A 144,179-nucleotide genomic window follows, 5' to 3' on the forward strand; every position below is an offset into this window, starting at 1 on the left:
TGTCTTTTCCTTCCATTTCTTTCCTGAGTTTAAACAACTCTCCTTTTACTTCTGATTTTTGTCCATTTCTGGTCTCAGTTTTTGAATTTGTTTCCCAGTGGTTTATCGTGTCCTCAAAAGTTTGTCTGAAATACATTTGTTTGGAATGTTCACTTTTCGTGTCCTCCTCCATGAATGCCTATTGGAAATTTTCCTCAGTTGAAATGTAGGGAATTTCACTTCCTGACTTTCTGCAGTAGCTCTGTACGGACTTAACTTTCCTCTTGTTCACAGGTGTGATATTTTATGCTTGTCTTTTTTCTTACTGGCCCTAAAATTTTCCTTTTTTCTCTTTCCCCTTAACACTTTCGAAAGAGGGCTTCTCCCTTTTGCCTTTTTTACTCCTCCAGAATCTATGCATTTTGATGACTGCCCCCTTAAATCATGCCTGTACCTTTTAAATCATGTATGTACTTTGAAGTCCCTTTCCTGTAGTTCATGCTCTGATCTGCCTGGACACTTTTTAGTATTTCCAGATTTAGGGTGCATTTAGTCTTTGTGGTGGCAGTTCCAGATCAACCTTAGACTCCTTCCTTAGTTTCCTTTTTCTGTCTTCACTGCAGTTATTTTGGTCTACCTTTGTCTGCCACAGAGCCTTTTATTGAGGGAGGTGGGGCAGAAGTGGGAGAGAGCCATGCATGGGGATTTGGTGATTTTTTTTTTCTCCTCATTTTACTTAATTATTTTGAAGATTTGACATTATCTGCCTTCGAGTTACATAGAGTATGGTTTTGTGTAGAATTTACTTTTTCTTTCTTGTTTCATATTGCTTGTGAAGGGAATATTAGGAGGCAGACAGCTAAGTAGCTGCCATGTCTTTAGTTACCTGAAAGCCCCTATACATAGGTTACTAATGAAATAGTTTTAAAAGCTTCGGGAAGAACTTGACAGCTTGTGGCTGTCCATTAGTGCTCTGGAGGAAAACGAGTGTCAGTATGAGGACCCTATCCGCTACTCAAAGCTTTCTGGCTGCAGTGTAAATGAAGTTCACTAGTGACCTTGGTGTATTTTCTCCACTTACAAACTTTTGACATCTATGGTTTTGATCTGGTCCACCTCCATTTCCCCTTTCTTCTGGAAATATCACTTAGATTTCCTTTGGGGACCACCCTCAGTGAGATGGACATATCTCACATAGAGACCTAACCCTCACCCTCACCCTCACCCTCAGTGAGATGGACATATCTCACATAGAGACCTAACCAGTCAGTATACAATTCATCTTTCAAGTCACAGTGATTGGTTGAGGGTGGCATTGAACCAATCCTTCCAATGAGACTCAATCCTGATCTCTTATTAGAACTATATAAGAAAAGAAAAACACTCTGCTGGGGCTGGTAATCAGGAAATATTCCAGTCTGTTTTAGTCTTCTATATATTGTTCATCGTTTCTGACCATTTAGAAAAGGGATTACATTAGCAAATGGTTTACAGAGTCCCTATTGCCCAAGGAAATCCAAGGTGGAGAAAACATTATAGTGTGGTGCCACCATAGAGCCATCTCACTCAATGAAGTGAGAGATCACCAGAGATAAAAGCCCAGAATAAACACTCTTGAGAAGAGAGATGTCAAATATTATCAAATAGTCAAATTTCTTAGAAAACCTCCTCTTTTTTCGAAAGTATTCTGGGGTAGACCCCACAGCTGAAGTAAAGGAGGACTAGTCCTCCCCCTTTTTTTTTAACAGGCTCAAATATAAACTAGGGAACTTATTAAGAAAAAAATTGAAATGTGAAACTATTTTTAGAAAATATATAATATGTGGCCAGATGTTTTTAGAGAGGCTTAGAGAGTAAACAAGCTATGGCTCTCTAGATAAAAATTGACCCCTGAGATAAAAACTAGACCAAAAGGTCTTCTGTTAAGAATTGGAAGCCTGTAGGTAAAGAAGCCAGGAGAATAGTGCAAGTGAAAGGAGCACTGAAATAACAATTGTTCAATTCTGGCTAAGAAGCTGAAGGACAATCCAAAATCTGTCTAATCATGGCCGCTCTGAGGGAGACCTGAGCCCACAACAGTTCCTTGTCCTTCCTCTAAACTCCCAAGTGGAACAATATAGCATTCTTGTTGATATTAGTGTTCTCTACCCTTAATCCTGCTACTCTGGAACATCAGATCCTCAGAGGAGTTTTGAGGTTGTCTAAAAAGCAAAATGACTTACAGTGAGAGAGAGAGAGAGAATTTTGTCTTAATGTAAAAATGACTGACATGATAAAAGATGATGAAGAATTTGAAAATGTAATCATAGAAGCTTGAGAAGAAATAAACTTGATTTGATTTGGTCTACTAGAACCGCTCTGAAGACTGAGAATTTACAACAATTCTAAGTCTCAACCCATACCTGATACTTTGGGATCTCTGCTGGAGAAATATTCCTTTCTTCTTTGTGGCACCTACAGAGTTAATAGGCAGGATCTACTTCCAGAGAAAATATACTGCAGCCCTTTCATATTATCAAATTATAGCTGATGTGACATTAGATTACCTACACTAGCCTAAAGAAATGACTCAAGGAATTACCAAAGATACTTATATGTGGAATCCCCCCAAAAAAGGTCAAACTCATAGAAACAGAGATTAGAAAAGTGATTTCCAGGGGTTGGGAGGTAGAGGAAATAGGAAACAGTTGGGAAAAGGGTACAAACTTTCAGTTATAAGATAACGTATAACATGATGATTGTGGTTGAAAATACTGTCTTGTATAACTAAAATTTACTAACAGAGTAGAAATTAAATGCTGTCACCAAATTTTTTTTTAAAAAGATGTGAGGTGATGGATGTGTTAATTAGCAAGTTGAGAAGAATCTTTCACAGTGAATATCAAATTATTACAATGTATACTTTAAATATCTTATAATTTAATGTCAGTTATACCTCAATAAAGCTGACCAAAAAATTACCAAAGAAATAGCTATGGTCTCAGAATCCCCAAGGGTAAAAGACTTTACAGACAAGCTAACTGGAACAAAGTCAATTAGAGTTCAGATTGATTCTTCCTAGATTTTCATAAATCTCTTTTTGTACTGACATGAAATGGTTAGGCCGTGCTCTAGGGGTGTTAGAAACATGGCACTGCCTGTCCCTTAAATCAGTAGAAGCCATGGCTTAGTCTCCTTGCTTCAGAACAATTACAGTCTTCAAGAAATTAGTCAAAGCATCTTCAGGTCTTGTGTTAGTCTCACCTTTAAATCTGATGTTACCACAGGCAGTAAATCTCTATTGCTAAAGGAAATCTCTCATCATTTTTCTACTAGTTAACTAAATAATTATAAACTATTGCCACTTTCTTTTTCTCATATTACCATCTACTGATATAATATTCTTTGAATATACAGAATAGTTACAATAATTGTTTTAATGTCCTTGTCTGTCAACTCTAATGTTTGTGTTAGTTCTGGGTCAATTTTGATTTTCTCATTATGGGCCCTATTTTCCTGCTTCTTTGCATGCCTGATAATTTTGCCAGAAATCGTGATTCTACCTTGATGGGTACCATATTTTTTTGTATCCTTCTAAATATTCTTAAGCTCTGTTTTGGAACACAGTTACTTGGAAATGGGTCACTTGGGGCCATGCTGTTAGGCCGTGTTAGGAGCAGAGCTGTGTTGACTCCAGGGCTCACTATCCACTACCACTGAGGCCAGGCCCTGTTGGATACTACCCAGTGCCCGGAAATCACCAGGTTGCCAATTCTGGCTGGTGAGAACTGGTACTGCATGCACGCACGTGTGCGTGCACGTGCATGCTGGGCACTGTCACTTCTAACCCTTTTGGATGGCCTTTTCTCCAGCCTTAGGTAGATTCCCCAAAGGCATGTGCTGCCCAGTACTCAGAGAGGACCTTGTGGGCGTCTCTGACGTGCTCCCTCTGTGCGGCTCTCTCCTCTCCCATCCTCTGTCCTGGAACGCTTGCAGCCTGTGTCTCCCCGGACTCTCAATTCTCATTCCTTAACCCAGGGAACCCATCCTGATTTCCACTCCTTGCATCACAGCCTGAACTCCCTCAAGGCTGTAAGTCGTCGAGGCAACAACAGGGCCCACCTCACTTGTTCCCTTTCTTTCAGGGATGAGAGTGCTTTGTTGCTTGATGTCCAGTCTCTTAAAAACCATTGTTTCATATTTTGTCTGTTTTTTTGTTATTTCAAATGAAAGTAGAGGGTCACAATAGAAGCTAGTATATATGATAGACACTCTAAACGTACTATAGAAACACTTCTAAAGTATCATAGAAATGCTTTAACAAATCATCACACTAAATAGGCTGTTTTAACTATCATCTTGACTAGAAATGATCACCAGTCTAACTCTGTAATTCTCCTCTTGTTCTGGATGAGGATATTAATATTCTTGGCATGTGACTCACGACAACACTCATTTGCAACCCATTAAGATTGATCATCTCTCCTGTGCAGCAATTGGGATCTTTGTTCCTATGCATATTTCAGGACCAAGGTTTTCAGTGCCACCCCAGGACCAGGTTAATTGTTCTCTGGGGCTCTTAGTTAGGCTGTTTCAAGATTCTGACTCCCCAATACCATCAAATTGACAATACCTCCTTACCTCCAAAGGGATAAATACTATAGGAGTTAGACAACTTAAGGAGGCTTTTACCAGCCTGCCAATCAGTGAGTCCCTCACTCTTGAAAGTCAGACACAGAAATGGATGCCCTCCAGGAAACTTGCCTCTGAATGTCAATTAATCAACAATAGTCTCACTCAAGTACTACACATCTGCAGATGATGCCAACCCACTTAAACCTCTGAAACTCTTCCAGTGCTTGAACTCAATGCTTTCTCAAAACCCTATATAAGATCAGCAGTTTGCTCTGATCAGGGGGGCCACTGTCTGACTAACATCTCTCCCCTACCACAGTAAGCAATAAATTCAGTGGTGTTTTTTTATTTTTTAGTATTTTGTTCTATTTTTAAAATTTATTTATTTTGGGCTGCATTGGGTATTCGTTGCTGCGTGTGGCTTTCTCTAGTTGCAGAGAGCAGGGGCTACTCTTTGTTGCAGTGCGTGGGCTTCTCATTGTGGTGACTTCTCTTGTTGCGGAGCATGGGCTCTAGGTGCGCGGGCTGCAGTAGTTGCAGCATGCGGGCTCAGTAGTTGCAGCACGCAGGCCCTAGAGTGCAGGCTTCAGTAGTTGTGGCACATGGGCTTAGTTGCTCTGCGGCATGTGGGATCTTCCTGGACCAGGGATTGAACCTATGTCTCCTGCATTGGCAGGTGGATTCTTAAACACTGCACCACCAGGGAAGTCCCCAGCTGTGTTTTTTTTTTTTACATTAGATATTGAGTGGTGGGCTCATCAACCTCTGAGTCTTATATTTGATATTCTAATTTTATAATTGCTCATTTGATTTAGGTCCTAATACTATTATCAGCAGCTACCATTACTTGAGCATCAATTAAGCCAGGTATTATGCCAGCTGTTTACATACTTTAAATCTGGATTACTTAATCTGAAATGAGAAGATAAAGCTGAATTTATTGCTTACTATAGTAAGGGAGAGCTACATTGGTCAGGCATAATCTCCTGGAACAGAGTTGAATAAACTTCTTTGTAAATGTCCAAGGAACCTGCAAATACAACCTCTGAGATATCTTATATACGAACAGAGATATGGTCTTATAAAAGGTGTGCTAGTAATTACCCAGCATAGAAGGGTATATGTTTACTAGACAGTGGGAGAGTTTTTACCACTTTTCAGGTGATCGTATTTCCAGGGAGTATCTACTAGATGTTAGACCAGGACATTTCACTGAAATAAAGTATCATATCATTTAGTTGCCAAATCATCCAGTACCTCATTAAATGCTTTTTGATAAAATTTACTTAAAACAATAGCCAACAGCATCTCCTATCATACAACACATTAATATAAACTTACTGGGTGGAAAATGGGGAAAGGGACAAAAAAGATGGGGTGGTTCTGTATTGATATCAAAGAGTTCATAAAAGGATAAACTCAGGTCCAAAATCTTCAGTCCACATCAAAGACTTCATGTCCTGATGACGGTGGAAACAGCCCAGCCCTAGTTGCTGGGCTCAGGGAATCAGGGTGATGTAGCTGTTCTAAGTGAAGAAGCTCCTCTGTCAAGGACACCACCTTCTCTTTACTTCAGAATGACACTTCTTGGGCACAAGTCTAAGATTCTGTTTATTCTCCCATCAATGTAGAGCAGACTGATCGGATATGCTGCTGTGCCTTTTATCTTGGTCCTATTGGAAAGAAAACACACCCCAAAACTGTTAGAAACTAAATGCAGAGCTGAGGGCCTATTTTGTCTTTATGGATGTCATTTTTTTTTCAAGATAGGTGGTTCTAAACTAGACAGCTTGGGAGAGGTAGAACTTTTAAGAAAGAAATTCAGTTCATTGGTTTTCCAAACAGTAGTTTAAAGAAATCTACAGATTAGTGGAGAGTAGCTGGATGAAGAGAGAATTTGTGTAATTAGAAATCTGAGAAGGAACAAATCCAGAATTGCTTAAGACACACAAATATTCCACCTCTTTCCGCCACCTGTCTTCCCTCTGCAACGGGTTTTTGATCAGCTCAAGTTGTGGGTCATCGCATTTGCACTTAAACCAGAGCCAAGCTTCTTGCACTTTAGCTGTTACCTGCACATACAAATGTTCTCATTAAAATTTACAACAAAGGAACACTTAATCTTTTTGTGTATTAGTTCAAGAGACTCTTTTTTTTTTTTTTTTTTTTTTTTTTTTTTGCGGTACACGAGCCTCTCACTGTTGTGGCCTCTCCCGTTGCGGAGCACAGGCTCCGGACGCGCAGGCTCAGCGGCCATGGCTCACGGGCCCAGCTGCTCCGCAGCGTGTGGGATCTTCCCAGACCAGGGCGCGAACCCGTGTCCCCTGCATCAGCAGGCGGACTCTCAACCACTGCACCACCAGGGAAGCCCGAGACTCTTTCCTTTTACACTGTATAATTTAAAAGCTTAATTTCCCCCCACAATTAGCAAATGGGCTTCATATTAGTTAAACTGGAAGTTTTCTTCCCATAGTTGCCAGTTCAAGAGACTTTACCTAGATATTAAAAGACTCAAATTCTAACTGCATGGTCTTTGCAACCTGTTTGCATAATACATATCCTCCTATAGATGAGAGAATAATTTCTGAATATGGAGTTAAACAATGAATGCAAACCTGCTGATTTTCATGCATTTGTTAATATTTCCTGGATGTGAACTGAGGTGAGAGGGCTTGGGAGAAAGTTAAGATAGGAGTGAAAGTACAAGATGGCACTGAACATTCATGTGGTAGTTCAAACCACACTTTGAGTTCTGTTCTCTAAGACTAAACACTTCTCCAAAGTCCCTGAACTGTAAAGCCTAGATTTTCCTGCTGTGCTTTATAAAGGTAATAGAATGAATTAGTAAAAACACTGGGCCAGCTTAGTGTAAATGGTATTTTTTATTTCCTTTATCAAAATATTTTATACTTTAGTTCCTAAGCACAAACTTCCAAATGATCTGTTAGACTTGAAAACAGTCCCTCTAATAGTCTGCCTTTGAAGATTATCTAGAATCAGTATTCATTTACTTGACAAATATTTATTGAGTGCCTATATGTGCCTAGCACTTTTCTATGTATTTGGGATATTTTGTGATTTTGAAGGTAGAGCCAACAGGTTTTTATTATATATAAAGGTTGCTTCAAAATAGCTGTAGAACATATCCTCTAGAATAAAAAGTAAAATGACTGGTTTTCCCCCTTTGATTATTTATGTTTCATGGACAGCATTTTCATGTTTTGACGCTGAGGTCTCAGAGACGAGTGTATTTCTCTCTTGCTTGGGAGAAGGCAAGCTTGATGAGAGCAGGGGCTTCTTGTGGCTTCTTCACCCTGTAGCTCCATCACCTAGCACGGCACCAGCCATATAATAGGTCCTTTATAAATTTGTGCTACTATGTACTTGTCCTGTATTAACCAGGTCACAGTGTGAGTACAAAATAGTGAGATAAGAAAATAGAGCTCTGCTTGTCATTTAACTTTTAGAAAGCTACAAAGCTGAAGTATTTTCCAGGTCTGTTTGTGCATCCTGACGACAGACACACTCCCATCCACCCCCAAACCAAACCCCACTTTTCTCTTTATCGGAAGTGGAGGGAAAGATGCTTGAAATGACATTCATTGTACGTCATGTCTCCTCTTGTATGGTGAATGAGAATGGAGCCAACATTTATTGAAACTTACTCCAAGCCATCTATCAGAGTAACAGTGGTAGGTAATAACTTCCTGACTATTATAGAAGTGGTAACTGATGAGTCACAGAAAGTAAATGTAACTTCCTTAAGGGCCCAGTAAGCGTCACTGTTGGCAAACTCACAAGAGACGAGTCCATATTCCTTTTAATTAATTAATTAATTAATTAAAACATCTTTATTGGAGTATAATTGCTTTACAATGGTGTGTTAGGTTCTGCTTTATAACAAAGTGAATCCGTTATACATATACATATGTTCCCGTATCTCTTCCCTCTTACGTCTCCCTCCCTGCCACCCTCCCTATCCCACCCCTCTAGGTGGTCGCAAAGCACCGAGCTGATCTCCCTGTGCTATGCGGCTGCTTCCCACTAGCTATCTAGTTTACGTTTGGTAGTGTGTATATGTAAATGCCACTCTCTCACTTCGTCCCAGCTTACCCTTCCCCCTCCCTTTATCCTCAAGTCCATTCTCTAGTAGGTCTGTGTCTTTATTCCCGTCTTGCCCTTAGGTTCTTCATGACCTTTTTTGTTCTTTTTTTTTTTTTAGATTCCATATATATGTTAGCATACGGTATCTGATTTTCTCTTTCTGACTTACTTCACTCTTTATGACAGACTCTAGGTCCATTCACCTCAGTACAAATAACTCAATTTCGTTTACTTTTATGGCGAGTAATATTCCATTGTATATATGTGCCACATCTTTATCCATTCATCTGTTGATGGACACTTAGGTTGCTACATGTCCTGGCTATTGTAAATAGAGCTGCAGTGAACATTGTGGTACATGACTCTTTTTGAATTACGGTTTTCTCAGGGTATATGCCCAATAGTGGGATTGCTGGGTCGTAGGCTAGTTCTATTTTTAGTTTTTTAAGGAAACTCCATACTGTTCTCTATAGTGGCTGTATCAATTTACATTCCCACCAACAGTGCAAGAGGGTTCCCTTTTCTCCACACACTCTCCAGCATTTATTGTTTGTAGATTTTTTTTTTTTTTTTTTGCAGTACGCAGGCCTCTCACTGTTGTGGCCTCTCCCGTTGCGGAGCACAGGCTCTGGACGTGCAGGCTCAGCGGTCATGGCTCACGGGCCCAGATGCTCCGTGGCATGTGGGGTCTTCCCGGACCGGGGCATGAACCCGTGTCCCCTGTATCGGCAGGTGGACTCTCAACCACTGCGCCACCAGGGAAGCCCAATTGTTTGTAGATTTTTTGATGATGGCCATTCAGACTGGTGTGAGGTGATACCTCATTGTAGTTTTGACTTGCATTTCTCTAATGATTAGTGATGTTGAGCATCTTTTCATGTGTTTGTTCGCCATCTGTATCTCCTTAGGAGAAATGTCTCTTTAGGTCTTCTGCCCATTTTTGGATTGGGTTTTCTGTTTTTTGATATTGAGCTGCATGAGCTGCTTGTATATTTTGGAGATTAATCCTTTGTCAGTTGCTTCATTTGCAAATATTTTCTCCCATTCTGAGGGTGGTCTTTTCATCTTGTTTATGGTTTCCTTTGTTGTGCAAAAGATTTTAAGTTTCATTAGGTCCCATTTGTTTTTGTTTCTATTTCCATTTCTCTAGGAGGTGGGTCAAAAAGGATCTTGCTGTGATTTATGTCATAGAGTGTTCTGCCTATGTTTTCCTCTAAGAGTTTGATAGTGTCTGGCCTTACATTTAGATCTTTAATCCATTTTGAGTTTATTTTTGTGTATGGTGTTAGGGAGTGTTCTAATTTCATTCTTTTACATGAAGCTCTCCAGTTTTCCCAGCACCACTTATTGAAGAGGCTGTCTTTTATCCATTGTATATTCTTGCCTCCTTTATCAAAGATAAGGTGACCATACATGAGTGGATTTATCTCTGGGCCTCCTATCCTGTTCCATTGATCTATATTTCTGTTTTTGTGCCAGTACCATACTGTCTTGATAACTGTAGCTTTAAGTATAGTCTGAAGTCTGGGAGCCTGATTCCTCCAGCTCCGTCTTTCTTTCTAAAGATTGCTTTGGTTATTCGGGGTCTTTTGTGTTTCCATACAAATTGTGAAATTTGTAAGTTGCTTTGGGTAGTATAGTCATATTCACAAATGTTGATTCTTCCAATCCAAGAACATGGTATACCTCTCCATCCGTTTGTATCATCTTTAACTTCTTTCATCAGTGTCTTACAGTTTTCTGCATACAGGTCTTTTTTCTCCTTAGGTAGGTTTCTTCCTAGGTATTTTATTCTTTTTGTTGCAATGGTAAATGGGAGTGTTTCCTTAATTTCACTTTCAGATTTTTCATCATTAGTGTATAGGAATGCAAGAGATTTCTGTGCATTAATTTTGTATCCTGCTACACTACCAAATTCATTGATTAGCTCTAATAGTTTTCTGGTAGCATCTTTAGGATTCTCTATGTATAGTATCATGTCATCTGCAAACAGTGAAAGTTTTACTTCTTTTTTTTCTGATTTGCATTCCCTTTATTTCTTTTTCTTCTCTGATAGCTGTGGCTAAAACTTCCAAAACTATGCTGAATAATAGTGGTAAGAGTGGGCAACCTTGTCTTCTTCCTGATCTTAGAGGAAATGGTTTCAGTTTTTCATCATTGAGGACAATATGCCTACTTTCTGGAAGGTTTTTATCATAAATGGGTTTTGAATTTTGTCAAAAGCTTTCTCTGCATCTATTGAGATGGTCATATGGTTTTTCTCCTTCAGTTTGTTAATATGTTGTATCACATGATTGATTTGTGTATATTGAAGAATCCTTGCATTCCTGGGATAAACCCCACTTGATCATGGTGTATGATCCTTTTAATGTGCTGTAGGGATTCTGTTTGCTAGTATTTTGTTGAGGATTTTTGCATCTATGTTCATGAGCAATATTGGCCTGTAGTTTTCTTTCTTTGTGACATCTTTGTCTGGTTTTGATATCAGGGTGATGGTGGCCTCATAGAATGAGTTTGGGCGTGTTCCTCCCTCTGCTATATTTTGGAAGAATTTCAGAAGGATAGGTGTTAGCTCTTCTCTAAATGTTTGATAGAATTCACCTGTGAATCCATCTGGTCCTGGGCTTTTGTTTGTTGGAAGATTTTTATCACAGTTTCAATTTCAGTGCTTGTGATCGGACTGTTCATATTTTCTCTTTCTTCCTGGTTCAGTCTCGGAAGGTTGTACATTTCTAATAATTTGTCCATTTCTTCCAGGTTGTCCATTTCATTGGCATAGAGTTGCTTGTAGTAATCTCTCATGATCCTTTGTATTTCTGCAGTGTCAGTTGTTACTTCTCCTTTTTCATTTCTAATTCTATTGATTTGAGGCTTCTTTTTTTTTCTTGATGAGTCTGGCTAATGGTTTATCAATTTTGTTTATCTTCTCAAAGAACCAGCTTTTAGTTTTATTGATCTTTGCTATTGTTTCCTTCATTTCTTTTTCATTTGTTTCTGATCTTTATGATTTCTTTCCTTCTGCTAACTTTGGGGTTATTTTGTTCTTCCTTCTCTAATTGCTTTAGGTGTAAGGTTAAGTCGTTTATTTGAGATGTTTCTTGTTTCTTGAGGTAGGATTTTTTTGCTATAAACTTCCCTCTTAGCACTGCTTCTGCTGCATCCCATAGGTTTTGTGTCGCCGTTTTCATTGTCATTTGTTTCTAGGTATTTTTTTGATTTACTCTTTGATTTCTTCAGTGATCTCTTGGTTATTTAGCTGTGTACTGTTTAGCCTCCATGTATTTGTATTTCCTACAGATATTTTCCTGTAGTTAATCGATATCCAGTCTCATAGCGTTGTGGTCAGAAAAGATACTTGATACGATTTCAATTTTCTTAAATTTACTGAGGATTGATTTGTGACCCAAGGTATGATCTATTCTGAGTGTTCCATGAGCACCTGAGAAGAAAGTATATTCTGTTGTTTTTGGATGGAATGTTCTATAAATGTCAATTAAGTCCATCTTGTTTAATGTATCATTTGAAGCTTGTGTTTCCTTATTTCTTTCCAGTTTGGATGATCTGTTCATTGGTGAAAGTGGGGTGTTAAAGTCCCCTGCTGTGATTGTGTTGCTGTTGATTTCCCCCTTTTATGGCTGTTAGCATTTGCCTTATGTTTTGAGGTGCTCCTATGTTGGGTGCATAAATATTTACAATTGTTATATCTTCTTCTTGGATCAATCCCTTGATCATTATGTAGTGTCTTGTCTCTTGTAATAGTCTTGATTTTAAAGTCTATTTTGTCTGATATGAGAATTGCTACTCCAGCTTTCTTTTGCTTTCCAGTTGCATGCAATATCTTTTTCTATCCCCTCACTTTCAGTCTGTATGTGTCCCTAGGTCTGAAGTGGGTCTCTTGTAGATAGCATATATATGGGTCTTGTTTTTGTATCCATTCAGCCAGTCTGTGTCTTTTGGTTGGAGCACTTAATCCATTTACATTTAAGGTAATTATTGATATGTATGCTACTATTACCATTTTCTTAATTGTTTGGGGTTTGTTATTGTAGGTCTTTTCCTTCTCTTGTGTTTCCTGCCTAGAGAAGTTCCTTTAGCATTTGTTGTAAAGCTGGTTTGGTGGTGCTGAGTTCTCTTAGCTTTTGCTTATCTGTAAAGGTTTTAATTTCTCTGTTGAATCTGAATGAGATCCTTGCTGGGTAGAGTAATATTGGTTGTAGGTTTTTCCCTTTCATCACTTTAAATATGTTCTGCCACTCCCTTTTGGGTTGCAGAGTTTCTGCTGAAAAATCAGCTGTTAACCTTATGGGGATTCCCCTTGTATGTTATTTGTGCTTTTCCTTTGCTGCTTTTAACATTTTTTCCTTGTATTTAATTTTTGATAGTTTGATTAATGTGTCTCGGCGCGTTTCTCTTTGGGTTTATCCTGTGTGGTACTCTCTGTGCTTCCTGGACTTGATTGACTATTTCATTTCCCATGTTAGGGAAGTTTTCAACTATAATCTCTTCAAATCTTTTCTGAGTCCCTTTCTTTTTCTCTTCTTCTTCTGGGACCCCTATATTTCGAATGTTGGTGTGTTTAATGTTGTCCCAGAAGTCTCTGAGACTGCCCTCAATTCTTTTCATTCTTTTATTCTGCTCCCTGGCAGTTATTTCCACCATCTTATCTTCCAGCTCACTTATCCATTCTTTTGCCTCAGTTATTCTTCTACTGATTTCTTCTAGAGTATTTCTAATTTCAGTAACTGTTTGTTTGTTTGCTCTTTAATTCTTCTAGATCCTTGTTAAATGTTTCTTGTAATTTCTCCATTCTGTTTCTGAGATTTTGGATCACCTTTACTATCATTACTCTGAATTCTTTTTCAGGTAGCTTGCCTATTTCGTCTTCAATTATTTGTGTTTTAGGTTTTCACCTTGTTCCTTCATCTGTAACATTTTTTTTTTTGGTCGTTTCATTTTTTTTTTTTTTGATGGGTGGTGCTGTATTCCTATCTATCATCTTACTGGTTGTCTGGCCTGAGACGTCCAGCACTGGAGTTTGCAGGAAGTTGGATAGAGCCGGGTCTTGGTGCTGAGATGAGGACCTCCAGGATGCCTCACTCCCATTAATATTCCCTGGGGTTTGAGGTTCTCTGTTAGTGCAGCAGACTTGGAGCTCCCACCACAGGAGCTCGGGCCTGACCTCTGTCCTGGGAACCAAGATCTTGCAAGTTTTGTGGCATTGTAAAAAATAAAAAGAAAAAAGAAAAAGGAAAAAAAGGACCAGAGCAGCACAATATCAAAGAATAGAAAAGAAAAGAAAATTAGAAAGATAAAAAATATATTAGGAAATATAAAACTATAATTGAAACAACTGCAACAAGGTAAAATAAAACCACAACAGAAAAAAGAAAAAGAAAAGGGGGGGTACAAGCCAAAAGGAGAGAACGATAACAAAGTATAAAGAATAAAATAAAATTAGAAAAATAAAAGATTAGGAAATATAAAAATATAAGAGAATCAACAATTAGTCAACAAGGTAAAACAGAACCCCAATCTAAGAGAGGAAAAAAAAAAAAAGCCTTAGCTATGGGGGGGTGGGGTTTAGGCAGGGGTGGAACTTAGGCAGGGGTGGGGTTTAAGGTGGGGCAGGGCCTCTGCTTAGGACCTGGGTGGAAGGAAGGGAGGGCCTCTGCAGTGTGGAGTTCTGGAGTTTGGAGGTAAGGCCCTGAATGAGGGTGTGTGGGTAGGGTTTAGGCCCAGTGCCTTGGAGGGGGTCTCTGAGTGTAGAGGTGGGGCCCTGGGTGGGGGGTGTAGGGGCAGGGCTTGGGCTCTGCGTAGTAGGGGGGAGGCTCCGAGGATTAGGCCCAGGAGCCCAACAGGGAAAGCGCTGGCCCTGTTTCCTTCCATTCCTCTGTGCCCTCCCCCACTGTCTCCTCCAGGGTCTCCCCCCATTGCTGCTGGACCCCTAACCGTGGGTGGGTCCCGCTGGGTGTAGGAACTCCTCCCCTCCCCCAGCCACCCCTCAGGGGTGCCAGTCCCACAGGTCCAGCCTTTACTTTTGTTCCCCCTTCCCTCCCACTCCCTCAGGACCCGCACAGCTGGAGGGGGCCTCAGTGGGCAGAGGGTCAGGCCCGGGATCTCAGCAGGCTCCCAGGGGCCCAAGTGGGCAGGGGAAACCTGGCCCTGCTCCCTTTTGATCCTCTGCCCTCCCAGTGGTACCCAAATTTCCCCCTTCAGGCATGGAATCCCTTCCCCTCCCCTAGCTGCCCGCCAGGTGCCAGTCCTGTCCCACCTCAGCTTCTCCTCCCCCCTCACTCCCCCCCACACCCCAGGTCCTACCTGGTCTCTGGGGGTTCCTCCCGTCCCCTTAGGTATCCGTGGTCCCCGGGGTGCCTGGTAGGTGCCCTCGTTGTGAGGAGACGCGAATTCTGCGTCCTCCTAGTGCCCCGTCTTCACCCCGCCCCCCCATATTCCTTTTAATATACCATTCTGACAGTCATATTATCATGTAACTTAATGGCTACAAAAGGGATAAACTGGCAGCAATGTCACTGTGATACCTTTAGCTTAAGAATCTCTTCTTCTTTGAATTTTATTTATTTATTATACAGCAGGTTCTTATTGGTTATCTATTTTATACATATTAGTGTAGATATGTCAATCCCAATTCCAGGGATTTCTGGAATTTCAGGGGCTTGGACTACCAAGTTAATATTAGTCAATGTCAATCAATCTTTTAGCATTCTATGATGTCTCATCAAGACACAGAATCTTAATCTAAAACTATTCTTTATAACGGAGGCTATACTAAGGTATTGGTTCTTGCCTTTTGCACTCCTGACAACTGTGTTACTGAAGGATATTACACGGACTTGTGTTTCAGGGTCATCGTGTCTGAGGAAGCTTGTCTAAGTCTTCATGTCTGTGGGTCTCGCTTACCTGTTCTGATTCCACACTAGCTTCTTTCAGTTTATCCTCTGTTGCCTCTTTACATTTCTTCAGGTGTCTAACTGTTTCTTCCAATTCCTGAAAACGTGATACAAAGATTTTTGACAAACTCCCAATGTACTATATATGGAAGAAAAAGCTTCGATATTGTAATAAATGAGCAACCAAATTATGAAAGTATGATGGGGTACTTTCGAACTCCGAGTGCTACCAGACTATAAGATAAAAACTATTATTTTCAGTTTAACCTACAGTATACATTTGTGTATATGATTATAGATTTTGATTTACAGATTCTCCTGAGAAAAGATGATTAACATCTCTTTCCAGAATTGGGGAATACTTTTCATAGCAGATAATCTCTGTTGGAAGGCAAGAGCTTGATGGTCTCTTGAAGTCCCTTTTCGGTAATAAAATGTGCTTTTCATTAGGTTGGGAGTAGATAAAAGTCCTGTAACGGCAACAGATGTATCTGAGCTATGGGGAAGAACCAAGGGGTGTAAAGTTCCTGAAAGACTATGAAGTTCACAAGTTTTGCTTAGTAACTAGTACTTTGCATATGTGAGCTTTAGCCGTTCTTTAAAAATGAGTATCATTTTTATTAAGTTGAACATGAAGACGAGGTGCCATAGTCAAAGCTCCAGGCTTCATTCCTAGATATGATTCTAAGGACTTAGCTAAGATGAACGACTTGTAAGTTTGTCTTCTTCTATAGAGCCTAGAAAAGCCAGGTGCCCTCATGCTGGGTTTTGCACATGGCCTTTGCTGGTAATCTCTGAGATGAATCTTAGGAACCCTTTTACCTGGCACCGATGCTCCAGCTCCCACCTCCTCTTCTGCTCTGCCTCGAGTTGCAGCTCTTGCTGTTTATTCTGAGCTGACAGATCATGTTGGCTCTTGGCCAACAGCTGCATCTCCTGCTGTAGGTTAGTCATTTCAGATACACATTTCTGGATACTCAGTGCCTGGTAGGGCACAAAGAGGGAGACGGTCGGTGAACCTGTCCAAGTTTGGGACTTCATGTGAATGGTAAACAGAGTGTGTGGAAATCATCTACCTGTTCATAGCTTTTTTTCAGATACTGATCCTTAATTAGCTCCACTTGCCTCAATTCTGTTTCTGTTTGCTGAAAGTAAATGTGGAAATAACATAGAAAGATGATCAGTGGAAAAACTGGCTTGCTCTTTTTGCCTATAGGCTGACAGAAAGAATCCCACATGAGATCCACAGTTACCAGTTCCTGCTGGGCTCTCCTTCCCATCCAGCCCCCTGACCCCGAAAGAGCTAAGTCTTGTACAATCACTGTGGAAGAGACAGCTGGGGAGCCAGAATGTGACACTGGCAGCTAATGAGAAACCAAACACTGATGCAGCAGTATCTCTGCGGGACAAAGAGTCTCCCCCCACCTCCCCCCAGGCAATCTGCCCACTTCCCAGGTGTAGCTGTAATTCCCAGAGAACACATGGTGGTGGGGGGGCTCTGAAACCATCTTCCCCAGACACCACTGCCTGCCTGGATCCTCATCAGATACTAAGGAGGAGAGGAGAGTCAGGGTTTCTCATACAACCTTCCTCCTCTCTATGTTCTGAGCATTATTCGCCCTAGCTGACAAGTGGAACTTAATTTGGGCCTTTTGATCCTTTATTTTCTCCTTGCTGCTGTTCAGTATCTTTTCCAACTCTGTCAGTTTCTGCCGCAGCTCCTGGTTGGTCCGGGATACTTCCACTGATCTGAAGTTGCTTTCATCAAGGGCTTTCTTCAGCTGTGGGATACAAAGGGAAAATTAGAACATTTTAACCTTCCATTCAGTAAGAGAAGCTTATGTTTAGCTGTGTCCCTATATTTTGTTCTCTTTGGACCTTTCTTTTAAAAAGGAGGTTAAGTGATGGGACTTCCCTGGTGGTCCAGTGGCTAAGACTCTGTGCTCCCAATGCATGGGGGCCGGGTTTGATCCCTGGTCAGGGAACGAGATCCTGTGTGCCACAACTAAAGATCCTGTGTGCTGCAACTAAGACCTGGCACAGCCAAATAAATAGATATTTAAAAAAGGAGGGTAAGTGAGGCAATAATAATAAGTAGATTTGTGGAGAAACACTCTCAGTGATTTTCATAATTTTTAACACTAAAGAACACAGTTTTTCTTAGAACAGATAATGTAAATGTATGTTCGTCATTTGCTTTCTAAGAGCATGGCTTTGGAATCAGACAGAAGTTAAAATCTCAGCTTCACCACACACTAGTCAAGTAATTTCAGATAATTAACTTCCCTAAGCTTCAGGTTCATCATTGGAAAAGTATGTGAATAGCCTACTTCATAGGATTCATGTAACAGTTAAACAAGAGGAGGCAGAGAAGGAATATAGAGCCTGGCACACACTAATTGCTCAGTGCTCATTGCTGTGCTTTAAAGGTTTTTTTTTTTAAAGCTTAAGCTCGTCTCTTTCTGTCACTTGTGACCTCATGTATGGAGAAGTGAAAATAAATTATATGGAGTTTATGTAAATACACCTATCGGTTATTGACTATCCTTGCATGTATTTTTATAATATTGCTTTTTTTCTATTGAGGTATAGTTGATTTATGATATTATATTAGTTTTAGGTGTATGACATAGTGATTAAAAATTTTTATAGATTATACTCCAGTTATTATAAAATACTGGCTATATTCCCTGTGCTGTACAATATATCCTTGTAGCTTATTTACATAGTAGTTTATACTTCTTATGAATACTGCTTTTTGTTTAGAAATTTTAATAAACTTGTCTAGTGGAAAAATAACATAGTGATTACTATTAAAAACAAGACAACAGGCCCACAATGAAGTCACTTATGCTAAACCTTATGTCACCAAACTGAGACTTAATTACAGTTTTGGCTCTCCCAGAAAAGGACTCTTAAACCAGTCAATCAGGAATGGCCTGATCAGCATTAGGTGAGTAATCTGCCTGACAGACCCCTGCCATCCCTTAAAGGAAGTAACTCTGCTACTACTAACTAATCTACTTTTTTGCCTAGTATAACTTCCTTGTTCCTGCTCCCCTCTGCCTATAAAAGTCTTTCATTTTATACAACTCCTCAGAGCGCCTGTCTATTGCAATCAGTTGCATACTGCCTGATTCAAATTGATTTTTGTTCAAATAAACTTAATTTTATTATTCCTCAATTTATCTTTTAACATTACTTAAATCATTTTACAGAGTTCCCTCCTATGCCCTTAAATGAGTACCACTGGATTTTTAGGAAGAAGAGACGGCAGCTGAGGAGGGAGACGATAGGAGGGTGGTATTCTCTGTGGCTGGTATTTAACATGTCAAAGAAAAAAGTCAAAATTATTTGTTACCTTTTCTCTTTATACTAGCTCATTCCCTCAGATCCTAACCTCACACTACAGTGTTAGTCTTTTATTATCACCCAACTAAATTTCTGTTAGATATTCCACCATTACCTCAATCACAGCTTTGTCAAAACTGGGTAAGCCCTAAAAACTAACCCTCAAAACCACCCTGGAAAGCAGTTGTGATGATTTCCATTTTGATTGAGGAAACTGAGACTCAAAAGTGAAGTCATCTGCACAGATAGTAAATTTACACATTGCTAATAAGAGGCAGCGCTGGGAGTCTTAAACAGTGCACCCTGAGCCCACCCCTGCCACTGACTGCTCAAGACATCACACTCATACTGTTCCTTGGTCTCTCCTGCACAAGTTCACCATCTTTACTGATCCCTGTTAAAAGGATTTAAACTTTTAAATATTCTGAACAACTCTCTCTGAATAAAGGTACTTTTAATTTCAGTGCCCATTTTTGTTTCCCACAGAAATTATTTCTGTAATATTTTTAACACTTATACAGTGCTTTGTCAATTTACAAAGCACCATATAAACGGTTGAATCTGATTTTGTGACTGTGCGCTGTCAAGTGCAATTGCTAAATACGCTAAATTTGGCAAAATACAGACTGGCCACCCCAACCAAGTCTTGGAATTATTTTAATTACTCCCTCCCCTTTGCTTATGATACATTTAGTGTCTGATTTTTCTATTAATTAAAATGGATTTTTGATTTGATTGTTCTCTATTTTCAACAGAAACACTTTGCTTGGCTCTAATCATCTGAAGCCCAGAGTAAATGCTCTAGTTCCCCTTAGCCTCCATGTTTCCAGTTTCTCTTCATTCTTACCTACTCTCCACTGCTAACAGACTAACTGACCTAACATTGTGCTCACAGCCTTCTCAGAAACCTACAGTGCTCTACTGTTACCTAATACTTTCCATCCAACATTCTGGGAGTCAAGGCCATCTACCAGCTGGTCTCCTCTAAGCTAACCCCCTTTTCTCAGAAATTTCCTAAAGTCTCTGCTCTGACCAAGAGAGGCAAATCCTTTTTCTTTGCTCACATGTCCTATTTATTTCTGTAACTAAGCTTTGTTCATCCTCTTACATAGAGTGTCACAGCCCTGTCAGCTCTGCCAGTCTCAACCCTGTAGAATTGCGTCAAGCTTCCCCTCTTCTTCGATCACCCAACCAGCCTAAAGCAAACTTTCCCTTACTTCTGAATTCCTTTAAAATTGTACACAGCTTCTAGCTATCCAGGAAACATCTTCTGATGTCTTCCTAGTTGTCTCATGTAAAGAGTGGAGATGACAATTAAATAAGGGGTAATTTAGCACGGACCACATCTTCTGCTGTTTTTACTTGTGCCTCTTAGGAGGAGATAGGTGCATGATGGATGCTAGTTAAGTGAATTGAGGAGACAGGTGATTTGCCATCTGTCTAGCAGATGGCGGTCTCCTCCTTCCCACTCAGTTATTATTCTCCAATGGGAAGGCTGTCACCAAGGCATTCCTTCATTGGGCAGATAACTGTATATCAGAAACTTTTTGTGTGTTAATTTACAAACAGCATAGAGACGTATCTGGCTTGCTGGCAAAAGGGGGATTAGAAGGACCAAAGAACAACTGTAGCCATTCTCGGAACTCCTGTAGCTGGTTCTCCTCTTCAAAGGCATTCACCTAGAGGGAGACTTTTCTCGCTTGCCTCCATACCTCAGTCACTTCCCGTTGTGCTGCTTTGTTTGCAGTTTCTCTCTCAATTTGAAACTGCTTTCTTAGAGCATTTAGGCGTTGAGCATGCAACTCTGCTTCTATTTTGGATTCTTCACTCATCCGTTCTCTGTTTTGAAAAAGAGACATGATAAATCACCTTTAGAAAACATCTTAGTAGGCGTCATTTACCAATGAGAAGCAGATCAGCCACCAGGTAAAAATCACTGATCTGGAACTCATTAACAGAAAGAAGAAGAAATAAGCATTTACCTACAGCATTAAAAAACAAAAAGTTATTCAATATAAAGAGATCCACCCAAAAGAGTGAAACACATGCTCTTGTTTTAACCAATACTGAGTAGTCTTGAGCCAGCAACATTTCACCAGAATATAAAATTTGTACAGATTACAAATATGAAAAATACCTTCTTTGCTTTAGCTTATACTTGTCTGCTATATCAGTATGTTCACTACGTGAAAGGAATAAAGATCCACGTGCACAATGCATTTCCCTTGGGTATAAATTTTCATGGGATGTTATTAATATCTAAATCCTATTTGCCTAGATAAAGTTTAACCAAAAACTTTAGTGGCTTGACCTGAACTTGATGGGTTTGACCTAACTAATCTCAGGAAAAAAATGGAAAACAATGAATGGTTTAGCAGCTGCTTAAATGGAATTATCCCACTCCTGGAGGGGTTATTCCCATCCATGCTTCTGTTCCTCCTTTTCCAAATCATGCTTTTAAAGGACACATAAGCTTCTGATAGAAAAGGTTTGGCAGAAACATGTAAGTATCCCTTCCAACTTGGTTTAAACCTTCATGTACAGAAGAAGACCGACACTATATGAGGGAAGAGCTGAAAAGGACCGTACCCCAGCCAGCTAATATCTGCTCTGCTCAACTACGCCTGCTTCCTTCACATGGCTCTGCTGGGAGTACTAGCTCAAAGTAGGGAAAAAGGGTTTAACGGGTTTATGTGAATTAGCCAAACTTTCTCTCCCAGAGGCTCTTCCCTAATTCCATTGTGACTATACTGCCCTTACATGAAGGTTTCCAAATTCCGTCGCTCACGTTCTTTGCTTTCCAATTTCTCCTGAACAGGATAAAGCTTTGCTTGCAGCTGATGATTTGTCTGGAGAGCTTGCTCCAGGCTCTTAGCCAGTTTCCTGTGTTCTTCTCTAGCTACATCTAGAGCTTTTTGTAGAGCCTCTATCTGAAAGAGAGAAGAAAGAAGATTGTTTTTAATTCCACTGTAAGAGATACAAGAAGTCCATAACACTGTATATTCACTCTTTAAACTTTGAAACAATAATTATTTGGAACCAGAACCAAAGACTCCAGATGCCTGGAATATATATATGTGAGAACTTATTACAGACAGTCCTTAGGAGACTCTTAGAAGGTGGTGGGAAGGGTATGCTCCACTGGTCACTAGAGAGTTTTGGAAAATAGAGCCAACTTATTTATCCTAATTTCTAAGGTTTTAAACCAGTTAAACTCCCCTTCCTGATCCTATGACCCTCTGGTCTCACTGCCTAGAGAGATAAGAAGTGGCAACTGTTCCTTGTATATCCTTCTAGAAAAAGCTTTTTATAGGAAATATCTCTATTTTATATGTGTGCATACGTGTAGATACATATTCATGTGTGTATACACCTATAAACATGTGAGTGTGCCTCCTTATTAAGTGGGATCACTCTAGCTACTTCTGACTAAAGTTATGTTGTTTTCTAAGCCCTTTAACTTCACTTATGCATTAATACATGAAAAGAATGCAGACCATATAAGATAGAGAGTTAGGCATAATTATGGTCCTGGTTTGCCAATAAATGGTTCACTGTAAGATCACAGACCCATTCCCCATTTGGAAATATGTCACTGTACAAAACTCAGACTTGAATGGAAAGGAAATTTACCCGATTGTTTTACTCCATTTTTCCAAAATAGCAATATCCCAATAAAATAAAAAATATCAACATTATCATCTATAAAAACCTGGCTTCTACCTTAGTGTTGTGCTGGAAATCCATGACAAGGATTCTGGCCTGCCACTGGTCCACTTCTGCTTCCAGCTTCTGTACCTGCTCTTGATTTAGAGCCCTGTAAATGAAGGGCACAGGGAGAGTGACCATAGAAAAGTACCATCTAGGAATGATACCACTGGGAGTTACAGGGCACCTTCCAGGAAGCCCAAATGGCATATGCAGTGGGCTACAGATGCTCAGAATATCTGAGAGTTGGCAGGTGACAATTAGTGGCCTCAGCTTCAGGTTAAGAAACTAATTTTCCTATGGATTAAAAACTTGTCCCATTTATGATTCAATTTGGCTTTATATATTAAAGTATCAGTACATGTTAATGACTAACATGGGCTGGTAACTTTATACTATATATATTACTAGTACAAAAATATATCACCTCTGTATGGACTGGCTTGCTGTTGAGATTTCTGCTTTTTACCCAGAATTTTATTGTGAATAGTAAACTATTTTTAATACCATCCCCTTGACTTTTTTTAAGTTCAGAGGTAATACAGATTCATAATATGTAAAAAAACAAGCACAATGAAGAATATGAAACTCACTTGTTCTCCCATAACACAGAGGCAATATGCACCACTACTGTATTAAAATATGTCTTAGAGGTCTGATTAAACTCAAACCATTTGTTCATTAACCTAAAAGGGAAACTTTTATGTAATTTTTGAAACATTTAAAGGAGTTCACTTATAAAACATGGCTAAAAGTAGTTCTCAGAATGATTCATCTAAAATAAATAGGATACTAATAAATGGATAATTAATTCAAACAGAAGTAGACACTTGGCTTTAATCTTGACAATTACCATTCTGTAGACCCAAGGGCAGGTATAAATGGTGTAGGAAACAGCAAGGATAAAACAGCATATATCACATGAATTTCTAGAATACATACTTATTTACATCACTACAAAATATGAGAATTTTTGGATATCATTTTTATTTATAATTCCAGATTTTCCTGAATTTGCTAGTTCTTTAAATACCATTTTACTACTTTATTTTCACAAGGGAATCAATAGAAAATGACTGTTTCTTGACTGCACTCTGTTCTTTACTACAAGGCAGCAGAAAAATACAAGTACAAAGACAGAAAAATAATCTCTGGTACCTTTCTTTCTTGAGGCCTGCAATCTCTGCATCCCTCTGCCCAAGCTCTATTTGCACTTTTTCCAGAGCGCCTCGCATCTTACTGTGAGAAGCCAACACATTCTCCAACATGATTGTAACTTTGCAGTTGTCTTCTTTAGCTTCTGCCAGTTGTTGCTGAAATTTTCCCACCTAATGGAAAATGAAATAAGACAAAGATATTTGATCCTTTCTGGTTATTCTTCTGCTGAGTCCCATGACTTCTAGAAGAGTATGGAAACCAGGTCTGGTAGAATGCTAAGAGGAATAATTAAATTATATTTTATATTTATTTTGTTTCTTAAGTTATTCTGACTTTGAGAAAAAGAAAACTAGACCCTAGATCACATGGATCCTATGAAGAACTCTGCAGTGCATCCCAACTATTGTCGTGTCACAGCACATATATTAACTAGAGACATAAGGACCAACAGCTTCTTGGGTCTAGAGGTGGTTCCAGACTGGCCTGTGCTAGCCCTCCTCAGCTATCTTACCATGGGGTCAGAAGAAGATAACACATTTGAAGCCCATCAGAATTATCTGAGGAAAGAGGACCATAAGTGGAAGCTGCTGAAGAATGATGTGACTCACAGCCCTCTTCAGAGGGGCAAAATCTAGCACCTGCTGTCAAGAAGTTTGGGATGTTGCCTCTCTTCCCACTAAGTACACACACTGTTAAGCAGAAAGCATTTGGTAATTTGACTTAACATAAAATCTTAACAGTGTTATATCACATTAATAATACATAAGTAGGTGGTTATTATTACCAAGGTCAGATGTGTTTCAACAGAAAAAATAGGACTTTTGATTATTTTAAGACAGGAAGAAAAAAAAAACATTGGGAGCTAAATCATGTATTTTTAAAGGAAATATTTTAGAGCTCTTCTAAAGTTATCCTTTCTTTAGGGAAAAAAAAATCCTCCTCTGATCAATCCTCATTCTTTTTTACTAAAGGTAACAAGAAAAGAAAGAATATGGCTCATGAAAGATTTCAGAAGCGCTTCATTTCAGTAACAGACTTCAGAAAGGATTGATGTCTTGCCTTCTTGTTCTCCCTGCCCTCCAAAGCTTCGAGGTCACGTTTCAACTTCTGACTCTCTTTCAGGGCTGCAGCCCGACCCTTCACAACTCGTGAGAGCTCCCCTTCTTTCTTTTCAAGAATGGATTTCACCTTAGTAGAAAAAAAGAAATGATAAATGATTCTCCCAAAGCACAGTCAAATCAGCAATTAGAATAAGACACAGCAATTTAGAAACCAAATTTAAAATGTTTAATTAAATATGCTTATATACTATTGTAAATAAAAACTAGCTTTAGTAGCTGTTTTTCCCCTTAAAACTACAAAGCAAAAAAAAATCTGTTAATAAACATGGGCAAATCTCTAATATATGTCAATCTCTATGAAAGCGCAGAATGAAGGTAAGGGAGATAAGACAATGATGCTAAGATGAAAAACGGGGGAGAAACTGATTATCACAGAATTTGAAAATACAACGTAAATTAATATCATAAAAGCAAAGGTGAATAAGTACTAAATAGTGTCAAGAAAACAGTGTTACAGAAGTGTTCTAAATAGTGTCCTAATCCTAGTTAGAAGTATTAGAATTTTACATCTCTGAAACACTTTTAGTATATCTACACAGTTGTTTCAGATTCATCATACTATTCTAAATACCACTCTTTTAAAAAATACTTTATCTTGAAATACAGACTCACAGGAGTTTATAAAATTAGTGCAGAGTCCCCATGCACTCTTTTCCCTGCTTCTAATGATGACATCTTATATTGTAGTTCAACATTAAAACCAGGAAATTGACTTTAATGAGATTAACTAGACTACAAAACTTACAATTTTCACTTTTTTTTTTTTTTTTTGCAGTATGCGGGCCTCTCACTGTTGTGGCCTCTCCCGTTGCGGAGCACAGGCTCCGGACGCGCAGGCTCAGTGGCCATGGCTCTCGGGCCCAGCCGCTCTGCGGCATGTGGGATCTTCCCGGACCGGGGCACAAACCCGTGTCCCCTGCATCGGCAGGCGGACTCTTAGCCACTGCGCCACCAGGGAAGCCCTTCACCATTTTTTTTAACCTGCATTCATCTGTGTATGCACACATGCACATAGCTCTATGTAATTTGACCCCATGCACATATTCCTGTCATCACGACAATCAAGATACAGAACTGCTCCACTGCCGCAAAGAACTCACTTGTGCTACTTCTCTGTGTTCACACCCTCCCCCAAACTCGTCCCATGTCCCCTGGCAACCAGTAATTTGTTCTCTATCGCTACTGTTTTTGTCATTTCAAGAATGTTATTTTAAACATTTAAAAATAATTAATTTTAGTATAATACATTCACATTTTTAAAAACAGCCTTACTGAGATATAGCTGAAATACAATAAGCTATGTATATTTAAAGTGTACAATTTTGATATATGTATAAACCATAATCATGATAATGAACACTTCCATTATCCCAAAAGTTCCCTTATGCCTTTTTGTAATTTCCCCCACTTCTGTCTCTCCCTGTTCCTACACATCCACCCAAGGCTACCACTGACCTGTTTTCTGTCACAATCAATTCACTTTTATTTCCTAGAATTTTATATAAATGAAATCATATTTTATGTACTCATTTTTGAATGATTTTCCACTCAGCACAATTATTTTGAGATTCACTCACTCTTCTTTATATATCAATACTTCTTCCTTTCTGTTGCTGAATAGTGTTCTGCTGAACACTTGAGTTGTTCCAGTTTTAAGCTGTTACAAGTAGAGCTGCTCTGGGCAGTTGTATACAGATCTTTGTGTAGATATATGCTTTCATTTATCTTTGGTGAATGCATAGGAGTGGACTGGCTGGGTTGTATGGTAGTAGTATGTCTCACTTTTAAAGAAAATACCAAACTATTTTCCAGAGTGGCTGAGTGATTTTACATTCCCTTCAGCAATGTATGAGAGTTCCTCCACATCTTCACTAACACTTGGGGTAATCAGTTTTTCAATTTTAGACATTCTAATAGTGTGTGGTAGTATCTCACTGCAGTTTTAATTTGCATTTCCCTAATGACTGATGTTTAACATCTTTTCAGGTGCTTATTTATCATCCGTATATCTTTTTTGGTGAAACGTGTGTTCACCAAATAAATAAAATACTTTGCGCCTTTTTTTTTCGGGTTGTTTTTCCTTCTTAGTGAGTTTTGAGAGTTTTTAATAAACTGTGGAGACAAGACCTTTATCAGATATGTGATTTGCAAATGTTTTTTTCCCCCAGCCTGTAGCTTTTCATTTTCTTAACAATGTCTTTGAAGAGCATACATTGTCAATGTTACATTTTTTTCTTTATGGATCATGCTTTTGATGTCAAATCTAAGAAATCTTTGTGTAATCCAAGGTCACAATGGTTTCATCCTATGTTTCAGAAGTTTTACAGTTTTAGGTTTTACCTTTAGGGCTTTCATCCATTTTGAGTTAATTTTTATATATGGTAAGAGGTATGGATCAAAGGTATTTTGTTTTTTTGTTTCTGCATATGATACCCAATTGCTTTAGCACATTTGTTGAAAAGACCATCCTTTCTCTACTTTTACTTCTGTTGAAAATAAAATGTTCATAAAATTATTCTGGAAGGGTAGCACATTCACATTACTCTTAAGGTACAAAAGGATAAAGTGAAAAATCTCCCAGCCACTCAGTTTCCTTCCTCGAAAATAATGTTGCCAATTTATTACGATTCATTTTAGAGAGACTCTATTCAAAAGTGAATACATATGTATACTTCATCGCCCCAACCCTTTTGCACACAAATAGTAAAATACTCTGTATACTCTTCTGAACCTTGACTGTTTTAACCTAATAGTAGATATGTTATGATTAAGATAAATATATCTTCAAACAGTATTCCAAACTATGGATATACCATGATTTATTTAGCCAGCCTCTTACTGATGGAATTTTGGTTGTTTCTAGTCTTTTGCTAATAACAAACAATACTTCAGAAAGTAACCTTGTAAACATGTCTTATGTACAAGCTAGTGTATCTGTAGGAAAAAGTACAACTGTGGGTGTAAAGTGATAAAGCCAAATTGTCCTCCACAGGAAAAGGGCACTCCAAACAGCAGCAAAGAAGAATGCCTTTTCCCCACATCTTCCTCAATATTATACTTCCTTAAAACTTTTAACCTGTAACATTAAAAATACTTTAACATCTTCTGTAAGGATTCAAGAATAGTACAAAAGATGCTAACTTATAAGGTTTTGAAAACCTATTGGACTTTGTTCTAGAAAAGTACATTAGGAAGCATATAGTTTTTTATAATTTTACCAGTGTTTATAAAGTATTTATAAAAATGAAAAGGCCACTAGCAAAAGTGCTTACAGAAAGGGTCTAAATTGTAGTTAACTCTAGAAGACAAGCTATAGTACTTCCTATTTTTAAATACCAAACAAAGATGGATGCTCTAGTAAGTTTTCTTTGGAAAGTATTTTCCAGTGTTCAAGTTCTCAGGGCTTCTATTTATGTATTTCTACTTGAAAATCAGGCTTTACCCATTTTACGGTAAATGTTAAGACTATTAGCATTAATTTTTAAAGTGAAAATTAGATTAAAAATCTCAATGGTTACTCTTAAGCCAAATATGACATTTCTGTGTCCAAAACAAAAACTAAGTATGCAATAGCCAGAATGATGGTTTTGATCTACATCATCAGTTTTTCCTGTTTGTGAAGAAGTTCTTTCCATGTTGTTACTCACACCTCCAAACGTTATCTTTCTAGATGTTACTACTTTTCTTCACTGTTGTATAAATCTGAAATTTCCTTATGATTTAATTTGTGGCCTTCACTTACCGAATCCCGGTGAAGAAAATTTGGTGACTCATCATTTTCTAATGGTCTTGAGGCAAGAATGTCTATTTTACCTTCCAGTCTTCCCTCCATGGTTTTAATGGCATTCAAAAGAGTCTTTAGAGAGATCTCAGAGTCTCCGATCTCCTGAGAAGACCTCACAGAAGTCAGGGTAGGTGCAAAGGTCACATGGTGTGTAGGGTTTGGCCTAACCCTGGGCAAAACAACTGATAAACTTCGTTTCTTTACATTGTTGACACGGGGCCTATGGCTTTCAAGTAATTTTGAAGATGCAGGTCTCTCTGGAAACTTCCTTCTTCTTGGAGGCATCACCAATTTAAAAAGACAAAATCCACTAAACCTAGAATTATTTTTCAGTGAGTGCCCCCTTTACTATGAGAAACAACACAATATTCTAAATGAAGCTGGGATGGAAAATATACTTAAAAATGTGTTCCTTTGCTTTCAGAATGAAGAAAATACTAGTGTAAAGTATGTCCTCATGAAGAAACAAAGCTTATCTAATGAGGTCCCCTTTACCAGTATAGTCAGACTGTTAGAACCCTAGCAGCATTCCATTTGAAGACACATTCTAGTTGCTTGGTTACCAAGGGTATACATACACAAACGTTATAGTTAAAGAAGTTACACATGCTTACACTGTTAAAAATTAAAATTAAATAATGTGATAAATTTGTAAGTCATTGAAATGAATCACTTTCTTTTAGTAACATATTCCTGGATTATTTTCTTCACTAAATGTTTTAGATATCTTCTTTGTCTAATTTTCTCTGTTCATGTTAAATTGTTATGTGACCTATGAACAGTTTTAATAGTCTCAATAGTCTCAGTCTCAATAGCCACCATGCTAACAAGTAAGCACCTTCACTACTAATACCTCTTTCAAGTGCGCTATTGCAGGTATATCTTGTTGGCAATGAGTTCTGCGTTCGCCTGTAATTAAAAACCCAAAGATACTTGTTCCTCACGTCTGCCGAAAGTTTTAAGGCTCAAATTGAAAAACCACTTCCTCTATGATAGAGATTCTCGATGCTTTCATCATGATGATGTTCCCTATGCATGCTCACAATACAATCTATTTTGTTTCTGAAAGGCATAACCTTCTATTCTATAATAAAGTCTGCCGAGTACATTAATAATCCTGCAATTAGGGCATGCAAGTTGAATGTCCCAATACTGCTTCAGGCATCTTTATGAATTCTTCTGTGGTTGAGTGGAACCTTGTACATCGAGGGTGTTTAAAATATTTTTGATAAATTGAGTCAAGTGAGAGAATATTCATCTTTCTGGGATCATACGGTGAGGTGGGGAGAAAGTCACCAATTTCTTAAAAGCTAATTAAAACAACATAGAAGCAATCTGTTTTATAGCTATTAATCACACCTGAGCATATTTGCCCTCTAGTGCCTTATTCAACTTGCGTAGATGGTCGTTCTGTGAACTAGTTTCAGTAAAAGAATGTAGTTGTTCTTCTAGCTGCTTAACTTTTATCTAGAGGAAAAACAGAAGAATAAAAAAACAAGTCTCATTAACGAAATATATATACATACTCCAAAACAGAAAAAAAAAAAGATGTCACAAGCTTTGCAGAAAAAAAAAAACCCTTAAAACTTGTAAAAAGCGATCCTGTTTTTCTAATGACGCTATTTCAACTAAAATTGCTATTTCAACAAATAAAATAGGCTATAGCCCTATACATGTACTGAGTAATTCATTTGGTTTATAGCATTTATGGAAACTCCAAATTAACATGACTCATGAATATAACAGTGAGACTTTGTGGGTAAAATATTTCAATTTTAAAGAAATTGTGGTATCTAGTATTCAAAACCCTTTCTGAGTACGGATAATTAGAATTGTCAATATGTAAGGAGACAAGAGTCTTGTGTTTACCCACAGAGAATTACGAAAGTTGAATTAACAGAATTCTTATAGGCTGAATTATTATTTGAAAACTAACTCATAAAGCTGACTACTCACATCTTTCACTTTAAAGAAAAGATGATTTGGGGGAATAAAATCATTAATATTTACTCACAAATCTCCAAATTGTGTGTTTTTCTACATTTTCTTCCTCTTATTCCCAACCCTCTCAATACAAATAGACAATTAACATTACTGAACCTATCTCTGAATCAGAAAAAATTTCATCCAAAATTTTTAATTTAAATCAACTTTTTCCTCTCTCAGTATCTTTTCTTGTTTCCCACCTCTGAAGGGCAAACTCCTCTTGGTGGTAGCCACTAATTGTTTTCAAGAACTGTTAAAATTTGAGTGCTAATACTTAGTTTTTTTTAGAAACACATGAAAACACATTTTGTCTTAGGAAATCTCTCTTGTTCCATCAGCAGAATCCTTTTTCTCATCTTTGCCTGTTTCTGGTGCTCTTTTCCACAGTGTACAGTATAAAACATGTTCCATGGCTCCCCCTTAAGTGTATTCACTTAAGGTTCAGAATTAGAATGGCTTCCTCTAAAGAGAGGTATTGATGCAACACTTATTCTCATTTTAAACGTAAGCAAACTGCTGTTAACCTTAGAACTCAGTGGAAAATACTGATGAACACTCAAGAATTTTAGATTTGCCTCTCTTCAAACAAAACACAGAATATCCTTATTCCACAATATTTCTCAGGTAACTTATGCTACCCCCAGCCTCAGAGTACTCAATAAAATGCCCTGAAACTTGTCAGATGGCATGTTCTCATCTATAAAGCACTTTACTTTTTATACTGGGTTTCTTTTTTGGAAGAATTTCTAATTCAGGACACTGAAATGGGGAAGAACACAGAAGCAAATAAATCCTGCTTCCCTCAGAGATCTGATGTTTCTGTGTCATTAAAATCCAAGTAGCTTCCACAGCTAGCTTACCAGGCAGTCTCGGAAATACCAGTATTTAGGTCAAGGTCATATCCTCCTATTGTTTCAAATGATCTAAACATATAGAGATACATATTTTTAAAAATTGAGGTATAGTTGATTTATAATATTATGTAAGTTTCAACTATACAACATAGGGATTCACAATTTTTAAAGATTATACTCCATTTATAGTTATTATAAAATATTGGCTATATTCCATGTAATGTACAATATATCCTTGTAGCTTATTTTATACACAGTAGTACTTCTTAATCTCCTACCCTAATATTGCCCCTTACATATATTTTCTAATATAAAACTATAAAAACATAACACTATAGAAACTGTGAGACACCTAAGAAATGGATGAAAAGGAAATTTTTTTTTTTTTTTTTTGTGGTACGCGGGCCTCTCACTGTTGTGGCCTCTCCCGTTGCGGAGCACAGACTCCGGACGCGCAGGCTCAGCGGCCATGGCTCACGGTCCCAACCGCTCCGCAGCATGTGGGATCTTCCTGGACCGGGGCACGAACCCGCGTCCCCTGCATCAGCAGGCGGACTCTCAACCACTGCGCCACCAGGGAAGCCCTTATTTTTATGTGTTTTATAATGCAAGTATTCTAAATTAATGCTATTAATAAATTTCCTAAGTTTTTTCTTCTTCGATACATATGATAAGTTGGAAATAAAGTAGGACAAGCCTACAACGTTACCCCGAAGTTTGAAATGAGCTACAGAGTTGAAACAACCTAAACTGCCAGAGTTATGTATTTTGACTAGAAGTATGAAAATACATTCATAAAACTGATCATTTCAGCACAGCACCCTTAATAATATTCATATAATTCCATGAAGCAATTCAAATCAAAGAAGTACAACAACAATCAACATGGATGGATCTCTCAATTATAATGCTGGGTGAAAGAAACAAGACACAAAAACTATATACTGTATTATTATATAAAGTTCAAAAATTAATCTGGGGTATTAGAAGTCAGGATGATGGATAGTAACATCATGGGGGATAGTGACTGAAAAAGGCTATGAAATGGGTTCTGGGTGCTGGGAATATTCTGTGTGCCGGTCACATGGTTACCTCTACTTTGTGAAAATCCATTAACTGTATCCTGTGTACTTTTCTGTATAATATGTTATAGTTCAATAAAAATTTATTAAAACAAAACAAACAAAACCTTTAAATAATCTCTAAATTAAGATCACAAATGCAGCTGCTCCTAAGGGGCTAGGCAGCTAACATAATATTTGAATCTAGTTGGTATAAGAGTGATGGGGCCAGTGGTAGATTAAAGTGAGCATAAAGCACTAACGTATGTTTAAAGACAAGAAAAAGGTGTGGGGCTTCCCTGGTGGTGCAGTGGTTAAGAATCCTCCTGCCAATGCAGGGGACATGGGTTCGATCCCTGGTCCAGGAAGATCCCCTATGCTGCGGAGCAACTAAGCCTGTGTGCCACAACTACTGAGCCTGCGCTCTAGAACCTGTGAGCCACAACTACTGAAGCCCGCGGGCCTACAGCCCGTGCTCTGCAACGAGAAGCCACCGCAATGAAAAGCCCATGCACCGCAACGAAGAGTAGCCCCAGCTCACAGCAACTAGAGACAGCCCTGCATGCAGCAATGAAGACCCAATGCAGCCAAAAATAAATAAAATAAATTTATTTTAAAAAAATGTTGGAAATCTTTCAGGCATATATAGCAACATCCCTTCTATTCATCACTCAACTTAAAAAGAATAAAACATTACTAATATAGTTGAAACCCTCTGTGTAGCCTAATCCAACTAAATCTCTTCCATCCCGGAGTTAACTACTATCCTGAATTCGGTGTTTTATCATCCCTATTCCTTTTAAATAATTTTACTATAAATGTATCCCTCAACAGTATGTAGTATTATTTTATGAGATTCATCCATGTTAACACATGTCACTCTACATCCTCTTATATAGACTGCTTTCTAAACTGGTATAATTACTTTTCGGAGAAATTTGAAAAACTCCAGTAAATTTCAATTTATGTACATCATGCAACCCAGCAATTCTCCTAAGAATTATACCTAGAATAGAGAATATTTTGGATGAGTACAAAGACATGTGCAAGAATTAATCATATCAGCATTATTTGCAAACAACTGAAAACTGCCTAAATTTCCATCGACATAAGAAAGGATAGATACATTTGGGCATATTTAGATAATGCAATAGTATACAGCACCATATATGAAACTGAAATCATGTTTGAGTGTGAGGTGACAGTTTCTGACAGTCTGCATTAACACGTAAAACCCGGTATTTACATCATTAAGTCAATTTTGACAATACAATATTTTATCTAATATGGTTCATATGTAATATTTTAATCGATTATAATCCAATTGAGAGAACACACAGCAGACTATTGTTTTGATTACATTTAATATGTAGCTCTTCTTTTAGATTATCTTGTGAGAGTAATATGCTATACATTTACAATAGCCAAGACATAGAAGCAACCAAGATATGCATCGATAGAGGAATGGATAAAGAAGATGTGTGTGTGTGTATATGTATGTGTGTGTGTGTGTGTGTGTGTGTGTGTGTGTATATATATATATATATATATACACACACAATGGTCTATTACTCAGCCATAAAAAAGAATGAACTAATGCCATTTGCAGCAACATGGATGGCCCTAGAGATTATCATACTAAGTGAAGTAAGTCAGAGAAAGAAAAATACCATATGATATCACTTATATGTGGACTCTAAAATATGATACAAATGAACTTATTTACAAAACAGAAACAGACTCACAGGCATAAAAAACAAACTTATGGTTACCAAAGGAGAAAGTGGGGGGGGGGAGATAAATTAGGAGTTTGGGAGTGGCAGATGCAAGCTACTGTGTATAAAATAAACAACAAGGTCCTACTATGTAGCACAGGGAGCTATATTTAATATTTTTAAATAAAGTATAATGGAAAAGAATATGAAAAAGAACATATATACACACACACACATATATATAAAACTGAACCACTTTGCTGTACACCAGCAACTAACACAAGATTGTCAATTAAAAAAGAAAATAATGTGCTATATAAGAGCACTTTCCCTTGGGCTGATGAGGTCAGTGCCTTTTGGAATGTGCCAACCCAAGGCATGACATAAAAACACCAGTGAATCAATAGTTTCAAAAGTGTTTCACCTTTCAAAGGCTATCAAAAAGGTTCAGCCCTTATTACAGGAATATGGACAGAAAAAAAGGCATGTATTTTCCTTAAGATTATAAGGATGATCTCTAACATGTAATCAAGGTTTAAAAGGTTAGATAGGTAACACCAGACTCACTAATAAATCTTAAAATGTATTCCACTCCCAGCTAAAGTTTGGCATCAAGGGTTTAAGATTTGGCTATGAGTATTTAAGAGTTTTCTCACCCACTTAAAAATATACTTCATTTCTCTTGGGAAAGCTAAAAGCAGGTCAAAATCATGGGCCACAGCTTCTACGAGATGATTAGTTTCACAAAGGAGAAAGTATATACCCAGCCTATTACACTGATCACTTTTCCCAGTGAGAAGTAAATAAGAGAGGTGTACTTCCCCAGCTCATTTCATAGGTGAATAAGATGAAACAAGAAAATTAAGACTTGTGCAAGGTTACACAAGTATAGATGATTATATTTAAGTGCATCGCTGCCTCTGGAAAATATTAATTAAAAGCACACAAATAGTGGCCAAATAGCTTTATCTTTTTTTTTTTTTTGCGGTACGCGGGCCTCTCACTGTTGTGGCCTCTCCCATTGCGGAGCACAGGCTCTGGACACGCAGGCTCAGCGGCCATGGCTCACGGGCCCAGCCGCTCCGCGGCATGTGGGATCTTCCCGGACCGGGGCACGAACCCGTGTCCCCTGCATCGGCAGGCGGACTCTCAACCACTGCACCACCAGGGAAGCCCAGCTTTATCTTTTTACTGGACAACATACTGTTTCACAACCATGGTTTATCAACTGCCTTTCAGATCACCTGCCATTTCTGGGCTGGATCTTGTCTGCTAACCCTATGGTAAGTCCTTTGGGAAGATGAGATAAGATTAACACTGAGGTGTTCGGCAAATCTCTAGGGAGATTACTTATTCAGTCAGCTCTATAGCTGCCAAGGCTAACCAGACTTCACTTCATACCATTCAGTCCAGTGGTGCTCAACTATGGGTGCACATTGGAATCACCGGGGATTTAAAAAGTATTGAAGCCTATGACTTATTTCCTGAGATTCTGATTTAATTGCTCTGGGGTGCAAGCCCAGTCATGGGGAGTTTTCCCTTTATATTTTATTATGAAAAAATTTAAATATACAGAAAAATTGAAATGTGCATACACCTGCCATTCAAATTCAACCATTAACATTTTTATACTTACTTATCATATATCCATCCATCATTTCCTGTATCAATCTACCAAACTATTTTCTTTTTTCTTTTTTTGATGATTCATTTCAAAGTAAATGGCAGACATCATATACTTCCTAGCATGAAGAGTTTTTAAAATTCCCCAGGGGAGCCTACTGTGTAGGTAAGGCTGAGAACCACTAATTTAGACTTCAGTGTTTCTACTGAAGTTGGTTTAAGGCAGGTCTACCCTTATTAGTGGCAAGCTTCCTGCTCTGAGGATACTTTAGGGACAAAACTCACATGGAGTGAAAGAACAGTATCATCTCATGCACAAGTCAATTCTATTGCCTTGCCTCTCAATTTCCAGGGTTATTTCTTTTTAGGAATGTTATAAAAATTCTGCAAAAAGGAAAACATATGCGATGGAGGGAATCAAGATGGTGGAGTAGGATGATGCTGAGCTCACCTACCCCTACAAACAAATCAAAAACACATCTATATGTGTAGCAGCTCTCAGTGAAAACAAACTGGAGACTGGCAGGAAGATGTCTACAACCAAGGCTGCAAAGAAAGATCCACAGAGTTTGGTAGGAAGGGAGAAGTGATCAGGTCAGGACCTATGTCCCTAGTAGGGATACAGAAGAGGAGGGGATATCACAGGTTCAGAGATCCTCCCTGGGGATTTTGGGGCTTGAACCACATATTAGGAACCCCAGTCCTGGGGACCAACAATGGAAAGATGAATCCCACTAGCTGGTTTGAAAATCAGTGGGACATACCAGAGAGCTGTAAGAACCTGAGACTCCGCTCCTGAAGAGTGCACACACGCTTGCTTACTCCCAGGAACAAGGTAGAGGAAACAGATTAAAAATGGCCTGGGGCTCTGGCCGGTTTCCCAAGACCACCCCAACAGCTGCCCTAGCCTGCACGGATGCCAGCTCCAGCCCCTCTTGCTGTGGAGCAGCTCCCCACTAGGTAAAGGCTGCCATTGTCAAGGAGGATAAGCACTTGGGGGAGATGGAGCAGTTCAGACTGGGCCCTACATCTGAATAGGGTGAGGGCAATCATTACCAGTGTGTGCAGAAGTGGTGGGGCAGGAGCTACCTGGAACTCCTACTGACGTGCTGGGACCATCCCAGTGCATACCCCAGCCCATGCCAGGCACCTACTCTGGACCCTTTTGCTCTGATGCAGCTGCCCACTAGGGCAAAGGCTGCCATTGCTGGAGGGGAGAGGGAGTGCACACTTAAGAGGGAACAAAACCAGCCTGGACCTGACCCTTAGGGCTTCTGCTCCAGCACCTTGATACCTGGCCCTACACCTGATAGGGTGGCTACAGCCATTGAGCAGAGGAGAAATGCCAGCTCACACCTGGCTCTGGCTCTAGCCCCTCCGTCTCTGGCCCTACCTCCCACTAAGGTGGTAACTGCCAGCACACCCTGGGGGAAGATGTAACCTGTGCTCACTTCAGATTCAGCTCTCCCAACAAAGCCACTGGACACGAGCAGACTGCACAGGGACACTCCCACACAAGGACACCCCTTTAAGTTTGGGATAAGTAACTTTTACCTAGAGATACAGAAAGTAAAACAAAATGAGAAGATAAAAGAATTTATTTCAAACAAAAGAACAAAAAAAACCCTGAAAAAACAACTAATGAAATAGAGATAAATAATTTACCAGATATAGAGGTCAAAGCATTAGTAATAAGAATGCTAACTGAACTTGGGAAAAGAATAGATGAACAGAGTAAGAATTTTAACAAGGGACTAGAAAATATAAAAAAGAACCAGTTGGAGCTGAAGATCATAATAACTGAAATGAAAAGTACACTAAAAGGAATTAATAACAGACTAGGAGATACAGAAGAATGCATAAGTAATCAGGAAGATACAATATTGGAAATCACCAATTCAGAAGAGCAAAAAGGAAAACAAATTTTAAAAAATGAGGATAGTTGAAGGAACCTCTGGGACAACATTCCCATTTTAGGGGTCCTAGAAGGAGAAGAGCAAGAGAAGAAGGTTAAAAATGTATTTGATGAAATTATGGCTGAAAAAAATTATTCCTGAGGATGAAGAAAGAAACAGATTTCTAGGTATAGGAAGTACAAAGAGTTCCAAAAAAGATGAACCTAAAAAGACCCACACCAAGACATATAATTAAAACGGCAAAAGTTAACAAGAGCATTTTAAAGGCAGCAAGAAAAAAAAATAAAGAGTAACACACAAAGGAACCTCCGTAAGGCTATCAGCTGATTTTTCCATAGAAACTTGGCAGGTCAGAAGGGAGTGGCATGATATATTTAAAGTATTGAAAGGGAAAAACCTACAAGCCAGAATACTCTACCCAGCAAAATTATTATTCAGAATTGAAAGAGAGTTGAAGAACTTCTCAGAGAAGCAAAAACTAAGAGAGCTCATCTAACTGATGTTACAAGTGTTAAAGGGTCTTCTCTAAGTGGAAAAGGCTACAAGAAGAATTTATAGGAAAGGAAAATCCCACTAGTAAAGGCAAATATAAGATAAAGGTTGTGGATCAACTACTTAAATAAGCTAGTACAAGATTAAGAGACAAAAATTATAAAATCAACCATAACTACAATAAATAGTTAAGGGATAGACATGAATATGTAAAATATGACATTGAAAACACAAAATGTGGGGGGGGGGGATAAAAAATGTAGCTTTTAAAAAGTGTATAAAAGTATCTGAACTTAAATGACTACCAGTTTAAAATAAGCACATAAAGTTCTAGGTCAACATATATGAACTCCACAGTAACCACAAATAAAAAACCTACAATAGATACACAGAAACTAGAGAAAAGAATACAAGCACACCACTAAAGAAAATCATCAAACCACAAGGGAAGGAAGTAAAAGAAGAAGATAACAGAGAAGAACTATAAAAACAACCAGAAAACTAGTGACAAAATGGCAATAAGTACACACTTATCAATAATCACTTTAAATATCAATGGGCTAAATGCTCCAGTCAAAAGACATAGGGTGGCTGACTGGATAAAAATGAAGACCCGGGCCTCCCTGGTGGCGCAAGTGGTTGAGAGTCCGCCTGCCGATGCAGGGGATACGGGTTCGTGCCCCGGTCTGGGAGGATCCCATATGCCGCGGAGCGGCTGGGCCTGTGGGCCATGGCCGCTGAGCCTGCGCGTCCGGAGCCTGCGCGTCCGGAGCCTGTGCTCCGCAACGGGGAGGCCACAGCAGTGAGAGGCCCGCATACAGCAAAAAAAAAAAAAAAAAAAAAAAAAAAAAAAATGAAGACCCATCTATATGCTGCCTGCAAGAGACTCATCTCAGAGACACACACACAGCCTGAAAGTGAGGGGATGGAAAAAGATAGTTCATGTAAATGGAAGAAGAAAAAAATGCTGAGGTAGCAATACTCATATCAGACAAAGTAGACTTTAAAATAAAGTCTATAACAAAAGACAACAAACAGCATTATATAATAATAAAGGGATCTGTACAAGAATAGGATTAACTTTCATTAACATATACGTACATAAAACAGGTGAACCTAATCAGGAGCATCTAAACATATAGAGCAAATATTAACAGACATAAAGGGAGAAAATGACAACAATACAATAATAGTACGGGACTTTAACACTCCACTTGTATCAATGGACAGAAAATCAATAAGGAAACAGTGGTCTTAAATGGCACATTAGACCAGTTGGACTTAATAGATATCTACTGGACTTTCGTCCAAAAACAAGAATACACATTCTTTTTAAATGCATATGGGGGTTTCCCTGGTGGCACAGTGGTTGGGAGTCCACCTGCCAATGCAGGGGACACAGGTTCGAGCCCTGGCCTGGGAAGATCCCACATGCCACGGAGCAAATAAGCCCATGTGCCACAACTGCTGAGCCTGCGCTCTGGAGCTCGCATGCCACAACTACTGAAGGCCGTGCACCTAGAGCCCGTGCTCCACAACAAGAGAAGCCACTGCAATGAGAAGCCTGCGCACCGCAATGAAGAACAGCCCCTGCGTGCCACAACCAGAGAAAGCCTGCACACAGCAATGAAGACCCAATGCAGCCAAAAATTTTAAAAAATAAAAAATAAAATTTAAATGCACATGGAATGTTTTCCAGGATAGATCACATGCTAGGCCATAAAACAAGTCTCAACAAATTTAAGAGAACAGAAATTATATCAAGCATTTTTTTATGAACACAATGGTATGTAACTAGAAATCAACTACAGGAAGAAAAATGGGAAAACCACAAGCATGTGGAGACTACACAACATGCTATTAAAACCTATGGGTAGGTAAAGAAATCAAAGAGGAAATCAGAAAATACCTTGAAACAAATGAAAATAAAAACACAACTTTCCAAAATCTACAAGATGCAGCAAAAACAGTCCTAAGAGGGAAGTTTATGGCGACACAGGACTACCTCAAGAAAAAAGAAAAATTTCAAATGAACAACCTAACATACAATCTAAAGGAATTAGAAAAAGAACAAAGCCCAAAGTCAGCAAAAGGAAGGAAATAATAAAGATCAGAGAGGAAATAAATGAAAAGGAGACTAAAAAAAAAACACCAATAGAAAAGATCAATGAAACTAAGAGCTGTTTTTTTTAAAAGATAAATAAAATCAATAAGCCTTTAGCCAGGCACTTTAAGAAAAAAAGACAGAGGACACAAATGAACAAAATAATAACTGAAAGAGGAGAAATTACAACTGATATCACAGAGGTACAAAAAAACATCAGAAGAGAATACTATGAACAGCTATATGCCAACAAATTGGAAAACCTAGAAGAAATGGATAAATTTCTAGAAACATACAATCTTCCAAGACTGAATGAGGAAGAAAGAGATAATCTGAACAGACTGATCACTAGTAGTGGAATTGAATTAGTAATCAAAAAACTCCCAGCAAACAAAAGTCCAGGACCTGACAGCTTCACAGGGAAATTCTATCAATAACAAACATATAAAGAAGAGCTGATACCTATCCTTCTCAAACTACTCCAAAAAACTGAAGAGGAGGGAACACTCCCAAATTCATTCTATGAGCCTACGATTATCCTGATACCAAAATCAGACAAAGACACCACACAAAAAGAGAAAATTACAGGCCAACATCTCTGATTAATATAGTTGCAAAAATCCTCAACAAAATATTAGAAAACTGAATTCAACAATTATAAAAAGGATTATATACCGTGATCAAGCGGGATTTATTCCAGGGATGCAAGGATGGTTTAATACCTACAAATTAATCAATGTGATACACCACATTAACAAAAGAAAGGATAAAAATCACATGATCATCTCAACAGATGTAGAAAAAGCATTTGACAAAATTCAACAAACATTCATGATACAAACTTTCATCAAAGTTGGCATAGATGAAACATATCTCAACATAAATAAAGGCCATTTATGACAAACCGACAGCTAACATCATACGCAATGTTGGAAAGCTGAAAGCTTTTCCTCTAAAATCAGAAACAAGACAAGGATGCCTACTCTTCCCATTTATATTTTACACAGTATTGGAAACCCTAGACACAGGAATCAGACAAGAAAAAGAAATAAAAGGCATCAAACTGGAAGGGAAAAGGTAAATCTGTCACTATTTGCAGATGACATTATACTTATATATAAAACCCTAAAGTCTCCACCAAAAAACTATTAGAACAAATTAATTCAGTAAAGTTGCAGGATACAAGATTAATATACAGAAATCTGTTGCTTTTCTATACTCTTACAATGAACAATCACAAAGAGAAAGCAAAACAATCCTGTTTAAATTCACACCAAAAGAATAAAATACCTAGGAATGATCTTAACCAAGAAGGTGAAAGACCTATACTCTCCAAAACTATAAAACACTGGTGAAGGAAATTAAAGATGATATAAGGAAATGGAAAGATATCCCATGTTCACAGAAATTTTGGTAAAATGTCCATACTACACAAAGCAATCTACAGATTTAATGCAATCCCTATCAAAAACGCATGACATTTTTCACAAAACTAGAATAATCATAAAATTTATATTGAACCACAAAAGATCCTGAATAGCCAAAGCAATCTTGAGAAAAATGAACAAAGTTGGAGTTCACATATGCTCCCTGACTTCAGACTATACTACAAAGCTACAGTAATCAAAATAGTATGGTACTGGAATAAAAAGAGACACATAGATCAATGGAACAAAACAGAGAGTCCAGAAAGAAACCCACACATATATGGTCAATTATTTTACAACAAAGGAACCAAGAATATACAATGGGAAAAAGGTAGTCTCTTCAATAAACTGTGTTGGGGAAATTGGACAGGCACTTGACAAAGAAAGAAAATGGACCACTAATTTATACCATTTACAAAAATTAACTTGAAATGGATTAAAGACTTGAATTAAGACCTGAAACCACAAAACTCCTAGAAGAAAACACAGAACACTCTTTGACATACATTGTAGCAATCTTTCTTTGGTTCTTTCTCCTAAGGCAAAGGAAACAAAAGCAAAAATAAAACAAATGGGACCTAATTAAGCTTAAAACCTTTTGCACAGCAAAGAAAACCACTGACAAAATGAAAAGACAACCTACTGAGTGGGAGAAAATGTTTGCAAATGGAATGACTGATAAGGGGTTAATATCTAAACTACATAAACAGCTAATACAACTCAATATCAAAAAACCCAAACACCCCAATTAAAAAAATGGTCAGAAAACCTGAATAGACATTTCTTCAAAGAAGATGTACAGAGGGCCAACATGCACATGAAAAGATGCTCAACACTGCTTATCATCAGGGAAATGCAAATCAAAACCACAATGAGATATCACCTCACACCTGTCAGAATGGCTATCATCAAAAAGACCACAAATAACAAACATTGGCAAGGATGTGGAGAAAAGGGAACCCTAGTGCAATGTTGGTGGGAATGTAAATTGTTGCAGCCATATGGAAAACAGTATGGAGGTTCCTCAAAAAACTAAAAATAGAACTACCATATGATCCAGCAATTTCTCCCAAGTATATATCTGAAGAAAATGAAAATACTAATTCAAAAACCCCAATGTTCAATAATAGTGGGGGACTTTAACACCTCACTTACACCAATGGACAGATCATCCAAACAGAAAATTAATAAGGAAACACAAGCGTTAAATGACACAATAGACCAGATAGATTTAATTGATATTTAGAGGACATTCGATCCAAAAACAGCAGATTACACTTTCTTCTCAAGTGCGCATGGAACATTCTTCAGGATAGATCACATCTTGGTTCACAAATCAAGCCTCAGTAAATTTAAGAAAATTGCAAAGATCAATAAAACTAAAAAGCTGGTTCTTTGAAAAGATAAACAAAATTGATAAACCATTAGCCAGACTCATCAAGAAAAGGAGGGAGAGGACTCAAATCAATAAGATTAGAAATGACAAAGGAGAAGTTAGTTACAACAGACACCGCAGAAATACAAAGTATCCTAAGAGACTACTACAAGCAACTCTATGCCAATAAAATGGACAACCTGGAAGAAATGGACAAATTCTTCAAAAGGTATAACCTTCCAAGTCTGAACCAGGAAGAAATAGAAAATATGAACAGACCAATCACAAGTAATGAAATTGAAACTGTGATTAAAAATCTTCCAACAAACTAAAGTCCAGGACCAGATGGCATCACAGGTGAATTCTATCAAACATGTAAAGAAGAGCTAACACACATCCTTCTCAAACTCTTCCAAAAATTGCAGAGGAAGGAACACTCCCAAACTCATTCTATGAGGCCACTATCACCCTGATAACAAAACCAGACAAAGATACTACCAAAAAAAGAAAATTTCAGACCAATATCACTGATGAATATAGATGCAAAAATCCTCAACAAAATACTAGCAAACAGAATCCAACAACACATTAAAAGGATCATACACCACAATCAAGTTGGATTTATCCCAGGGATGAAAGGATTCTTCAATATATGCAAATCAATCAATGTGATACACCATATTAAAAATCTGAAGAATAAAAACCATATGATCATCTCAATAGATGCAGAAAAAGCTTCTGACAAAATTCAACGCACATTTAAGATAAAAACTCTCCAGAAAGTGGGCAGAGAGGGAAATTTCCTCAACGTAATAAAAGCCATATATGACAAACCCACAGCAAACATCATTCTCAGTGGTGAAAAACTGAAAGCATTTCCTCTAAGATCAGGAACAAGGATGTCCACTCTCACCACTATTATTCAACATTGTTTTGGAAGTCCTAGCCACAGCAATCAGAGAAGAAAAAGAAATAAAAGGAATACAAATTGGAAAAGAAGTAAAACTGTCACTGTTTGCAGATGACATGATACTATATAGAGAAAATCCTAAAGATGCCACCAGAAAACTACTACAGCTAATCAATGAATTTGGTAAAGTTGCAGGATACAAAATTAATGCACAGAAATCTCTTGCATTCCTATACACTAATGATGAAAAATCTGAAAGAGAAATTAAGGAAACACTCCTATTTACCACTGCAACAAAAAGAATAAAATACCTAGGAATAAATCTACCTAGGGAGACAAAAGACCTGTATGCAGAAAACTATTAAGACACTGATGAAAGAAATTAAAGATGATACAAACAGATGGAGAGATATACCATGTTCTTGGATTGGAAGAATCAATATTGTGAAAATGACTGCAACACAAAGCAATCTACAGATGCAATGCTATCGCTATCAAATTACCAATGGCGTTTTTTACAGAACTAGAACAAAAAATCTTAAAATTTGTATGGAGACACAAAAGACCCTGAATAGCCAAAGCAGTCTTGGGGGAAAAAAACGGAGCTGGAGGAATAGACTCCCTGACTTCAGACTATACTACAAAGCTATAGTAATCAAGACAATATGGTACTGGCACAAAAACAGAAATATAGATCAATGGAACAAGATAGAAAGCCCAGAGATAAACCCATGCACCTATGGTCAACTAATCTATCACAAAGGAGGCATGGATATACAATGGAGAAAAGACAGTCTCTTCAATAAGTGTTGCTGGTAAAACTGGACAGCTACATGTAAAAGAATGAACTTAGAACACTCCCTAACACAAAAATAAACTCAAAATGGATTCGAGACCTAAATGTAAGACCAGACACTATAAAACTCTTAGAGGAAAACCTAGGCAGAACACTCTGACATAAATCACAGCAAGCTGTTTTTTGATCCACCTCCTAGAGTAATGGAAATAAAAACAAAAATTAACAAATGGGACCTAATGAAACTTAAAAGCTTTTGCACAGCAAAGGAAACCATAAACAAGAAGAAAAGACAACCCTCAAAACGGGAGAACAAATCAACGGACAAAAGATTAATCTCCAAAATATATAAATAGCTCATGCAGTTCAATATTAAAAAAAACAAACAAACAACCCAATCCAAAAATGGGCAGAAGACCTAAATAGACATTTCTCCAAAGAAGACATACAGATGGCCAAGAAGCACATGAAAAGCTGCTCAACATCACTAATTATTAGAGAAATGCAAGTCAAAACTACAATGACAGGGCTTCCCTGGTGACGCAGTGGTTGAGAGTCTGCCTGCCGATGCAGGGGACACAGGTTCTTGCCCCAGTCCGGGAAGATCCCACATACCACAGAGCAGCTGGGATCGTGAGCCATGGCTGCTGAGCCTGCACGTCTGGAGCCTGTGCTCCACAATGGGAGAGGCCACAACAGTGAGAGGCCCGCGTACCACAAAAAAAAAAAAAAAACTACAATGACATATCACCTCACACCAGTTAGAATGGGCATCATCAGAAAATCTACGAACAACAAATGCTGGAGAGGGTGTGGAGAAAAGGGAACCCTCTTGCACTGTTGGTGGGAATGCAAATTGATACAGCCACTATGGAGAACAGTATGGAGGTTCCTTAAAAAACTAAAAATAGAATTACCATATGATCCAGCAATCCCACTACTGGGCATATACCCAGAGAAAACCATAATTCAAAAAGACACATGCACCCCAATTTCATTGCAGCACTATTTACCATAGCCAGGTCATGGAAGCAACCTAAATGCCCATTGAGAGACGAATGGATAAAGATGTGGCATGTTTAAACAATGGAATATTACTCAGCCATAAAAATGAACGAAATTGGGTCATTTGTAGAGACGTGGATGGACTTGGAGACTGTCATACAGAGTGAAGTTAAGTCAGAAGGAGAAAAGCAAATACCGTATATTAACACATATATGTGGAACCTAGAAAAATGGTACAGATGAACCAGTTTGCAGGGTAGAAATAGAGACACAGATGTAGAGAACAAACGTATGGACACCAAGGGGGGAAAGCAGCTGGGGGGGGTGGTAAAAAAAAAAAGAAAAAAAAAGAATTCTTTTTTACACTTCAAAAAAGTTAAACATGGTCCCAAATAGGAATATCTATAGAAACAGAGAGTAAATTAGTGGTTGCCAGAGGCTAGGGAAGGGGAGAATGGGGAATGACTGCTAGTGGGTACAGGGCTTCTTTTTGTCACGATGAAAATGTTCTGGAATTAGACAGTGGTAATGATTCCACAACTTTGTGAATGTACTATAAACCACTAAATTTTACACTTTAAACGTGAATTATATCTCAATAAACCCATTATTTTAGGGGGAAAAAAACCCCAACCTTCATAGCAGCATTATTTACAATAGCCAAGATATGGAATCAACCTAAGGGTCTATCAACAGATGACTGGATAAAGAAGATGTGAGAATATATATATATATTCTCTCTCTTTCTCTCTCTCTATATATACATATACATACGTGTACGTATATATACACAGACACACACACATATATATAGAGAGAGAGAATATTAGTCAGCCATAAAAAGGAATGAAATCTTGCCATTTGCAACAACATGGATAGACCTGAAAGGTATTATACTTAGTGAAATAAGTCAGACAAAGAAAGACAAATATTATATGTTAGCACTTATATGTGGAATCTAAAGAATAAAACAAAGCAATGAAAATAACAAAACAGAGACAGACTCACAGAAATAGAGAATAAACTAGGGGTTATTAGTGGGGGAAAGGAAGGTGGGAGGGGCAAAACAGGGGTAGGGGATTAAGAGGTACAAACTACTATGTATAAAATAAACAAGCTACAAGGACTGATTGTTCAGTACAGGGAATATAGCCAATATTTTATAATAACTTTAAATGGAATATGATCTATAAAAGTATTGAGTCACTCTGTTGTACACCTGAAACTAATGTAAAACTGTAAATCAACTATACTTCGATAAAGAAAGAGAGAACATAGGCTTTCTACATTGGCAGCAAATGACCATGCATAAAATAATTATAATAAAGTTTTATACTGTCACAGAATGAGCCTTGGCTTCACAATTTTAGGTTTCAGTATTATATTATAGGTGTGTAAATAGAAGTCACCTGGATTTGAATGAGGGACCAAACTTAGGGAGGCTTAAAAACTTGTCCAAAGTTATAGAATTAGTAAATGACAGAGCTAAGTCCTCTCAAAATCCAGCAAAATTTAGCTTGACAACTGGCATTAAGAAATTAGAAAACAAAAATCAAAAAACAAAATCTCATACCTGTAGTCTTCCCTTTTCATAGGCCAGTTTATTTTTACTCTCAGTAATTTTTCCCAAGACATTTTCCACCTGCTGTTGGGCAAGCTGATAAAGCAAACACAGGTATCAGTACCTCTAGGCATAGAATGAATAATCATTTTCTTTCTTAAGTATTTATACCCTTACTAATTCTAAAGTTATGAATCCAGGATTCATATTTATTTGCTACTGCTATCTCTTAGTCTGTCTTTAGACAGCTGATCATAGTGTAATATGAAACATGTAGAGAGACTGCTAATGAAAATATGAGTGCCTTAGGACTCACTGTTGTTCTTTGTTTCCTAATTCTGTTTTTGTTATGTCAAGTATTCCTTTGTAGTTGCAACCTAACCCAGATGTGGGGTGGTTTTATCAGTGGTTGCAGGTATGCAGTTTGAGGATTATATGCAGTCGGCCCTCTGTATCCACAGGTTCCACATCCACTGGTTAAACCAACTGTGGATCAAAAATATTCAGGAAAAATTAATTTTCAGTAAGTTCCAAAAAGCAAAACTTGAATTTGCCACACACGGGCAACTGACAACTATTTAAATAGCATTACATTGTGTTAGGTATTATAAGTAATCTAGAGATGATTTAAAGTATATGGAAGAATGTGCATAGATTATATGCAAATATCACACCATTTTATATAAGGGACTTGAGCATCCACAGATTTTGGTATCTGGGGGGTCCTGGAACCAATCCCCCACAGATACTGAGGGATGACTGTAGTTATTTAAGACAATGGGAGCTACAAATGATCACAACCATTTGGTCAATAACAGACACCTCAGTTACCATAGTAAAAGGCAGTAAAAAAAGAAAAAAAAACTGAAAAAAAAACAAAAGAAATGTTTGTCAGAAACTCCAACATTGTTTGATCAAGTACTCAACATAATGTTATCTAGGACAAACATTACTGAAGTCTCTATATTTCATGAAATTACATATTTAATCATTCAAACAGCCTTTAATAATGAGAGGTCTTTGTTTTTTTGTTTTTGGCGGTACGCAGGCCTCTCACTGTTGTGGCCTCTCCCGTTGTGGAGCACAGGCTCCGGATGCTCAGGCTCAGCAGCCATGGCTCACGGGCCCAGCCGCTCCACGGCATGTGGGATCTTCCTGGACCGGGGCACAAACCCGTATCCCCTGCATCGGCAGGCGGACTCTCAACCACTGCACCACCAGGGAAGCCCTGGGATTATGTTTTGATCAAGTCTTCAGCAGAAAATATATGACAAGGATGGCCAATAATGCTACAAAAACAAAGCTACACCATAACCATAAAAGCTGAATTATTTAAAACTTAAAATTCAGTTCCAAGTCCTATAAATCAAGGTGCCCAATGTGCTGCAAAATGTAGGTATAGCTTATAAAAAGTCAAGAGCCAGATTTAACCAAAAATATGCTAGCTATTACAAATAAAAACACTCAAAAATAACTTTGCTTGCCTTCTTGGAATGTGGAAGGCTTTTTATTTTTTTAAATAACTTGGATAGTCTGGGTCTCTTATAAAATGTGTCCAAGAATTTTTAAAATAATGGCACTTTTTTCCTCAATAACATTCCCTCTTTTAGGCAAAGGCATAAAGAATTCTATTACTCTTTCAAATACACTTTTAAAATAATTTCCTTTTTGCCACCCAAGAGAACACTAATGCACTGATAAGTGAAAACTAAGAAAAATCAAAATGTGATACTGTTTGACACAAAGTCACTTATTTAAATTTATGACAAACAAAAATAAATTGTTCCAGTTGCTAAAGGAAAGTAGATGTTAAGGCAGTAACTTAAATTACCGTTTTCAGATTATTTAAATAGGCCCTGTACTTAAGAAAATTGGCGGAACACCAAAAATTAGAGAGAGACCACTTAAATGAGTGAATATCTCAGATTCTGAGTTGTGGAATGCAGAACTCAATGTAACCTTTGCTTAAATAATCTTGGCAATATACTATAAAAATTATTAATATACAGAGCAAAACAGAAACTGGAGAATCACCTGAGAAACAGCATACAAAGAAAAATGCTAATGGTTAGAATATACATTTTAACTCAAGCACAAAAACATCACTCCTTGGAAAAGCAGGAAGCTAACACAGAAAGAATTATCTTAAGATATGAAAGGTAGGTTGACAAGGATCAACAGTAAGCCACAAAGTGATTTCTAAAATAATTTTTAAAATCTGGGTAAACTCTAAAAGCTAGCAGAAGCTGTTAGAAGGATACATAAAACCAAGAGATGGTAGCATCTTGGTAAAGCTGTTTTATAAGTAGATTGTTAAGTACGAATTTTATTCAAAATGTTTAACAACCAGTATGACATAGCCCCCCCCCCGGAAATGGAACCAATTGTCACCCTCACAAGTATACACTGACTGAATGTCACCCTAGTTTTAAGAAATACTACATTTAATACATTGTTTAATTTCAAGTCATTATAATCCTAGTTGTGTATGCAACTAATTCTACTTCTGTCTGGTGCTACCATTTGAAAATGTATGTTTAAAATACAAATGAGAAGTGGGGCAGATAGTCAGTTAACTTGAATCCAGGAATAGTAACCTTCTCACATTTGGATCTTTTCTCATTGTGTTTCCCTCCATGACTGCCTGTGGTAACGGACTTAAATTACACCATTATTCATAGCAAACAGACTTGTGGTTGCCAAGGGGGAGGGGAGAATGGGGGAGGGAGGGAGTGGGAGTTTGGGGTTAGCAGATGCAAACTATTATATATAGAATATATAAACAACAAGGTCCTACTGTATAGCACAGGGAACTATATTCAATATCCTGTGATAAACCACATGGAAAAGAATATTTAAAAATATAAAAGTATAACCGAGTCACTTTGCTGTACAGCAGAAATTAACACAACATTGTAAATCAACTATATTTCAATAAAAATTTAAAAATTACACAGTCATTAAAGGCTGAAATGGCAAACATAAACCTAAAATTAGGAAGTGTGAGAAAAAGAAGAAATTATATTTATACAAGTATACTGTATATGTTGGCCCTGTGAGGGGCACTTTACTCACAGTATGACATTTAATCCTCACAGCCTGGTAAGACACACATGACCCTCTTTGTGCTCTACCCAATCAACATTTCTTAAACACCTATTATGTATTAGGCGTTACGGTAGGCAAGGGAGTATACAGATGAATAACTACTCTTCTTGCATTAGAAGAGAGTGAAGGCAGATGCATAAGCAGGTCAATTTCTAACTTAGCAGTTAGAAATGTAGTAACTATTTTGATATGGGTTTGCACAGTAGAACCCCACAGTTAGGGCAGATCCCCTTGGTGCTGAAGGCCATAGAGGTTAAGAACTTGCCCAGGTCACACAGTAAATGGAGCTGAGTATTGTAACCAGGTCTGAATTTAAATCTGTGGTGTGGCATACACAACACACATTCATATGTATATCTCTAAAAATCAGTAAGAGGTTATACTAGAGGGTAGTTTTTATTGAGAATTTCAAGTGTTAATTCTCAACGAACAATAGGTTTAATGACATTGCTCGGATTGAAAAAAAAAAGTTCTTAACCTCTTTCCTCAAGACTCATACAGCCAAGTGAAGCACTTCCAGGCAGGTTTGGTCAGAGAAGATGCTATGCATAGACATATAAGCTGGAATTGAGGTATGGGATATCACTGGGAGACCTTAATCAAGAGATGCTGTGGACAGGCAAGAATCAACATTGAGCAAATCACTCGCAAGACCCGTCAAAGTCACTAATAGGATAAGGCCACAGGCCTGCTCACTGGCAGCAGAGGCATGAAAGAATCATGCAGACTGAGATATGGTCTTCCAGAGAGACCCAAACCAGGTGGGTGGATAAGCCCAGCTGAGGCCTGGCCAACAGGAAAGGACATGGATGAATCTTTAATCTTGGGGGAGGGAGGCGTGGTTTGAGACAATACCAGGAATTAGAGCTAATGCACCTTGTTGCTCTGATAGGAACTTACAGGCTTTCTTCTGAGACAGTTGAGATACTAAGAATTCAATAAATGTTAGAATGCTCTACATGCTTTACATGTATTAACTTACTTAACCTCAACAACCTCCTAAAAATAGTATGATTATCCCCATTTTCAGAGATTAAGAAACTCAGGCTCCGAGAGGTTAAAGATCACACCCAAGGTCACAGCCAAAATTGAAACATAGATAGTCTGGATCTAAAGCCATGAAAATGTAAGAGTATTTATACATATATTTTTAATTTTTATTTATTTATTTATTTTTGGCTGTATGGGGTCTTCGTTGCTGTGCACGGGCCTTCTCTAGTTGCAGTGAGCGGGGGCTACTCTTCATTGGGGTGTATGAGCTTCTCACTGCAGTGGCTTCTCTTTGTTGCAGAGCATAGTCTCTAGGCATGCGAGCTTCCGTAGTTGTGGCACGAGGGCTCAGCAGTTGTGGCTCGTGGGCCCTAGAGCGCAGGCTCAGTAGTTGTGGCACATGGGCTTAGTTGCTCCGTGGCATGTGGGATCTTACTGGACCAGGGCTTGAACCCGTGTCTCCTGCATTGGCAGGCAGATTCTTAACCACTGCACCACCAGGGAAGTCCCAGGATTTAGATTTAGTCTCTGTAATTTTTTATAGTTGAAGTAATGAGCAGCTTATGACAGAGTTTGAAAGAATTTAGTTCAGATTAAGGCAGACTTCACAACAGGGCCTTCTTTGGAATTTTGAAAGATGATTTGCATGTTATAGAAGCAATGGCTAATTCTTTCTCAAGTATTCAGAAGCACATGGAAAACTTATTAGCTGTTTAACATAACAATCTTATTTGTAATGGATTGACCTTGTCAAGTAGCTTTTAGGAATCAAACTTACTATTGATTTCCTAATGGATGGAACTGTCAGAAAGAGAAAAAAAATACAAGTTTGTTCCTCACAATTTATGGAAAAGAAAATATTTTAAAACGTTAGAAATATTGGTGCTTTTCAGCATTATAGATCATCTGTGTAGGCAGACATTTAAAGGCTGTCTTAAACTCTTGTTTTCCTAAATCCTGTATTGTCTGAATACCATAGGGCTCTCTGACATATTTAGCCTGCATTATTCAGACTTGTGATAATTATCAAAAAAAAAAAAAATGAAGGAAACCCATCTCCTGATTTCTGATTGTTTTTCAAACTCATAGTCATTAGTTGCTACTTTAGACTGACTTTTTATACCCCCAATGGTAATCAGAAGTTGCTTGCTCAAGTTCTAGGAAAGCAATTTGATCTGCCAGTTGCTTATTCTTTTCCTCTAGAGTCTGCAGGTTGCGGGTTAATGCATTTATGCCTACCTTTAGAAGAAAAAAGAGAAAAGAATTCTGTGCCAGATCCAAAAATATTATCTTGTTTTTTTTGTTGTTGTTTTTTGTTTGTTTGTTTGTTTTGCCGTACGCAGGCCTCTCACTGTTGTGGCCTCTCCCATTGCGGAGCACAGGCTCCGGGCGTGCAGGCTCAGTGGCCATGGCTCACGGGCCTAGCCGCTCCACGGCATGTGGGATCTTCCCGGACCGGGGCACGAACCCGTGTCCCCTGCATCAGCAGGCGGACTCTCAACCACTGCGCCGCCAGAGAAGCCCTTATCTTGTTTTTAAAATGACATTTTTAACTGTAAAATAAATGGTATCTTATGAATATGTTTCCCTGCTTTTTAGTTGTCTTTAGCAGGAGAGTTATTACAAATTGCATAGTGTACATTTACTAGAAGTGAAAGTCCTTCTGGTACTTGGTACCTATTTATATATTAACTCGAGCGTATAAATATAGAGGCAAAAATACTCCAAAAAATATTAGCAAAATGAATCCAGCAATATATAAAAGGATAACAAATCAGGACTAAGTGTAGTTTATTCCAGTAATACAAGGCTTGTTCAACATTCAAAATTAATTACTATAATTCACCACATCAATAGACTATAGAAGAAAAACCATATGACCATCTCAATAGACACAGAAAAAGCATTTCACAAAATTCAAATTAATTTATGATAAAACCCCAGTAACCTAGAAATGAAAGGGAACCATCTCTATGTGATCAATTCTGTCTGTAAAAACCTACAACTAATATCAGTATTGGTGGAAGACTGAATGTTTTCCCCTAAGACTGGGAAAAAGGCAAGGATATCTGCTCTTGCCATTCCTATTCAGTATCATATGGGAGGCCTTAGCTGGTGCAACAAGGTTAAGAAAAAGTAATAAAAAGCATAGAAATTGGCAAGGGAGAAATAAAACTGTCTCTACTTACAACAGACATGATAGTCTACATAGGAAATCCCAAAGAATCTACAAAAGAAATCCTAGAATAAGTGAGTTTAGTAAGGTTGAAGGATACAAGGTCAAATCAATTGTATTTCTATATATTAGCAACAAACAATTGGAAATTGATATTTCCTAAAAGTTCCATTTATAACAGCACCAAAATCCATGAAACCCTTAGGTACAAATCTAAGACAAAATATGTCCAATATTTGACATGCTGAAAATTACAGTATGCTGACAAGACAAATCAAAAGCCTAAATAAAATGGAGAGACATACTGTGTCCCTGTATTAGGAAGATACAATATTGCTAAGATGTCAATTCTCTCTAATCCCAATTTAAATTGTGTGGGATAATTTACCAGTGTCCACCCTTTGGTGGGGTCTAGACTGTGAGGCTAGAAAAAAATGCCCTGTAAGAAATGCTAAAGGGAGCTCTTCAGGCTGAAATAAAAGGGGATTAGATAATAACTGGAATCCACATAAAGAAATAAAGGGTACCAGAAAATGTAGCAACATAGGTACATGTAGAAGACATATAAATATGTAGTTTTTGTTTGTAACTCAGTTATCTATAAATCAAAAATATATAGTAAAAGAAAGGTTAAGGGAATTAAAATAGTGCACCAGAAATATCTACTTAACACAAAGGAAGGCAATACTGGAGAAACAGAGGAACAAATATCACATAAAACATATAAAAAAATAGTAAAGTGGCAGATGTAAATCCTACCTTATGGGTAATTATGTTAAATATTAATGGATTAAACACTCCAACTAAGAAGCAGAGACAGGCAGAATAAATTTTTTAAAAGACCCAACTGTATGCTGTTTATAAGAGACACACTTTAGATCCAAAGACACAAATGGGTTGAAAATAAAAGGATGGGAAAAGATGTATGATGTAAACAGTAATCTGAAAAGAGCTGGAGTGGCTACACTAACATGAGACAAAGTAGATATTAAGACAAAAATCTGTGAGATAAAGAAGGACATTATTGGGTTTCCCTGGTGGCGCAGTGGTTGAGAGGCCGCCTGCCGATGCAGGGGACACGGGTTCGTGCCCCAGTTCGGGAAGATCCCACATGCTGCGGAGCAGCTAGGCCCGTGAGCCATGGCCGCTGAGCCTGCGCATCTGGAGCCTGTGCTCCACAATGGGAGAGGCCACAACAGTGAGAGGCCCACAAACCAAAAAAAAAAAAAAAAAAAAAAAAGAAGGATATTATATATTGAAAAAAGGATCAACCCATTAAGAAGATAACATTTATAAATGCATTTGCATCTAACAACACAACCCCAATGAAGCAAAAACAATACAGCAAAAACTGACAGAATTGAAGGGAGAAATAACAATTCAACACTAACAGTTGAAGACTTCAATATCCCTCTTTCAATAATAGGTGGAACAGTTAGATGATCAATGAAGAAACAGCTGATGACTTGAACAACACTATAAAGCAACTGGACCTAACAGACATCTTTAGAACACTCCGCCAAACAATAATAGAATACACGTTTTTCTCAAGTGCACATGAAGCATGCTCTAGGATATACCACATGTTAAACCATAAAACAACTCTCAAATCTGAAAGGACTGAAATTATATAAAGTATGTTCTCCAACAACAATGAAATAAAATTAAATGAATAAAAGAAGGAAATTTGGAAAATTCACATATATGGGGAAATCAACAACATATTTCTAAATAATCAATGGGTCAAAGAGGAAATTACAAAGGAAATTAAAGAATATTTTGAGATGAATGAAAATGAAAATATAACATGATAAACAAAATGTATCGTATGCAGCTAAAGTGGTGCTTAGAGGGAAATCTGTAGCTGTATAAACTTATATTTTAAAAAAGAGAAATATCTCATATCAATAACCTAAGCATCCATTTTAAGAACCTAGAAAAAGAAAATTAAACTCAAAGCAAGAAAAAGGAAGAAAATAATAAGGATTATAGCAGAAATAAAACAGAGGCTAGAAAAACAATAGAGGAAATCAGTAAAACCAGAAGTTGGTTCTTTGACAAGATCAACAAAATTGACAAACCGCTGTGGTATTAACCAAGAAAAAAATATAAAGAATACACAAATTGCTAAAATTAGAAATGAAAGAAGAGACATTGTATTGAACTCCCAGAAATTAAAAAGGGGCTACTATGAACAACTGTATGCCAATAAATTACATAGGCTAGATGAAATGGACAAATTCCTAGAAAGACCCAAATGACTAAAACTCAAAAACAAAGTAGAAATATGAATTGAACTATAACAAATAAAGAGACTGGATCAATAATAATAATAATTAAAAACAAAACACTCCCCACAAAGAAAAACCTAGAACCAGATGGCTTCACTGTTGAATTCTACAAAACACTGAAAGAATTAACACCAATCCCTCACAAAGTCTTCTTAAAATAGGAGAGGGAACACTATCAAATCATTTTAAGAGGCCAATATTATTGAATACCTTGATACCAAAACCAAAGATGTCACAAGAAAAAAAAAAAAAACTATGGGATAACCCTTATTAATATAGATTTTTAAATCCTCAACAAAATAATAGCAAGCCAAATCAAACAACATATGAAAAGGATTATATACCATGATCAAGTGAAATTTATCCCCCAAAGGAAAACTTGGTTCAACATTTGAAATCAATCAATGTAATACACCTTAGTAATAGAATAAAGGACAAAATCCACAAGATTATTCCAACAGATATAGAAAAAGCAACTGAACAAGTTCAACATATTTTCATGATAAAAATTCCCAACAAACTAGGAATAGAAGGGAATTTCTTCATCCTGATCATGGGCATTTAGGAAAAGCACACAGCTAACATCATACTTAATGGTGCCAAACTGAAAGCTAACCCTCTAAACTCAGGAACAAAACAAGGATGTCTACTCTCATCACTTCTATTCAACCTCTCATGGCTGGAGGTTCTAGCCAAAGCAATTACACAAGAAAAAGAAACAAACAGCAACAAATTGGAAAGGAAAAAATAAAACTATCTCCATTTGCAGATGGCACAATCTTATATAGAGAAAATATATACTCTATTGTTAAGATCACAATACTCTCCAAATTGATCTACAGGATCATACAAACCCTATCAAAATCCCAGCTCCTCTTTTTTTTGCAGAAATGGAAAATCTGATCCTGAAATTCATATAGACATGCAAGGATCCAGAATAGCCAGAACAATCTCAAAAAAAATAAAGTTGGAGGGCTCACACATCTCAATTTTAAAACTTATTACAAAGCTACAGTAATCAACACCATGTGGTACTGGCATACGTATAGTCATATATATCAATGCAATGGAATTGAGAGTCCAGAAATAAGCCCATGCATCTATGGTTAACTAGATTTTGACAAGGGAGCCAAGATCATTCAATAGAAAGAACAGTCTTCCAACAAATCGTCCTGGGATAACTGGATATCCACAGGCAAAATAATGAAGTTAAACCTCTACCTCATACCACATATAAAATTTAACACAAAATGGATCAAAGACCAAAATGTAATCTGTAAAACTATAAAATTTTTAGAATAAAAAATGGGTGCAGGATGACAGTTGCAAGATGGGGGAGTAGAAGGACATGAGCTCACTCCTTCATACAAAAACACCAAAATCACAACTAACTGCTGAACAACCATAGAAAATAAAACACTAGAACCTACCTAAAGAGATACCCTACATCCAAAGACAAAGAGGAAGCCACAACGAGATGGTAGGAGGGGCACAACTGCAATAAAATCAAATCCCATACCCACTGGGTGGGCGACCCACAAACTAGAAAGTAATTATGCCTGAAAAGGTCTCCCACAGGACTGAAAGTTCAGAGCCCCATGTCAGCCTTCCCAGCGTGGGGGCCTGGTAAGAGGAGGAAGAGCCCCCAGAGAATCTGCTTTTGAAGGCCAGCGGGGTTTGATCGCAGGAATTCCACAGGACTGGGGAAACAGAAACTCCACTCTTGGAGGGCACAGACAAGGTCTCATGTGCACCAGGACCCAGGGAAAAAAAGCAGTGACCTCTTATATAAGAGACTGGGCCAGACCTACCTGCTAGTATTGGAGGGTCTCCTGGAGAGGCAGGGGAGGTGCTATGGCTCACTGCAGGTACAAAGACACTGGCAGCAGTAGTTGTGGGGAGTAATCATTAGCATGAGCACTCCTGGAGGCTGCCATTTCCTCCCAATGACCTAGCCCCACCCAACAGCCTGTAGGCTCCAGTGCGGGGACGCCTCAGGCCAAACAACCAACAGGGCGGGAATACAGTCATACCCATCAGCAGACAGGCTGCTTAAAGTCTTCCTGAGCATGGCCCTGCCCAGAGGGACAAGAACCAGCTCTACCCACCAGTGGGCAGGAACCAGGAAGCCTGCACAAGCCTCTTAGACAGCCTCATCCACCAGAGGGCAGACAGCAGAAGCAAGAAGAACTACAATCCCGCAGCTTGCGGAATGGAAACCACAATCACAGAAAGTCAGACAAAACGAGACGGCAAAGGAATATATCCCAGATGAAAGAAAAAGATAAAACACCAGAAGAACAACTAAGTGAAGTGGAGATAGGCCATCTACCGGAAAAAGAATTCAGAGTAATGATATTGAAGATGTTCCAAGATCTCAGGAAAAGAATGGAGGCACAGACTGAGAAGATACAAGAAACGTTTAAAAAAGACATAGAAGAACTAAAGACCAAACAAACAGAGATGTACAATACAATAACTGAAATGAAAAATACACTAGAAGGAATCAATAGCAGAATAACTGAGGCAGAAGAATGGATAAATGAGCTGGAAGACAGAATGGTGGAAATCACTGCTATGGAGCAGAATAAAGAAAAAAGAATGAAAAGAAATGAAGACAGTCTAAGAGACTTCGGGACAACATTAAATGCACCAACATTCACATTATAGGCCTCCCAGAAGAAGAATAGAGAGAGAAAGGACCTTTGAAAATATTTGAAGAGATAATAGCTGAAAACTTCCCTAACATGGAAAAGGAAACAGTAACCCAAGTCCAGAAAGCAGAGAGACTCCCAGGTAGGATGAACCCAAGGAGGAATATGCCAGGACACACAGTAATCAAACTGACAAAAATTAAAGACAAAGAAAAGATATTAAAAGCAACAAGGGAAAAGCAACAAATAACATACAAAGGAATTCCCGTAAGGTTATCAAGTGATTTCTCAGCAGAAACTCTGCAGGCCAGAAGGGAGTGGCAAGATATATTTAAAGTGATTAAAGGCAAGAACCTAAAACCAGGAATACTCTACCCACCAAGGCTCTCATTCAGATTTGAAGGAGAAATCAAAAGCTTTATAGACGAGCAAAAGCCAAGAGAATTCAGCACCACCAGACCAGCTTTGCAACAAATGCTAAAGGAACTTCTCTAGGTGGAAAAGAAAAGGCCACAACTAGAAACAAGAAAATTATGAATGGAAAGCTCAGCAGTAAAGGTAAACATGCAGTTAATGTAGGAAATCATCTGCACACAAATATGATATCAAAACCAGTAACTGTGAGATAGGAGAGCACAAATGCAGGATATTGGAATTGCATTTGAAATTAAAAGACTAGCAACTTAAAGCAATCTTCTTTATATATAGACTGCTATATCAAAAGCTCATGGGAACCATAAACCGAAAATCTGCAATAGATACACACAAAAAAGAAAAAGGAATCAAAACACAACATTAAAGGTAGTCATCAAATCACAAGATAGGAGAACAAAAGAGGAAGGAAAGAAGAAAGACCTACAAAAACAAATCCAGGGAATTCCCTGGTGGTCCAGTGGTTAGGACTTGGCACTTTCACTGCCATGTCCCAAGTTCAATCCCTGGTCAGGGTACTAAGATTTCAGAAAACAAGGGGTGCAGCCAAAAAAACCCACAAAAAACCCCAAATCCAAAACAATTATGAAAATGGCAAGAGGAACACACATATTGATAATTACCTTAAATGTAAATGGATTAAATGCTCCAACCAAAAGACCCAGACTGGCTGAATGGATACAAAAACAAGATCCGTATATATGTTGTCTATAAGAGACTCACCACAGATCTAGGGACACATACAGACTGAAATTGAGAGGATGGAAAAAGATATTCCATGCAAATAGAAATCAAAAGAAAGCTGAAGTAGCCATACTCATATCAGACGAAATAGACTTTAAAATAAAGACTATTACAAGAGATAAAGAAGGACACTACATAATGATCAAGAGATCGATCTAAGAAGAAGCTATAACGATCGAAAACATATATGTACCCAACACAGGAGCACTCCAATATATAAGGCAAATACTAACAGCCATAAAAGGAGAAATTGACAGTAATACAATAATAGTGGGGGACTTTAACACCCCACTTTCATCCAAAACAGATCATCCAGAAAGAAAATCAATAAGGAAACAAAGGCCTTAAATGACACATTAGACCAGATGGACCTAACTGATATTTATAGAGCATTTCATTCAAAAGCAGCAGAGTAAACATTCTTCTGAAGTGCACATGGAACATTCTCCAGGACTGATCACAAAGCAAGTCTTGGTAACTTTAAGGAAATTGAAATCATATCAAGCATCTTTTCCAACCACAATGCTATGAGATTAGAAATAAACTACAAGAAAAAGCTGTAAAAAACACAAACATGTGGAGGCTAAACAATATGTTACTAAACAACCGATGGACCACTGAAGAAATCAAAGAGGAACTAAAACAATACTAACAGACAAATGAAAACCAAACCACAATGATCCAAAATCTATGGGATGCAGCAAAAGCAGTTCTAACAGGGAAGTTTCTAGCAATAAAATCTTACCTTGGGAAACAAGAAAAATCACATATAAACAACCTAACCTTACACCTAAAGCAACTAGAGAAAGAAGAACAAACAAAACCCAAAGTTAGTAGAAGGGAAAAAATTATAACGATCAGTGTGGAAAGAAATGAAATCGAGACAAAGAAAACAACAGAAAAGATCAATGAAACGAAAAGCTGGTTCTTTGAGAAGATAAACAAAATTGATAAACCTTTAGCCAGACTCATCGAGAAAAAGAGGGAGAGGGCTCAAATCAGTAAAATTAGATATGGCAAAGGAGAAGTTACAACAATCACCATAGAAATACAAAGGATCATAAGAGACTGCTAAAAGCAACTATATGCCAATAAAACAGACAACCTAGAAGAACAAGTTCTTAGAAAAATATAATCTCCTAAGACTGAACCAGAAAGAAATAGAAAATATGAACATACCAACCACAAGCCCTGAAATTAAAACTGTGCTTTAAAAACTCCCAACAAACAAAAGTCCAGGACCAGATGGCTTCACAGGCGACTTCTTTCAAACATTTAGAGAAGTGTTAACACTTATCCTTCTGAAACTATTCCAAAACACTGCAGAGGAGGGAAGACTCGCAAACTCATTCTATGAGGCCACCATCACCCTGATACCAAAACTAGACAAAGATACCACAAAAAAGGTAAATTATAGGCCATTATCACTGATGAACACAGATGCAAAAATCCTCAACAAAATACTAGCAAACCAAATCCAACAATACATTAAAAGGATCATACACCACGATCAAGTGGAATTTATCCCAGGGATGCAAGGATTTTTCAGTCTCTAGAAATTAATCAGTGTGATACACCACATCAACAAATTGAAGAATAAAAACCATATGATCCTCTCAATAGATGCAGAAAAAGCTTTTGACAAAATTCAACACCCATTTATGATAAAAACTCTACAGAAAGTGGGCATAGAGAGAACCTACCTCAACATAATAAAGACTGTATATGACAAACCTAAAGCTAACGTCATACTCAACTGTGAATAGCTGAAAACACCTCCCCTAAGATCAGGAACAAGACAAGGATGTCCACTCTCCCCACTTTCATTCAACACAGTTTTGGAAGTCCTAGTCACGGTAATCAGAGAAGAAAAAGAAATAAAGGAATCAAAACTGGAAAAGAAGAAGTAAAACTGTCACTGTTTGCAGGTGTTTGCAGATACTATACATAGAAAATCCTAAAGATGCTACCAGAAAACTACTAGAGGTCATCAATGAATTCAGTCAAGTTTCAGGATACAAAATTAATACACAGAAATCTGTTGCATTTCTATACACTAACAATGAGAGATCAGAAGGAGAAATTAGGGAAACAATCCCAGTTACCATCATATTAAAAAGAATAAAACACCTAGGAATAAACTTACCTAAGGAGGCAAAAGACCATTATTCTGAAAACTGTAAGATGCTGATGAAAGAAATCAAAGATGACACAGATGGAAAGATATACCATGTTCTTGGATTGGAAGAAGCAATATTCTCAAAGTGACCATACTACCCAAGACAATCTACAGATTCGATGAAATCCCTACCAAATTACCAATGGCATTTTTCACAGAACTAGAACAAAAAATCTTAAAATCTGTATTGAGATACAAAAGACCCTGAATATCCAAAGCACTCTTGAGAAAGAAAAACGAAGCTGGAGGAATCAGGCTCTGAGTTCAGACCATACTACAAAGCTACAGTAAACAAAACAGTATCATACTGGCACAAAAACAGAAATATAATTCAATGGAACAGGATAGAAAGCCCAGAAATAAACCACCCACCTATCATCAATTAATCTACAACAAAGGAGGTAAAACTATACAATGGAGGAAAGATAGCCTCTTCAATAAGTGATGCTGGGAAAACTGTATAGCTACATGTAAAAGAATGAAATCAGAACACTCCCTAACACCATACAGAAAAATAAACTCAAAATGGATTAAAGACCTAAATATAATACTGGACACTATAAAACTCTTAGAGGAAAACATAGGAAAAACACTCTTTGACATAAACCACAGCAAGATCTTTTTTGACCCACCTACTAGAGTAATGAAAATAAAAACAAAAATAAACAAATGGGACCAAATTAAACTCAAAAGCTTTTGAACAGCAAAAGAAACCATAAACAATATGAAGACAACCCACAGAATGGGAGAAAATATTTGTAAACAATGCAACCGACAAGGGATTAGTCTTCAAAACATACAAACAGCTCATGAGGCTCAATACCAAAAAAACGACCCAATCAAAAAATGGGCAGAAGACCTAAATAGACATTCCTCCAAAGAAGACATACAGATGGCCAAGAGGTATACGAAAAGATGCTCAACACTGATAATTATTAGAGAAATGCAACTCAAAACTACAATGAGATATCTCCTCACACCAGTCAGAATGGCCATCATCAAAAAATCTAGAAACAATAAATGCTGGAGAGGGTGTGGAGAAAAGGGAACACTTTTGCACTGCTGGTGGGAATGTGAATTGGTACAGCCACTATGGAGAACAGTATGGAGGTTCCTTAAAAAACTAAAAATAGAACTACCATATGACCCAGCAATCCCACTACTGGGCATATACCCTGAGAAAACCATAATTCAAAAAGAGACATGTACCAAAATGTTCATTGCAGCTCTATTTACAATAGCCCAGACATGGAAACAACCTAAGTGTCCATAATCGGATAAATGAATAAAGATGTGGCACATATATACAATGGAATATTACTCAGCCATAAAAAGAAACAAAATTGAGCTATTTGTAATGAGGTGGATAGACCTAGAGTCTGTCATACAGAGTGAAGTAAGTCAGAAAGAGAAAGACAAATACCGTATGCTAACACATATATATGGAATTTAAGAAAAAAAATATGAAGAACCTAGGGGTAAAACAGGAATAAAGACACAGACCTATTTGAGAATGGACTTGAGGATATGGGGAGGGGGAAGGGTAAGCTGTGACAAAGCGAGAGAGAGGCATGGATATATATACACTACCAAACGTAAGGTAGATAGCTGGCGGGAGGCAGCCGCATAGCACAGGGAGATCAGCTCGGTGCTTTGTGGCCGCCTGGAGGGGTGGGATAGGGAGGGTGGGAGGGAGGGAGACACAGGAGGGAAGGGATGTGGGGACAGATGTATATGTGTGACTGATTCACTTTGTTGTAAAGCAGAAACTAAAAAAAAAAAAAGGAATAAATGCATTCTTCTGATATTTAGGCTTCTTGGGAGTGAGAAATAGATATTAGACTTAATTTTTAGCAAAATTACATTAGACTGCTTAAACTAATGTATCATAATTTTCCCTTAAATTGCACATTCCTTTTAATCCAGTAAGAAGGTAGATGAAAGACTTTTGTAAGTTTTAGTATGGAAAGATCTATGGTGCCATTAAAGCGAAAACCTTGGGGGAAAAAAAAAAGAGTCATGTACCAAAATGTTCATTGCAGCTCTGTTTACAATAGCCAGGAGATGGAAACAACCTAAGTGTCCATCATCGGATGAATGGATAAAGAAGAAGTGGCATATATATATACAATGGAATACTACTCAGCCATAAAAAGAAACGAAATTGAGCTATTTGTAATGAGGTCGATGGACCTAGAGTGTGTCATACAGAGTGAAGTAAGTCAGAAAGAGAAAGACAAATACTGTATGCTAACATATATATATGGAATTTAAAAAAAATGTCATGAAGAACCTAGGGGTAAGACAGGAATAAAGACACAGACCTACTAGAGAATGGACTTGAGGATATGGGGAAGCGGAAGGGTAAGCTGTGACAAAGTGAGAGAGTGGCATGGACATATATACACTACCAAATGTAAGGTAGATAGATAGTGGGAAGCAGCCTCATAGCACAGGGAGATCAGCTCGGTGCTTTGTGACCGCCTGGAGGGGTGGGATGGGGAGGATGGGAGGGAGGGAGATGCATGAGGGAAGGGATGTGGGAACAGATGTATATGTATGACTGATTCACTTTGTTATAAAGCAGAAACTAAAAAAAAAAAAAAAAAAAAAAAAAAAAGAATCTGCCTGCTGATGCAGGGGACATGGGTTCAAGCCCTGGTCCAGGAAGATCTCACATGCTGTGGAGCAACTGGGCCCGTGTGCCACAACTACTGAGCCTGCGCTCTAGATCCCACGTGCCACAACTACTGAAGCCCGCAACCCTAGAGCCTGCGCTCCACAACAAGGGAGGCCACTGCAATGAGAAGCCCGCGCACTGCAAGGAAGGGTAGCCCCCATTCGATGCAACTAGAGAGAGTCCACGTGCAGCAACAAAGACCCAACACAGCCAAAAATAAAATAAATTAAATAAATAAATAAATAACGTGTTGGTGAGGATGTGGAGCAACTGGAGCCCTTGTACACTGCTGGTGGGAAGAAAAAGTGGTTCAGCACTGTGGAAAACAGTCTGGTGGTTCTTCAGAAAGTTAAACATAAAATTACCATATGACCCTGCAATTCCACTCATAGGTATATATCTCAAAGATATGAAAACAGGTACTGACAAATACACATACAAGTGTTTATAGCAGCACTAATCACAACAGCCAAAAGGCAGAAACAATGCAAACATCCATCAACAGATAAACAGATAAAGAAATTGTGGTGTGTGTGTGTACATATATATATGTGTGTGTGTGTGTGTGCGTGTATACACACACACATACATATATTGGGTTGGCCAAGAAATTCGTTTGGGTTTTCTGTAAAATCTTATAAAAAACCCAAACGAACTTTTTAGCCAACTCAACACACACACACACACACACACACACACACACAAAATGAATATTACTCAACCATAAAAAGGAATGAAGTACTGATACATACTGATACAAAAACATGGATGACCCTCAAAAACATTATGCTAAGTGAAAGAAGCCACATACAAAAGATCTCATATTGTATGATTATATTCATATGAAATATCCATAATAGGTAAATCCATAGAGACAGAATGCAGAGTAGTGGTTGTCAGGGGCTGGGGGAAGGAGGGAATAAGGAGTGATTGCTTAATGGGTATGGGGTTTCCTTTCGGGGTATTGAAATGTTTTGGAACTAGACAGAGGTGGTGGTTGCACAATATTGTGAATATTGTACTAAATGCCACTGAACTGTTCACTTTTAAATGGCTGATTTTATAGTATGTGAATTGCACCTCAGTTAAAAAAAAGAACCGCAATGAGATACTTCACACCTACTAGGATGGGTGTAATTATTTTTTAAGTTTTTTTAAACAAGTTTAGGTGAGGACGTAGATAGTGGAATGCTCATACATTGCTAGTGGGATTGTAAAATGGTGCAACTACCTTACTTGTGAAACAGTTTGGCAGTTTCTCAAAATGATAAACAGAGTTATCACATGACCCAGTAGTTTTGCTCCTGGAGAACTGAAAACATATGCTGAAAACAAAACAAAAAGAACTGTACACAAATGTTCATAGCATTATTCTTTTTTTTTTTTTTTTTTTTTTTGCGGTACGCGGGCCTCTCACTGTTGTGGCCTCTCCCATTGCGGAGCACAGGCTCCAGACGCGCAGGCTCAGCGGCCCAGCCGCTCCACGGCATGTGGGATTCTCCCGGATCGGGGCACGAACCCGTGTCCCATGCATCGGCAGGCAGACTCTCAACCACTGCGCCACCAGGGAAGCCCCATAGCATTATTCTTAATAGCCAAAAAATGGAAACGGCTTAAATGCCTATCAACTGATGAATGGATAAATGAAGTGTGTTATATTCATGCAATATTATTCAGCCATAAAAGAAACGAAGTACTTATATACACTACAAAATGGACAAACTTTGAAATCATCATGCTAGGAAGCCAGACCCAAAAGGCCACATACTATTTGATTCTATTTACATGACATGTCCAGAACAGACAAATCCATTGAGGTAGAAAGTAGAATAGTAGTTGCCAGAGGTGGGCAGGGGTAAATAGGGAGTGACTCCTAATGGGTACTAGGTTTCTTTTTAGGATGATAAAAAAGGTTCTAGAATAAGATAGTGGTGGTATTTGTGCAAACTTGTGAATATACTAAGAAATCACTAACTTGTATATTTTAAGAAGGTGAATTTATGGTATATTAATTATATCTCAATAATAAAAGGTACTAAAACAATCAGATGATCCACCTAAGAATAAATGAACCTTGGACTACATCTTGCATGATATACAAAAATTAACTTGAAGTGGATCATACACCTAATATTGAACAAAAAAGTTCTAGAGAACAAAGGAGAAAATCTATGTAATCTTAGATTAGGCAAAAATTTCTTAGCTACAACACAAAAAGTATCATCCATAAAATTTGAAGAATTGATAAACTGGACTTAATCAAAATATAAAACTTCTGCTCTTTAAAAGAGCATGAAAAGGCATAATACAGAAGAAAGGTAGGTAAAGCACATATAAAATTTGTTTATATACAAATAGTAATAACTATTACATGAGGATTAATAGGACACTATTTTTAAAGCTCTGAAATATAAATTATAAGAAAACAAACAACTGAATTAAAAAGGGTTAAAAGATTTGAAGAGACACTTTAAGTTGTTGATGGCAAATAAGCAGATGAAAAGGTACTCAATGTTACTAGTCACTGGAGAAAAGCAAAGTACACCACAATGACATACCCCTACACACCAATCAGAATGGCTGAAACTGAAAGAACTGACAATGCCAAGTGCTGGTGAGAGTGTAGAGAAACTGGAACTCATATATTCCTGGTAGGAATGCAAGAAGGCACACATCTTTTGGAAGACAGTTGAACATATATTTACTGTAGGATCTAGAAGTCCAATTCCTGATATGTATCCAAGAGAAATAAAAATACATGTTCACATATGAATATTTATACAGGTTTTTTCATAACTGCCAAAATCTGGAAGCAATCCAAATGTTCTTCAATTGGCAAATAGGTAAAGAAACTGTGATATAACAGAACATAAACTACTGATACATACAGTAACATGCATGAATCTCAAATCTCAAATGCTTTACGCTAAATAAAAGAAGCCAGACTTATAATGCTACATATTGTATGATACAATTTATACGATATTCTGGAAAAGATATAACTACAGGGATAGAAGAACAGATCAGTGGTTGCCAGGGGATGGGGATGGAGGAAGAGGCTGACTACTAAAAGGCACAAGGGAACCTTCCGGGGTGATAGAAATGTTCTATATTTTGATTGTTGTGGTGGTGGTTACATGATTGTGTTTATCAAAGCTCACAGAACTGTACAGTAAAAAAAAGGGTGAACTTCACTCTAAATTATAACTCAATAAGCCTGACTTTAAGAAAACATAGCTTTACAATGAGTACACATGTAAAAAATATCAAGTTAGACCAAAAAACGGAACTCTGTAGAAGCACTGTCATTTGGCTTAATAGAACCTCTCTAACGAGCAAGTATCTTTCAGCCCCATGAACATACACTTAGTCTACATTAAAACAAATGAAATCAGACAAGCAAAATAATAATACCATGTTTTAATCACAAATAGCATTTGCCTTAGCCATGAAATATTCACTAGCATTTTAAAGCAAAAAGTATTAATGAATTGAATAGTATCCACCAAATTCCCAAATTTTAAAAAACATATTTGAGGCCACATTGACACCAGCAAAGTCCTTGCCACAGGAAGTCAGCTTTATTTAAAAGATTTTTGGGGTGGACTGTTTTCAAGTCACTAGATATGAGTGACTAAACCACAGAAGGTACCTGCCAGCTTAGTGAACTGTCTTTGAGCTCCAGCTCAGAATTTAGCTTTTCTTCTCTCCCCAGTTCTTAAGCTAAAAGTTCACATATATGGTACTAAGAATGCTATTTACTTGAGCCAAGAAACAGTCAAGGCTTGATGACTATATCTGACACCTGTTGCTGGGTTTATTGCATGCGGATGGGCTGAGAGTCCTTGATGCTCCAGATATATTCTCTAGATGATAGTGAGACATAATCTTGACCCTGTTCAAATTTTGAAATGCAAACAGCAATGTCTTAAAGTTTTTTTTTTGATTGAATAAGGATTGTATTTGTTTCTCTGGCCATTCTACCTTCATAGAACCCAGAAAGGGGTATCTCACAAATAAAGTGGCAAGTGCTAACAAGTTAGGAAGCTTAGTTTTTTTTAAAAAAAACCAAAAAACAAACAAACAAAAACACCAGCATCGTCAGCAATCATCCCTTTGCAGCCCACAGGCCCATTAGCTCACTCTCAGGGGACTCCGTGGCTAAACTCCTCGGTGAACACTAGGGTCCGAGGCAGTGAGGACTCACTGGCAAACACGAGATGCTCAACGAGCAAACATTCCCCAGACGCAGCCTTATGCTGAAGTGACTGGGGCGCTCCAAGTGCATCCAGCTTCGCGGCTTCTCTATTTCCCCCATGTTTTGGTATTCAACAAAATAACCCATCTCCTCATTCAGATAAGCTGATACAGGAGGCAGCAATACAGAAGGAATTAAATATAATGACATAACAACAAATAAAATGTGGAATACCTTGCTTTTAGCTAATTCCTCTTCCAAGTTGCATTTTTCTTCTGCTATTTCTTTCTCGGTTTTATTAACCTGCCCAAGAGAAGGGGGAAAAAAAGAAATGGGTCATTTTAAAAACAGCTGACAGGCTCTACTATAGCAGATACACTCTGCATGTCAATTAATACCTACACTGCAGAGATAGCACATCCTCTCAGAAAAGGGGCCACTCGGGGAGTCTCTGAGGCAGAGCAGACTTCACAAATAGCCCTGAAATTAGAAAGACACGTCTGCATGTCAGACTCTGCCGGTTCTTTCCTAACTAGGAAGACAGGGCTGTTTCCCCTTACACTGTTTCCACTACACTGTCCCACTTCTACTGGGAAAATCGAGTTTTAAATCTGACTCCTTAACTAACATGAGGATGTGTGAATGGTTAACATTCACTCACGCTATATAAGGGCAACTATTTGGCACAGTGCACTCACATGCTAAAAGACACAGATTAGCCACCCAAAGGTTTCTTTCATGGGCAACTCAGACAAACTGCCTCTGGGTTGTATTTCTTGTCTTTTGCACTTACAAGAAAATTTTAAAACAAGATCACCACCACAACCAGGAGGTAACATAAATCTGCCTCTACCTACCTCTCCCTGAAGTCCTTCTTTCTCCTCTAGCAGAGAGGTCTTCTCTTGCATTGATGCTTCCAGTTCACTTTGCAATCTTGCAATAGTTGTTTCTAGCAGCTCTTTTTGCACAGCTGCCCTCTTCTCAGCATCCTGTGCTTTCTGGATACACTGGTTATGCTCAAGGACTAAATGGTCCCTGCAGGAAGAGAACAAGGAGAAATGAAAGCTGAACGAGAGTTCTTCTTTAACAGAAAGACTAAATGTTCTTACAGAACATATCTCCTGCCTGAGAGCAGTTACTGAAATGTTCTAAAACTAGTTCCTTGAGGCCAGAGTCTTTATTTTTGTGACTGGCCCAGCAAATGCAGAATTAAACATTTTCATTAAAGATAAGAAATACAAATGCGAAAAGTTGCCCACAGTTTACTTATAGATGCATTTGGAGTTGTGTTTTCTCATTCTGAACAGTCTGTAGCTCACTTGTGATACTGGCATGGGCTGCATCCAGAATTAAGTTTTGTTCTTGAAATGTCTGTGTCATCATTTTCTGTTCTTCCTGAGTGTTAGAAGCAATATTAAAAGTTGAGATGCCAGAAGTCATTTGATAGGGTATCACTCGAAACAACTGATCAAAGATACTGATACTTACAAAAGACAAATTTAATTTATATAAATAAAACCTCTTTTTAAAAGAATTTATCTTAATGTCCAGCTTGCTCTTTGTACCTACCCTGACCTGACCACAATTCTATCATTTTATAGCTCTTCTAGCCAATAATCAAGAGGCATTATTTATCCAGCTTGCTGCAAAATTTATAAAACTCCTAACATGAACAAATTTTTAGATATCATGCATAAAATAGACAACTGATAGGAACATACTGTATAGCACAGGGAACTCTACCTAATGCACTGTGGTAACCTAAATGGAAGGGAAGTCCAAGAGGGAGGGGATATCTGTATGTGTACGGCTGATTCATTTTGTTGTGCAGTGGAGGCTAACGTAACATTGTAAAGCAACCATACTCCAAAAAAGATTAAAAAAAAACTATATTAAGTATATTTTGGTACTTCAAAATTTCAACATACTATATTTTAAAAAGTAAAACAATATCAACGTATATAAAGTGAAATGATCGCTCCACCTCTATCTCCCCCACATCTCTTCCAAATAATTCCATTCTCCAGGGACAATCATGTTTCATAGTTTAGTGTAAATTCTTTTGACAGTATCTGAAATTGCACTCATATATTGCTACAGCAGATGTCTAAGACTGTTCTGCACAATTTCCTCTGGCTTTACTATTTTCAATTATCAAAACAGCATGTTTATGCACACCTCCTCTACCTACAAGTTATAAAGCTTCTGTAAATAGAGTATATATTAATAACTATAGTTGTAAACATATTTTAAAACACTTCTTTTTGAACAATATTTGATTGCAAGGTAAACCTTTACACCTTCATACTTGGTAAAATGGGATCTCACTTGTGTCATATTCCAAAGTTTTAAAATGTTTGTGAAAGTGTTGCATACATAAGTCACATTATTCAGTCTACTAAATTGTAAGTTCCATGAAAGTAGGGACTTGTCTTGTTCACTGCCATAATTCTATCTAGATCTAGCAACATACTTGCATGAGGTAAGCACTAAATGCTTGCTGAATAAAAAATACTTATTGAGTACCTGTTATGTGCAAAACACGCTTAGCCCTATAGGTAATAACAAAGGTATGTAAGACAATGTCCTAGGAATGTAGTACAGGACATGAGCCATGCACATAAACTACTACTATAGAATGCAGAACAAGAGAAGCAACATAACATAAATGATTAAAAACACTGAGTCTGGAGTCAAGTCTAGATTTAAATCTGGCTCCACCCTACACTAGCTGGGTGATTTTGGGCAAGTTGATTAACTTCTCTAAATCTTATTTTTATTATCTGTAAAACAAGGATGACAAATATCCCTTTACGTAACTGGTAGGAGTAAAGGAGGTAATATATGTAAAATCCTTAGCACAATGCTTGGTATATAGTAAGTATGCTCAAAAAAAAAAAAAAAAAAAAAAAAGAGAGAGAGAGCCTTATTATTACAGCCTGTTCAGTGTCCTAGAAGGAGAAATTAAAAGACAAAACTGATTTTTTCTGATTGGAGTGATCAAGCTTCTGGGTGAAAGTGAGTCTTAAAGAATGAACACAATCTCAAACAGTTGAAAATGAAGTAAAGACCATTCTCAGCAGAGGGAATGGCATAAGCAAAATGGGAAAGCACAGGTCTTTGGGAAAAAGATAAATACTTTAGGGTCAGTCAGAAGTATTCTCCATAATTCTATCAATACTGGGACAGGTAATTACTTTTCCTAAAGTAATGATATTTGAGAAGAAACCATTAAGAAAGCTCTGAGTGTAAGGCCAAATGACCCCTCTGATGAAAACAGAAAACAACTAATTAAAAAATAAAATAGTTCAGAAAAACCCTTGAAATTAATGGCTAAAATATTTTATGTATCCAGTTGGCTATTTGTATTTCCTGATCTCTTAGCCAAGGAGGCTTCCTGATGACTCTACCAGAAATTGACTAGTGTTAAAAATGAATACCTGCAGAATGGCTTGGTGGTCAGCAATGATTCTGGCATTTTCCATTCTAACAGTCTGAAGCATTCTGTTCAGCTCTGAACACTTTCTAGTCAGTTGGTCATTCAAAATCTAAGACAACATATATAGCAAATCACAGATCTCTCCAATAAATAAGTCTTTTTACTTACGTATCATCATTTTTAACAACGGCATAGTATTTCACAATACATGTGAACCTAATTTATTTAACCTAATCCCAATTGATATTTCATTAGATTATAAAATACTTTCAAACATTTGGAGTCATCATCCTAAACAACTGTAAATTAAAAGGGGAAATTTGGTGATACAGTGGAACAACTGAAGCATTTGGCAGTTTACCAATCTTCCATTCTTCATAATTTTGAATGCTGGTCAATTACAGCAAGACATCTACAGAATGGAATTTACAATGTAGATGCATGGCCAATGTTATAGAAATCCATTCTCAAAACTGGATGATGAGCTTTCAGAATTGTTTAGCTGATAACAAAATACCTAAGCTCCTTCATCACCAACTACAGTATTCAAAAAAGCAAAATACAGATCACTGTGCCATTTCACAAGATTAACCTTCCAAAATAAAACAAAAATCTTTTCTGCAACATACATGTAGTTAGTTTATAATTCTCTTGTCCTTTTGGTATTTTGAAAATTTGTATTCCTGTGGAAAATATTTATCTTAATTCTCAGTTATTTTTGCAAAGTATATTTGGTAAGGATCTTATGTTTTAATGTATAAACTCTTTAAGGATGGGGCAAATAACTCTGAAGGGTTAATAGAAAAAACACTCAAAAAAACAGTAACAAGAAAGGAGAGATAAAGATTATCTGGACAGCATCGTAAGTGGGACAGCATCATAAGACAGGAATACATTCATGGGCATCTTAAAGGTATAACCAGATGCACAAACTACTTATCAAGGAATACTTGGGGATAAGACAGAGGAGAACTCTTGTTCCTTGAAAAGAAATAGCTAATTTTCTTTACAGCTAGATTGCTGGGCTCAAATTCCAACTGGGTCACTTACTAGCTATATATATATATATTTTTTTTAACTTATTTTTGGCTGCGTTGGGTCTTCATTGTTGCACGCTGGTTTTCTCTAGTTGCGGTGAGCAGGGGCTACTCTTCATTGCAGTGCGTGGGCCTCTCATTGCGGTGGCTTCTCTTGTTGCAGAGCACGGGCTCTAGGCTCGAGGGCTTCAGTAGTTGTGGCATGCAGGCTCAGTAGTTGTGGCTCGCAGGCTCTAGAGAGCAGGCTCAGTAGTTGTGGCACATGGGCTTAGCTGCTCTGCAGCATGTGGGATCCTCCCGGACCAGGGCTTGAACCCTGTTCCTTGCATTGGCAGGCGGATTCTTAACCACTGTGCCACCAGGGAAGCCCTAGCTATATTATTAAACTTCTCTGTATATCAACTTTCTTATTTTTAAAATGGTAATAATAATAGTTCTAAAGAAGTCCTATTGAGAGGATTACAATTTGTTAGTAACATGAAGTGCTTAGAATTGTGCCATGACTGTAGTATGGATTCAGTAAATGTTAACTATCATTTATAGTAAGAGTAGTAGTAGTTACTCTTATCATTATTTTATGAAAGATCACATTTTGTATTTTTTTTATCATAAAGAGAGCATAACAACACTATGATCCTAACACTGAAATAATCAAATTGTACTAACAAAAAGTTATTTTAAACGATCAATACTATTTCTTTGGGCCCTATGAGAAATAACTCGGTTGCTTGCATATGTGGTGACTCCTCTCCATATACATGCATATACAGAAAACATCAGCTGAATTTGGGAACCACCATCCCACATAAAATGATTACACATAACTCCAAAATCAGCAAGTATTTATTAGGTTCCTACTGTGCTTTGACATAGAAGATACAAAGAAAGTATAAGATAGCCCTTGGCATTGAACTGCTTAGAGTTTCATTGGGGGAAATAAAAGGTATACATTTAGTGAGTAAATTAGAAAGCAAACAAGGCAAAGTTTAAACTAGTGCATGGTTTAGCAGTATATCTCAAATACCTACGTATCACAGGAATTTAGAGGGTGAAATGGGAAATGTAGTTAATTTGATGATGTTTCACAAATGAAGTAAATCTTACGGAAATAAAAATTTTGGATGATGGCAATGGTATGAATTCATGTAACCAGAATTAATCTTGGTTCTTGGTTCTTTAACTGAACAAAATTAACATCTAAACACTAGAGAAACGGGAAGATTTACCTGTGCTTTTTCTGAGGCTTCATGAAGGGATATTATTTCAGACCTCAAATATGCATTTTCTTCATGTTCCTTATTGAAAGACATCTGTATATTCTACAGGAAAAAAAAAGAATTTCTCTTTTTCTACATGTAAGAGCTATTACATGTATCCCTATCAAAATACCTGTTCTGTATTGTGGCTAGTACCAATTCAAGTTCTAATATACATAGATGAGTGTCTTATAAAGGATTTTTTAAAATCTTGATATATCCAACTCCAATAATTTATAAATTATTTATCAAAAGTATTTATTAAAAATATTCTCATACTGGGACTCCAATTAGAAAGAATTTGCCTAAAAACAAACCTTGTTATTTACCTAGTATCCTTACATCAAAAAAATTCTACTAGGATGAAATATTTTTAGTTTATGTTACATACGCATTTCTTCCTATTAGCAGTATGAGCTTATTATTTCAAAGAAACACACGCAAGGATCTTTTAAAATTATTAGTAGGGGAAGAGATTTTCATCAAGGAATACCTGAGGGTGGAGCAGAAGAAAGCACCTTTGTTCTGTGAAAAAAAATGTTCTCTTTGAGATGAGGGAAAGGTGATGGGGATGTGAGTTTTGGGCTGGGTTTTACCTAATAGGTACTTAGTCAAATGGGGAAGAACAAAGTCTAAGTCCTCTTCCTTCAGAGACAGAACCACTTTTCTAGCTTTCCAAAAGAAGCATCTCAAGAAAAGTTAACATCATATAACATCTACACCATGAGACTGATTTAGAAATGTCTTGATATAAAAGTAGTAACATTTATTCTATTTTTTATTTTTTATTGTGGTAAAATACACATAACAAAATTTATCATTTTAACCATTTTTAAGTCTTTTTAATGAAATGTCTTTTTTACTGAAGTATAGTTGATTTACAATATTGTGTTAGTTTCAGGTGTACAGCACAGTGATTCAGTTATATATAATAATAATAATATTAATATTATATACAAATATACATTATATTATTATATAATTACATATAACAATATGCATTCTTTTTCAGATTCTTTTCCCCTGTAGGGGAAAGGGGTGGGGAAGGATAAATTAGGAGGTTGGGATTAACATATACACACTACTATATATAAAATAGATAACCAGCAAGGGCCTACTGTATAGCACTATACTCATTTTAACTATTTCTAAGAGTACAGTTCACTTAAAACTATTTTTAAGTGTTAAGTGTTAAATTCAGTGGTAGTAAGTACATACATTCATGTTGTTGATAAACCATCACCAAAAATAGTTAATATTTCTTACATTTCATAGAAAAAGCTTCACAGCAATTCATTTGCAATAGGTATAAAATGCAAATAAGTCTCATTAGGTTTGCCAACTCACCTTTTTTCAAACTATAATAACCTGCATGAAATGATTTATTTCCTAATACCCAGTTGACAACAGTTCTGGATATACACTCATTTACACTGAAACTTTTTTTAATAAAGATTTTAGGAGAATCAGAAGGACTGTAAACCAACATGAGTGAGGAAATACTATTTAGTGAAGATATGAAAGAAAACCTCTGTACTCAAAACCTCAAAACCTACCTTATTTTCTTCAACCAACTTGGAAATGAGGTCATCTCTAGAAACTAAAAACAAAAAAAGTCCACATAACTATGATGATAGTAACTTACAAGTACATCGAAATCACATGGTATTTTCCCTGAGAAACTTTGATTAAAAAAAAAATTTGTTTTAGTCTGTATTTTGCAGAAATAAGGAGACCGCAAGTATTTCTATCATATTTTTATAGACTGGAAACTAAATCCTGAAATTATCAAGAAACTAGTCCACAGTCACGTACAATGGCAAATGAGGTCACATTTTACTCAGTGCACAGATGATAATGAGTCCGAGGGATTTCAAGACAGAGAGGCACACAATCAAAAAGATCAAAAAGCCTTTTGTTAGATTACCCTGACAAAGGCTCAATAAAGACAGGGAGATCAGTTTAGTAGCTGTTGCAGTAACCCAAGTGTAAAACAATGAGAGCTGGCTGAGGTAATGATGCAGAAGGAAAAGACTTGTGAAAAGCAAGCAGGGAGAATTATCAGGACTTGGTGACTGACTGGTGGGGTAAAGGCAATAGATGAGTCAAGGAAAATACCTAGTGTACAGACCTGGACAGTGGGGGTGGTTGGTGGATTCTAACAGGGAATTCAGGGCAAGGAGCAGGTTTGGGGGATATAATGAGTAAAAATGACTGCAAGACTTAAGCTTTCATCATGTGTTTTGAGGTATCTGCAAAGCATCTAAATATAGATGATTAGTTGGCAGTAAGATACCATCTGAAGCTCAGGAGGATGATTTGGTGTAGGAAAAAAAAAAGATTTGAAACCACTCAGAGTATGTATATACAGTGAAAATAAAACCAAAGGCAGAAATAGGAGAACAGTTTGGCACTGTATACTAGTAGCCAAGAGATATAAACTTTTCTGAGGTTAATGTTTGGCTTCATAGAAAATTCATAAGGATCTATTAGTTTTGTTTCACTTAAAAATTCTAAAGCCAGAAAATTATAAAACACATAAAAACTCATTTTATTTATGATATACTCAGAAAAACTGTACTTCTTGAAAATGAGTCCAAGACTCATTTTAAATAAATTCTAATTTAACATATGTGAAGGATCAAAAAGATAAACTACATGATCTATTTTGAAAATTCCACTAATCAAAGAAAGACTAAAAGGGGAATGTTTATCCTACTTTGGAGAACAATTTAATCACTTTAATTAATTAATTAGTTAATTAATTAATTAATACACAAACATATACACACACATATATACATATAATGTTTATTGCTAATAAATAATTATTAATAAGTACATTTTAAAATTCATTGAAGCAAGTATCTAAAGGCATTCCTTTTATTAATATAGTTAGAATAACTATTTGTACCTTAAAGTAATAAAATTGCATGCATGTAAAGCATCTATTATTCAATATGAAGCATATAGCTGGTATTCAGACAGGCTTCCTTTTTTATGTTAATTTGAATTACTGTTATTCTAATCTCAATGTTTTTAATGGTCTTCCATATATTCTTACAAAATTCAAAAAGCATTAATCCTTTAAGAAAGTAACATTTTAAAAAATCACTTAATCAGAAGGACAACTAATATAATAGAAAGATCTGTGTTTAGTCCCAGCTATTCTATTTACTGTGGGTCCTTCACTATAGATCTTTTCATCCTTTTGTAGAATGGGGTATATTTTCTTATCTTTCTCACTAGTTTGCTGTAAGGCTCAAATGGGATAATGTGGTAGTACAATAAAATGTAACATGTATTTTTGTAGGCATGCGGTCACAGGAAGACAGAAAACTATTTAGGGACATTATCAGTGAGAACTTCACAGAATAATTCATTACTCAACAACTATATGGAAAAAGAATACTTTCTGCTAAAAGCAGTAAGTAAAAGCATTGAATGGGTTACCCTTTATGGTTTCTTTTTTCTAATTTTCATTCCCCTTTTGGTATTCCCTGTCCTCATGACAGCCACAGAGCAGGGAGGCCACAGTGGCAAGAACACTGGGTTTGCAGTTAGAAGATCCAGGTTGAGGCCTCACTTCACCATTTACTCATTTTGTAACTTTAGGAATTACAGATAGTTTTGTGTATGACATGAGATAATGTATGTGAAAGCCCTGTGTAAACCATGAAGTGTTATTCATGCGTAAAGCACTGCACTGGAGCTCTGTGTGATCTCTATAGTGAGATCTACCTGAAAACTGCTGTTACAATTATATATTAACAAACAGTCGTCTGATAAGGGCTGTTGGGTTGGAAGAAGCATGTCTCTGAGCAACCTGGGATCAAGTCTAGACACTTCCGTTTCCTAGCTCTGTCACCTTTTAGGACTCTTTTTTAAAACAGATGTTTTTTCCTCCTCAAACGAGTAGTTAATCTAACTTCTCTCTATGGTACCTTACAACTATCCATTTCTACAAATACAAGTTGACCAAAACAGGTCGATAACCTGAAGAATGGAGAGTCTGACATGATAAATCGTTAGAATCAGTAGGATAGCAAGGATTAATGACCTCATTTCCTTATTAGCATTCTATTATCCAATATTCAATCTAGATTTATAGAACCCAAATATTCCCAAGTCCACAGTTAAATAAACCTGAAAAAAATCCACATAAGTTGACAATTAAGAGGGTCAAATTCTATTTTATTACCAACATTCTCTGTCTTTCTCAGTGCCACAGATAAAAAGGAAATCAGCAACTTTTTACATTCAGGTCTGTGGGAAATACCAGTAACACTGGCCACTTCGAGAATTTGGAATCTTAAGAGTTTTCGCATGAAATCTCAAAAAACTAACAAAAGTGTAATTTCTAGCATCTGTTTTCGTACCTAGATCAGACTTGAGCTGTGAGGTAGCGGTCTCCAACTCTCCTTTCTGTTGTCGCTCCTGTGCCAGTAGTTCTTGGGTGGTCTGAAAACAGCAATGCAGTTTTGCTGCAAAATTTGCACCTGAAATCGTATAAGAAAAACTCCTTTTCTGTAAGGTAAAGATTTCTACTAAGCTAACTTATAGCACAGGTATAAGGTAGATTTTTCTGATCTTAATGTTCCTGGAGGAAGAAGCGGTGTTTATGTGTTACAGTTAAAAGATCTCAACAGAGTGCAGTGTCTTACAGCAGTGCTGTCCAGGAGAACTTTCTGTGCACTCTTCAACAGCACTCAAAATGTGGCCAGAGTGAATGAGGAACTGAATCGTTAATTTTGTGTAATTTTAACAAATAAAATTATTTTTCATTTAAATAGCCACATGTGGCTAGTGCCTACTATATTGGCAGTATAAAGTATAGCAATAAAGGATCATTTGCAAATTCTTTAAGTAGAATCCTCTTTATTCTACTTAAGGACATTGTAGAAGGACAGCACTCATTAAAGTAATAAAAATTATGTAATCTAATAATAGGTATTATGATTTGAAACTACTAATTGCCTTGGTACTTAGAATTTAAAATATTCTAAATTACATATAGATATTTCAAATAACAACTTTGATGAAAGCAAAAACATTATGCTAAAATAAATAATGAGACTTGAAAACAGCAGTGTAAACACATTCCTGATTATTTGACTTATTCCTTGCTTCAAATGTCAGCTCAGTTTAAATCTTTCTTTTCTATGCACATCATATACAATACATATAACATGAGACTAGGTCAGTGCCTTCCAAAATCAATTCTTGTAACAGAGATTATATGGTGTAGAGGGAAGGATTCCCTCCCAGGAACTAAGAGTTCACTTCTGTGAAGCCCGAGACAAAATAACCTCTCTGTCCTTAGCTCCCTTATTCATAAATTAAGAGCGCTGGACTAAATGGCATCAGAGTCTTTTCTTATTTTGCACTAAAATTTTTAAAATTGTAGTAAGAATGTTAATAGAGGAATACTAAAGAAAAGAATTTAATAAATCTAGAGGAAATAAGCAAAACTATAGGTTTGTAGGTAAAACATTAGCTTTTCCCTTTTGGTTTCACTTTCCCAACATAAACAAGGAGAGAAAATCTCTCTACCTGTTTCCGTTCCACCTCCACTGTTGATCCCATTTCTTGAATTTTGAGTAGCATGGCTGGTCCAGATTTCTCAAGAGATTCCCTTAGGTGCTTCTCTTGAGACAGTTGTCTCCTTAGCTATAGAGCAACACTGCAGTTAGGCAAGACCAAGGGAACTTCATAGCAGTTTAACAAAGATCAAAGTCACCATGAAAAGTTTACCAGACACGCCATCTCACCCCCATTCTTTGTTCATTTATGACTACTCAGAAACATGCTTTTGTTTCTCCCTAACGGATAACCTTCTAGGAAATGCAGAGACAAATTTGTTACCCTCATCTTCCTACTGTGTAAGTCTGTTTTCCAAACTGTGGGTCAAGACGCATTAGTAAGTTGCAAGAAGCACTTGAAAAAGGGGGGAGAAAAAAGTAGAAAATATCAGAGCACATAGCAAGTAGTAAGGAAGGGTAAGTACTGCTTCATGAAATGTTTGTGTATATGCATGTATGTATGGTGTTGTACTGTAAAATATGTCTTACAATGTATTGCTGTCAAAAGAAGTTTGAAAAACACTAATATGTCTTAGTATATGTATTTTCTGTATTTCTCTATTTTCTAACTTTATTTTTAACTCTTTATTTTCCTGTAGTTTGATTTCTTCACCTATATATATATATATATATATATATATATATATATATATATATATATATATATACATATCATCCCATAGTATTATAAACATGCCTCTGAAAGCTGTTTCAATTATGTACTGGAATTTTTTTTTCATGTATTGGAACTTAAAGATCAAAACAAATAATGAAGTAGTTGTTAAGCAGCAGACAAAAACAACACTCAAAAATTTGGGTACACTGACCTTATCTCCATCAATAAATGACTATAAAATGAGTCAGATAAAGATACAAAGAAGGTTAAGAGTCTCCTTTATCATGAAGTAAAATAATCCTTTCTAATTTAAATGGGAACTGAAAAATGCTGTTCCTTTTATGAAGTGACGTTAAATTGAAAGAATTTCCTTTTTAATTTATTTACTTATTTATTTATTTTTGGCTGCGTTGGGTCTTCGTTGCTGCACGTGGGCTTTTCCTAGTTGCGGTGAGTGGGGGCTATTCTTCGTTGTGGTGCACGGGTTTCCTGTTGTGGTGGCTTCTCTTGTTGTGGAGCACAGGCTCTAGGTGAGTGGGCTTCAGTAGTTGTGGCGCACGGGCTTAGTTGCTCCGCAGCATGTGGGATCTTCTCAGACCAGGGCTTGAACCCATGACCCCTGCATTGGCAGGCGGATTCTTAACCACTGCGCCACAAGGGAAGTTCCAGAAATTCTATTTTTAAACCCCAGTAAACATGACGTAAGAGTACACTTTATAACTCTTCTCTACATTGTACATATGCACTTTATATGTGTTTTCTTGAAGGATGATATATTTAACAATTTAAGAAGTTTTTAAAAAGTGAAATGAGATGAAAAATATGTTGACATGAAATAGTTACAAGATAGCCCGTTTTGGAAATGTTCTATGATTTTCTTAACCATACACCTAATATTGAACATTTGGATATTTCCAGTGTTTTGTTATTCTAAATACTGTTCTGCTGAACATGCTTGTGAATAAATCTTTCATTGAATTTCTGATGATTTCCTTGGGATAAATCCTACAAAAGGAATCACTAGGTTAAAGGTATAAACATTTTTTAGAATTTTGATACATTTTGTAATTCTCCTTCCAATTTTATCTTATCAGTAGTATTTGAATAAATCTCATCAGCACTACAGATTATCATTTTCTTAAATCTTTGCTAATAAATGAAAAACAACACCTTAATATTTTTGCATTTCTTTGGTTCCTAGTGAGATTAAACATTTTCTAATATGGCTATTAGTTCTTTATATATTTTCTGAACCGTTCTTATCCTTTGTCCTCTGTTTTTTTTTAAGTCATTTAAGTTCTTTAAAAGGGACGATTATTAACTGTCTAGTTTTGTTATTTTTGTTATTTTATTAGTTTTGCTTTTTTTATACAATATAAGATTTTAATTTTTATATGGTCAAATTTATCGAGCTTTTTATAATCCTGTTCCTTCTTTTCAAGCTTAGAAATTCCTTCCTTATCCAATAATCAGTTAAATATTAATATTAGAATCTTATTTAAGAATGAGTTATAGTTTCTGTTTTGGGCTATATTTTTCAGGTTTTATTTTAGTATCAGATTATAATCACTTTATAATTTAGAGTAGCATAATATACTTTTCTAAGCTCTACATCGAATTATATAGTATAATTTGCTCAAGATATAATTTAAGTGCCTTATAAAGGGAATCTTTATTTGATAATTATACTACTATGATATTCATCCCTAAAGCATTATGAAGGGCTATCAGTTAATCTATTTCATGTTCATCAGAACCAGATTTCATATATATATATGTATTTCTTATCTCTTAGAAAGATATATACTGCATTTACTTTACCTTTGTATAGTCCTTTGTTATGGGCTGAACTGCATCCCTCTGAAATCCATATGTTGAAGCCCTAAACCCCAGTATCTCAAAATATGACTGTGTTTGGAGATAGAGCCTTTAAAGAGTTGTTTAAGTTATGAGGCCGCTGGGGTGGGCCCTAATCCAACATGACTGTTGTCCTTATAAGAAGAGGAAATTTGTACGCAAAGAGACACCAGGGATGTGTACACAGAGAAAAGACCATGTGAGGACACAGAAAAAAAGGCAGCCATCTGCAAGCCAAGGAGAAAGGACTCAGGAAAAAACCAAACCTGCTGATGATATCTTGATTTTGAACTTTTCACCTCCAGAATGTTGAGACATCAATTTCTGTTGTTAAAGCCACCAGTCTGTGGTACTTTGTTATGGCAGCCCCAGCAGACTAATACATCCTTCCTGCCTCACATACCCTCAAAATGTCCCTATTTGACTAGCACAGTCCTTCTTCAGGTCCTTGACAAGTTCAATGAAAATTCAACATTTTACTACAGCACCAAGAATTAAGACTTCCCCAATAAAAAAATAATGTTAAGTGGCAATCCAAAGGATAGTCTTTTCAACAAATGGTGCTGGAACAACTAGACATACACATACACAAACTCACCCAAAGAATCTAGATACAGACCTCACACCTTTCACAAAAAATAATTCAAAACCTAAATGTAAAATGCAAAGCTATAAAACTTCTAAAAGATAACATAGAAAAATCTAGGTGACCTTGGGTTTGGCAATGATATTTTATTAATAGATATAATACCAAAAGTACAATCCATGAAAAAAAATGGGTAAGTTGTACTTCATTAAAATTAAAAGCGTCTGGGGCTTCCCTGGTGGCGCAGTGGTTGAGAGTCCGCCTGCCGATGCAGGGGACACAGGTTCATGCCCCGGTCCGGGAAGATCCCACATGCCGCGGAGCGGCTGGGCCCGTGAGCCATGGCCGCTGAGCCTGCGCGTCCAGAGCCTGTGCTCCACAACGGGAGAGGCCCTAACAGTGAGAGGCCCACGTACCGCAAAAAAAAAAAAAAAAAAAAAATTAAAAGCGTCTGCTCTGCAAAAGACACTGTTAAGAGAATGAAAAGATAAGCTAAAGATTGGGAGAAAATATTTGTAAAACATATACTGGATAAAGGATTGGTATCCAAAATATAAAAAGAACTCTAAAAACTCAACAATAAGAAAAAAAACCCAGCTGCAAAGTGGGCAAATGATCTAAGATACCTCACCAAAGAAGATAGACAGATGGCAAATAAGCATATAAAAAGATGCTCAATATCATGTCTGTAGAAAACTGCAAATTAAAACAAGATACTATACATATGCCTATAAAATTGGCAAAAATTCAAAACACTGACAACACAAAATGCTGGTGAGGATGTGGAACAACAGGAACTCTCATTCACTGCTGGTGGGAACACAACATGGCATAGCCACTGCAACAGGTTGGCAATTTCTTTTTTTTTTTTTTTTTTTTTTTTTTTTTTTTTTGCGGTATGCGGGCCTCTCACTGTTGTGGCCTCCCCCGTTGCGGAGCACAGGCTCCGGACGCGCAGGCTCCGGACGCGCAGGCTCAGCGGCCATGGCTCACGGGCCCAGCTGCTCCGCGGCATATGGGATCCTCCCAGACCGGGGCACGAACCCGTATCCCCTGCATCGGCAGGCGGACTCTCAACCACTTGCGCCACCAGGGAGGCCCTAATTTCTTAGAAAGCTAAACATAAGCTTATCATATGATAAGTATGAATCGTACTCCTAGGTATTTATCCAAAGGAGTTGAAAACTTATGTCCATACAAAAAACTGCATATGAATGCTTACAGCAGCTTTATTCATAACTGCCAAACTTGGAAGCAACTAAGATGTCCTTCAGTAGGTGAACGGATAAACTACGGTACATCCAGACAATGGATTAGTGTTCACTGATAAAAAGAAAGGAGCTATCAAACCATGAAAAGACATGGCGGATTAAATGCATATGCTAAGCGAAAGAAGCCAGTCCAAAAAGGCTACATGCTGTATGATTCCAACTAGAGTGACAGTGAAAAGATCAGTGGTTGCCAGGGGCTTGGGGAAAGACAGGGGTCGGGGAGGGAGGTGCGGGGTGATGTGTATGTAGAGCACAGGGCATTTTTAGGGCAGTGAAGCTATTCTGTATACTGTGATGACCAAAAAGTAAAACTTAATCTAAACTGTGAATTTAGTAATCATGTATCAAAACTGGTTCATCACAGACTAATACAGAATGTGAATAACAGAGGAGGCTCTGGGGGTGGGGAGAAAGGATATATGGGAACTCTGTTTCTGTACAATTTTTCTAAAAACTTAAAACTGCTCTAAAAAGAATCTATTAAAATAGCCAAAATATTTTTTTAAAGCATGAAACAATATACTCCAACTAACAATGAACAATCATGCTTTTATAAGTAACTATTGGCAAAAAAAAATACTCTACATGAGAATGTCCCAGATAGCTACACTTACCACCCTAAACACACTGAAATTCATAATTTTTAAAATAGTATATCTATTTCTGTTTTGTATAACAGAATATTTTAAATATAACTTGATCCTTTGATTTGGACTAATGTCAACTATTATTCTGTCAGGGAATATTGAGGTTTTTAGGCCACTGTCAAGGTGTATTGAATTGGTAATTCTTCTGACTCTTCCACTGCTTTCAGCTGCAAATTTTTAGTCCAACAACTTTTAGCAGCCACCTACTCCATAATTCCAATCTGTTATCTACTTAAATTTAGACTGAAATGAAAGTTTTAAGGTAAAATTAGATGAGCAGACTTATTAAAAGCTTTTTATTTTAAACACAGCTTTAGTGTAAAAGGTCTTTTTATGTCCACTTAACTCTAGTATATGGGCAACTGCATGAGTTTCACGGTAACTGTTTCCCTCCCGGCTCAGAGAGCATTTATTTTTTATTTCTGGTTTTGTGGCAGTATTGAGGTGAAAGGAAGTCTTAATGTCACATACGGGCAGGTATAACTTCATGTGGCATATTTTTTAAATCTTCCTAATAAACAGCCACATATTTTCTTCTTCAATGGTTTCTTTTCATTCTATCCACTATCTTGACTTCCCCCTCTGCAATTCCAACGCCCCCTTCACCTTCCAGCTTCCTTTTTATCTTACCTCCTGAATTGTAAGGTTCATTTTACGTTTTGTGGTCTTCAGTTCCTCTTCAATAATGGCTGCATTCTTCTAAAAATAGAAGGAGAAAAGGTTCTAAATAATCTGAAATGACAGGAAGAAACTGTCTATGGTATATCACAGTTCAAATCTAGACTTTTTTGGGGCAACCTATAAATGCTATTCTGAATACAGTTATAAACACTTCTTATTATGAGTCTAAAGTAATTATTACAATGAGATATTTAAAGTTATTTTATTACTTTCATTCATGACTTCTATCATTTTCCCTTTCAGATAATTAAAAAATGATTAGTCACATGTACCTCCTATGTAAAATTCAGTAATCAGAGGAAAACCTGGTAATTGCTAGACATTTTTCTTACAGGGTATAGTCCTATTTTTTTAAGTACTCCATTTTTTCTAGCCTCAAATATTATCTATGCTTAGGAGTTGAGGATGAAAAACACAGCTTTCACTATTCATTCTCTCTTTTTTTTTTTTTTTTTTTTGGATTCTGTGTTGTTTATTACCATCCAAATACATGAAGTTCTGATGAAATAAAATCATAAGGTACAGATAAAAACAGGCCATGAAAGCCCAGAGTCGTTTTAGGGCCAAACTGCAGACCACCCAATAGTTCACATTTTAGGAATTTGAAATGCCTAAAAATAGATAAGGTGGTTTCTGAAAAAGAGAGAGAGAGAAGAAAAGAAGAAAGAAAAAAAGAAAAAAAAGGAGAGGAAAAGGAGGGAGGGAGGAGACAAGACAAGAAACCATTCAGGAAATGTTAGCTCCCAAGAACGCCCGACTTAGAAGGAAGGGACAAACGCATAAAAAATGCATAAACTTTGCGCAGGTTAATGCAATAGTAAACAGTAGAATACATAGGCCTCATAATACTTTTGTAATGGCATACATATAATGTCTCTAGCACTTTTGAAAACTATGCAGACACTAATTAAGGATGATTCTAGGTAAAACTACATATTTCTTTAAAGGGGCGGGGTGGGAGGAGGGGAAGTATGGTCTCAGGGCGGATCCCCACAGACACAAAGATGAAACTATGTTTTTTGGTAATTCTAGTGGATATGGCAGCAAAAATTTGTCGTAAGGATGTTGGCTGGTTTTAAGAGGGTTATTTTCAAATATAACCATACAGCTCTATTTGTAAAAAAATCTTTGTGAAAAGTTAATTTTATTAACCCTGAAAAATGCCTATATTGACATCTCTTTCTAAGATAAACTAAAAGTAGCAGAGTTGTGAACAGGTAAGGGCTATATGCTTTAAAACAAATGTGAACCCTCTTTGGGTTCCTCTCACACAAAGGATACAGAGTCTTAAATACAATAAACTTCCTTAAAAATCTGCCACCTAACAATTGTTTACATCATAGAAAAATAGCATTTTTGTAAAAAGAAAGTTACTTTGTTAAAATGGTCTATTTTAAACCAGCAATTATTTTTCATATAAAGAATTTCTAAACATCCATACAGGAAATAAAAATAGATAATACTGAGTGCAAAGCAGACAACATCATGTTTGCAAACAATCAAAGTATCTCATTGCCAGATAAATAACATTTTCACTATTCATTCTCTTTTATATTATTATTAATGGCACTACAATCTAAGATGTAAAAACTCAAAGCTGTCCTTGCCTTCTTCTCTACCTTCAGCCCCTATCCAATACCACATTCTAACATATCTTTCCTCTCAAAATGCCACAACCGTAGTTCAGACCTAATAAGGTCTGTGTCTCAAATAAGGCAATGGATTCCTAATGGGTTTTCCTATCTCCAATCTCTTCTCCTATAATTGATACTCTACACTACTGCTAGATTAGTTTTCTTCTTTTCATTATGTCACTTTCTTATCAAAAATTTAATCACTCCCCATAGGATCAAGCCCAACTACTTAATTATTCTTGATTTTGAGATCCTCTATGACGTTATCCCTTGCCAATTTCCAACTTATTTTACACAAACAAATCCTCACTCCTGTCCAGCTAGTTTATGCATTGCCTCCTAACTGCACCCAAGGGAAAGATCTAGGTTCAAATCTGAGTTACAGGAAGAAAACAGGCAAGTGTGATCTCAGAGAGGTGACTTCTCTCTGAGCCCCAGTACACTTATCATTAAAATAGAGACAATAGGGTTTCCCTGGTGGCGCAGTGGTTGAGAGTCCGCCTGCCGATGCAGGGGACACGGGTTCGTGCCCCGGTCCGGGAAGATCCCACATGCCGCGGAGTGGATGGGCCTGTGAGCCATGGCTGCTGAGCCTGCATGTCTGGAGCCTGTGCTCTGCGACGGGAGAGGCTTCAACAGTGAGAGGCCCGCGTACCGCAAAAAAAAAAAAAAAAAGACAACAATATCCTACATCTTGAGGTTTTGCAGAGATTAAACAAAACATGTTTTAAACAAAATAACATCTGTTACACTGCCTGGCCTGTGGAGGGAAAACAAAATCATTAGTTTTTTTTCCCTAGTCTTATCTTTTGCTGCCTCTGTGTGTGGTCTTTTAAATGTCCTCACTTCACTGCTTTGCCTTCTAAGGGCTCATCTCAAGTCCCGTCTTCTCCTTGAAGCCTAGCCTAATCTATTCTAGACAGGACATGCGCACCTTCTCAAACCCACCTGCATACAGAACACTTAGTTGGCAATATCTGCTTATTGTCCTACACTGTCCTTTAATATTTCTTATACCCTTCTTTTCTCTCTTTAGTTTCCCCTGCTGTGCCTTGTTCTCCCAGCTAGCATACAAGCTCTCGAAGAGCACAGACTCCCTCATATCTCTGGATCCACACAGTCACAGGTAGAGGGTAGGAATCTATAAATACTCAGTTACTGACAGCACACAATGTTATAGGCTATCGATGTAGATAAATTTCAGATGTCAAGAATCCTCACACCAACATCACCTATTTTTAAAAGTCAGCTTTATGGGTCTGTTGCCTCCTCCAGCTAACACATTAACAGTGAGTTTGTATTCCAGAACTCTGGACTCAAACCTTTGTCTCTGAGGCAAGCTGCAGAGTCACAGTCAACCTTTGCACCTCATCTTGTGCCGTGCCTTCTTTCTCTTTTACATCTCTTAGTTGCTGGCACAAATTCGTCACTTCCAGTTGCAATAGCTTCAGATCCTTGGAATGCTCCTCCTGTATTGTATTCAGTCTTTCCTTCAGAAAATCTATCAGACAGGACAGGAGGGTCATCAAGCAGTTTAAAGAAGGTCAGGAAAGGAAAAGAATCATGAACTCATCAAGCACCCACACAGGACCGAATTTCTGATGACCCTCTTCTCTCTATACCTGTTTTCTGTGGGTTCAAATCTTTTTCAGTTTGCAGACGAGGATGTTCATCTTCAAGGACTGGATGAGGCTTTCCAGACGGCACATTCAATTTACCAGAAACTCACAGTTCTTCCATAAAATATCTGTTTTTCCTAAACAAATTATTTCATTCTGGATAGGGCTAATGATGTCCTGGCTCACAGGCTCTTCTAAACATTTTGGAGTTTCCAAGTGGCCTCTGGACAAAGATCCCAATATAACAATATTATAGGGTAATCCCAACCATCGAATCAATGTAACACTTCTACTGAGTATAAAAACTATAGTCTTTAGTTAACTAGTATCTGATAGCCCCTGCAAATTTAAACACAGAGAGCACGATTAGGTAAAGAGGATGAGACCAATGTGGGATGGGTAAAAACCACTGATTATTTATTTATTTATTTATTTTTGCGGTACGCAGGCCTCTCACTGTTGTGGCCTCTCCCGTTGCGGAGCACAGGCTCCGGACACGCAGGCTCAGCGGCCATGGCTCACGGGCCCAGCTGCTCCACGGCATGTGGTATCTTCCCGGACCGGGGCACGAACCCGTGTCCCCTGCATCGGCAGGCGGACTCTCAACCACTGCGCCACCAGGGAAGCCCAAGACCACTGATTTTTTAATGGTTATTTTCATCGGAATTTTTTGTAAACTTATTTTGTATGTAAAAGCAAGTGATATATAAAACATGTTAAATGCTAATTCTATAATGGTAAACTAAGAATTAAAGTTAGTATGGAGGCAGTATTTCACATCCTTTTTAGAAAACTTTTAAACAAAGTGATAATAAACATTCCCATTTTGTTCTAACATACTCAACACTGGTACAAATTTAATCTTTGCTGAAGAGTTATTTTTCTACGTGTGCTATAATACCAACTATACCAATTTTAGGTCTTTGTAAGAGACATTCAGGAAATATATACATAATTTTAAAGAAAATCACACCAGTAAATTCAACATTGGCCACTTAAGCACCCAGATTCCTCAAGGCCTTTTGACAATCTAACTTTTATTTATTTTATTTATTTTTTGCGGTACGCGGGCCTCTCACCGTTGTGGCCTCTCCCGTTGTGGAGCACAGGCTCCGGACGCGCAGGCTCAGCGGCCATGGCTCACGGGCCCAGCCGCTCCGTGGCATGTGGGATCTTCCCGGACTGGGGCACGAACCCGCGTCCCCTGCATCGGCAGGCGGACTCTCAACCACTGCGCCACCAGGGAAGCCCGACAATCTAACTTTTAATGGCAATAACTTCTTCAGGAACACAAAGGAAAAACACACTTCTTTTTTTGAGTACTTCATTCTAAACTATGAATTTCTTTTAAGACTTATAACCTCTCTTTTAATTTACAATAAATCTGGAGAAAGAAAATACAGACCATATTAATGGCATGAATCAAGTTGTAGATGTTCACCTTAACTAATATCAAAGTCTATTTTTAATTTTAAAAAAGGCCCCCAAATTTTTTTCTAATTATGTAAAAAATTACATTTGTTTTTAATCAAGTATTGAAGGAGAATAGGATATCAAAGTTTGTGCACCTAATTAACACACTTTAAAAATCTGTTTAGAATAGTGGTAGTAGCTCCATTACAGGAGGACAACTCTTTATCTTGCAAATATTTTCTAATTAATATTCTAATGTTATTTCTCAATTCTTTTCTAAGTACCTATTTCACCTGCCAAACCACCCACACTGTGACTCCTTATTAGTAACCAGTGAGGCAAAATTCTTCAACCTACAAAGATATTGTAACACAATTTTTCAATTTGTTACCTTTTTTCACCAAAGTCCAACATTATTAGGTCATCCCTCAGAGAACTGGTCTGTTCCTCAACTATTCTCATCCTTTGCTGAAGTACCGTGAATGTTTCAGAAGCTGTAGCATTGACGCAGGCTGGAGAGAGGACTGGTCTGGACATTGTAGTTTCCATATGCACCTGAGATTAAAGTCACAATATTAGTGTAGTCGGTTCTATTATTGTTCAGAATGGCCACTGCCCCTTCGTGTGGAGGATTATACATCCCTGTCCTGTTGAGCTTGGAAATGGCCATGTGTCCTGCTTTGGTCAATTAAATGTGGGTAGAAGCTTTAAGAGCCAACTTGTCATTCATCATCTCTTTTCCCTTCTCCATGTGATGAGCAACATCCCAGATAGGGCCTGCTCCATGTGCCAAGATCCCAGAGTAAAGATTACGTGAGCAGAGCCATGGCCCATCCTTGACATACAGTGTGAGTGAGCAAGAAACTAATGTTGTTATAAGCCGCAGATTGTTAGGTAGTTTGTTACTGCAGCACAGTCTAGTCTAACCTGTCTGCTACTATTAGACATACACTAGGACCTATGACTTGGCTGAAGGAGTTATTACCTCTTTTCATTGCCAGCCATTTTCATTTTAACGTATTCCCATCCAACCTTTCTGAAAACAAAACAAAACAACACTCTACAGTACTTGGATCTCCGAGCAGTTGTCATAAAATAGGTTTACCAACTACCTTGAAGCAATGACTTTTAAAAAGAACTTGCAAACATAACTTCATAGCAAAGACTCTTACACTTACTGACATCAAATTTCCAGACTCCTCCCGCAAGACCACATGAGAGTAAATGGGAGTAGTGAGACTACTCTTTCAGGTATTAGTGACAGAAGCAGAATCAGCTTATAAGAAGTCCCAACATTTAAATGAATCATGTGCTCAAAGTTCAATGACAAGATCATTGGTGGAAACTTTAAGGACATTTTCCTGCAACTCTATCCTGTACAGACAGTTCTATACTAATCAAACCATAAACCTTAAGCATCACTAGCAATAGTGTATCTGTGGGAATGTGTTCACAAAGGCCCCACCTGGGATATTCGTAATACAACTTTCTCTCCCACTTGCTGTGTGATTAGATGCCTCCCCGAGGTATCCCAGGCAATGGAAGTGGGGACTCCCTTAGGTTCAAGTCACTAAAGGTGGTCCCCAGGACCCAGGGAAGGAATTAAAGAAGCCTTAAAACTGGTGGCAGGATTTAAGGGGGCACCAGCGGAAAGGCTGAGCTTCTTGCCAGTGTAACACTGTTACAGCCACTGAGGACAGCTCTCTAACCACCTTCTGTCTTTCCCCCACTGGTTCCAGAGAACGGCCTGTTTCTCTCTTTTTACTTAAAACAAAACAAAACAAACTCCAAACAAACAAACAAATACTTTACTGAGGAATAGTTGACAAATATAATTGTATACATTTAAAGTGTACAACATGATGATTATATATACATATACCTTGCAGAATGGTTACCAAGATCAAAATAATTAATACATCCACATAATTAACAACCTCACATAGTTAATGTAAGTAACTTTTTTTCTTTGTGGTAAGAATACTTAAAGATCTACTCTCAGCAACTTTCAAGTATACAATACCGTATTATTAACTATAGTCACCATGTTATACGTTTGATCCTCAGAATGTCTTATTTGAAAAGGCAACCTGCAGAATGGGAGAAAATATTCGCAAACCATATATCTGATAAAGGGTTAATATCCAAAATATATAAAGAACTCATACAACTCAGTAGCAAAGGAAGAAATAATCCAATTAAAAAATGGGCAGAGGGCCTAAATAGACATTTTTCTAAAGAAAATATACAGGTGGCCAACAGGTACATGAAACGATGCTCAACATCACCAATCATCAGGGAAATGCAAATCGAAATCACAAGATAGTAGCTCACACCTGTTAGAATGGCTAGTTTTAAAAAGACAGATAACAAACGTTGGCAAGGATGTGGAGGAAAGGGAACCTTATGTACTGTTGGTGGGAATGTAAACTGGTACAGCCATAATGGAAAACAGTATGGAGGTTCCTCAAAAAATTAAAACTTGAACTACCATATGATCCAGCAACCCCACTCCTGGGTATATATCTGAAGGAACTAAAATCAATATCTTGAGATATCCACATATCCATGTTCACTGCACCACTGTTCACAATAGCCAAGAGATGGAAACAACCTAAACGTCCTTCAGTGGATGAACAGATAAAGATGTGATTTATATATATATATATATATATATATATATATATATATATATATATATATATATGGAATGTTATTCAGCCACATGAGAGGAAATCCTGCCATTTGCAGGATGAATCTGGAGGGCATTATGCTAAGTGAAATAAGCTGGACAGAGAAAAAACAGTGTGTGGTTATCACTTATATATGGACTCTAAAAACCAAACAAACAAAAAAATCTGATTTCATAGAAACAGAGAATAGAATGGTGGTTGCCAGGGGCTGGAAGATAGGGGAAATGGAATGATGTAGGTCAAAGGGTACAAATTTTCTTTTTATTCTTATTTTATGCTCCTGACCAAGATTTCTCTCCTTTGTGCTCCTCTATAAAACAGAATGCATTTCCGACACATATAACCTTTTTGAATTCTTTAGATTTTCTGTTAACAATCAGCTTAAGGACAGGGGGTAAAGAAGTTCTCTTCTATTAACTGCTTTTCATGCTTTCAATTCGTTCTTGAAGGGAATGACAAAAGTAGACCCAGATATTAATAGAGTCTCTGGATACACAAAGATGTGAAGTAAGGTTCATCTACATTTCTGAAAAAAGCCAGGTTTGGAGTTTCCTGCTCAGGTTACCACATGGGCCTGGATAGTGTCCCTCAGGTAACAGAAAGAAGAGCCTCGAAGACAAACCTTAGGGCTAGTTCTACTGCCATGAAACCAGGGCTAGGGTTGGGGGAACCACCAATAGTGTGGGGTGGGAAGAAAAGAGAGAGGTAACAGTGAAGAAACACCAGATGGGTTTACCCTCCATTCCATTTTCTGTCACCTGCTGTCTGGCTACTGCCAACATAGAAATAAACCAGGCCTGGGGTTGGGAGAAAAAGTACGGAAAGGGTGTTTAATGGGGTTTGTGACAGGCAGTTGGCTCCTTTGCCCTCCCTCCAAAAGCAGTTGAAAAGTTCATGTCTCCACCCTCCCTTATAGCTGGCACATCCATGTGACATATCCTGGCCAGTGAGACTTTAGGCAGAAGTTTGCAAGAAGCTTCTGGGAAGACTTTTTTTTTTTTTTCTGATAAAAAGAACAGAAATGATGGCACCTGTCCTTTCCTTCCCCTGTAGGATGCCCGGAGCTCTGAGGGCTCTCTTTAAGTCAGCCATGCAGTACCTCACCGTTAAATGTAAACAAAGGGTCGGGGATCACCAGCATCTGAGAAACAAGGAAAAGGCCAGAGAAGCTCAGATTAACCTGACTTTTTGAAATAAAACTAGTAACCTCCAAACTTTGCTTATGTGAGAAATATAAACTTCTGTTTAGTCACACTTCCCTGTTGCTTGCAACAAGAGCAGTCCTGGAATACATAGTCGTCCCAGATAATAGTTGGTAGAGAAATGGGAAGAAGGAGGAGGTAAAGAAAATGACAAGCGGTGCCGGGGGTGGGAGGGGAGGGCAATTTCTGTGGCAACTTGTTAGGCCCAGGGAGCTGGTTATAATATAAAGGACTGTCTAATTAATTTATGTCAGAAGTCAGATCCATAATACTAACACAAATATAAAAGTTCATTTTTGGAAAAAAAATACAGAAAATGGAGTACAAGTTTCCCACATATTTTTAATAAGATGCAGATTCCCACCTAAAATTCTTTTGTGTAATTGTCGAAATGTCATAGTTTTGCTGTTATTTCCCCAAGGTACCCAAAATAGATATAAAATGCTTACATAACCTTACAGGGTATGTGTGCGCATTCAGCCATAAAAACAAGATGGAAAACAACACAAATTAAATGGCTTCATTTTCTCAGAAAAGAGAAAGTAAGTCTAGATATGTTTAGGTAAGAATTTGATTGGCATCATCACTCACACCCACCTGAACCTGATCTATACTGGAGCGTCTCAGGCTTCTGGAGAGAAAAAATACTCTCAAACAAAAAAGAAGAAGAAACTTGGCCCCCAGCCTTTGAGGGAGAGGAGGTTTATAGAAAATTCATCCTACGGAGGGAGAGATCGAGGCGCCTGGGACACTGACTGACGGTGGGCAGAGGATAAAGCTTTTGAGTGAAATACATGGTGTTGTCCTTGAAATATCCTCTTAGTCAGTCACTGAGGTTCAGGTCATCAAAGTGGATTCAAAAACGAAACAAGACAATCTACCCTTTGAGGATTTATTACAAACAGGTCTCAGGGTTAGTTGAAAATTCTTCCCTACCCCCTCACCACATGGGGAGAAAAGCAATGTCAAGGTCAGGAGAGCCCTCAGAAACAAAAATGGAAGCAATGGTGGCCCAGTAGCAAGAGCAGGACAGCCTTAATATCCACCAGGAAGTCCCTGAGTACCTGCGAGCCTGCTAAAGGAAGAGTAAAGTAAGAACTTGGGATCCAGTGAATCCGTTGATTTGAGGTTTAGAGTCAGGAGAGATTCTCATTTTCGCTGCAGTTGCTCATACCCCTGCCTCTCCTCCCTTATCTGGCAGGTCCAAGAAAGGGTAACAGAAACACCATGCCTCCACACACAATCCGCAGGCCACCTGGAGGCCAGTGGCCGTAACTCTATGACTTCCATGCTCAGCAGACTTATAACTCTATATGTTATTAAGAAGTTACAGACTTTCAACTCTATCTATAACTTATGGGGATAGAAGCCATAACTCTTCTTACAAGAAGAGAACTTAGCTCTAATTGCTAATATTCCAGCAAAGAGACTATAGCTTGAACATATCTGTGCTTTGCTGTTTTTGAAAAGGAGTAAATATCATTGAATGCAGTCTTGAACCTAAGTCCTGATGCTTGATAGCAACGAGAATAAAAATAGGAAGATATAAGCTTTTATTTTTAAAAAAGTTAATTCACAATTACTTTCCTAAATATATCATTATCAAATTAATACAGTGCTGTCTCTATGTTTAGGGCAAGTATTTCCAGAGAGCTCAGGTTACCTCACTGAAAGCATGGCATGAATAAGACAAATGTCCTAAGTAATATACTAGTAAAAGCCAGGTGGCTTTGAAAAGGCAACACTTGCTTCTGTAGGCACAGGCTCCATTCTTATATCTGGCAATAGCTACAACTATATGCTGTTGGTTCCAAAGTAACAGGCCAGGAACTCAGTGTTGCTTACCACAGCCACTGGAAAATAATTTGGTAATATTTTCTTCATTCACTCATATGTCCAATAAACGTTTCCTGAATGCCTACCATGAGCCAGAAACTGTTTTGACACCAGGGAATACAGCAATGATCGAAAGAGACTAACTCCCTGCCCTCCTGGAGCTTATATTCCAGTTGAAGAAATAAGTAAAATATATAGTTTGTTCACCAGTGATAAGTACAATGGAGAAAAAGTAGGAAAGAGGATGGGAGGGAGGCTATGGTGCAGGCTTCCAATTTAAACAGAGCGGTCAAAGGAAACCTCCCTGAGATGATATTTAAGCAAAGACCTGGGAAGGAGGTACAGGAGTGACATAAGGATGGGACAGAAAGGTCCAGAAAGAGTGAACAGAGAGTGCAAAGGCCCTAAGTCAGAAGGCCTGATGGGTCCACAAACAGTAAGGAGGTCAGTTTGACTGGGAAGCACGAAGTGAAGGAGAGAATAGTGGGAGATAAGGTCAGAGAGTAATAACAGGACAGGTTACATAGAGCCTTAAAGGCTATTGTAAAGGTCTGCCTTTACTTTCAGAGCTATTGGAGGGCTTAGAGTGGAGAAGTGTTGTGATCTACCTTAATTTTTAACTGGATCGGTCTGCCTAGATGGTAGCCAGGCAGAGATGGTAGAAAGACAACAGCAAAGTAGGAAGACCAGTTGTAAAGCTGCTACAATAACCCAGGGGAGATGCCGCTGGCTAGGACCAGGGTGCTAGCAACGGAACAGTAAGAAGTGTCAGAGTCCAGACATATTTTAAAGATAGGTTTGGTTGATAGATTAGATGAGAAAGGATGCATTGGAAGCACGGTGCTGCCATTAACTGAGACAATGAAAGCCTTTAGGAAGAACAAGTTTCAGGGGGAAAGATCAAGAGTTGTTTTGGAAATGTTAAATTTAAAACACGAAAGATGCCCAATACCTGACTGAACTTGTAGATTTGGAGTCAGGGGAGAAAGGTGGACCTTTCTCCCCTGACTCCAAATAAGGGATATAAATTCTGAAGTTGTCCATATATACATGGCTTTTAAAGCCGCGGAGACTGGATAACAGAGAACAGAAAAGATTCAAGGACCTAGTCCTGGGCGCTCCAAGATCAGTGTGGAGCATTCAAGCCAGACTAACCCGAGCTTCACCTCAGTAAGCTCAGATTCTTAATCATTTTCTATCTTCAGAGCCCAGACAGTACATGGGACATTGTGGGTGGCAAACAGCGGTATAGTTCAACAAAAATTTAACTTTGTTCCAGCCTAATTGGTAGGAGCTGGGGAAACAGCAATGAACGAATGTAAATTCCTGACACCTGCGTTCTAACGAGTGGGCCAGGGAAGATAACCGGTGGCAAAACCAGAAAATTAACGGAATAGCTTTCCCAGGAACCTATAACGCCAACCTAACATATAAATAAAGAAAAGTCGGACTGGGGCTTATGCGCGACCCTCTCTGGTGGCTATCCTTCCCCCGCTGGAGCCAGGTCAATGCAAACCTCGCTCCTAAACGGTTTTCACCGGCATCCAGCGCAGACGCGCCATTAATCAGGGTCCTGAGGTCCAGGGGGCAAGAGTAAACTCCGCCAGCTAGGGGAGAGGGCGGCAGGGAGAGATGACTGGGACCTTATCTGAACTGCCGACCCGCCCCCGCGGACGCCGGACCTCCCAGGGCCCCGTAGCCTCACCCCACAGTCCATCTGTCCGCCTGTGGCTCTATCCGGCAGCAAGTGGGCTGGTTTCTATAGAACTAAGACAGCGCTTAAACCTACCCGCTCTCCCGCGCGGTAGCTCCCGTACGCAGGCGCACCCGTGGCAGGGCATGCCGGGAATCACAGTTTTCCCGGCCCTGGAGGGCCCTCCGCCCCGGGCGGGACCCAGGCCGCTACCCGGGGGCGCGCACGGAGCGCGCAGCCCCGTGACCCGCACGACTACAGATCTTCGTTGTGCTCGCGAGCGGGGCATGCCGGGATAGGTAGTTTCAGCCCACTCACGTCCCGGACGTCCTGCGGCGTCCGCTTTGCGGAATTACCCATCCCATGCCGGTGAGCGTGCGGCGTTTGGGTCATTTGACACATACCCTGCATCCGGTCAGAGTCCAAGAGAAGAAAATGCTTTTAGTTTTAGAAGGATGAAAGTATCAAGTAACTTACGAACGACAGGAAAATAAGATTTTGTTAATGAGCATAAAAAGTGGTAAAAATACCGAGCTCAAACATTCTCATTGAAGAAAAAAACAAGCCCCTCTTCATCCTCATTCATCATGGCCAGACCGAGAGTAAAACACATGTCTGCTCCCTGGTTTTTTGTCTCTTCAGCATAATTTATTTCTTGCTTTGTCTACAGGTGAGTAGGTATTTCTGTTTGACTGTAAGTAGCTGCGAAACGAGAGAGAGCACCGAGAATAAAACTGCAGTCGTTTCTGAGTTTGGCTGTAAGACTGGGAATTCACACTTACCGGGAAGTCTTCTACAGTGAAAAGGCAACACGGCTTTGCTTTAGGTAGCTGGACAGAACACCTTTTACCAGCACCAGGGCAATTAATGTATTCTTCTCGTCTCTCTGGGGTTGCAGCTGAGAAGAACTTTAGCCCTCAAGTGAATGCAGTCAGATCCGAGATGAGTCCTCCTTTGCTTAGCGAGTGGCTGGCTGAACTGATCTGGCAATTCTTATTCTGATAGACGAGACTCACGTGAGATGGAGAGAATGTCCAAACCACAGCTGTAAGGCATATTCATCAAACTGTAGGGCCATTCGGTGAAGGAGAAACGAGCACCGCAAACGTTATTCAGGTGAAGGGGCCAAATAAAGCTTTTAATATGAAAAGTGGGAGAGTATTTTAGAGCGTCAATACAAAGAGCCAATTACTCGTAAGTTTTCGCTTGCAGTGACCTCTGATTTATGGATGAAGATGGGGGATATATGTATGCACCCGGTAGATAATCTGCACACTTCAGTGTAATGAGAGTTTTCACCTTCTCCTTGACTGTCTATGTTAAACAGCAGTCAGGGAGCCAAACTGATTAAATTTAGTGTTTTTAATTTATTTTTCTCTGTCTACCATTTGGTAAACCACATTAGAACTTAAGTCAGGCAATTACAGAGTTAAAGAATCTGAAGTCGTCAATAAACTAATTCATCTGTTAGAGAAGGGGTTTCTGGACACCTGAGAATTTACTATATTAAAAGTCTGGGGGTTTTTTGTTTTGCGGTACGTGGGCCTCCCACTGTCATGGCCTCTCCCGTCTCGGACCACAGGCTCCGGACACGCAGGCTCAGCGGCCACGGCTCACGGGCCCAGCCGCTCCGCGGCACGTGGGCTCCTCCCGGACCGGGGCACGAAACCCCGTCCCCTGCATCGGCAGACGGACCCTCAACCACTGCGCCACCAGGGAAGCCCTAAAAGTCTGTTTTTATTCTAAGTGCCTGAACGTATTGATTTTTTTTTCTATTTCCCTCTTGATTTTCAATTAATAAATAGTTTCACACTTGTTGACCCCACTCAAAAACAAGGTCTTTTCAACCATGGAAATCCTAGGGATTCCATGAGGACCATCCTCTCTCATGACTACTATGATAGCCTTCTAACTGGTTTTCTGATCACTCTTCCCAAAGCATCCTTCATATAGCTACTAAAATGATCTTTTGAGAAAGTAAATCTGATTATCTTATTCCTTTGCTTAAAAACATTTACTAGTTCCCCACTTGAACTCTTAGTTTCCCATTGAACAGTATGAAGCCCAAATTTCTAATGGCTTCAGCCTAATCCACCAGCCTCATCTGCATCTGGCCCCCCAAGGGAAGGGAACCTTGAATTCAAGCCTACAGGCACGTCCTTGTGCTTGCAGGCTCTGCGCCCTCCGCCAGGCATGCCCTGCCTCTTATCAGTGTGGTGAATTCAACAGAAATGTAACCTCTTCTGTAGAGCCATTCTGTTCCCTCCCAAAGTGTTTATTGTACAGCGTTAATTGTCAGTGTGCCTCACCTCCCCTTGCTTAGGCTGTAAGCTACTTGAGGACAGGACCTTTGTTCTCTTTATTTTGATTTTTAAATTTTCAACAGCAAGCACAATGCCTGGCAGACAGTAGAGGCTTGGTAAGTCCTTGTTTAGTGAATGAATTAATGAATAAATTTTGAATGCTTCTACAGAGGCTATGTCTCAGTCTCCTGACTAATCTTATATAATCATGGTACAGTGATCAAAACTAAGAAATTAGTACTGGTATGATACAGTTAATGAAACAACAAACTGCATTTGGATTTCATCAGTTTACCCACTAATGTCTTTTTTCTGTTTCAGGATGCAGTCCAGGAGCCTACATTGCATTTACTTGTCCTGTCTCCTTCCTCAGCCTTTGTCTTTCATGACCTTAGGATCTTTGAAGACTACTGGTCAGTTATTTTGTAAAATGTCCCTCAATTTGGGTTTGTCACGATTTCTCATGACTAGATCGAGGTTATGCAATTTGGGAAAAATACCACAGAAGTGATATTGTGTACTTCTTGGTGCCTCATATTCGGGGGGACATGATATGCCTGCCTTATTACTGTTTAAGTTAATATTCATCCCTTGCTTAGGGTGATGCCTGTTAGATTTCTCCAGCAATCTTACTGTGTTCTTCTCTGTAACTAATAAGTATTTGGGGAGAGACACTTCAAGCCTGTGCAAATATCCTGTTTCTCCTTAAACTTTCACCCACTAGATTTAGCTGGTTTTTCTTGCTAACAGCTTTTATGGTGTGTTAATGGTGGCTTTCTATTTTCCTCATTTACTAGTTTGAGTTCTTCTGTAGAGACGAGTTGTATGTTTTCTCCCATTTATTTATTTATTCAGTTATTTACATCAGTATGAGCTTATGGATATTTATTTTATTATTTGGGTTATAATTCAATACCATTATTCTTTTATTTCTGAAATTGTTCCAGCTTTGGCCATTCAGAGACCATTAAGGAGCCACTGTGTCTCTTTTTTTTTTTCTTTAAGCACTACCCTACTTTCTATCATTGCACGATTTCCAGGCTCATCTTGTATTTTCCTGGCCCAGCCCTAGATTCAACCACTTCTCCAAGGAGCCCTGTTTCTTTTTATTAAAGAATGGTATTTAAAATCTGAATGCTAGGCTATCACTGCTTCTAGTTCCTCTCAGAAGACAGAGATAGGAAATATATGTATAAATACCACCCCATGCATACACATTAATATATCTATATTTCTGTATCTATCTGTGTATATATATATATATATATATGTTTTACATGTATGTAAATGTGTGGATATATAAATAAGACCTGAGTTCATACTGATATTCCCACTCAAATCCAGCACCACAGTTTATTCTAACTTTTGCCCTTTCTTTTAACTTCCTTCTGTGACTGTGGGAAACCTGGCTCTCAATATCCACAATACATCTACTTGCATGTTCAACCCTAGTACACATATAAAGCAGTTTTTAAAATTGCTAATCCATACCAGATAAGAAACACATTTAAAACTAGAGCATGTTGCTTGGGCACAGATCTTTTTGTCTTTAGCCTTATAGCACCCAGTCCAAACACCATTTTCCAAAGTTATTTGGGTCACTCCTTTCTTCTCCACCTGCTTCAGGGTGGCTATTTGATTTATTTGTAATACAGTTAGATTTATATGTCCCAGTCTGCATTCCAGCTTGTGTTCAGTCCAAATCCTGGTTGGTTTTATCTAATTTCCATATGGCAAAATGTACCATTTGTGGTACATTTTGAGTACCACGGTCCAACGAGTTTCAACAAATTATTAGAGTTTTCTATCTCCCACCACAGTTGTATACAGAAGTTTCCTCACCCTCAAAATTCCATCATTCTACCCCTTAATAGTCAATGCCCCCCCAACCTCCCAGCCTCGGACAACTACTGATATGTTTTCCATACCCATAATTTTGCTTTTCCAAAATGTCATGTTAATGCAGTCATACCCTTTGGGTCTGACCTCTTTCATTTAGCAAATGCATTTAAGATTTATCCATGTTGTTGCATGAATCAATAATTAATTTTGGGTCTTCCCTGGTGGCGCAGTGTTTGAGAGTCCACCTGCCGATGCAGGGGACACGGGTTCATGCCCCGGTCCGGGAAGATCCCACATGCCGCAGAGCGGCTGGGCCCGTGAGCCATGGCCTCTGATCCTGTGCGTCCAGAGCCTGTGCTCCACAACGGGAGAGGCCACAACAGTGAGAGGCCCGTGTACCGCAAAAAATAATAATAATAATAATAATAATAATAATAATTTTTATAGCTGACTAGCATTCCACTGTATTGATATATCAGTTTGCTTATTCATTCACTGGTTGAAGGACATCTCAGTTGTTTCCAGTTTGGGGGGGGGGATTGTTAATAAAGCTTCTATAAATATTTGCATAGAAGTTTTTGTGTAAAAATAAATTTTTCATTTCTCTTGGATTAGACACTTAGGAGTGGGATTGCTGGATTATATAGTAGGTATATGTTTAAATTTGTAAGACACTGCCAAACTGCTTTCCACAGTGGCTCTACCATCTTGCATATACATCAACAATGTATGGCATTCCCAGTTGCTTCTCATCCTTGTCCACACTTGATAGTGTCATTATTTTTTTTTCTTTAGCCATTCTAGTAAGTGTGTAGTGGTATCTTGTGGCTTAATTCACATCTCCTCAGTGACTAATGATGTTGAACATATTTTCATAAGCTTATTTGACATGAATGTATCTTTTATAATAATTTGTCTGTTCATACCTTTTGCCCATTTTAAAAATGGGGTAGTTTTTTTCTGATAAATTTTTTGAGATACAAGTCCTTTATCAAAATGTGATTTGACAACATTTTCTCTTAGTCTGTGGCTTGTCTTTTCATTCTCTGAATGGTGTTTTGCAGAGCAAAAGTTTTTAATTTTGATAGAACCAACTTACCAGTTTTTTTTCTTTTATGTATTGCTCTTTAGGTGTCATACCTAAAAATTCCTTGCCTAACCCTAGGTCATGCAGATTTTTTCTTATGATTTCTTCTGGAAGTTGTACCATTTTGTGTTTTACTTTTAGGTCTATGATCTAGAGTTATTTTTTAAAATTAGGTATGAGGTATAAGTTGTTTTGTTTTTGGTTATGGACATCCAATTATACTAGCACTATTGTTGGGAAGATTATCCATCCTTTCTTCTAGTGCAACACTGTCTTTGGTTAGTGTAGTTTACAATATTTCTTGAAATCAGAAAGTGTAGTCTTCCAACTTTGTTCTTCTTTTTCAACTTTATTTTGGCTATTCTAATTCTTTTGCTTTTCTCTAGAAATTTAAAAATCAACTTGTTGATACCAACAAAAAATTCTGCTAAGGTTTTTTGTTTGTTTGTTTGTTTGTTTTTCTTTTTGCGGTATGCGGGCCTCTCACTGTTGTGGCCTCTCCCGTTGCGGAGCACAGGCTCCGGATGCGCAGGCCCAGCGGCCATGGCTCACGGGCCCAGCCGCTCCGCGGCATATGGGATCCTCCCAGACCGGGGCACGAACCCGTATCCCCTGCATCGGCAGACGGACTCTTAACCACTGCGCCACCAGGGAGGCCCTCTGCTAAGGTTTTGATGGGGAATATGCTGAATCTGTATATCAAGTTGGAGAGAATTTAGGATTAATATTATTGAGTCTCAATCCACGAACATGATATATCTCTCTACTTATTTAAGTCTTCTTTGATTTATTTTATCAGTATTTTATAGTTTTCAGCATATAGATCCTATTCATAGTTTGATTTATATCTATGTTTTCTTTTTTTTGGTGCTATTGTAAATATTGTTTAAAAAATTTTTAAATCCAAGTTAGTTTATAGAAATGTAATTGACTTTTGTATTTATCTCTTATCCTGTGACTTTGGTAAATTCACTTACTAGTTTTAGGAACTGTTTTTGCTATAATTGGGGGGATTTTCTATGTAAAAATCCTGTCATCTGTATATAAAGTATTTTCCCCCCTTACAATCTGAAATGACTTTATTTTTCTCACCTTGTTGCACTGGCTAGGACTTTCACTGTGGTGTTGAGTAGGAGTGGTGAAAGGAGATTATCTTTACCATGTTCCCATTAAGTTTGATATTAATTGTAAGTTTTTTATGGTTATCCTTTATCAGGTTAAGGAATTTTCCTTCCATTTCTAGTTTGTTGAGAGTTTTTATTATGAAGCGATGTTGAATTTTGTCAAGTGCTATTGAGATAATCATGTTTTGTTTTGTTTTTTTTCTTCTTTAGTCTGGTAATCTGGTGAATTACACTGCCTTTTCAGAAGTTGAACCAACCTTGTATTCCTAGGTTTTGCCCGACTTCGTCATTCTGTATTATTTTTGTTATATATGCCTAGATTTGATTTGCTAATAGTTTTTCTTTTAATTTTTATTTTATATTGGACTATAGTTGATTTACAATGTTGTGTTACTTTCAGGTGTACACAAAGTGATTCAGTTATACATATATGTATATTTATTCTTTTTCAGATTCTTTTCCCATATAGGTTATTACAGAATATTGAGTAGAGTTCCCTGTGCTATACAGTAGGTCCTTAGTGATTATCTATTTTTTTGTTTTGTTTTGTTTTGTTTTGCTTTTTTTGTGGTACGCGGGCCTCTCACTGTTGTGGCCTCTCCCACTGCGGAGCACCATCTCTGGACGCTCAGGCCCAGCGGCCATGGCCCACGGGCCCAGCCGCTCCACAGCATGTGGGATCTTCCTGGACCGGGGCACAAACCCGTATCTCCTGCATCGGCAGGCGGACTCTCAACCACTGCGCCACCAGGGAAGCCCTGATTATCTATTTTATATTTAGTAGTGTGTATATGTTAATCCCAACCTCCTAATTTATCCCTTCCTGCAACCTTTTCCCTTTGGTAACCATAAGTTTGTTTTCTAAGTCTGTGAGTGCTTCTGTTTTGTAAATAAGTTCATTTGTATCATCTTTTCAGATTCCACATATAAGTGACATCATATGATGTTTGTCTTTCTCTATCTGACTTACTTCACTTAGTATGATAATCTTTAGGCCCATGCAGGTTGCTGCAAATGGCATTATTTCATTCATTTTTATGGCTGAGTTATATTCCGTTTATATATGTACCATATCTTATTGCTAATAGTTTATTGAGGATTTTTGTATCTATGTTTGTGGGGGAATACTGGTATTTATTTTCAGTTTATTATAATGTGTTTGGTTGTGATATTAGGATAATCCTAGCAGTATAAAATACATGAGAACTGTTTCCTCTTCTTATATTTTCTGAAAGGGATTATTTAGAATTGATATTATTTCTTCCTTAAGTGTTTTTTAGAATTTGCCAGTGAACATTTGGGCCTGGTGTTTTCTCTGTTGAAAGGTTTTGAACTACAAATTCAGTTTCTTTAATAGCTATAGGACTAGGTTTTTTTCTCTTTTTTTTTTTTGGTATTGCAGTGTTTTTTAGTGAGTTTAAGTAATTTTTGTCTTTTAATAATTGGTCTCTTTTATCTGAGTTGATTTATAGGCATAGAGTTGTTTGCAGTCTTTTTTTATTATCCTTTTATTCTCTGTGGGATCTGTTGTGATACTTCCTCTTTCATTCCTAATATTGGCAGTTTTTGTCTTCTGTCTATTTTCTTGGTCAGTATGGCTAGAGGTTTATCAATTTTATTGATTTCTTTTCAAAGAACAAGCTTTTGGTTTCATTGATTCTCTCTATTGATTTTCTCTTTTTAAATTTATTGATTTTCTTCTCTCATGTTTATTATTTAAACCAGAACATTTTCAAGAATAAAAAGCAGGTACTATTAATAATTAAACCAAGATAAAAAGCACAAACTGGAAATGATCCAGGAAAACCAGGGTGTATGGTCACTCAACCTATAGGATATGTGGGATGCGGAAAATGGTAGCTGGGAACCTCTGTGGGAATAAAACTTTACAGTGTATACCTTTTAGTATTATTTTCATTTTTAATCATTTGAATGTATAACCTATTAAAAATAAAATAAATGTACTTCTTTAAATATCTGGCATAAGGTAAGATTTCAATGTATGCTGTTGAATAAATGAATAAATCAGTCGATTAGTTAGCTTTGGTGATTACCTGAGTTTCATTGGAGAAAATGGGATAATCATTATATATCCAACTCTGAAATTCTACAACATATGTATCAGAATTGAATGATTAGTTTGCTCTGTATTCCTAACCTGCAGGTTTGGTGACATGAATATTATTATCTCAGACTTGGTTATATTGTTCTCATTATTTATATCTTTCTTTGCCTGTTTTTTGATTTATTTGAAGCATCTTACATATGAAGAAAGAGTAAACTGCAACTTACTGTAGAAAATCGGGAGAAAAGAAAGGGGCATCATTGAGGTCCTGCAGAGGGCATCATTGAGGGTTTCCTCAGCACTGTTCCTTTTCCTCAGAACCTGTGCCTCATCTCCATGGTTACTGTGGGGATTTCCATTTTCATACTTTGCTCTGTATATATGTCTCCAGCACAGCCAGAGTCTTTTCCACATAATTTTTGGCCAAGAGAAGCTGCACAGTAATGGGAAAATTGATGAGAAATAAAATTTATAAAGTGGTTGTTTAGAATTCAATGGGTGAAATGTTATAACTGCAGCAAGGACCTTAGTTCAGTTGTTTCTGAAATTTAGCTGCATTATTGTATATTCAGTACCTCCTTGAGTTCCATGAGTCAATAAATCATATGAATAGAATAAAATTTTATTTATGGAATGAAAAAAGTTTCTTAAAGAATGATCTGATAAGTTAAATGTAAGTAATGAATTCACATAAGTGTTCCTATAAATAATAAGAATGCTCCTATTTTTAATAATCAAAGATTAACTCAGCCCTTCAAAACACAAGGCTCTGGAATAAGCTACAGGTCAGTATTACAACAGGAATGTGTCTCATCTAAAATATAGGAAATTTCAGGTGGGTGAAAAAGGTGGAAATCAAAATAATGTTTTACCCAGACATTGAATTCTAAACAGCCAATTTATAGATCTTATTTCTTAGAATATGTTCCATTATTGCTAAGGTTCTATGATTCCTTTATAGACCTCTCATAATTATATTTGGACAGACATGACACCCTGTTACAATAGTGATAATCCCTACAGAATATAAATATATGTATTCCACTAAAAACATTCAAATCGAGATCAAGGTCTCACTTGGATATCTCGGTGAAACAATGATCAAATGGTAAAAGGTTAAATCTTTATAAAACATTATTTATTAAGATTATATGACAAAGTAGAACTGTTTCTCCTCTGGCACTCAACAAATAGAAAAATCCATATTCCCATTGCTTTCTTCTTTGTTTCCTCCATAACAATCAGTACTGAAAACCCACAAAGATAATAAATTCAGTCAAGCATATTGATGATAAAATCAAGCTTCTATATTAGCTCTGAAGTGCATACTGTCTCTTGAAACCTTTGACAACTTGGCTGGTTTCATTTTCTACCCCCGTGTATTCTCTTCCTGGAAAGTGTCCTGGCTTCTTAAAATAACTGTTCATGGAAAACATTCTTTCTAGATACAGCGCTATGAAGATATAATATTCTTCCTTATATAAGCTCAACAGCTTAATAAAGTCAAAAGGACTACTATTTAATATGATAATAAAGAAATTGAGGGCTTCCCTGGTGGTGCAGTGGTAGAGAGTCCGCCTGCCAATGCAGGGGACACGGGTTCATGTCCCGGTCCGGGAAGATCCCACATGCTGTGGAGCCGCTGGGCCCGTGAGCCATGGCCGCTGAGCCTGCGCGTCCGGAGCCTGTGCTCCGCAACGGGAGAGGCCACAACAGTGAGAGGCCCGCGTACCGCAAAAAAAAAAAAAAAAAAAAAGAAATTGAGTTCATATATTCCTTATTCTAGAATTACAGTATTAAAGATTTTTCTTAAACAGAAATCTATCTTTGTTCTAGAAATATTAACCAATATGCCTGACTCTTTAGCTGTATGATCTTGGGAAAGTTACTAGACTCTCCATATTTTAGTTTCCATATTTGTAAAGTAGAGAGGATTAAGTAAGTTAATGATACCACCAGGATACAATTGTCTATAGGTCTCTCACATTTCTCTATGACTTGTGAAGAAAGGCACTGATTTCCCTTTCTCTGGACTCTCTTTTCGAGAATTTTTTTTTTTTTTTTTTTGCAGTATGCGGGCCTTTCACTGTTGTGGCCTCTCCCGTTGCGGAGCACAGGCTCCGGACGCGCAGGCTCAGCGGCCATGGCTCACGGGCCCAGCCGCTCCGCGGCACATGGGATCTTCCCAGACCGGGGCACGAACCCGTATCCCCTGCATCGGCAGGCGGACTCTCAACCACTGCGCCACCAGGGAAGCCCAAGAATATTTTTAGAGGGAAAATAGAGATAGAGTCTGCCTCTGGAGCAAAGGGAAGGCTTGCTTACCATCCATTATAAAAGATTTGGATTCCCAAAGCTCAGGGATCCCTTCTTGTAACACCATCCACTTCATATGCAATGAGGCCCCTCTGGTAATTTGAGGAAAAGGGAACTAATGCAAACATGCTGATCCTTATGCTGCTTGCTGTGTCCAGAGTAACAAAGTCCTTTGTCTCTTACCCAGGAGTCTCGTGTCTCTGTCAGCATCCATGAAACTGTGGCAGGATAACTTGTTAGCTTGAAAGTAGGGTAAAATCTGAGACCCTTTACAGTTTTTGGCACATATGACCGTCTTGGAGTCTGGAATGTAGAAAATGTTCAACAAATCTTAATATTTATCACCATCAACATTATTTAGCATCAAAAATACTAAGATTTGACCTAGCAATTATACTTCTGGGAATTTGTCAGGCTGAAAGTTGTGAGATATGTGTAAAGTGCTAGATATTAATTGTAAATTTTTAATAAAAATTGGAATAAACATAAATGACCATCCTATAAAAATGCTATCACCACAGTAATACCATCAAACACAGCCATTCTAAAACTCAGTGTCATAAAGCCAAGCATTTATTTTCACACTTGTGATGTCTGTAAGTTGGCTGGGAAAACTCTGCTCCATGTGTCCCCTTCTGGGGCCCAGGCAAAAGGGGACAGTGACTATCTGGGGCATACTCTTCTTGGGAATGACGGAAGAACAAGAGGGCAAGCCCAATTGCACGAGCACGTTTCAAGCCTCTGCTTGTGTCACATCTGATAATATCCTAATGGTCAAAGCAAGTAACACAGCCAAGCCCGAAGTCAAGACATGGGAAATTATACCAAGACCACCACAAAGCCATGGTAAGGATGTTCAATGTACTATAGAAGAGTGAAGGATTGGAATCCACAATTTACTCTACCATAATCAATAGGAAAGTGGCTAACTAAGTACAGTGTATTCATACTAAGTAGCCATCAGAAAGAATGAGTGAATCTGAATGTTCTAAAATGGAAAATGTATACAATACATTACTGAATGAAAAGAACTAATTGTGAGATATGCATATGATCTATTTTCATTTAAAAGAAAAACCTTTGAATACATGTATTTATTTTATATGGACAATAAAGAGCTTGAATAGATATACAAACCATTAGTATTTATCTTCAGGATTGGAATTGGGAGATGAGGGATAAATTCCTTCCACTTTATGTTTTATGCACTTTTGTATTATTAGAAAAAATGTTTTATAAATATGTTTTACTTTTGTAATAAAACACCTGATAAAGATAAGACAAAAAGTACTAAAAGAAAATGACAAAAATGTTTTTAGCTTCCAGGTATTTTTTAGTTGATGTCTCATTTTCCATTCCCTTTCCCCAGTATACATAAGAATAAAATAATTCTAATACCTAGAAGATTTTCGTCTCAGATCCTGCCCCTACAAAACTTCATTCTGCTTCAGAAATGATTTGTTTCATTCCACATAATCACCCTTAGACTTATGTGATACATTTTGATCCTGTTGGGTCTCTCGGTAGAGCAGAGAATTCCTAATAATATTTAAGGATTTTCTGAGTTTCTTGACATTTATTTCAGATATGTAGTTTTTCTGTTTTAAAATTCCCATTTGGTTCTTTTTTGTTATTACTATAGTTTCTATTTCTTTTTTAAAAAAATAAATTTCTTTATTTCTGGCTGTGGTGGGTCTTTGTTGCTGCACCCGGGCTTTCTCTAGCTGTGGCGAGTGGGGGGCTACTCTTCGTTGCGGTGCACGGGCTTCTCGTTGCGGTGGCTTCTCTTGTTACGGAGCACGGGCTCTAGGCACACGTGCTTCAGTAGTTGTGGCACGTGGCCTCAGTGCTTGTGGCTCGTGGGCTCTAGAGCTCAGGCTCAGTAGCTGTGGCGCACGGACTTAGTTGCCCCACGGCATGTGGGATCTTCCCGGACCAGGGCCTGAACCCATGTCCCCTGCATTGGCAGGAGGATTCTTAACAACTGCGCCACCGGGGAAGCCCTAGTTTCTATTTCTTAGTTGAGAAGATCTCTATCTTTTCATCCATTTCAAGTGTTTACCTTTACTTCATGGCGTATTGTTAAAATAGCTACTTTAGAATCTTTGTCTGATGTTTCCACCATCTGTATCAAGAGCCAGCAAACTAAAGCCTGTAAACCAAATCCAACCTATTGTCTGGTATTGTTTGGTTCATGAGCAAAGAATTTTCACACTACAGTTTTAACCAAAGCTAAACTTTTAAATGGTTGGGAAAAAAACTTTTTAAAGGCTAATATTTTGTGATGTGAAAGTTACACGAAATTAAAATTTCACTTTCCATAAATACAAATTTATTGGAACACAGCCATGCTTATTCATCAACATATTGTATGTGACTGCTTTTGTACCACAATGACAGAGCTGAGTTGTTGTGACACAGATCATATGGCCCAAATAACCGAAAATGTTCCTTCCATTTGGCTGTTTACATAAAAAGTTTGCACCTGATCTGGGTTATCTCAGGCTTTGCATCTGTTGAGTGTCTTTTCCATTGAGAATTGGCCACGTGTTCCTAGTTTTTTGTATGTTGAGTAATTTTGGATTGTATTCTGGACATTTTGAATAATATATAGTGAGACTCTGGGACCTGTTAAAGTCCTCTGGAGAATGCTGATTACTTTTTGATTTAACAGAAATCCACCTAGTTAGGTTCACACTTTAAGCTCTATCTCAACTTCTGTGGGAGTGGCTCCAATATCATTTCAATTTTTGAAGGCTTTTCTATGCTACTTTACATCTATTCCGTGTGTGTACAGCTCAGTGGTGAGCTTGTGACTTATGTTGGTTCATACACAGAACCAAAGATCTCCTTTAGCTCTCTCCTCTCTGATATTTCCATCATTTTCTCCAACTTTTTAGGGCCCCTTTTCGCAGTCTTCTGATTAGAAAGATGGTATTTCTCTCAGAGTTATAGTTGCCCATGGTACTGCACAGTTACACACAACTGGAGTTTTCTTTAGGTTAACACCAGCAGATAAAAGAGAAAAAGAAAAAAAGAAGAAAGGGAAATTAACCCCTGCACAGGCCATTCTTCAAATTTTGAGTCCTCTCCGTGGTCCACCTGTTATTTTTCTCCCTGAAGTCCCCAGGTAGTTGCTATTCATATACTGTCCATGGTTTATGTTTGTATAAGGTTTTAGCTCCTGCATGGAATTAAGGGGTTGAGATTTCCAAGGCATAAACACATCCTAAGCAATATCTTAATAATCCATATAGCACTATTCGGTAATAATTTTGCTCTAAAATTTTGGACTCCTTGGGATTCAGGATATGCAAAAGGCAATATCATGTTTGATTTACCCAAGACCATCAATCCTCATGAATCCTGAGAATTTATACTAGAATGTAACAGGTGAATGAATTCCCATGATGAATCCTCATTGACCTGGGTGAAGAGGTTTACAGACCATGATAAATCCAAGTGGACTCAAACGATTTATTCTGTAAGATTAAATATGAGGAGTTTTGTGGTCAATCAGTGAGGCCAGGACTCTTATTTGCAAGTGACAAGAGGAAGAGAAGAAGAAAATAATTTTTACAAGTCCAGGGGGGATTTAGTGTGGTAGAAAGACCAATGGCCCCCAAAGATGTCCACATCCTAATCCCCAGCACCTGTGGGTATGTTACCTTGCATGGCAAAAGGGACTTCACAGATGAAGATCTTGTCATGGAGAGATTCTCCTGGATTTTCTGGGTCCAAGTAATCACAAGGGACTTTATAAGGGAAAGAGGAAGGCAGGAGTGTCAGAATTATAGAAGAAGATGACATAATGGAAGCAGGGGTCAGAGAGAGAGAGAGTGAGCTTTGAAAATGGAGGAAAGGGCCATGAGCCAAAGAATTCAGGTAGCTTCTAGAATCTGGAAAAAGCAAGGAACCAGATTCTCCTCTAGAGTCTCCAGAAGGAACAAGTCCTGTCAATAACTTGACTTTAGCCCAGTGAGACTGATTTTGGATTTCTGCCCTCCAGAACTGTAAGGTAATAAATTATATTGTTTTAAGCCACTAAATTTGTAGCAATTTGTTATGGCAGTAATAGGAAACAAATACAGTTAGCTCAGCCACAAAATGGATCCATTGACTTAAATGATTATTAGCAAGGCTAGGGCCCAACCCCTCCCTCTCTCTCCCTCCCTCCCCCCCAACTTCCACCAACTTACTCTTCCTTCTGTTTATCCCTACTTGACCTCATTTCTATTGCAGATACAGGCTTTTCCCACATGGTAAGGAACCTGGCTGTAAGCAGCACCAATTTCACCTCTTTCTAGCCCTGTGTCTTTGGAGTCAAGTGGGACTTTATGCCCTAGAGCCATTTAGAATCTCAGAAGAGGACTTTAATTGGCTTGGCTAGGGTCAGGCGCCCAACCATTGAACCAATTATCCCAATAAATGGAAGAGGGAATAATGATAAGTCAAAACTGCCTGAGTCACCTGCAGACCCCTCCCCCACAACTATGTGGAAGGTAATGAAATGGCAGTCCCACTAGAAGCAAGTAGAAAAAGTAACAAATTCTCTGAAGGAGAAAGGGGTGCATTCAGACAAAGTGAACAAATGTCCACGACAACTAGTCATTTTACTAGCTAGACCCAGCAAGGATAATGTCAATACATAAACCTGAATTTCCATTGAGACTACCAACTAAGACCACAGTCCATCTCCTTTTCTATCAACGTGGCTGCACTCACTTGCTCAAATCCCCAGATGCTCAGTTAATGTTAGATTTTGCGTTAAGTGACAGTAAACTGAAAATAACAGTGGCTTAAATAAGATGGTGTAGGGGAGGGATTGTTTCTCGGTCATGTAAATGAAGTCAGGAGGTGGACACTTCAGGGCTGGAAGATGCTCCTTGGTGCCAGGGTTCTAGACATTTCTTGTCTACCATCCTTAAAAGGGACTTCCACGTTATGGTTCCAGATGGCTCCTCAGGCTCTAACCATCATTTTTGTACCACACAAGGCAGAAAAGAAGAAATAAAGAGGAGCACCTCTCCTTCCTAAAGATATTTCCTGGAAGTTAAACACATCCAGTTGATCAAAATATAGTCACATAGCCTGGTTCTCAAGCCACAGGCTTATTTCCTGAAAGCTACTGGAAAATATATTTTTTAACATCGTTATTGGAATATAATTGCTTTACAATGTTGTGTTAGTTTCTGCTGTATAACAAAGTGAATCAGTTACATGCATACATATATCCCCATATCCCCTCCCTCTTGCGCCTCCCTCCCACCCTCCCTATCCCACCCATCTAGGTGGTCAAAAAGCACTGAGCTGATCTCCCTGTGCTATGCAGCTGCTTCCCACTAACTATTTTACATTTGGTAGTGTATATACATCAATGCTACTCTTTCACTTCGTCCCAGCTTACCCTTCCCCCTCCCCGTGTCCTCAAGTCCATTCTTTCTGTCTGTCTTTATTCCCGTCCTGCCCCTAGGTTCATCAGAACCATTTTCTTTTTTAGATTCCATATATATGTGTTAGCATATGGTATCTGTTTGGGTTTTTTTTAACAACTTTATTGGAGTACAATGGCCCCAAAATGGTACATTAGTTTCTGCTTTATAACAAAGTGAATCATCTATACATATACACGTATCCCCATATCTCCTCCCTCTTGCATCTCCCTCCCATTGTTTTTCTGTTTCTGACTTACTTTACTCTGTATGACAGACTCTAGGTCCATCCACCTCATTACAAATAACTCAACTTCGTTTCTTTTTATGGCTGAGTAATATTCCATTGTATATATGTGCCACATCTTCTTTATCCATTCATCTGTTGATGGACATTTAGATTGCTTCCATGTCCTGGTTATTGTAAATAGTGCTGCAATGAACATTGTGGTACATGTCTCTCTTTTTTTAAAAAAAACATCTTTATTGGAGTATAATTGCTCTACATGTTGTGTTAGTTTCTGCTGTACAACAAAGTGCATCAGCTATATGCATAGGTATATCTCCATATCCCCTCCCTCTTGTATCTTCCTCCCACCCTCCTCATCCCGCCCCTCTAGGTGGTCGCAAAGCACTGAGCTGATCTCCCTGTTCTACACAGCTGCTTCCCACTACCTATCTAACTTACAGTTGGTAGTGTATATATGTCATTGTCACTCTCTCACTTTGGGTCAGCTTACCCTTCCCCCACCCTGTATCCTCAAGTCCATACTCTAGTAGGTCTGTGTCTTTATTCCCGTCTTACCCCTAGGTTCTTCATGACCATTGTTTTTTGTTTTTTTTTTAAGATTCCATATGTATGTGTTAGCATATGGTATTTGACTTTCTCTTTCTGACTTACTTCACTCTGTATACAGACTCTAGGTCCATCCACCTCACTACAAATAACTCAATTTTATTTCTTTTTATGGGTGAGTAATATTCCATTGTATATATGTGCCACATCTTCTCTATCTATTCATCTGTTGATGGACACTTAGGTTGCTTCCATGTCCTGGTTCTTATAAATAGAGATGCAATGAACATTGTGGTATATGACTCTTTTTGAATTATGGTTTTCTCAGGGTATATGCGCAGTAGTGGGATTGCTGGGTCATATGGTAGTTCTATTTTTAGTTTTTTAAGGAACCTCCATACTGTTCTCCATAGTGGCTGTATCAATTTACATTCCCATCAACAGTGCAAGAGGGTTTCCTTTTCTCCACACCCTCTCCAGCATTTAGAGTTTGTAAATTTTTTGATGATGGGCATTCTGACTGGTGTGAGGTGATACCTCATTGTAGTTTTGATTTGCATTTCTCTAATGATTAGTGTTGTTGAGCATCTTTTCATGTCCATCTGTATATCTTCTTTGGAGAAATGTCTACTTAGGTCTTCTGCCCACTTTTGGATTGGGTTGTTTTTTTTGTTTGTTTTTTTGGTTTTTTTGCGGTACGCGGGCCTCTCACTGTTGCGGCCTCTCCCGTCATGAACCACAGGCTCCGGACGCGCAGGCTCAGCGGCCATGGCTCACGGGCCCAGCCGCTCCGCAGCATGTGGGATCCTCCCGGACCGGGGCACGAACCCATGTCCCCTGAATCGGCAGGCAGACTCTCAACCACTGCGCCACCAGGGAAGCCCAGGTTGTTTGTTTTTTTGATATTGAGCTGCATGAGCTGCTTGTATATTTTGGAGGTTAATCCTTTTTCAGTTGCTTCATTTGCAAATATTTTCTCCTATTCTGAGGGTGGTCTTTTCCTCTTGTTTAAGGTTTCCTTTGCTGTGCAAAAGCTTTGAAGTTTCATTAGGTACCATTTGTTTATTTTTGTTTTTATTTCCATTTCCCTAGGAGGTCGGTCAAAAAGGATCTTACTGTGATGTGTGTCATAGAGTGTTCTGCCTATGTTTTCATCTAAGAGTTTGATAGTGTCTGGCCTTACATTTAGGTCTTTAATCCATTTTGAGTTTATTTTTGTGTATGGTGTTAGGGAGTGTTCTAATTTCATTCTTTTACATGTAGCTCTCCTGTTTTCCCAGCACCACTTATTTAAGAGGCTGTCTTTTATCCATTGTATACTCTTGTCTCCTTTATCAAAAATAAGGTGACCATATGTGCTTAAGTTTATCTCTGGGCTTTCTATCCTGTTCCATTGATTTATATTTCTGTTTTTGTGCCAGTACCATAGTGTCTTGATGACTGTAGCTATTAAGTCCAGGAGCCTGATTCCTCCAGCTCCATTTTTCTTTTTCAAGATTGCTTTGGCTATTTGGAGTCTTTTGTGTTTCCATACAAATTGTGAAATTTTTTGTTCTAGTTCTCTGAAAAATGCCATTGGTAGTTTGATAGGGATTGCATTGAATCTGTAGATTGCTTTGGGTAGTAGAGTCATTTTCACAATGTTGATTCTTCCAATCCAAGAACATGGTATATCTCTCCATCTGTTTGTATCATCCTTAATTCCTGTCATCAATGTCTTATAGTTTTCTGCATACAGGTCTTTTGTCCCCTTAGGTAGGTTCATTCCTAGGTATTTTATTCTTTTTGTTGCAGTGGTAAATGGGAGTGTTTCCTTAATTTCTCTTTTATAATTTTCATCGTTAGTGTATAGGAATGCACGAGATTTCTGTGCATTAATTTTGTATCCTGCTACTTTACCAAATTCACTGATTTGCTCTAGTAGTTTTCTGGTAGCATCTTTAGGATTCTGTATGTATAGTATCATGTCATCTGCAAACAGTGACAGTTTTACTTCTTCTTTTCTGATTTGCATTCCTTTTATTTATTTTTCTTCTCTGATTGCTGTGGCTAAAACTTTCAAAACTATGTTGAATAATAGTGGTGAGAGTGGGCAACCTTGTCTTGTTCCTGATCTTAGTGAAAATGGTTTTAGGAGGATGATGTTGGCTGTGGGTTTGTCATATATGGCCTTTATTATGTTGAGGTAAGTTCCCTCTATGCCTATTTTTGTGGAGGGTTTTTTATCATAAATGGGTGTTGAATTTTGTCGAAAGCTTTTTCTGCATCTATTGAGATGATCATATGGTTTTTCTGCTTCAGTTTGTTAATATGTTTTATCACATTGATTGATTTGCATATACTGAAGAAACCTTGCATTCCTTGGATAAACCCCACTTGATCATGGTGTATGATCCTTTCAATGTGCTGTTGGATTCTATTTCCTAGTATTTTGTTGAGGATTTTTCATCTATGTTCATCAGTGGTTTTGGCCTGTAGTTTTCTTTTTTTGTGACATCTTTGTCTGGTTTTGGTATCAGGGTGATGGTGGCCTCGTAGAATGAGTTTGGGAGTGTTCCTCCCTCTGCTGTATTTTGGAAGAGTTTGAGAAAGATAGGTGTTAGCTCTTCTGTTGCCTTGCCAGAGCACCAAGACCCTGACAGCCACATGGTTCAGAAGAAAAGGAAGGGACTTCTTAGTGTGTGGAAACTTTTTCCTCTTCACAGCTCCCTCCCAGAGGTACGGGTCCCATCCCTATTCTTTTGTCTCTGATTTTCATTTTTCTTTTGCCCTACCCAGGTACATGGGGATTTTCTTGCCTTTTGAGAAGTCTGAGGTCTTCTGCCGGCATTCAGTAGGTGTTCTATCAGAGTTGTTCCAAATGTAGATGTATTTTTGATGTATTTATGAGGAGGAAGGTGATCTCCACGTCTTACTCCTCTGTCATCTTGAAGGTCTCCAGCTGGAAAATAATTGAACTTGAGGGAGAAAAACTTTCTAGATTTGTAACTTTGGGAAGTCATAATCTAAGACTGAGTTTGAATTTGAGGGTGTGACAGTTAAAATAATTTTTAACTAAAAAAACACATTATTTCTCTTAGTTTATAATGGAAAGAATGTTCTGAACTGATTGTTTTCCATTTCTCTTATCTCTCTTTAGATATTGTAATTGGGTGACTAGCTTCAATACTTTCCTGTAATGGCCATTTGAAATGGCACTGTTGACCTCCATTTTGCAGAATCCCAATGGCTTTTATTTGCCACCATTCCTCCCGACCTCTCTGCAGATATGACCCCATTATCACCCTTATCCTTTTGGACATACTCTCTTCACTTGAATTTTAGAATAGAGCACTCCAAATCAAGCACAAACTTAAATCCTCACAGCTGAGCTTGAAGCTAGACTCTATGCTGTAAAAAAAACTTCACTGAAGTCTCAGAGGATATGGAAGGGAAACCCAGTACAGACTACTGGCTACCTGTTGTGGCTGTTTTTGTAACCCTGGTTCATCCATACAGCTTCTCTTCTGCCTAGTTACCACATTGCTTCTGTGGCAAAGGCTGGTTTCCTTCACCTCTTATGAATAGCTTCATGTACTTGGAACCCAGGCCTGGAGAAGGGGAGAAAATTCCCTTCTCACCCTATTTAAGGTCTTTATCTTCCAAAGATGATTGACAGTGACAATAATCACACCCTTCATAACAGCTCGAGTACCCTCCCTGACATGGCATCTCAATGCACAGTATCGGATATGAGTACGGGAGATGCACTCCCAGCAGCAGAGAAATTGCAACCTTAAATCCCCCACTTCCAAATAGCAGAGAGACAGATTTTTAAAACAGTTCTCAACCCTGTGTTATTATATTTTAAATAATATACGTGGGACAGCAGCAATTCAGTCTGAGATGAGCTTTGTCAAACCCAGTCTAGTTTCTTTTATGACCTCTTCTCCAGTGTGAGATGAAAATGTATGCATATGCTCCTGCCATTCTTAGGATTATGGGGTCTTATCTGATAACCATTCAAGTGAGAACACAGCCATCTCATCAGAACTCAGCAACATTCTATGGGCACAGTGCAGTTTAAGTCTACTCACAGTAAACTTTTCTCCAAAGAGGACACAGATTGCAGAGATTCAGTTCTGGCTCAAGCAAAGAGACAAATCCATGATCACAAATTCAGTTCAGCTTCTTAGAACACACAGAGCAGACACTTGGGTGCCCCATGTCATATCCCGTTAGCTCTTGTGATTCCAGCACAGAGGTGGTGGACAATTCCAAGCACAGTGCCAGTGTCTAGTCTCAATGTGGGCAGTGAAATCTCTCCACCTTTCTAGCTCATGGTTTTCTCTGAAGCCACAGAAGGCCACTCAGAACAAGCAGGCTCAGCTGGAAAGTTGGAGGAGGGGATAGTTAACAGCCCTGTGGGCAACCATCAACCAATGGTGGAGGGAGGTGAGAGAATAACCAGCCCCCCTCCAGTTCTTTAGTAAAATGATTTTGGAGCACATTCTACATGGTTCTTCAGAGGCTCACCAGGGGGAATCAAACCCCAATTGCCCACAGGTCAATGAGGCACTCTTTGTTTGCTCTTCTCCTTTCTCTATTTCATTCTTTCCACCCTTTTATTTCAGCTTCCTGGGATCACCTCCTAAATAAACAACGTGTACCCAAGTCCTGATTCTGTTTCAGGTATTGGGAAGACCTGAACTAAAAATCACAGAACTCCAATTCTACACCGTTTTACATGGGCTCCAGTTTTCTTTTGCATATTTAAATGTTCTACTTGGGTGGCTTTTTTTCAAATTAAAAATAACTCATATCAAAGCTGCATTCAATTCTCTATATCTTCCAATACTCAAAGACTGATTGTAGCTCTGAGATGACATTTTGCCCCATCCCCAGATTTCTACTATTTCCATCAGTGCCTCAAAGATCTTAGAAATGTGTTGAGCCAAGACTGAAGCTTAAAGAACCATGTTCAATCCCCCTCCAGCTGTCTCTGCAAAGATGAAGCGCCTGTGAAGCACATGCCTTAGAAATGGGAACTTAACCTTGAGCTGAGGGCAGAGGAAAGGCTACTTTTCTCTTTCACATCTTGCTCCAAGAGTCAATACCTTCTCACTGTGTGGTTAACTGCATTCTCTGCCAACTTCCATGTATCTTAAAAGTGCAAGCTTATTGATTCATTAATTAAACAACCATTTATTGCTTGGGTCAGACACAATGCTAACTACAGGGGGAACAGAAATTAATAAGACAAGAATTCAGAAGACAAGGGGATCACTATCTCATAAAAGAGACTGAAATGCAAACAACCCATCTGCTGTGATCAAGCCTAATAAGGCCCAGAGAGTACATAGGAAAGGCATCTCAAGAGGACATCTCACATGGATCCAGGTAGTGAGATCTGAGAAAATTTTCTGGAGGAAATAATGCCAAGATTAAGTAAAAAGAGATGAGTAGGTGTTGTCCTGTTGACTTAAGGACAGAAAGGGAACTCCAGGATGGAAGAACAGTCTGTGCAAGTGTGTTTGTGGGGAAAAGTAAGATATATATGGGAACTGAAAGTGCAGTGTGAGTAGAGCAGAAATGGTGAGAAATGAAACTAGACAAGGGTAGTTGGATCAAAGTTATGCTAAGGAATTTTGTCAGTAAATATGAAGTTATTTGCCTAGGGAGTGAAATGGTTAGATTTACACTTTAGGAAGATAGATTTGTAGTTCTATGAGAACAGATTGGAAACAGGAAAGGATAGATATAGAGAAACTGATTAAAAGACTATAGCAATATCCAGGCAAACGATCCTGAAGATCTGAATTTATATATGGCATACTTGATATACCACTGAAAAATTTTTGTGTGTGCAGTATCTACTTACAGTCCATGGAACAGAGTCTTCGAATTGTTAAATTAAGAAGCTATTCAGGAGGCAGAAATGGTGGCCCACAGAGACTGGTTGAATGTAGAGGTGAAGAGGGAAGAATTCAGGATGGCTTGGTCAACAGGGTAGAACATATAGCCATAAGGAGACAGAGAAAAGCAGAAGTGGATGAGATTCTGGGGTATATTAGTTATCGCTGCTGTGTAACAAATTTCCACAAACTTAGTAGCTTAAAACAACACATTATCTCAAAGTTTCTGTGAGCCAGAAATCTGGGCATGATTTAATTGGGTCCTCTGCTTAATGTCTCACAATGCTGTAGTCAAGGTATTGGCCAAGTTTGCATTCTCATCTGGAGGGTCAACTGGGAATGTATATGTTTCTAAGCTCACTCAGATTGTTGGCAAAATTCATGTCCTGTGATTGTAGAACTGAGGGCCCCAGCTTATTGATGATGACAGCTGGAGGCTGCCCTCAGCTCCTTGAGGCCACTTGCAGTTTCTAGAGGCTGGCCACAGATCCTCGCCACTTGGACTCTCCCAACATGACTACTAACTTTGTTTAGCCAACAAAGAGTCCCTAGAGGAAGTCTGCTAGCAAGACAGAATCTAGTATAACTTAACGCCACAGGAGTGCCATCCCACCAACTTTGCCGTATTCTACTGGTTAGAAGCAAGTCTCAGGCCCCATCCACTGTCAGGGGGAAAGGGTTACACAAAGGTGTGAACACTATGAGGCTGGAATCAAGGGCCACAGAGGGGAAAGATGAGTTCAGTTTGGACATGTTGAGTTTCATGTAACATCTAAGTAAAGATGTCCAGTGGGATATGTGAGTCTAGAACCAAAAGAGAAGCTTAGGGCTGGAGCTATAAACCCACAATCCATGTTGAATATAAATGGCAGGTGAAATGATGGAAGTAGATGATGTTGTCCAGGAAGAGTGTATATGTAAGGGTCTGTGGAGATGGAGATGAATTAATATCCTCTCTGTAAACTTGAGGACAGCCAAGTTGTTCCTCAGCCTTCTTCTTTTCAGAATGAAACAATACTAAGCACCCATTTCTAATTTCTCCGTACCTACTCATTTTTATAATCCTTTATTTCCTTTGTTCCCCTCTGGACATTCACTTGTTTTTGTACGTTATGCTTAAATTAAGGAACTAAAATAAGAGGTGGTGCATTAATAAAGGTTATGATTAATCCCCAACAAAGCAGAACTACCTCCAAGGAATTTCAATGTCTTTTTTGTTTGTCCCCATTAATATAATTCAAAGATTTTAACTAATTTATTGTATCCTAAAAGGTATTTCACTTACCAAAGACAATACTGAAAGAAGCAAAAAATAATTGAAGTCTCCTCAAAGTAATTAAAAACCTCAGAGCGTATCTAATAGTAATTTAAAGAGTGAGAAGGAACATATAGTTATTGACAGGTTTGACGAATTAATTTGGGCATCTGTGTTGAAGGGTAATAAATAAGGGAAGAATGTTAACAATGTTTCTAGTACATTCAATAGGTTACTATAATATAGCTGGTCTAGTTCTTTAGATTTCTGGAGTCAGAATTTACAGGAAAATTATAGATTGTGTAAGTTAAGGAGTTGCATAAATTAGATAACAATAATACTTTCTGCAGTGTTACAGCAAGTGACCAAAGAGTTGAAAAAGAGAAAGTATTGGGGTGATGGCTAAGGGGTGTGGACTTTCTATTTGGGGTAATGAAAATGTTCTAAAACTGGTTGTGATGATGGATACACAACTCTATGAATATACAAAAATAATTGAATTGCACAATTTTAATGGGTGAATTGTATAGTATTTGTATTATATCTCAAAGTTTTTTGTTTGCTTGTTTGTTTTGTTTTTAAGATGGGACAATGGTGCTTATTTGCTTATGCATTTTTTCAGATGCTATATCTCTATTCTCCACTAGGGCAAGGTGAAGGGTGGAACCCGTAGTGATTCTGAAGATGCTCAGTTGACAGGAAATAAGAAACTTCTGTGCTCTTGCTGCTTCTCTAAGCCATCATAGAGGAAAAATAAATCTACCCCTTTCTTCAACGAACTCTGGAATCAACCAACCTCTCTGTGTCCCACCCCTGCTCCCCACCCCTCTCTCATCCCCTCTCTCTTCCCTCCCTCCACCTCAACCTCTTTTTCTCTTCTTTCTTTTTTTTTTTTGATTATCAAATGCATATTGATGAATAACTGTAGTGCTCAGAGATAAAACTTGTAGTTTAGTAACTTGGTTTCTTAACTTATGGTTGAAAGAAACAGTTTATATATCATTTTAAAATTAGATTTATGTACTTTATGATAGTCTTTATGTTAACTTTTAAAATACAGAACCATTGTGTTATCTGTTTGACTTTCCAGATCGCATTTTCACCCTTCTATTCCCTGTTCTGTGCCACAGGAAACTGACCTTTATGGAGAGTATCAGACAAGCTATCTTGGCTTTTAGTTGGTTGTGGCCAATGCAAGGCACAGGCAAGCGATCAGAGGAGGGAGGAAAGAGAGCCTGGTATTGATTTTCCCTAGAAGGCCTTGGTTTAGGCAACAACTGAGATCCTCTAATTCCTCTACTGCAGGTCAGAGCCCCATCAGACCCCTGTCCCAAACTACAGCTCACACCAGGTTCTGGAAACATGACTCCCTCCCCTTGCCCTTTCAAATGCACAGGTGGTCGGGACTTCCCACCGTTGCTACTTCCTGGCTGCTTCACCACATCGTGCTTTTCTTTATAACTGCCCATCTCTCCGTGAAAAGTCCCTTTTTGCCCTCCGTAACCTCTCTCTAATTACTCCTTTGAGTGTGCCATCTCCTTCTTGCTGGGATCGTAACTGATTTAACCATAGCATATCTTATTTCTGGACATATACACAGGGAGAAAAATGTTGCCAACCCCCTTAAAACAAAACAGAATGGGAATGATGTACATCAGCTTCAGGGTAGTGGTTATTTTTGAGGAAGAGAGGGAAGGAGGAAAGTGAGAGTTAGGGGTTTTATTTGTTTGTTTTTGTTTGTTTTTAAGCTATTTCTAAACTGTCTTAGTTCTGAAACTAATACTTAACAATAACAACAAAAAAGTATGGCAATTAATTAATATGGCAATTAATTAATTAATATGGCAATTAATATGCCATATTAATTAATATGGCAATTAATTAATGCTTGTTTAATCTCAGTCATGGACACATGGATGTCTTTTTTCTGTATTTTTGAAAAATAAGAAATGAAGTAAAATTTACCTTATTTTAAATGTAACCTGTTTGTAAAAGAATCTACTCTGTATGACAGGTTGGATGTACACATGAATGCAGATTTGTGTTCATGGACTAAGGAAAGGGAAAACCATGCCTGAACATTTAAGGTCCTAGACTGGTTGAATTGCACACAAAAACTTAGCTGAGTCTATACACATAGTAACAAAGATAAGTTCCTATTGTTCCAATAGGAACTTATCTTTGTTAGGAGAAGTGATGACATTACCCATCTTAGAGTTCTCATGGAAACAGTATCTCAGGGCCACATAATCTCTTGAAAAATGTATATACAGATAAACTTGGAGCAGATTTAACCTTGAGGCTACTGCAAAGAGAAATCTTTACTGGCCCTGGCAGCTTCTGGTTTGGAGAGGAAAAGAGTCCATGAGCAATAGTATAAGCAGAATGGAAGACTGTGAGGATGGCCAGGGACTAGGAATTAAAGGTGTTTGCTGTAAATCCTCACTTTCTAACCTAGAAACATTTTTTGCTAATTATTATATGGCTCAACTTCTTCTTCTAAGGCCTTGGAGAAGCCTCTGATGAAACTGGTGGGCTGACACACTAAGTCTTCTAGACTGCCTCTGAATACTCATTGTCTCTATAACATACACCCTCCCTTGTTCTCAGCCATATTGTATGTGGGGGATGGACCCCACTCCCAGCCATAAGGGCAGGTCCTGATTGGTGTAAACCAATTCAATTAGATTATCCCAACCCTCAGTCCCCACAGCGACCGGCTCAGGAATATGCACATAATCTAAACAGAAGTAATGAGACCTAATAAGACCTTGAAGGGACTTCAAGAACAGAGAGGCTTTCGCTCTTCCTCTGGGTTTAAGGAATTAAGGATATGAGGAAGATGGGATTGCTGCAGCCATTGTACCATCAGGAGAGGAACCAGATTGATGATGAAGCCCTGAGGAGGCAAAGCCAACATGGATCCTAGGGTTCTGGTTTGGCCTGAAGTCAAGCTGTGCCTGGTGCCAGCCCTAACTGAAGTTATGGGGGCTGACACATTTTTCTTTCCTTCCCTTCCCTGCACTTTCCTTCCTCCTTCCCTCCCTCCCTCCCTTCTTTCCTTCCCCCCTCCTTCCTTCCTTCCTTTCTTCCTTCCTTCCTTTCTTTCTTTCTTTTTCTTTCTTTCTTTCTTTCTTTCTTTCTTTCTTTCTTTCTTTTCTTTCTTCCTTTCTTCATTTCTTCCTTTCTTTTCTTCCTTCCTTCCTTCCTTCCTTCCTTCTACATTTAGTTTGGAAGCCCTACTAATGTAGAGGCACATAGTGCAGTGTGACTCTTAACAAATACCCTCTGATCAACTGATAATGTAGATTTGCTGAATTATACAGGGAGTCAAATCAGGCAAGAATTGTATTTGGATGATAGTAACAGACACAAATAGTGACTTGTGTACCCAAGAGTTTATTATCTCATGGACAGTAAGTCCAGAGTTTGACATTTCAAGCTGGTACAGTGACCCTGCAAAGGCTCAGGCTTATTCTACCTTTTTTGCTTCACTGCCCTAGTCATGGATTCCACTTCCAGTGTTAACCCTGGAGTCCATAGAAGCTGCTGAACTCCAGCCAACATATCTGTATTTGAGGCAGAAGATAGGAAGAAAAGAGGAAGAACAAAAGGAACAGTACACCTTCCAGTTAAATCAACTTCTTTTAACCATTCTTTCTGGAAGGCCCACTTATTACATTTCATTGGCCAAATTTTAATCTTATAATTGTATCTGGAAAAGAAGCTGGTAAGTATAATATTTTATCTGGAGCTATAGGTTCCCATGGTAGACCGAATCATGGCCCCCTTAATCCCTCAAATCTGTGAACATGGCAAAAGGTACTTTGCTGATATGACTAAGTTAAGGATCTTGAGACAGGAGGATTATCCTGAATTTTCCAGGTGGGTCTTATGTATTCACAAGGATCCTTATAAGAGGGAGGCAAGAGGGTTCAAGGTAGAAGAAGGAGATGGGACAATGGAAGGAGAGGTTGGAGTGATGAGCCTTGAAAATGGACGAGGGAGTCACAAATCAGGGAGTACAGGCAGCCTCTAGAAGCTGGAAAAGGCAAGGACATAGATTTTTCCCGAGAGCCTCCAGAAGGTAGGCCTGATGATACCTTGACTTTTTGTCCAGTGAGGCTGATTCCAGACTTCTGACCTCCAGAACTGCAAAATAATACATTTGTATTTTTTAAGGCACTAAATTTGTGGTGATTTGTCATAGCAATGATAAGAAACGAATACACTACTCCAGATGAAGTCAGTGTTCTTTTACCAAGGAAATGTGCTCTATCAGTTTCTGCTGGAGTGGGAGGTAATATACATGTGGAGGGTTGTGCATCCCCAAACCTGTCGCTGCTTGGGTACAGCCAGTTTGCAAGACAATTACCATTGCATTCTTCTAATCATAAAAGCAGGCTCATCTAAAGAGAGTGCCTTAGTCGATGTACTTTAATTTGGAACCATAGTTAGCTGAAAAGAAGTCCCCACATTGTCATTTCATCAGGTCTTTAGTTCGTAAAAAGTAAGGGATTTTTTTGTTTGGTTTTGGTTTTGGTTTTGGTGGTGGGACGGGGGTGGGGGAGTAATAACACCTATATTTGCCACAGCTTTAGTTAGCCAAAGGAAAAAGAGCATATTTGCAACTGGATTTCAAAAAGTGGATTAGAGCACTTTATAATTGTATTAGAAAACCTCCCACTGGAAGTCTGGCTGTCATGAGCCAGGGGCTTCTTATGAAGGCCATGAAGGTATCCTGTTTCTTTTGACAGCTAGGTGGGTGAGATAAATCTTGTTATAAACAAACTAAACCAAAATAATAATCAAATGCCTAAAGTAATAAACTATTATTGTTATTAGAAACAATTATATGACAGTGCTCAAAGAAAAATGATATATTTTTTAGAGGAGTCAAGGTAAAATGGAATGAAATTCTTTATTGCAGGGTTTCTTTAATGCTCATGAGTGACGTTTCTGAATGCTGTTTAAACAAAGTCCCTCTGCCATGGCAACCGTTGCCAGGTAGGGCTTAGCTTCCTAAGGAGTTCAATGAGATAAGAGGCTGCTTTTAATCAACAAGCCAGAGGAACCATATGTAGTCTGTAGGCTGAGCACCTAATGCTTCCTCCCACTAGTCAACGTCCAGATCAAATAAGCAAGAACAAACATGGCACCGTACAAATCTCTATCTACATGCAAGGCTTTGGGTCACCCTGGCCTTCAAGTAGGGGGCTGCTGGTGCCATTAGATGGCCCTTAAGTTTGATTTTATTATTATCTTCCTCCAGTAGTGTGAACCCTTAGTTTGTTTTGGCATAAAATAAGTTAAATAAGCCTCCAGGAGAGTGGTTTTTTTTTTTTTTTTTTTTTTGCGGTACGCGGGCATCTCACTGTTGTGGCCTCTCCCGTTGCGGAGCACAGGCTCCGGACGCGCAGGCTCAGCGGCCATGGCTCACGGGCCCAGCCGCTCCGCGGCATGTGGGATCTTCCCGGGCCAGGGCACGAACCCGCGTCCCCTGCATCGGCAGGCGGACTCTCAACCACTGCGCCGCCAGGGAAGCCCGGGGAGAGTGTTTTTATTTGTGTGGTAAAATATATGTAACATAAAATTTACCATATTAACCATTTTTGAGTGTAGAGTTTAGTGGCATTAAATGCATTCACAGTGTTGTGCAACCATCACCACCAATCATCTCCAGAACTTTTTCATCTTCCCAGACAAACTCTGTACCCATTAAACACTAACTGTCCATCCTGCCTCTCCCTAGTTCCTGGAAATCACCATTCCATTTTCTGTTTCTATGAATTTGACTACTCTAAGTACCTCATATAAATGGAATGATACAATATTTGTCCTTTGGTGTCTGACTTAGCATAATGTCTTCATCCATGTTGTAGCATGTGTCAGAATTTCATTCTTTTTTAAGTCTGAATAATATTTCATGGCATGTATATACCAGATTTTGTTTATCCAATCATCTGGTCACAGAAATCTGTTGTTTCTGCCTTTTCACTATTGTGAATAATGTAGCTATGAACATTGATGTAGCCAATATCTGTCCAAATAAGAGAGCGGTTTTAAAATAGAGAAGTGCATCTGATTCATCCAGGACACACTTTCAAAATACATATGACAAGAAAGTGGGAGACTATAGAGGCTTTGATTCAACAGGTGTGGGGTGAGATTCCAAGGCATACATCTGATTACAAATCACTGCTCTGGTGTATCAAGAAGGCACATAAAAATTGAGATTAATGTTTTAAAAGAGGTCAATGGAGGGCTTCCCTAGTGGCGCAGTGGTTGAGAGTCTGCCTGCCGATGTAGGGACACGGGTTCGTGCCCCAGTCCGGGAAGATCCCACATGCCGTGGAGCGGCTGGGCCCGTGAGCCATGGCCGCTGAGCCTGTGCGTCCGGAGCCTGTGCTCCGCAATGGGATATTGCCACAACAGTGAGAGGCCTGCATACTGTAAAAGAGGTCAATGGAACTCTCTCCAGAAATAGCCTAATCTAAGATATTATTTCCAAGAATGTTTTGTGACTAGAACCAAAGAGTTATCATTATGTTTCATCTGGAAGACATCCAGGAATTATGAGGTGCTAATGTCAAATAGTTGTGATGTTAGACATTATTATTTGAGATAATGTCATGATAGAAGCTTTAGTACTGACAATGACTACCCCATCCGAAAAGCAAAATTGATGGTCGTTGGTCAGTGGATCTACAGTATTGTCCAATAGAGGGCAAGCTCCATTTCTAGGAGTGGTACTGATAATTTTGAAAAACTTTATTGAAGTATAATATAAATACAAAAAGGTGCACCCCTATTATAAATGTATAACTTGATAAATTTTCACAAACTGATCCCCTTGTGTCACTAGCACCCAGATTAAAAAAGAGAACATCACCAGCTTCCCAGAATCCCCCTCGAGGCTCTCTTCCTGTCAAAACCTCCCACCCCACCCCACGGTAACCACTGTCCTGACTTCTAAATGACATTAATTAATGTATTATACAATCTATGCTCTTTTGTGTCTGCCTTCTTTCACTCAACTTCATGTTTGTGAGAGTCACCCATATCGTTATTTGGTTGTAACTTGTTTATTCCCATTACTTTATAGTATTCCATGTGAATACTGTTTGTTTTTTGTTGTGCTCATGTAGGCAAATGCCTGAAGTGTATAAGAGCAATTCATTGTGTTGATGTAAATACATGGGAAAAGACCTTAAAAATATCTAATGCCTCTAATTCTAACTCTGTGCTCACCATGATGCAAACCTCTGATTTGTAATTTGAGACTCTACATGATATTATCCACCTAAAAGGAGAACCCTGAGCTGATGGTCTAACAGTTCTGGTGCCAGAGATTCCCTTCTGTAAGTTAATAAATGGAAGTCTAGAAATAGAACTCTGTGTCCTATGAGTGTATTTGGCATGAACAGATTCCCTATGGTTTTGTCTTCTCTAGGTGAGTTGATAAAATTGAAGTTTTTGAACCTTCAAAACTGAAGGCTACAACTCTCAATGAATCTAGGTCTGAAATAACCTGATGGCAGGACTTCTCTGGTGGCTCAGTGGTTAAGAATCTGCCTGCCAATGCAGGGGACACCGGTTTGATCCCTGGTCCAGGAAGATCCTACATGCTGCGGAGCAACTAAACCTGTGAGCCACAACTACTGAGCCTGCGTGCCACAACTACTGAAGCCCGTGTGCCTAGAGCCCATGCTCCGCAACCAGAGAAGCCACCACAGTGAGAAGCCCGTGCACCGCAATGAAGAGTAGCCCCCGCTCACTGCAACTAGAGAAAGCGCACACCCAGCAACAAAGACACAACACAACCAAAAATAAATAAATAAAATATTTTTTTAAACACTGAAAAAAAAAGTTCCTTATGAAATTACCTGATGGCAATTGATCTGAGCTCTATTGACCTGAACCCTATTGATCTGAACTGTAAAGACCATCTAATTTAAATGTACTTCTAACCATGTCTAAATCTATCATTTCTCAAAGTATAAATATCCTGGAAAAGGATGGCAGTTGAGAGCCCAGCAGAAAATAGAACACATGCTGAGTCGGACTGTAGTACAGAATGTCACAAAAACTCTGTTCACAGAGGCTTGGGCAGAGTTAAGAAACCTAGCAGGAATGTTGAGGTAGCTAGGGACCAGCAACAGTGGGAAGCTGCTCTCATCCATAGGCAGAAAGGGCAACGATGTCCCGTAGTCCAGTGAGGGCTGGAGGAGTAGAAAGGGAACTGCCTAATGGGGGACTCTGGAACTGCATCACCAAGTCCAGGAGGGAGCTGGGGAGAGAACACTCCAACCCCTCTGTTGTCCTACCATCCAATCTCCTCCAATGCCAGGGAGCAAGGGAGCCTGTTGTGCAGTCTGTATGGGTCAGTCTTCCAGGACACAAAGCGGGGTGGAAAAGGGTGGAGCATGGGTCTCCAGAGGACGTGGCTTGGCATACAAAGAAAACCAGTATAAATGGATAAGCTGTATGTGGTATATCACTGACTCCAGGACATGAGGAAAGAATAACACTAAAAAATGACACTATAATCAAACTTTTTATAAAATTTATATTATTTTTCTAGGACCTCACCCTTGATTTTAATTTCACAATGTATTTTCTATGTTTCTGTTTCACTTTAAGTCTTCTTTGATTAATTGCTGCATCACCTGCTACCTCTGCGTGACCTTGAACTAAATCACAATATAAGCTCCTTGGCACAAGTTTCAGTAATGTTACAGCTTCTGGGAAAGATGTATTTTCTTTGGCCAAAAGCTACAGCATCACTCATAGTCTTCTATCCCAACAGAATCATGTTTTGGGTTGGAATTTTGAGCCAAGTGGAAATGCTGGGTTTATCCGAGATAAATATTTGTTCGTCAACAAGAGAAATATGCCAACTATAGTATACATTTTGGATTTTTAAAGCATTCATCACATTTCTAACATAATCAAAATATCCTTGTAGGGGATAGATCTCTTTCTGTATCATTAAGTTCATTTTGGCCTCTCATCTCAAGAAATTGTGAAGATATATTCATTCAGAAAGCAAATTGGGGCTCTTCCTATATGAATATTATTAAAAATGCTATAAGGAGTTGTGGTATTAAGGAAGATGCTGAAAAGATGAAAACAATAAGAAAGTAAGAAACAAGGAAGGAGAAGTAAAAGAAAAATATCTCTTCCAGTGCCAGCAGGTCATAGAAAAAGAAGGCAGACAGAGATAAGAGCAACCCAGATGTGTCTCTCAAACTGTATGCCCTCTTCAGTCTCTGGCCTCAGGGGGTGAATATGTTAGGGCAAGGACTCTTGCTTTGATTTATTTTATTTTTTCATTTATTTGTGTATTTATTTTATTGGAGTAAAAGACACATAGCATAAAATTTACCATCTTAACCATTTTATGTATTAAATACATTCACATTGTTGTACCTTCATCACCAACACCCGTTACTATAATTCTTTTCACCCTGCAAACTGAAATTCTATACTCATTAAACAATAACTCCTCATTCTCCTCTCCCTTCAGCCCCTGGCAACCACCATTCTCCTTTCTGTCTTTATGATTTTGACTACTCTAAGTACTGCAAGTAAGTGAAATCATATAATATTTGCCTTTTTGTGACTAGCTTATTTCACTTAGCATAATGTCCTCTAGGTTCATCCATGTTGTAGCATATTGTAGAATTTCCTTCCCTTTTAAAGCTGAATAATATTCCATTGTATGTATATAGCACATGCCTTGAGACACAACTTTTAATTCTTTTGGGTATATATACAAAAGTGGAATTACTGGATCATATGGGAATTCTATTTTTAACTTTTTGAGGAACCACCATACTGCTCCACAGTGGCTGTATCATTTTAGATTCCCACCAACAGAGCACAGGGGTTCCAATATCTCCACATCCTCATCAACAATTGTTGTTTTCTGTTTTTTTAAATAGTCGCCATCCTAATGGGTGTGAGGTATCTCATTATAGTTTTTATTTGCATCTCCCTAATGTTTAGTGATGTTGAGCATCTTTTCATGTGCTGATTGGCCATTCAAATATCTTCTATGGAGAAATGTCTATTCAAGTCATTTGCCCATTTGTGAATTAGGGTTTTTTTTTTTTCTGTTGTTGTTGTTGTTGAGTTTTAGGAATTCTGTCTATATTCTGGATATTGGTCCCTTATCATAGATATGACTTGCAAATATTTTCTCCCATTCTGTGTTGCCTTTTTACTCTCTTCATAGGGTATTTTGATGCATAAAAATTTAAAACTTTAATAACATAACAAAAACTCTGCTCCTTTACAGTTCTATTCCCACCACATTAGGTTGTTTATGTCATAGAATTACATCTTTATGCACTGTGTGCTCCAAAACATAAACTGATAGTTCTTTTAAATGCATTAGTCTCTTAAATTATATAGAAAACAGAGTTACAGTAATACTAGCTGTTTCATTAATTTTTTTCTTTAAATGTATTAGTCTCTTAAATCAAGTAGAAAACAAAAAGTGCAGTGTCAAACAATTGTTACAATAATACTAGCTTTTATAATTACTCATGTATTTACCTTTATTGAGATCTTATTTATCCGTATGGCTTCAAGTTACTGTTGAGTGTCCTTTCATTTCACTTGCAGGACAGGTCTAGTGGTCACCGACTACCTCAACTTTTGTTTATCTGAGAATGTTTTAATTTCTCCCTCACTTTTGAAGGACAGTTTTGCTGGATATAGAATTCTTAGCTGGCAGGTTTTTTTTTTTTTTTTTTCTTTTAGCATCTTGAATATATTAGTCCACTCTCTACTGGTCTCCAAAATTTCTGGTGAGGAATCTGCTGATAATCTTAGGATTAATCTGAGAATAGCTGATATGTGATGCTTTGCTTCTCTCTCTTGCTGCTTTCAAGATTTTCTCTTTGATTTTTGATAGTTTGATTATAATGTATCTTGGTGTAGGTCTCTTTTTGAGTTGATCTTGCTTGGACTTTGTTGGGCTTCTTGGATGTTTATATTCATGTATTTCATCTTACTTGGGAGTTCTCAGCCATTATTTCTTCAGATATTTTCTCTGCCCCCTTTTCTCCCTCTTCTTCTTCTGGGACTCCCATGATGCATATTGGTTTGTTTGATGGTATCCTACTGATTCCTTAGGCTCTGTTTATGTTTCTTCAATCTTTTCTCTTTCTATTCCTCAGACTCAATAATTTTCACTGTCATATTTTCAAGTTTGCTAATTCTTTCTTCTGCCTGCTCCAATCTGCCTTTGAATCCCTCTAGCCAATTTTTCATTTTAGCTATTGTACTTTTCAGCTCCAGGATTTCTTTTTTTCCCCAGGTTTTCTATCTCTTTATTGATATTGATATTTCCATTTTGTTCGTAAATCATTTTCTTGACTTTCTCTACATCTTCCTTTAGTTCTTTGAGCATCTTTAAGAGAGTTGTTTTGAAAACTTTGTCTAGTATATTTGCCATTAGATCTTTTAAAGGAACAGTTTCTGTTGATTTATTTTTTCTTTTGAGTGGGCTATACATTCCTGTTTCTTTGTATGCCTTGTGATTTTTAGTTTAACCTTGAACATTTGAATCTAATAACGTGGTAGCTCTAGAAATCAGATTCTCTCCCTTTCCAGGGTTTGTTGTATTTATATTTATATTTATATTGTTGCAGGCTGTCTCTGTGCCAAGGATCAGACCGAGATGTAACTTAAGGTCTTTGCAGGTCTTTTCTGAGCCTTTCCCTGGGAGTACACAGTCAGCTTCTAATTTTCTCCATAAAGGCAGTAGTGTTTGAATGCCCTAGTCTTTAATGTCTGCCTCCTAAAAGGGAAAAAAATGAAAAATGAAGGGGGAAAATGGTACCAGCTCTTTAAATCCCCTGGAAATCACTTCAGCTGGATGGGGAGGGGCTTGCATAAAGGAGAGAGTAGGTACAGCAACAATGGCTACCCACCTCTTTGTCTGCACCTCTATGATCAGAAGCAGCAATCAGTGATCAGAGTACAGATCCCTGATATTTGGAGGACATAGTCTTTTTTGACCACCCTGTTTCCTGTAAGCTGTGTGCAAGCTGCTCTAAGAACATGTATATAGCTGCCAGACACATGGCTGGGTGTGGGAGTTGGGTAGCTGCTACTGTGCTAAGAGCTAAAATTGGCCAAAATTAACCACAATTTGCCATCCAAGTCTCCCCTGGGAGTTTCAAGCCTTCAACAGACTCCAGTGCTCTAAAATAGTTACATCAGACAGATTCTGATAGTGCAATCATTGTCTAGGTGGGGAGACAGATTCCTGGTCCTTCCTACTCCACTATCTTCCCAGAATCTTCTTCAGTTTATATTTAAGGTTTAGTAAGAAGACTGCCTCACAGGTTGCTCTGGCACCAACCTGAGGGCAGCTGCATCAAAGTAAGTTCGGGGGGGCTTCCCTGGTGGCGCAGTGGTTGAGAGTCTGCCTGCCGATGCAGGGGACACGGGTTCGTGCCCCAGTCCAGGAAGATCCCACATGCCGTGGAGCGGCTAGGCCCGTGAGCCATGGCCACTATGCATCCGGAGCCTGTGCTCCGCAATGGGAGAGGCCACAACAGTGAGAGGCCCGCGTATGGCAAAAAAAAAAAAAAAAAAAAAAAAAAGTAAGTTCAGGGGTACAGTGTGGTTAGACAGAGGGAAACCCTGAGTTTAACCTTACTGAGTCTACCTCAGTTTCCTTGTTGTGGATAGGCCTCAGAACTAACCACATGCTGATGAGTAACATGAAAGCAGCTGCACTGAGAATAGAGTGAGTGTCGTAGGGCCAGCAGTGATGAAAGATGAGGTGATTCCATGGTAGAGCCCAAGGGAGGCATAGCCTAGGCCATGGAGTAGATAGCACATATGACAGATATTTAGAAGCGTCTATAGCAGCAGCAGCAACTGGGAGGAGGCCTAATCAGCCAGGGAGCAATGCTGGGCCTACCAGAACCTTAGAGATCGGATGATGAGTCACAGTAGGCACAGGCTTCAGCAGACTCCATCAGCTGAATACCCAGAGGTGGGACCAGTTGGCTTTCCACAACCCAGGCAGTCCAGATGGCCGTTCCCCATGAGAGGCCAGCATAGATCCAGAGGATGCCATGGATCCAGCTCCCCAGCTGCTGACACATGATCACATAAGCCTCCACTGCCACCTCTTTTCACGGGCACTATCCTGGGTGTGGGGGGAGGAATCTGGGAAACTGAGCTTTTTTAAGTTAAAAAGACAGAATTAATCTAAAGAGACTCTTTAAACTTATCAGACTAATTTTACCAGGTAGGATTTCTTTCTTAAATCTAAAACAAGATTTTTGTTACCAAGAAGAAAAGACCAAACCAAGGACAAAATAAAGAAATGTAGAAGTATTAATGATAATAATATCTTTGCAATGGAATCACAAATTTACTCACATTTTACACTCACATTTTATATTAGTCCCTGAAACACTTAATTCTATGAATGAAGCTCATAAAAATAATATATTAAACAAAATAATTTTGGGATGGGGAAACACTACTGTAAAATATCTTAAAAACAAGGTGATTATCAACATAGCCTCTGACACAGTAAGATACTATTTATCCATCTCCCATTTCAGCACCTCTATACTTACTGTTCCTTCTTCCTGGAATGTTCTTCCCTGAAATGCCTGAGTGGCTGAGACTTTACTGCTATCAGATCCTTATTTAAGTCATTTTCTCAGGGAGGCTGTCTTCCTCCCCTATATAACATTCCACCTCCTTCAAACCTTCTGTACAAATAACTCCCAAATATGAGTGCCTTAACATGAGAAGTGTTTATTTCTTACTCCTGTCCTGGTCTGGGCATAGGTGCTATTCTCCTGGGTGGCTTATCTCTAAGCACTGCTCAGAAAGCCAGACTTCTTTTATGTTGTAATGCTGCCATCTTTCAACATGTAGCCTTCATGGTCTCGGGAAAGGAGAAGAGGTGATAAGGAAGGTACACTGTATAATTAATCATCTCAGTCTAGAAATGACCATCGTTAGTTCTGCTCACATTTCATTGGATAGAACTAGTCACATGGCCACTTAATCATAAGGCAGCCTGGAAAATATAGAAGCACATAGTGATTGGTAAAAACCAATATATTTGCCTTCTGGTCACCAAATATCTATTTGTTCTCCTTTTCCCTGTGGCAGACAATGAGCTAAGTCCCCTTGTAAAATATCTTTCCTTGAGTGTGGATGAGACCTGTGACTTGCTTCTAACCAATAGAATATGGCAAAAATGATAGAATGTTACTCAATTGATTAGGGTATACTGTATAAGACTCTGTCTTAGAAGACTGGAAAGGTAGATTCTCCTGCTAGCTTTGAAGGAACAAGATGCCATTAGTTCTAGAGCCATAAGGAAATGAATTTTGCCAACACATTGAGTGGGTAGATTTTTGCACAGTCAAGCCTTCAGATGAGAATGTAACCCAGCAGACACCTTGTGAGACCATGAGCAGACATCCCAATTAAGCTTTGTTCAGATTTTCAACCCACAGAAACTGCCAGGTAATAACTGTGTGCTGTGTTAAGCCACTAAGGTTGTGGTAATTTGTTATGCAACAATAAAAAACCAATACATTCCTATATTTTAAAAAAACATTCATTTTTTCACTAAGGAAGAAAATACAGTCATTTGCCCTAGATCTTTGGGTGATGTGCAGTTCTCTCCATCAAGTCCAGATGTGGTGACTCCTGGTATAGCAACTTAGGGTATATAGCAACCCATGGTCAAAAGGACAAGAGATCTGCCTCCTCTGAAATCCAATAGATAATGGACACCCACAGTAGATACTCACATTTGGGAAAAAAAGAATGGAAAACACACAGCAGTCTCTTGTCCAGAATAATTCTGAAACCCTGTGATTAGGCACTGTGATATATCCCCACCTGCCCTGGCAGTTTGGGAAGTTTCATGATTAAATTCTGGTTCTGCCCTCAGGGAGGACCACCCTTGTACATTGTTCCCTCTACCTCCATCCTTTCCTTTTTCTCCTCTGTGAGGTTCTTTCTTTCCCATTACTCTCCTTGAGATCCTTTGAGGGATCTCCTTGGTGGGGTGTGTATAGCATTCAAAACCTGCTTCCTCACATGGAAAATTGTTCTGAAACTTAAACTGATAAATAACTTTTTAGTCTGGGTGGGCTAATAATTTCTCTGGTAATATAATTTCTTCTAAAATAAATAGGTTTCTATCTCGACCTTCAAGATGGCAGAGGAGTAAGACATGGAGATCACCATCCTCCCCACAAATACATCAGAAATTCATCTACGTGTGGAACAACTCCTACAGAACACCTACTGAACGCTGGCAGAAGACCTCAGACCTCCCAAAAGGCAAGAAATTCCCCACGTACCAGGGCAGAACAAAAGAAAAAAGAATAAACAGAGACAAAAGAATAGGCACGGGACCTGCACCAGTGGGAGGGAGCTGTGAAGGAGGAAAGGTTTCCACACACTAGGAAGCCCCTTCACTGATGGAGACGGGGGGTGGGCGGCGGGGGGAAGCTTTGGAGCCACGGAGGAAAGCGCAGCAACAGGGGTACAGAGGGCAAAGCGGAGAGATTCACGCACAGAGGATCCGAGCCGACCAGCGCTCACCAGCCCAAGAGGCTTTTCTGCTCACCTGCCATGGCGGGTGGGGGCTGGGAGCTGAGGCTCCGGCTTCAGAGGTCAGATCACAGGGAGAGGACTGGGGCTGGCTGCGTGAACACAGACTGAAGGGGGCTAGTGCACCACAGCTAGCCAGGAGGGAGTCCAGGAAAAAGACTGGACATGCCTAAGAGGCAAGAGACCATTGTTTTGGGGTGGGCTAGGAGAGGGGATTCAGGGGACTGCCTAAACGAGCTCAAGAGATGGGCACGAGCCACGGCAGTCAGCACAGACACCAGAGACACGCATGAAACTCTAAGGCTGCTGCTGCAGCCACCAAGAATCCTGTGTGCAAGCACAGGTCACTATCCAGACTGCCCCTCCTGGGAGATTGTGCAGCCCGCCACTGCCAGGGTCCCGTGATCCAGGGACAACTTCCCTGGGAGAACACACAGCACGCCTCAGGCTGTTGCAATGTCATGCCGGCCTCTGCCACTGCAGGCTCGCCCCGTACTCCGTACCCCTCCCTCCCCGTGGCCTGAGTGAGCCAAAGCCCCTTAATCAGCTGCTACTTTAACTCCATCCTGTCTGAGCGAAGAACAGTCGCCCTCAGGCGACCTACATGCAGCAGCGGGGCCAAATCCAAAGCTGAACCCCAGGAGCTGTGCGAATAAAAAAGAGAAAGGGAAATCTCTCCCAGCAGCCTCAGGAACAGCGGATTTAATCTCCAGAATCAACTTGATGTACCCTGCAACTGTGGAATACCTGACTAGACAACAAATCATCCCAAAATTGAGGCAGTGGACTTTGGGAGCAACTGTAGACTTGGGGTTTGCTTTCTGCATCTAATTTGTTTCTGGTTTTATGTTTATCTTAGTTTAGTATTTAGATTTTATTATCATTGGTAGATTTGTTTATTGATTTGGTTGCTCTCTTCCTTTTTTAAAAAAATATATTTTATTTCATTTTTTTCTTTTTGTGAGTGTATATGTGTATACTTCTTTGTGTGATTTTGTCTGTATAGCTTTGCTTTTACCATTTGTCCTAGGGTTCTGTATGTCCATTTTTGGGTTTTTTTTAGCATAGTTTTTATTGCTTGTTATCATTGGTGGATTTGTTTTTTGGTTTGGTTACTCTCTTCTTTCTTTTTTTTCTTTTTTTATTACTTTTTAATTTTTAATAATTAAAAAATATTTATTTAAATAACTTTCTTCTTTCTTCGTTCCTTCCTTCCTTCCTTCCTTCCTCCCTCCCTCCCTTTTCTTCTGAGCCGTGTGACTGACAGGGTCTTCGTGCTCTAGCCGAGTGTCAGGCCTGTGCCTCTGAGGTGAGAGAGCTAAGTTCAGGACACTGGTCCACCAGAAACCTCCTGGCTCCACGTAATATCAAACGGCGAAAGCTCTCCCAGAGATCTCCACCTCAAAGCCAAGACCCAGCACCACTCAATGACCAGCAAGCTACAGTGCTGGACACCCTATGCCAAACAACTAGCAAGACAGGAACACAACCCCACCCATTAACAGAGAGGGTGCCTAAAATCATAATAAGGTCACAGACAACCCCAAAACACACTACTGGACATACTCCTGCCCACCAGAAAGGCAAGATCCAGCTTCATTCACCAGAACACAGGCACGAGTCTCCTCCACCAGCCTACACAACACACTGAAGCAACCTAAGCCACTGGGGGAAGACACCAAAAATGATGGGAACTACGAACCTGCAGCACTGGCAAAGAAGACCCAAACACAGTAAGTGAAACAAAATGAGAAGACAGAGAAACACACAGCAGATGAAGGAGTAAGGTAAAAACCCACCAGACCAAACAATTGAAGAGGTAATAGGCAGTCTATCTGAAAAAGAATTCAGAATAATCATAGTAAAGATGATCCAAAATCTTGGAAATAGAATGAAGAAAATACAAGAAACGTTTAACAAGGACCTAGAAGAACTAAAGAGCAAACAAACAATGATGAACAACACAATAAATGAAATTAAACATTCTCTAGAAGGAATCAATAGGAGAATAACTGAGGCAGAAGAACGGATAAGTGACCTGGAAGATAAAATAGTGGAAATAACTACTGCAGAGCAGAATAAAGAAAAAAGAATGAAAAGAATTGAGGACAGTCTTAGAGACCTCTGGGACAGTATTAAATACACCAACATTCGAATTACAGGGGTTCCAGAAGAAAAAGAAAAAAAGAAAGGGACTGAGAAAATATTTGAAGTGATAATAGTAGAAAACTTCCCTAATATGGGAAAGGAAATAGTCAATCAAGTCCAAGAAGCACAGAGAAACCCATACAGGATAAATCCAAGAAGAAACACAAGAGGACACATATTAATCAAACTATCAAAAATTAAATACAAAGAAAAAAAATTAAAAACAGCAAGGAAAAAACAACAAATAAAATACAAGGGAAGGGCTTTCCTGGTGGCACAGTGGTTGAGAGTCCACCTGCCGATGCAGGGGACGCGGGTTCGTGCCCCAGTCCGGGAAGATCCCACATGTTGCGGAGTGGCTGGGCCCGTGAGTCATGGCCGCTGAGCCTGCGTGTCCGGACCCTGTGCCCTGCGGCAGGAGAGGCCACAATGGTGAGAGGCCCGTGTACCGCAAAAAAAAAAAAAAAAAAAAAAAGGGAAATCCCCATAAGGTTAACAGCTGATCTTTCAGCAGAAACTCTGCAAGCCAGAAGGGAGTGGCAGGACATATTTAAACTGATGAAAGGGAAAAACCTACAACAAAGATTACCCTACCCAGCAAGGATCTCATTCAGATTTGACAGAGAAATTAAAAGCTTTACAGACAAGCAAAAGCTAAGAGAATTCAGAACCACCAAACCAGCTTTGCAACAAATGCTAAAGGAATTTTTCTAGACAGGAAACACAAGAGAACGAAAAGACCTACAATAACAAACCCAAAACAATTAAGAAAATGGGAATAGGAACATACATATTGATAATTACCTTAAGTGTAAATGGATTAAATGCTCCAACTAAAAGACATAGACTGGCTGAATGAATACAAAAACAAGACCCATATATATGCTGTCTACAAGAGACCCACTTCAGACCTAGGGACACATACAGACTGAAAGTTAGGGGATGGAAAAAGATATTCCATGTAAATGGAAATCAAAAGAAAGCTGGAGTCTCATATCAGACAAAATAGACTTTAAAATCAAGACCATTACAAGAGAAAAAGAAGGACACTACATAATGATCAAGAGATCAATCCAAGAAGAAGATATAACAACTGTCAATATTTATGCAGCCAACATAGGAGCACCTCAATACATAAGGCAAATGCTAACAGCCATAAAAGGGGAAGTTAACAGCAACACAGTCACAGTAGGGGACTTAACACCCCACTTTCACCAGTGGACAGATCATCCAAAATGAAAATTAATAAGGAAACACAAGCTTCAAATGATACATTAAACAAGACGCACTTAACTGATATTTATAGGACATTCCATCCAAAAACAACAGAATACATTTTCTTCTCGTGTTCATGGAACATTCTCAGAATAGATCATATCATGGGTCACAAATCAAGCCTTGGTAAATTTAAGAAAATAGAAATCGTATCAAGTATCTTTTCTGACCACAACGCTATAAGACTAGATATCAATTACAGGAAAAATTCTGTAAGAAATACAAATACATGGAGGCTAAACAATACACAACTAAATAACCAAGAGACCACTGAAGAAATCAAAGAGGAAATAAAAAAATACCTAGAAACAAATGACAAAAAACGACGACCCAAAATCTATGGAATGCAGCAAAAGCAGTTCTAAGAGTGAAGTTTATAGCAATACAATCCTACCTGAAGAAACAAGAAACATCTCAAATAAACAACCTAACCTTACACCTAAAGCAATTTGAGAAGGAAGAACAAAATAACCCCAAAGTTAGCAGAAGGAAAGAAATCATAATGATCAGATCAGAAATAAATGAAAAAGAAATGAAGGAAATGATAGCAAAGATCAATAAAACTAAAAGCTGGTTCTTTGAGAAGATAAACAAAATTGATAAACCATTCTCCAGACTCATCAAGAAAAAAAGGGAGAAGACTCAAATTAATAGAATTAGAAGTGAAAAGGGAGAAGTAACATCTGATACTGCAGAAATACAAAGGATCATGAGAGATTACTACAAGCAACTATATGCCAATAAAATGGACAACCTGGAAGAAATGGACAAATTCTTAGAAATGCACAACCTTCTGAGACTGAACCAGGATGAATAGAAAATATAAACAGACCAATCACAAGCACTGAAATTGAGACTGTGATTAAAAATCTTCCAACAAACAAAAGCCCAGGACTAGATGGCTTCACAGGCGAATTCTACAACATTTAGAGAAGAGCTAACACCTGTCCTTCTCAAACTCTTCCAAAATACAGCAGAGGGAGGAACACTCCCAAACTCATTCTACGAGGCCACCATCACCCTGATACGAAAACCAAAGATGTCACAAAGAAAGACAACTGCAGGTCAATATCACTGATGAACATAGATGCAAAAATCTTCAACAAAATACTAATAAACAGAATCCAACAGCACATTAAAAGGATCATACACCATGAACAAGTGGGATTTATCCCAGGAATGCAAGGATTCTTCAATATATACAAATCAGTCAATGTGATACAGCATATTAACAATCTGAGAGAGTAAAACCATACGATCATCTCAAGAGATGCAGAAAAAGCTTTCAACAAAATTCAACACCCAGTTATGATAAAAACCCTCCAGAAAGTAGGCATAGAGGGAACTTACCTCAACATAATAAAGGCCATATAACAAATCCACAGCCAACATCATTCTCAATGGCGAAAAACGGAAACAATTTCCTCTAAAATCAGGAACAAGACAAGGCTATCCACTCTCACCCCTATTATTCCACATAGTTTTGGAAATTTTAGCCACAGCAAACAGAGAAGAAAAATAAAAGGAAACCAAGTCAGAAATGAAGAAGTTGTCACTGTTTGCAGATGACATTGTTACTACATATAGAAAATCCTAAAGACGCTACCAGAAAACTACTAGAGCTAATCAACAAATTTGGTAAAGTAGCAGGATACAAAATTAATGCACAGAAATCTCTTGCATTTGTATACACTAATGACGAAAAATCTGAAAGAAAAATTAAGGAAACACTCCTGTTTACCGCTGTAAAAAAAAAGAATAAAATACTTAGGAGGAAGAAACCTACCTAAGGAGACAAAAGAATTGTATGCAGAAAACTATTAGACACTGATGACAGAAATTAAGGATGATACAAACAGATGGAGAGCTATCCCATGTTGCTGGATTGGAAGAATCAACATTGTGAAAATGACTCTACTACCCAAAGCAATCTACAGATTCGATGCAATCCCTATCAAACCACCAATGGCATGTTTCACAGAACCAAAGCAAAAAATTTCACAATTTGAATGTAAACACAAAAGACTCCAAATAACCAAAGCAATCTTGAGAAAGATAAACAGAGCTGGAGGAATCAGGCTCCCGGACTTCAGACTGTACTACAAAGCTACAGTAATCAAGACACTATGGTACTGGCCCCAAACCAGAAATATAGCTCATGGAACAGGATAGAAAGCCCAGAGATAAACCCATGAACATACGGTCACCTTATTTTTGATAAGGGAGGCAAGAATATACAGTGGAGAAAAGACAGCCTCTTAAATAAGTGGTGCTGGGAAAACTGGACAGGACACATGTAAAAGAATGAAATTAGAACACTCCCTAACACCATACACAAAAATAAACTCAAAATGGACTAAAGACCTAAATGTAAGGCCAGATACTATCAAACTCTTAGAGGAAAACATAGGCAGAACACTCTATGACATAAATCAGAGCAAGATCCTTTTTGACCCACCTCCTAAAGAAATGGAAATAAAAACAAAAATAAACAAATGGGACCTAATGAAACTTAAAAGCTTTTGCACAGCAAAGGAAACCATAAACAAGATGAAAAGACAACCCTCAGAATGGGAGGAAATGGGAGGAAACATTTGCAAATGAAGCAACTGACAAAGGATTAATCTCCAAAATTTACAAGCAACTCAATATCAAAAAAACAAACAATCCAATCCAAAAATGGGCAGAAGGCCTAAATAGACATTTCTCCAAAGAAGATATACAGATTGGCAACAAACACATGAAAGAATGCTCAACATCACTAATCATTAGAGGGATGCAAATCAGAACTACAATGAGGTATCACCTCACACCAATCAGAATGGCCATCATCAAAATTCTACAAACAATAAATGCTGGAGAGGGTGTGGAGAAAAGGGAACCCTCTTGCACTGTTGGTGGGAATGTAAATTGATACGGCCACTATGGAGAACAGTATGGAGGTTCCTTAGA

At 38.4% G+C, this 144,179-nt stretch overlaps 1 pseudogene; it reads right to left on the reverse strand.

Moving 5' to 3' along the window:
- Positions 1–5,867: 5,867 nt before the first annotated feature.
- Positions 5,868–98,138, reverse strand: LOC132495297 (coiled-coil domain-containing protein 150-like; annotated as a pseudogene).
- Positions 98,139–144,179: the final 46,041 nt, after the last annotated feature.

Source organism: Mesoplodon densirostris, chromosome 8, assembly GCF_025265405.1.
Source record: "Mesoplodon densirostris isolate mMesDen1 chromosome 8, mMesDen1 primary haplotype, whole genome shotgun sequence".
NCBI classification, from domain to species: domain Eukaryota; kingdom Metazoa; phylum Chordata; class Mammalia; order Artiodactyla; family Ziphiidae; genus Mesoplodon; species Mesoplodon densirostris.